This window comes from Oncorhynchus mykiss, chromosome 7 (genome assembly GCF_057628025.1).
Source record: "Oncorhynchus mykiss isolate SJ-2025 chromosome 7, ASM5762802v1, whole genome shotgun sequence".
NCBI classification, from domain to species: Eukaryota; Metazoa; Chordata; class Actinopteri; order Salmoniformes; family Salmonidae; genus Oncorhynchus; species Oncorhynchus mykiss.
In genome coordinates, this window is record NC_143028.1 from 55,456,808 (window position 1) to 55,564,027 (window position 107,220).

At 42.5% G+C, this 107,220-nt stretch overlaps 1 protein-coding gene and 2 long non-coding RNA genes across 4 annotated transcripts; all 3 read right to left on the bottom strand.

Annotated features, from left to right (window-relative positions):
* Positions 1–588: 588 nt before the first annotated feature.
* LOC110528155 (sodium-coupled neutral amino acid transporter 3) lies at positions 589–68,417 on the bottom strand. Of its 2 annotated transcripts, XM_036983702.2 has the most exons (17): positions 68,098–68,417; positions 39,152–39,489; positions 38,445–38,477; positions 38,133–38,217; positions 37,865–37,980; positions 30,200–30,273; positions 27,926–28,018; positions 26,899–26,980; positions 18,626–18,708; positions 17,524–17,582; positions 15,004–15,141; positions 11,922–12,001; positions 11,355–11,455; positions 9,644–9,768; positions 7,861–8,005; positions 6,709–6,812; positions 589–3,576 (listed from the first exon to the last, which is right to left on the bottom strand). In XM_036983702.2, the coding sequence occupies exons 2-17, from the start codon at positions 39,427–39,429 to the stop codon at positions 3,472–3,474; spliced, it is 1,701 nt and encodes a 566-aa protein (XP_036839597.2). In that variant the 5' UTR covers positions 39,430–39,489; positions 68,098–68,417; the 3' UTR covers positions 589–3,471. The 2 variants fall into 2 exon arrangements, with proteins under 2 accessions (XP_036839597.2, XP_036839598.2); XM_036983703.2 differs by lacking the exon at positions 38,445–38,477 and having other exon boundaries at positions 68,098–68,360.
* A 27,067-nt stretch (positions 68,418–95,484) lies between these two features.
* Positions 95,485–98,396, bottom strand: LOC118965385 (uncharacterized). Its single transcript, XR_005052712.2, has 3 exons — positions 97,445–98,396; positions 96,989–97,315; positions 95,485–96,745 (listed from the first exon to the last, which is right to left on the bottom strand). It is a non-coding gene; the product is annotated as an uncharacterized LOC118965385 (long non-coding RNA).
* A 605-nt stretch (positions 98,397–99,001) lies between these two features.
* LOC110528156 (uncharacterized) lies at positions 99,002–104,102 on the bottom strand. The gene is made up of 3 exons (XR_002474204.3): positions 104,032–104,102; positions 103,662–103,858; positions 99,002–99,189 (listed from the first exon to the last, which is right to left on the bottom strand). It is a non-coding gene; the product is annotated as an uncharacterized LOC110528156 (long non-coding RNA).
* Positions 104,103–107,220: the final 3,118 nt, after the last annotated feature.

The window sequence follows — 107,220 nt, forward strand, 5'->3', positions numbered from 1 at the left end:
AGGTAGTTATATTGGTGCTGTCACATGCAGGAGACCTGGTTCGAACCCAGTCAGTCACAAGAGCAAGATTAAAAGGAGTGATGACAGGGCTATTCAACTATTTTCTTATGGGGGCCAAATTGCCCTTTTTGTGACACTCCCTTTTAACATGTCCTGCGCAGCCTTTGAGGGTTCCAGAGAGTCTATACGTTCAGGAATAGCTTATATCCAAAACGGTTCAAATGCTATGTAGCAGTCAACATGCTACATTGGCTTCAGAAACCACCGGAAGCTTATTTGTATGACAGATACCCTTTCATTCTATCTGATCTTCTCTACCTTTCCTGGCTGGCAAAGTACCAGAGAACTGAATTTGAAAATGTAATCTGGATGGGGCTCCCGAGTGACACAGCGGTCAAGGCACTGCATCTCAGTGCTAGAGGCGTCACTACAGACCCTGGCTCGATTCCAGGCTGTATCACAACCGGCCGTGATTGGCATGCACAGTATGAAGCAATATGTGTATTATACCTTTTATTGTACATAGCGTCATAGTGAGGGACAGATTTAGAAGTTCCAAAATCATCATGATGAAAAATAAAAATATTAATGTTATTTTATTGTTTTTATTGCAACATTGTTTACAGTACAATAAATGCCAGCAATGTATTCAAATATATTGACATACAATAAAATAAAGACATAAAATGAAGGGCAAAATAGTTTAAAAGCACTTTAAAAATGATTACATTTCTCTTTTTAATTATCTGACTAAAACTACAGTTCTGGCTTTTTACATTATACAAACTAGATATGCATATTGAATATAAAGGGTTTACATTTATATACATTATTTAGAAATGCTGGTTGAAGTCGATATTTCATGAACTATACCAATTTCATTAAATCACACAAGGAAATGAGAGAACTGTATAAGGAGCGTTACCAGACAGTCAGATATCATCTCAGCCACTTTCTGAATGTCTCCCCCTGGTGTTACACATGGTATGTGTAAGGGCTGATCTGTCAGAGAATAACATACCAGTTGTATATGAAATCAGAATAACACAAACATGTTAAAATATGACTTTAAACATGGATCTTTATTTAAATAGAAACAAATTCATCCATTAAGCTATTAAATAAATGAGTAATAGATAGAGAGAGCAGAGCTGGCTGATCCTGATGTACTGTATACCGGCTCATGCAGACTGGTTATTCTTTAAGGAAACATGTATTAATGATTGATTGAGAGAAGAGTTTGTTGCGCTTTACAACCAAGTTTGACAGCACAATGATACAATACTCATATACAAAATTACAGCACTCACTGTAGTGTGGAATCTGTAACTTCATCACAAGGAAAACAACAGAGAGAGACAGGGGACATTCCATCTGACTACTGTATCAAACCTGCTCAACACCTGCAAGAGTTGGCAGACAGTCCCCAAAAGCAGCTACAGGGATGCTTAGAAACTGACCAGAAATACTATTCCACTCATACCTGACAACAGAGCAGTCTGAGATTATCAAAGGTTCATAGTCAGGCTTTGAATCTTATTTGACTAATTTGGTAAGAGTCAATGGGATTCATAAGCCTAGGATTTACACATTACACTTATGGTTCATGTATCCATTGATCGTTTCACAATACAATAGTGTATAAGTAAGTACCACAATTAAAAGACAGTAGAGCCATGTTTCATTTCAACAACACAGACACACTCACAATCCTTACAGTACATCCACTGTACATAATTGGGTTTGCTCCATACTGGAGCAGACAAACAGACACACAGCATGATCACACACCATGTACACACCATGTTCACACACCATGTACACACCATGATCACACACCATGTTCACACTTAAATCACTGCAGGGCTGCTGAACACTATGCAGACAGAACAGGAGAGAAAGAGCTTCAAGTAGTTGGAGGAAACGTCTTTGTACCATGTTAGACCTTAAATACATGTTGTTTTGTAATGTAACATACATAGGATTATACAATTTACTTAGGCTTTAGACGTTTAGATTTTTCAGAGATTGACATTTGTATTATAAAGGGTTGTCCCTTAAAATCATATCTATAAAACGTATGAGTATCTTACAAATAAATTGTTTGCATTTCAATTGATTAATGGCTATAGGAAGAAGTTGTACATATCAGCTGACAGTGCTATAACTAACCACCTACTTCGCAGTGATGTTAGAGAGGCGTTGATACAACATTGTGTGCTTATCATGGCACCATGTCACTAGTCTGAACTTTAGTTAGGGAAAAAAACATTCTTGTCCTGGAAATAACCATATTTACACACGTCATCCTTGATTCTCCACATAATGAATTGACACCGTGAATTTTCTTCATATTTTTGGGTTCGTCTCTGATCACGTTCAGTAAATGTTCAGAAACAACACAACAACAGACCCAGGTAGAGAGCCTCCTCCGCCACTAAGGACACTGGTCCTAGTGAGTGCTCAAATTATCTAAACATGACAATGCAGAGATATACAACCCCCACTGATCCAGGATCAAGTTAACGATAACCTCCACCTCTAAAATAGACCCTCATACTGAGATTATAGCCAGGCATTCCTTCAATTTTAGACATCAGAGCTGCTCCTTGAACCATGAAAAAGCTATTCTGATATGGTTCAGTGCAAGTAACAAAGAGACACACCAATGTGATATGATAGCCTTGATACTGTTGCTGAGGATAGACTCAAAAGGTCCATATTATACCCTTTATCAAATAAAAATTATACAAAAATAAATCTCTGTATACATATCATACTCTACTGTAATGGTAGAGTCAACCTACTCTATACACACTGTATACACTGTACAGTCGCATATCAGTTGTATGGTTCCATCCTCTGATATCTGTGAGGACTGAAGCCGAGCGTCTAGTAGGACGACACCTGGCCACCAGGGTGACAGCAGCACGAGTCACTGGATGATGCCATTGTCCAATAGCTTTTAATGCCACATTTCCTCAGCTATTTCACAGAATCTTGCCATGACCTAATTTCATGAATAAATTAATACAGTAGACTTTGGCTACAAATATAAAATAACTGTCCAGCCCCCAACGATCTGTTGTGCCTTCTTCTCCCCTACTGTTGAAGAAAGCTACGTGGTTGTTTAGACTAAAGTGTGGCAGTTAGATTCTTGCTGTGATTCACAGAGTACAAGTTTATAGGGTAATGGGTTATGGGTCTGGTCTGGGGGCAGGGCTGGAATGGGAGGTGGTGGCAGATTCAGCGAGCCAGCTTGACTTTACATTTGTTTCGAATGCACTATATTCTTCCAGCGGGCAGCAGAAACCTCCAGAAGACTGAACTCCCCATTTCTAGACACTCTGGCCCACTCTTTCTGGAGGAAGAGATAGTACATCCTCTACAAAATATGATCCATGAAAACACAGAGAAAATACCATACAGGTCTAGATTTACAACATAAAAACTGAAGACGGTAGAAGCCGTCTAGTGACCGCTGCTGGCTTTGCTACTCCCCGACGTCCAATCAATGAGGATAAAGCTCAGGCTCATTATCATAAACAGGAAGCCTATTCCAGCGAAGCAGGCAGCCTGCGAGAGAGAGGTAGATGAGAGGGAGAGAGAGAGAGTGAGAAAGAGGGAGGGAGAGAGAGTGAGGAAGGATGTGAGAGGGGTAATGCACATAGTTGATGACTCTGTCACTGAGTTTCAGCCTTAATGCACTCAAAGCTATTGAATCATTATTATTGTAGTCTAGGGCTTGTGTATACATTTCTGAATTGTAATTATGATATTAGAGTGGCATGACATTAAAACTGCCTTACTCACTCAGCAAATATATCGAAAGGATTCTGAATGGATGAGTGAATAAAATGGATCTGCATCGTCTATATTTAGCAATTCAAACATTGTTTCAGCAGATAATCTCCAGGCACACTCTCTGTAGTTATTCTAATCTAATTGAAAGCTCACAGTCAAATTCCTATTATGTTATATTCTATTATGTTATATTCTATTATGTTATATTATGTTATATTCTATTATGTTATATTATGTTATATTCTATTATGTTATATTCTATTATGTTATATTCTATTATGTTATATTATGTTATATTCTATTATGTTATATTATGTTATATTCTATTATGTTATATTCTATTATGTTATATTATGTTATATTCTATTATGTTATATTATGTTATATTCTATTATGTTTTATTCTATTATGTTATATTCTATTATGTTCTATTATGTTATGTTATATTCTATTATGTTCTATTCTATTGTTATATTCTATTATGTTATATTATGTTATATTATGTTATATTCTATTATGTTATATTCTATTATGTTATATTCTATTATGTTATATTCTATTATGTTATATTCTATTATGTTATATTCTATTATGTTATATTATGTTATATTCTATTATGTTATATTATGTTATATTCTATTATGTTATATTCTATTATGTTATATTATGTTATATTCTATTATGTTATATTCTATTATGTTATATTCTATTATGTTCTATTCTATTATGTTCTATTATGTTATATTCTATTATGTTATATTATGTTATATTCTATTATGTTATATTATGTTATATTCTATTATGTTATATTCTATTATGTTATATTATGTTATATTCTATTATGTTATCATCTATTATGTTATCATCTATTGTGTTATATTCTATTATATTCTATTATGTTATATTCTATTATGTTATATTCTATTATGTTATCATCTATTGTGTTATATTCTATTATATTCTATTATGTTATATTTTATTATGTTATATTATATTTTGTTATATTCTATTATGTTATATTTTATTATGTTATCATCTATTGTGTTATATTCTATTATATTCTATTATGTTATATTTTATTATGTTATATTATATTTTGTTATATTCTATTATGTTATATTTTATTATGTATTATTTTATTATGTTATATTCTATTATGTTATATTCTATTATGTTATCATCTATTGTGTTATATTCTATTATATTCTATTATGTTATATTTTATTATGTTATATTATATTTTGTTATATTCTATTATGTTATATTTTATTATGTATTATTATATTATGTTATATTCTATTGTTATATTCTATTATGTTATATTATGTTATATTCTATTATGTTTTATTCTATTATGTTTTATTCTATTATGTTCTATTATGTTATGTTATATTCTATTATGTTCTATTCTATTGTTATATTCTATTATGTTATATTATGTTATATTCTATTATGTTATATTATGTTATATTCTATTATGTTATATTATGTTATATTCTATTATGTTATATTCTATTATGTTATATTCTATTATGTTATATTCTATTATGTTCTATTATGTTATATTCTATTATGTTATATTATGTTATATTCTATTATGTTATATTATGTTATATTCTATTATGTTATATTCTATTATGTTCTATTATGTTATATTCTATTATGTTATATTATGTTATATTCTATTATGTTATATTCTATTATGTTATCATCTATTGTGTTATATTCTATTATATTCTATTATGTTATATTCTATTATGTTATATTCTATTATGTTATCATCTATTGTGTTATATTCTATTATATTCTATTATGTTATATTCTATTGTTATATTATATTCTATTATGTTATATTCTATTGTTATATTCTATTATTATATTCTATTATGTTATATTCTATTATGTTATATTCTATTATGTTATATTCTATTATATTATGTTATATTCTATTATGTTATATTATGTTATATTCTATTATGTTATATTCTATTATGTTATCATCTATTGTGTTATATTCTATTATATTCTATTATTATATTCTATTATGTTATATTCTATTATGTTATCATCTATTGTGTTATATTCTATTATATTCTATTATGTTATATTTTATTATGTTATATTATATTTTGTTATATTCTATTATGTTATATTTTATTATGTATTATTATATTATGTTATATTCTATTGTTATATTCTATTATGTTATATTCTATTGTTATATTATATTCTATTATGTTATATTCTATTGTTATATTCTATTATTATATTCTATTATGTTATATTCTATTATGTTATATTCTATTATGTTATATTCTTTTGTTATATTCAATTCTATTATGTTCAATTCTATTATGTTCAATTCTATTATGTTATATTCTATTGTTATATTCTATTGTTATATTCTATTGTTATATTCTATTGTTATATTCTATTATGTTATATTATATTGTTATATTCTATTGTTATATTCTATTATGTTATATTCTATTATGTTATATTCTATTATGTTATATTCTATTATGTGCACTTATGCTTAATTGTTTACATGCCCATAATAAACAAACCGGAAAGATATTTGTCACGTGGGCTCCCAAGTGACACAGCAGTCTGAGGCACTGCATCTCAGTGCTAAAGGCGTCACTACAGACCATGGTTCGATTCCAGGCTGTATCACAACCGGCCGTGATTGGGAGTCCCATTGGGCGGCGCACAATTGACCCAGCATCGTTAGGGTTTGGCCAGGGTAGAACGTCATTGTAAATAAGAATTTGTTCTTAACTGACTTGCCTAGTTAAATAAAATATGTGTAAAAAATACATAATCTTTAAAAACCAATATTTAACTGTAATGAGTTCCAGTAAGACATGACAGTAGTCTTTGGCGCTAGGGGACATCGCTCACCAGGATTTTGGGGGTGGAGCGCATGGGCTCCTCCTCTTCGGGTACGATGCGGATGTAGAAAACAGCAGGGAAGATGAAGATGAGGCAGGGGGCAGATGTGGCACCTGAGCGAGGAGAGGACAAAGACACTCTTTAGCCATTATGTCAAACAATGAGCTTCACAGAACTGTAGAATAACAAGAGCGCAATTTAACAGTGAGGAGGTAGCCTTGCGATGTCACGACTGTCAGAATGACACCAGCAGAAACTAAATAAATACAATACAAAAGGCTTTATTGGCATGGAAAGTCTTAAACTTAGTGTTAAACACAACAGATTACTGTTCACTCAAAAATACGAATGAAACTACTCAGAGTAGGGGACAATAAAATGCTAAAACTAAGGCATTATAATCCTTGAGGAAATGATTGAACCTTTCAGTTGCATAACGATCACAAGACTTTGATTAAGGTTTATAGTATGCATTCCTGAGGTGATTTAAGAGCTTTCCCCTAAAATGTCTCCAAATCCATCATTGAGGATTTCATGCATAAGGTCTAGGGCGAAATGAAAGATGCTATGATCATTAAACTGTGGGGTGGCAGGTAGCCTAGAGGTTAGAGTGTTGGACTAGTAACCGAAAGGTTGCAAGATCAAATCCCCAAGCTGACGAGGTAAAGATCTGTTGTTCTGCCCCTGAACATGTTCCTAGCACATCATTGAAAATAAGAATTTGTTCTTAAAGGGCTTACCTAGTTAAATTAAAGGTAAATAAACTTGGTTTACTGTAGAGTATGTGAGGGCAAATAGATCTCCGTCTGTCTGTACAATTACATTTCCTCTTAGTAAAGTCATGATGCAGAAGATTAGACTGCTTCATTCCAAAAGGGTCTGAATTAAAAATTGTTTTACATTTTGGCACAAATTTGAATTATGCATTCTACTGTATATTATACACAACTGCCTATGATCGAAAGCTTAGGAATGAAGATGATTTGTAAAAAAATTCAAACGTAATCAAGTACCAAACGTTTGAATTTTTTTACAAATCATCTTCATTCCTAAGCTTTCGTTCATTGTGCCCTTTTCTATCCAATGAAGTCCAATTTCAGGTAGCCTTGCCTTGCGTCATAAGGAATAGTTTCTAGAGATGTGCATTTTAAAAATTCCTACCAATGATGCCGAAGATGCCCAGGATGTTAGGCGCGAAGATGACCAGCATGTTGATGAGAGTGAGCAGGGTGACAGCGATGGCAATGTGACGGGGCCAGTAGAATGTCTTGTTGGGGAAAAACAACTGCTGGATGGCTCTCCTTACCTGATGAGAACATGAGGAGAAAAGCACAGTCGCAACACTATTCTTATTCACAGACACACCCTTTCATCAAAGAGGAGCAGAAAGCCACTGCTTTAATATAATAATATGCCCTTTTTACAGATGCGTTTATCAAAAATGACAGCCAGTTTACATTTTAAGTAAACATAATATAGTGCATTCGGAAGGTATCCAGACCCCTTCCCTTTTTCCACATTTTGTTAAGTTACAACCTTATTCTAAAATGGATTACATGTATTTGTTTCCTCATCAAAGTACACACAGTGTCCCATAATGACAAAGTGAAAACAGGTTTTTAGACATTTTATCAAATTTGTTACAAATAAAAACAGAAATACCTTATTTACATAAGTATTCAGACCTACGAGACTCGAAATTGAGCTCAGTTGCATCCTGTTTCCAATGATCATCCTTGAGATGTTTCTACAACTTGATTGGCTTTCACCTGTATTCAATTAAATTGGTTGGACATGACTAGGAAAGGCACACACCTGTCTGACAGTTGATAGTGCATTTCAGAGCAAAAACCAAGCCTTGAGGTCGAAGGAATTATCTGTAGAGCTCCGAGAAAGGATTGTGTCGAGGCACAGATCTGGGGAAGGGTACCAAAACATTTCTTCAGAATTGAAAGTTCCCAAGAACACAGTGGCCTCCATCATTCTTAAATTTAAGAAGTTTGGAACCACCAAGACTCTTCCTAGAGCTGGCCGCCCGGCCAAACGGAGCTATCGGGGAGAAGGCCCTTGGTCAGGGAGGCGACCAAGAACCCGATGGTCACTCTGACAGAGCTCCAGATTTCCTCTGTAGAGATGGGAGAACCTTCCAGAAGGACAACCATGTCTGCAGCACTCCACCAATCAGGCCTTTATTGTAGAGTGACCAGACAGAAGATACTCCTCAGTAAAAGGCACATTATTTTTTTTCAGCGGCAGGGACTAGGAGACAAGTCATGATCAAGAGAAAGATGAATGGAGCAAAGTACAAAGCGATCCTTGATGAAAACCTGCTCCAGAGTGCTCAGGACCTCAGATTGGACCGAAGTTTAACCTTCCAACAGGACAACGACCCTAAGCACACAGCCAAGACAATGCAGGAGTGGCTTTGGGACAAGACTCTGAATGTCCTTGAGTGGGCCAGCCAGAGCCCGGACTTGAACCCAATCGAACATCTCTGGAGAGATCTTAGAATAGCTGTGCAGCGACGCTCCCCATCCAACCTGACAGAGCTTGAGAGGATCTGCAGACAAGAATGGGAAAATTCCCAAAATACAGGTGTGCCAAGCCTGTAGCATCTTACCCAAGAAGACTCAAGGCTGTAATCGCTGCCAAAGATGCTTCAACTAAGTAATGAGTAAAGGGTCTGAATATTATGTAAATGTGATATTTACGTTTGTTTTTGTATAAATTTGCAACAATTTCTAAAAAACAGTTTTTGCTTTGTCATTATATGGTATTGTGTGTAGATTAATGAGGAAATACATGTTTTTTCAATCCATTTTAGAATAAGGCTGTTACGTAAAAAATTTGGAAAATGGATACTTTCTGAATACACTGTACATCTTTACTTACACAGTTTCATTGAGCCAGACACCATTTGTGCTGAGGTAACTAGGCTACTCACAGGGAAGAGCACTATGGGGACGGTGAGTGTGACAGCAGTGAGCACGGCCAGACGGACACACAGGATCAGGGTGTCGTACGGGTCCAGACGGCTGTAGGTGTGCAGCAGCTCTGACTCCACCTCACCTATAGGGGGCAGACACACAGGAGGAGGGCTTAGAGAAGCATCAATAACCACCAACTCCAGTAAGAGCAGAAAATGTAGTACAAATTATATGCAACATATCATTCACAACCATGTTTTTTCCATCAGAAGGCATACAAAATCTGTCTTACACGTTAGATGCTGCTCATCATTTTTCTCAGAGCCTTATACTGAGATATAGGTAACTGCCAAAATAAAGGAAATACCAACATCAAGTGTTTTAATAGGGCGCTGGACCACCACGAGCCAGAACGGCTTCAGTGCACCGTGGCATAGATTCTACAAGTGTCTGGAAATCTATTGGAGGGATGCGACACCATTCTTCCACCAGAAATTCCAGAACTTGGTGTTTTGTTGATGGTGATGGAAAACATTGAGATCTGGAGATAATTTTCATGCTCATCAAACCATTCAGTGACCACTCGTGCCCTTTGGATGGGGGCATTGTCATACTATCGCAGCATAGCCATGGTAGCCAAAATAACGGCCTGCCCAGAATTATACCCTAAGCATGAAAGGATGTTAATTGTTTAATTAACTCAGGAACCACACCTGTGTGGAAGCACCTGCTGTCAATATACTTTGTATCCCTCATTTACTCAAGTGTTTCCATTATTTTGGCTACCATGGCTATGCTGCCATAGTATGACAATGCCCCCATCCAAAGGGCATGCATGGTCACTGAATGGTTTGATGAGCATAACGGTGTTTTCGTTATCTGTATATACTACAGTAATATACTGCTCTGACTGTGCTTATAACAATGTCATAGAATAGAATCACTGGGATATTACAAACCGGTCTGACATGAACAATGGCCACTAGGAGGAGTAGTTACTTCATTATGTTTCTCTACCACTATCTACATGACCCATCGTCCCATCTGAGACTAACTAACTGATTTTATAACAGCCTCTCAAGCCTAAAAGAGCTGTGTCCATGCAAATGGATTGCAAACGTGAGAAGTGGCTTTGCTGTTAGTGAAATGAACTAGCCTGAAACTCATGTAAAATGGGCCTGAGAAAAAGCATGAGATTCAGCAGCAGGATGAGCAGCAGTGAAAAGAGAGAGAGAGAGACGGAGAGAAAACGGGAGAGGGAGACAAAGAGAGATAAAAGGAAGGGGGGAGAGAGAGAACATGGGAGAGAGACAGAGAGAGAGACAGAGAGAGAGATAGAGAGAGAGGGAGAGAGAGAACAGGGGAGAGGGAGAGAGAGAGAACAGGGGAGAGGGAGCGAGAGAGAGAACAGGGGAGAGGGAGCGAGAGAGAGAGAGAACATGAGAGAGAGAGAGAGAGAGAGAGAGAACAGGGGAGAGGGAGCGAGAGAGAGAGAGAGAGAGAGAACAGGGGAGAGGGAGAGAGAGAGAGAGCATGAGAGAGAGAGAACATGAGAGAGAGAGAGAGAGAGAACATGAGAGAGAGAGAGAGAGAACAGGGGAGAGCGAGAGAGAGAGAGAGAGACAGAACAGGGGAGAGAGAAAGAACAGGGGAGAGGGAGCGAGAGAGAGATAGGGAACAGGGGAGTGGGAGAGAAAGAGGTAATGACATGGAGGTGAGGTGCCTCACCATAAAAGGTCAGGTATCCAAACAGAGCAGCCAGGAAGTACATGGTGTACATGACTACAATGGAGATGTTGGACACATGCTGCATCCTTTGCTTGGTGGGGCTGAAATCAGAGAATATTGCATGATGTGATGTCACACACACTTACACACAGCATACACACAGACACACCAACATACCCACAAAGACACAAACAAAAAAGGCCAGTTTTATCTTTTGTCATCATACTGTACTTTGACTGAGATTGTTTCAGAAGTTACATAAGATCCAAGACTCAAAGGAATGTAATATTGTGGCTGAACACGTCAGATGAATCTAAAGAGACAGATGTTATAGTGGGTTCAACAAGGCAGCAGGATGATTATCCAGATTATGATCAGGCTAGCCATGTGTATTTACACATGGCATTACTGAGAATGCAAGGCAGTGTGCTATATGACACAGGCATATGAGTAGCCAAGCACATAGCTGACATAATGATTTTCCTATCTGCAGTGTGACTGAACTGAATTCAGGGTCCAATAGTAAACAGCTACAGCGCTGCATCCTGTTGCAAGTGGAGCACCTACTTTTTGAGCTCGGTGTAGATGGGCAGGACCTCAGGGTGGCACACAAAGGCAAATGCCAGGATTGGGATGGTGTAGGCCGTCTGGAAAAAATAGAACACTATGAAGTATGTTTGGACATTTTATTAGGATCCCCAATAGCTGTTGCAAAAGCAGCAGCTACTCTTCCTGGGGTCCACACAAAATATGAATCATAATACAGAATGACATAATACAGAACATCACTAGACAAGAACAGCTCAAGGACAGAACTACATACATTTTAAAAAGGCACACGTAGCCTACATATCAATGCATACATACAAACTATCTAGGTCAACTAAGGGAGAGACGTTGTGCCACGGGGTGTGGCTTTATCTGTTTTTTGAAACCAGGTTTGCTGTTTATTTGAGCAATATGAGATGGAAGTTCCATGCAATAAGGGCTCTGTATAATACTGTACGCTTTCTTGAATTTGTTCTGGATTTGGGGACTGTGAAAAGACCCCTGGTGGAATGTATGGTGGGATAAGTGTGTGTGTCAGAGCTGTGTGTAAGTTGACTATGTAAACAATTTTGGGATTTTCACACATTAACACATTAATGTTTCTTACAAAAAGAAGAAGTGATGCAGTCAGTCTCTCCTCAACTTTTAGCCAAGAGAGACTGGCATGCATAGTATTTATATTAGCCCTCTGATTACAATGAAGATCAAAATGTGCCGCTCTATTCTGGGCCAGCTGCAGCTTAACTAGGTCTTTCCTTGCAGCACTCAACCATAATCAAGATAAGATAAAACTAGAGCCTGCAGGACTTGCTTTGTGGAGTGTGGTGTCAGAAAATCAGAGCATCTCTTTATTACAGACAGGCCTCTCCCCAACTTTACAACCATTGAATCTATATGTTTTGACCGTGACAGTTTACAATCTAAGGTAACACCAAGTCATTTTGTCTTAACATTTTGTTCAACAGCCATACCATTCATTACCAGATACAGCTGAGGTCTAGAACTTAGGGAATGATTTGTACCAAATACAATGCTCTTAGTTTTAGATGTTCAGGACCAGTTTATTACTGGCCACCCACACAGTCACCATGGATAAGGCTGCACCAGCCCCAGCCGTCTTACCCCCAACCCATCGTTTTACTAGCCATTACAGCCTTGACGCACACATCACACAGAGCTAATTGTTTCCCTGTGATTAACTTGGAACTACTGACCAGCTTTATCCGGCTAACCGATGCCTGGGCTGTAAGCTGATCAGCAGGAGGGATTGGCCTAACTAGCCTGGGTGACTAAGGAAATCTCACACATCTTTAAGGGATGCTAATAACAGGATTATATATGTATAACAATAGGATTATATATACATACTAGTCAATACTCTACCGCTAATTCTTCAGTGTATGACTGACTACAAAAGACCACAACTATACTGTTACTATTAGTACGGCATAATATGTATATCATACATAATGGCAATTGATGTATTTAACCACTTCAATAGCCCTAGAGTAGAATAGGCGTAGACATTGCCATAGTCAGACATCATGAGTCACAGAAATGCCAGGCCTTTCCATCAGGGTCATTTTCATAGAATTAACCCACAGAGAGAGGACTGTTATGAGTCTGATAACCCTAACCCAGAGTTGGCTCACAGAGAGAGAACTGTTACTGTGTCTGATAACCCTAACCCAGAGTTGGCTCACAGAGAGAGAACTGTTACTGTGTCTGATAACCCTAACCCAGAGAGAGAGGACTGTTACTGTGTCTGATAACCCTAACCCAGAGTTGGCCTACAGAGAGAGGACTGTTACTGTGTCTGATTACCCTAACCCAGAGAGAGAGGACTGTTACTGTGTCTGATAACCCTAACCCAGAGTTGGCCCACAGAGAGAGAACTGTGTCTACCAGAGAGAGAGGACTGTTACTGTGTCTGATAACCCTAACCCAGAGTTGGCCCACAGAGAGTGGACTGTTACTGTGTCTGATAACCCTAACCCAGAGTTGGCCCACAGAGAGAGGACTGTTACTGTGTCTGATAACCCTAACCCAGAGAGAGAGGACTGTTACTGTGTCTGATAACCCTAACCCAGAGAGAGAGGACTGTTACTGTGTCTGATAACTCTAACCCAGAGAGAGAGAGAACTGTTACTGTGTCTGATAACCCTAACCCAGAGAGAGAGAGAGAACTGTTACTGGGTCTGATAACCCTAACCCAGAGAGAGATAGGACTGTTACTGTGTCTGATAACCCTAACCCAAGGAGAGAGAGGACTGTTACTGTGTCTGATAACCCTAACCCAGAGTTGGGCCAAAGAGAGAGAGAACTGTTACTGGGTCTGATACAGCCCCAAAGACTGACGTGAGTCCCTGAGTGGTTCTACTCTCTAGTCAGACGGGAGCTGGCATTTCAGTCTGGTAACACAGACAATAAATCAATCAAATGCATTTATAAATCAATTTTTACATCAGTAGATGTCACAAAGTGCTGATACAGAAAACCAGAAGCATGGTGGCCAAGAAAAACTCCCTAGAAAGGCAGGAATCTAGGAAGAAGCCTAGAGAGGAACCAGGCTCTGAGGGGTGGCCAGTCCTCTTCTGGCTGTGCCCAGTGGAGATTATAAGAGTACATGGCCATTAAGGCCAGATCGTTCTTCAAGATGTTCAAACTTTCATAGATGACCAGCAGGGTCAAATAATAATCAGAGTGGTTATTGGGAGTGCAACACGTCAGCACCATAGCCGAGCATTCAGAGGTCGAGACAGCAGGTGCGAGAGAGCGAGAGAGCGAGAGAGCGAGAGAGCGAGAGAGAGAGAGAGAGAGAGCTAGAGAGAGAGCTAGAGCGAGAGCACTGAGAGGCTGAACCCTAACCTTCACATGATGGATAATCCTATTGCATCCTATTCAGACGTGCATTACTCTTTCTGGAGCACAAGGGTCTGATGAATGCAGTGTGACTCAACACAGTGGGATTGTTCATAGCACAAACAGGTTAGTGTAAATTATAGATTCTTCCCATTGTCATTAGCAACATGCTACATTTTTACTTGAATAACAGGGCTGGAATGGATGGACTGATGGAGCTGACTATACAGGAACCCACCTGTGAGTTGAGGTTGACCATTTTCGGAATGCAGGCTGGGTTGTAACCAGTGTCATTGGTAACAGAAGTCACACTGGCTGTGCTGTTAAAGGTAAAGTCCGAAAAGGGACAGTGGGTGTGGAACTTCTTATAAATGACCTGTGGAGAGGAAAGAGGAGTTGGGTGGATGAGAGGAGGAGCCTGGAGGAAACTGGGCCTGCATACATAATACTAGTCTACACAGAAAGGCTGGAAATATGTTAGGGCCCAGCCAGGGACAGAGAGCAGTGGGAATGTATTAGAGCACAGCACTAAAACTAGGTCAGAGAAACACACACATATGGACACACACACACAAATGCCGTTTGAAACTGCTGGTTACACAACTTGTCCACAAAAATCTGAGAGGAGAGTGGAATATTAAAGAGGTTGAACCGCTGATCAAATCAAATCAAATGTTATTTGTCACATACACGCGTTTAGCAGATGTTATTGCCGGGGGTAGCGAAATGCTTGTGTTTCTAGCTCAAACAGTGATGTAATATCATTCATCAATGTTTATGATGAGTATTTCTGTAATTTGATGTGGCTCTCTGCACTTTCACCGGATGTTTGTTTGAGACAATGTATTTCTGAACATAACGCACCAATTTCAAATGAGGTTTTTGGACATAGAAATGAACTTTATCGAACAAAACACACATTTATTGTCTAACATGGAGTCCTGGGAGTGCCATCCGGTGAAGATCAAAGGTTAGGGATTCATTTTAACGCTATTTCTGTATTTTGTGACTCCTCTCCTTCTTTGGAATATGGCTGTATGTTTTTCTGTGGCTAGGCGCTGACCTAACATAATCGAAAGGTGTGCTTTCGCCGTAAAGCCTTTTTGAAATCAGACACTGTGGCTAGATTAACAAGACGTTTATCTTTAAAATGGTGTATAATACTTGTGTGTTTGAGGAATTTTAATTATGAGATTTCTATTGTTTTGAATTTGGCGCCCTGCAATTTCACTGGCTGTTGGCGAAGTGGGACGCTACCGTCCCACATATCCCAGAGAAGATAAATGCGGTGGTATGCACTTTCAGCTTTGTGCGAATGCTGCCATCAATCCATGGTTTCCAGTTTTCATAAAGTCCAGTGAAGTTCCTTGATGGCCGTCTTGGTATCCGCTTGGATGTACACGGCTGTGACGATAACCGAGGAGAGTTCACTTGGGAGATAATATGTTCGGCATTCGATTGTGAGGAATTCTAGATCAGGTGAACAAAAGGACTTGAGTTCCTGTATGTTGTTACAATTACACCATGAGAGTCGATAATCATGAAACATACAGCCCCGCCCTTCTTCTTACCGGAGAGATATTTATTCCTGTCGCCGCGATGCACTGAAAATCTTGTTGGCTGTATGGACTCCAACAGCATGTCCTCAGCTAGCCATGTTTCCGTGAAACTGAGTATGTTACAATCCCAGATATCTCTTTGGAAAGCAACTCTTGCCCAGATTTCGTCAACTTTGTTAACTAGGGACTGGACATTAGCGAGCAATATACTCGGGAGCGGTGGGTGGTGTGCGCGCATCCGAAGCCTCACTAGAAGACCGCTCCGGCACCCTCTCCTCTGGTGGTGTCGTTTTGGGTCGGCCTCTGGAATCACTTTGTCTGCCCTGGGAGATGCAGACAAAGGATCCACTTTGGGAAAGTCGTATTCCTGGTCGTAGTGCTGGTTGTGCTGGTAAGTTGACGTCTCTCTGATATTCAATAGTTCTTCCCGGGTTGTATGTAATAACACTTAAGGTTTTCTGGGCTAACAATGTAACAAATAATACATAAAAAAACAAAATACTGCACAGTTCCCTAAGGACTAGAAGCGAAGCTGACATCTCTATCGGCACAGCACAACAAGATGTGTCCAAGCATGTCTTGTATGCTGCTGCATAAATTATGTAACATGCCAGGGAGATATGTATACTGTAGCTAAGAAAGTAATACTACGTGTATGTTGTGTAGTAAGCTGTTAGTAGCCCATGTGCCTCACCCTAATAATTTGGTCTATTTTCCCCTCATCATTTGTCTACTGCTCTGACTTCGTGTTGCACAAATAGCCTAGAACCTGTTTTTGAGAAATGTAACCACTTTTGTTTAAGCAAGTCAGCCGTATCAGCTAAGTTTTAAAAAAAAGCTGAATTAACCGTTTCGCTGCCAGACAAGGCCCCGCTGATAGCCAGGTGTAGATGTGGTATATTGCAATTAATGTGTTGTTTAGTGTTTTATTGTGTAGTGGCTTTGCTGGCATGCATCCCCCCCCCCCCCCTCCCCCCACTAAGATTTGTAAAAAACATGCTAAAATTGCCACTGGTTGACACACATGCATATTGAGATCCGTGCACGTAACTCGGACTGGTGTGTAACTCATGCATTGATGTCACTGGGAGATTTGCATACAAATGATGTTACACACAGTGTTCCAGATAGGGTTGGGTCCATTACAAGAACACTGCAACAGGTGCAGGTCTACAGCTGTATAATATGACAGTACATACCGAGATGAGGAAGAAGACCATGCAGGTGAGAGAGAAGCCACTGGTGTAGCCCAGGTACCCTGAAACAACACAGTGACAACATCAGAACTACTCACTCTCAATATTTCCTCAATCCCAATGCTAATTATAGGGAATATATACAAACATTCCCAGTTTCATGACAATGTGTTTGGGTGTGAGATCATAAGCGTGTATGTTCTTAGAGGGCCCAGTGGACTAAACTAAACAGGACTACATCTCATTACTTTGCCCTGGCAGCATGGACTCTCTTTCTACTCTCTGCTCTCTCTCTATCTTTCTCTCCTCTCTCGGCTCAATTCTCTGAAGGAGAGAACCGCTTAACAAGAGGTCAGTACTTCTCTCCCAGCCTCCCACCCCTATCTCTGCATCTCTCACCTTTCTCTACTCTGTCTTCCTCTCCATCTCTCTCAGTCTCGCTCTGCTCTCTCTCTCTTGTGTAATTGTATAATGAGCAGTTTTTGCCACTGCTATCCCAGTGACATGGGCATACATAAACAGACAGAGCAACACGTACGGGAGAAAAACACAGAGACTCTTACTCTGTCACTTGATGAAAGCTTTGTAGACATTTCACTTTATTAAAAAAGAGAGAGCTCATTAAATGGACATGAAGCTAAGGAATTCTGAGCTGGGTAGTTTTACATTTTCATAAGACTGCTGAGAGTAACATTATCTGAAATGACACAGTTTAGCACAGATATCTACTTTAAATCCATCCTAAAACAGTGGGGGAGTGTTTGCCATGTAACACAAGAATAAAGAGAAAAATGAGAGGGGGCAAGAGAGGGGGATTGGGAAAGAGACGGAGGAAGAGAAGGAGGGGGAGGAGAAATGAGACAGAAGAGAGGACGGTCACTGGTTTTAATCCTTTCTATCCCTGGAAGGGTTATGGGAATCACAACAAAGAAATTAAATGACTGTTCAATATGAATTAAAAAATATAAATATATATTTCAAAATATTGAGTCATTTTTCACATGTAAGCCAAAAAATAAATGTGGAGAACCTTCATTTACAACATAACAAGAAATGTAACTTATGATTATAAAATTGTTAATTAAACAATTATTAAGGTTCTCACCTAGCTGCTTCATCAAAGCCAGAGGCAGGATGACACTGATTGACACCATGATGACCAGGTAGTTCCCATTCAAGTACCACTCACTGGAGGGAGAAATGGGGAAGAGAGAGAAAAAGGGGGAGGAGAGGGGGTGAAGAGAGAGAGAGAGAGACATGTTATATACATAACTCTGTTAAAATAATTTATTACATCTTTAGTCCTTATTTGTAAGGGAAATGTTCAATGTCTCTGCGATGTTAAATGAAAGGAGGAAAACTCCTTGCCAGTTAAGCCATCAGGGATAAGGATAATATTCCCAATGGACTCACCCCCTGAGGAACTCACTAACTGTTCCCTTCAATTCCCACGACCACCTATATGTAAAATGTATGTACGCATGCCTGTAAGTCGCTTTGGATAAACCATCTGCTAAATGGCATACAGTATATTATAGGGATGTGACAATTCACGATATGCACCGGACCCTGATTTAAATGTTTAAAATATGACAGCATTGGTCTGCTGACCCCAATCCAAATATAGCATCATAAAATTGATTCAAACGTTACGAATGGCTGATTCCATAACATTTTGTTTCTCATATTACTTTCTACTTTCTGAAAATACCTGATATTTTGTGACAATTGGTGCGGCCTCTCCAATAGTGTCGAACTAAAGGCATGTAACTGTTGACAGTCATTGATCTACAAGTAATTTTGCATTCCGTAATTTGCTTGGTTATTGTTATCAATACGCTGTTGAAAACGATGTTACATGACCTAGTGGTTATATCCTTCCTGTTTGGCCCTGTCCGGGGGTGTCATCGGATGGGGCCACAGTGTCTCCTGACCCCTCCTGTCTCAGCCTCCAGTATTTATGCTGCAGTAGTTTATGTATCAGGGGGCTAGGGTCAGTTTGTTATATCTGGAGTACTTCTCCTGTCCTATCCGGTGTCTTGTGTGAATTTAAGTATGCTCTCTCTAATTCTCTCTTTCTCTCTTTCTTTCTCTCTCTCGGAGGACCTGAGCCCTAGGACCATGCCTCAGGACTACCGGGCATGATGACTCCTTGCTGTCCCCATTTATGAACATTTGAACATCTTGGCCATGTTCTGTTATAATCTCCACCCGGCACAGCCAGAAGAGGACTGGCCACCCCTCAGAGCCTGGTTCCTCTCTAGGTTTCTTCCTAGGTTTTGGCCTTTCTAGGGAGTTTTACCTAGCCACCGTGCTTCTACACCTGCATTGCTTGCTGTTTGGGGTTTTAGGCTGGGTTTCTGTACAGCACTTTGAGATATCAGCTGATGTACGAAGGGCTATATAAATAAATTTGATTTGATTTGGTCAAGCACGTTAATGTTTCGGACATTTTCGGACTGCTAAACAACTATTGATTTAGAACACTGGAGAGTTATCGCAAGTCACAAAGAAAACAGGAGCTGCCTCCACTATTCCAGCACCATTTCAACATCATCAAATCACCTCTGCTTAGTCTAATACATTGACAACTTAAAGATACCAAAAACAATTTAGTCCAATCAACGTAAGTTAAATACGATGTGGCTGTCCATGGTTCTGATTTCTGCGTGCGTGTGCGTGAGCGTTTGTGCTTGTAGAGTAAAGCCTATGCCATCCTCCTCTATTTCATGTTGACTGTCAAACCCTGATCTGTTTCACTTGTCTTGTGCTTGTCTCCACCCCCCTCCAGGAGTCGCCAATTTTCCCCATTATCCCCTGTGCATTTATACTCTGGACTCTGCCCTGGATTACCAACCTCTGCCTGCCCTTGACCTGACGTTTGCCTGCCCCCTGTTTTGTAAATAAACATTTGTTATTTCGAACTATCAGATCCCAGGATAAGACCCAGATGCAGACAGTTCAAAATAACAAATGTTTATTTACAAAACAGGGGGCAGGCAAACGACAGGTCAAGGGCAGGCAGAGGTTGGTAATCTAGAGCAGAGTCCGTAAGGTACAGAACGGCAGGCAGACTCAGGGTCAGGGCAGGCAGAACGGTCAAAAACCGTGAGAACTAGAAAACAGGAACTAACGAGAAACAGGATTACCGGAAAGAACGCTGGTAGGCGTGACAAGACAAGACGAACTGGCAACAGACAAACAGAAAACACAGGAATAAATGCACAGGGGATAATGGGGGAAATGGGCGACTCCTGGAGGGGGGTGGAGACAAGCACAAGACATGTGAAACAGATCAGAGTGGGACATTGATGAAACAGTCTGTCATACAGTACACACGTTTTTTGTTGTCCTAGGCTACCTGGCTAAAATGCTTGCTCGCTAGCCTAACTTTAATTCATGGGCAACATTAGCTAGTTAACATTAGCCTTCTACGTACATCTAGCTACATATTGAACTTCCATCCTCTCAGCCCACAGGTACAACAATGTATGAATTAACAGTTGGATTGTAACCACAGAATTGTGGTTATAATCATTGGCCACTACAGAGTATTAACAACAAAAAACAAGTCCAAATCCCTATCTCTATCCATGGCTAATTTAGGAAAGGGCCAAGTTTAGTAAGCTGGCTAGCTAGCCACCGGAGAGGACAACAACACAACAAGATAAAACAAAGTTTCTGTCAATTTAATATCTTGGGATTTGATAGGAGTGATGCCAAATCCATTACACTCTTTTTTTGGTGCGCCAGGATCATTCACAGTTGAGCTCGCTCGGTTTAGCTCAACATTAATTGACACATTTTTAATACTTTTTTTCCATGGAAGGCCAGATGTCCGCTGACTTCGCTTGCCTTTAATGCTATGGGCGGCAACAATGTCATACTCATTTGGACCAGACAACATCAGATAGATGGCCTACAGGCATAGAGACAGAGGGACATTGTTTCGCTCGCTCTGTTGCTTTCTCCTCTGAAATATATTCAGCCTCTTGTGAATTGAAGGAAAATGATGAAACAGAGAGATGAAATCTAAATGATTTAATGTTTATTTATTTTTTCTTGGTCAATTTTTTGAGGAAGCCTGGCTTCCCTTGGCATCCATGAATACATAAAGAGAAATCACTTTTGCGAGGCACACCTCATGACTAAAGCGTGAGGAGAAACGCCTGGAAAAGAAAGTCATTACATTTGCAAACGGTCAAAAAAAAATTTCGAGATGGGGGTGAAATGGAAAGTTGTGCTATTCATTGGCTATGTCATAGCTAATTTGTAAGCAATAAATATTGATACACAAACATCCAGCTCAGAGAGGCCCAGCTCTTGAGCTCTATCAGCAGAATGGACAATGAATGGACAATGAATGTATTTATGCAACAAATGTTTGTTCATCGAATCGTATCGCATCAATCCGAATTGCATCAATTCAATTTGTTCTCTAATCAAACCGAATGGCACCGAATTGTTTCAAACTAAAACGTATAGCTCTGTATCGTATCGGAGCCCATGTATGTAGATACGTATTGATTCGTCTTGAAAGGGAATGATGCACATCCCCAATACATTATATATATATATATATATATTAAGTCTTCCCAGAACCATTAGACCAGGGATCATCAACTAGATTCAGCTGCGGGATGATTTTTTCTTGAGTGCATGGTCCGGGGGCCGGAGCACAATTACAAATAATTTGTAGACTGCAAATTGATCGCAAGAAGCCTAAACAGATATAATATTTGACTGAAACGTAATAATTTCAAACCTTGCTTACATTTGCCATCTTATCGGCTCTTAACCAACCATGCCATTTGGTTCGCTTTTTTGCGTTGTTTGTAACATGTTTGGTACATAATATTGCTGCTAACATCTCTTATTGCCGAAAAGAGCTTCCGGACATCAGAACAGCGATTGCTCACCTGAAACTGGACAAATCGTTTTTCTTCAATGAGCTAGATGGGAGGGATATAAACTCAGCAAAAAAAGAAATGTCCCTTTTCAGGACCCTGTCTTTCAAAGATGATTTGTAAAAATACAAATAACTTCACAGATCTTTATTGTAAAGGGTTTATACACTGTTTCCCATGGCTGTTCAATGACCCATGAACAATTAATGAACATGCACCTGTGGAAAGGTAGCTAAGACACTAACAGCTTACAGACGGTAGGCAATTAAGGTCAAAGTTCTGAAAACTTAGGATACTAAAGAGGCCGTTCTACTGACTCTGAAAAACACCAAAAGAAAGATGCCCAGGGTCCCTGATCATCTGCGTGAACGTGCCTTAGGCATGCTGCAAGGAGGTATGAGGACTGCAGATGTGGCCAGGGCAATAAATTGCAATGTCCGTACTAAGACATCGCTACAGGGAGACGGGACGGACAGCTGACCGTCCTCACAGTGGCAGACCACGTGTAACAACACCTGCACAGGATCGGTACATCCGAACATCACACCTGCGGGACAGGTACAGGATGGCAACAACAACTGCCTGAGTTACACCAGGAACGCACAAACCCTCCAGTGCTCAGACTGTCTGCAATATGCTGAGAGAGGCTGGACTGAGGGCTGTGCGTTACAGGGAAGACATCCTCCTCCCTCATGTGGTACCCTTCCTTGCAGGCTCATCCTGACATGACAATCCAGCATGACAATGCCAACAGACATACTGCTTGTTCTGTGGGTGATTTCCTGCAAGACAGCAATGTCAGTGTTCTGCCATGGCCAGAGAAGTGCCCGGATCTCAATCCAATTGAGCACGTCTGTGACCTGTTGGATCGGAGGGTGAGGGCTGGGGCCATTCCCCCCAGAAATGTCCAGGAACTTGCAGGTGCCTTGGCGGAAGTGTGGGGTAACATCTCACAGAACTGGCAAATCTGGTGCAGTCCATGAGGAGGAGATGCACTGCAGTACTTAATGCAGCTGGTGGCCACACCAGATACTGACTGTTACTTTTGATTTTGACCCTCCCTTTGTTCAGGGACACATTATTAAATGTATGTTAGTCACGTCTGTGGAACATGTTCAATTTATGTCTCAATTGTTGAATCCTGTGATGTTCATACAAATATACACATGTTAAATTTGCTGAAAATAAACGCAGTTGACAGTGAGAGGACGTTTCTTTTTGTGCTGAGTTTACTACTACAGACACCTGACCAGGCCCAAATCCATGTGATTCGCTGGAGAAGGAAACTGAAATTTTGTGGGAAAAGATCCGGGTGCCTTGTGAGGATCAGGCATTTTGCTCCATTCATCTACACACACTACTCCATAATGACAAAGCAAAAACATGTTTTCCAGAGACTTGTCCCGAAGCCACTCTTGCGTTGTCTTGGCTGTGTGCTCAGGGTCGCTGTGAAGGTGAACCTTCACCCCAGTCTGAGGTCCTGGGGACTCTGGGGCAGGTTTTCATCAAGGATCTCTCTGTACTTTTCTCTGTTAATCTTTCCCTCAATTCTGACTAGTCTCCCTGTCCCTGCTGCTGAAAACAAATCCCCACAGCATGATGCTGCCACCACCATGCTTCACCGTAGGGATGGTGCTAGGTTTCCTACAGACATGATGCTTGGCATTCAGGCCAAAGAGTTCAATCTTAGTTTCATCAGACCAGAGAATCTTGTTTCTCATGGTCTGAGAGTCCTTTAGGTGCCTTTTGGCAACCTCCAAGGAGGATGTCATGTGCCTTTTTACTGAGGAGTGGCTTCCGTCTGGCCACTCTACTATAAAGCCCTGATTGGTGGAGTGCTGCAGAAATGGTTGTCCTTCTGGAAGGTTCTCCCATCTCCACAGAGGAACTCTGGAGCTCTGTCAGAGTGACCATTGGGTTCATGGTCACCTCCCTGACCAAGGCCCTTCTACCCCGATTCTTCAGTTTGGCCGGGCGGCCTTCCCCATATCTGTGCCTCGACACAATCCTGTCTCAGAGCTCTACGGACAATTCCTTCGACCTCATGGCTTGGTTTTTGCTCTGAAACGCACTGTCAACTGTGGGACCTTATATAGACAGGTGTGTGCCTTTCCAAATCATGTCCTATCACTTGAATTTACCACAGGTGGACTTCAATCAAGTTCAATGGAAACAGGATACACCTGAGCTCAATTTCGAGTATCATAGCAAGGGTTGTTTTTTTATTAATTATACATTTGCAAAAAAAAATATATATAACTGTTTTTGTTTTATCATTATGTAGATTGATGAGTAAACATTTTTATTTACTACATTTTAGAATAACAGAAATGTGGAAAAAGTCAAGGGGTCGGAATACTTTCTGAATGCACTGTATATCTAATAACCTGAAAATTATCCATATCATATGGGTAGACAAATAATGTCTAATCAGCTATCATTTTTTTTAGGATGCAAACCAGCAATAGCTGTTAATTGATCCTGTTTTGATCTAATGAAATGGATGTGGGATTTTCTACAGCCTACAATCAAGGCCTTTGCCAGTCATGAAGGATGAAGGGAAAGGGGGATACCTAGTAAGTTGTCCAACTGAATGTTTTCAACTGAAATGTGTTTTCTGCATTTAACCCAACCCCTCTGAATCAGAAAGGTGCAAGGGCTGCCTTAATCAAAATCCACAGCACCTGGGAAACAGTGGGTTAACTGCCTTGTTCAGGGACAGAACGACAGATTTTTACCTTGTCTGCTCAGGGATTTGATCCAGCAACCTTTCGGTTACTGGCCCAATGCTGTAACCACTAGACTACCTGCCGCCCCAGAAGCTAGGCCCCTCTTGATTCTCACTGGCGAAGACTCAACTCAAGTTAGGGGTTATATTTCAGACTCTCCTATACCACTTTTCCCAACATGTTATACCCCAGAGGTTGTAAATAAACCCTTTCTAAGCTGATATAACTCGTATCATTACTATAGGGCTAATACCTTCATCGATATTAATATTTTCCTTGGTGCCCCGACTTCCTAGTTAATTACAGTTACATGATTAATCCGTTTAATCGCGTAATAATAATTACAGAGAGTTATTTGATAAATCGTCTTCAGTTTTAATGACGTCAAAGACACGACAACACATAGAATCCACTGGATTACTAATACTAACCAAATCCACCACATCTGAGACAGTGGAGGAGGTTCATCTCATATTTTCTCTATGACAGAATCTGTATTCTAGAGTTGTAACCTGTGAGAGTGGTCCATTTGTTGTGCTGTCAGTGTCAAGCTGCCCCACCCCAGCCAACCATCTTGCCATGTGACACAGTCACACATCATCACAGAGACGGGCAGAAGGGACTGACCTTCTGAACCACACAGAACACACAAACACACACTCACGCATGCATACACACACCACAGCAATTCCAGACACAAACATCAACCACAAAATACTCACACAAACAAACTCTCAATCCACATACAGTATTAACACTTCAGGAAAAGAGCAGATATCTGACAGCCTGGTTGGTAAAACACACACACAGCCTTGGGCGCTGATTGATCTATGGCTCGTTCTGTGGAAAGCTCACACACACACACACAATGTCATTCAGACTGAGAATATGAGGCGTTCTGTGTAGCTATAAAACATTTCCTGGACATTTTATTTTTTACCTTTATTTAACTAGGCAAGTCAGTTAAGAACAAATTCTTATTTTCAATGACGGCCTAGGAACAGTGGGTTAACTGCCTGTTCAGGGGCAGAACGACAGATTTGTACCTTGTCAGCTCAGGGGTTTGAACTTGCAACCTTCTGGTTACTAGTCCAACGCTCTAACCACTAGGCTACCCTGCCGACATCATTCAGTTCAGTTAGCATCATAAACACACTGACAGCTGGCCATAACACAAGCCAGGTAGGCACCATATACCAGAGTATAGACAGTGCATAGAGGCTGCTACAGTGAGGCTGCTACATGATGTTTCAGGGTAAAGGCCATTGTCTTTGTGCTATCAGGCAACCTGCTCTAGTCTACATAGTGTTATCCTCTGGTTTACGTTTCAGCCGTGGAGCCTGGCTGTGTAATGACGTGTGTCTGTATCAGTGTGGCCAGGCTGCCCTCTTCTCCCAGGGTTGTTCTCACACACAGCTGTTCTCAGGCCAGCTGCTTGGCATGGGTCATGGTGACAAAAAGGGCTGCAGACCTGTCAGTGCCAGTAACACCTTAAAATTAGATTGGCTCAACCTGAGAGGAGGTTTCCCCTGTGGTGGTTTAACACTGGCTCAGGATCACTGGAGGAATTCACATGCCGTTGGATCATATCTCCTTCTGCTGAACTTTAATGCCCATCCATCCAACTGGATGAAAACACAGGCAGCCACCTTCCCCTCCCTGCCTGATACATTAAGAACTGTTTCAGAACAGTGGCGCTCTATGTTACGGTTGTAATATGTAAAGAATAATATGTTACTCACCCTGATGGCTTGTCGACCCCCAGGAAGGCCTGGATGACCAGAGGGAACTCATACTTCACGATGTACAGGTAACTGGACATGGCTGTGGGAGGGACACACAGAGAGACACAGCTATTAGTAATAGTATCACACACATGTATACTGTATACAGACATACACACACATGCACACACTCACACGTATACACATGCAGTATACACACGCAGTACACACACACAGTATATACACATACACACTTAATCCTTGTGCAGGCTGTGCATATTATCCTGGACAATAAATATTACAAAATACAAGAGAGACAATCATATTCCAGCAAATCTAAATATATCTTAAAACACACACTGACACACACGCTAATCCCTTTTCTCCCATTCGTATTGAATACTTTGATGTTGTGCTGATATATCCCCTTGAGAAAACAATAGATAACATAACTAAAACAGTGAATTCAGTATCTCTGGTAATCTCTGTGTAGCACAGGTTAACATGGTGACAAGAATGCAAAATGAAGTTCTTGCTATGAGATATCACAGGCATAGAAAGTAGATTTTTCCTCAATGAAGTAGAGAGAGCTAGAAAGTTGAGTATCTGCCAGGCATGCAGAGATGCGTGTCACCACCTGGGTGTCAGAAGGGAGGGAAGGAGAAAAGTAGTTGACTGTCATCCGCATAGCAATGATGGAAGAGACCATGTGAGGATATGACGGAGCCGAGTGACTTGGTGTATAAGAGGAGAGGGCCTAGATTACTGGCCGGTCTTTCCTCCATCCCCTCACACAGACTCAGAATCTCCTCACCTTCCCTATACACACATCAGGGAGAGAGAACAGAAGAACAGCAGGAATGGAGAGATGCAGAAATAGAAAGGGGCATTACTAATAGAGCCAGGCTGCTCTCAGGGGTACCCACTGACAAGGTCATATGACGATGATTATGATGACACATCCCCAGAGAGACACTGTGTGTGTGTGTGTGTGTGTGTGTGTGTGTGTGTGTGTGTGTGTGTGTGTGTGTGACAGAGCCGTCACCTCCGATGTTCTGCAGTGTGATGGCGATGCCGGCAGCCATCTTGCCTGGCGTTCCAAATGCCCTTTGGCCCAGCTGCTCATACGCCCGGATACCTGAGGCACAGTCATAAAACACATTCACATACAGAACTGTACTGTGGCGTAGAGCATGTTGGGCACTGGGGAGGGGGATGTGAATTCCTAGTGATCAGTCTAACTAAGCATATGTTGAATTTTTTGCAAAAATGCCTTCTTGAACATGTACACTTTCACGTGTATTAGTAACGAACTTGTATGTCATCTGTAAATGCAAATACAATTGTTAAATTACGAGCCTAGTTGGTTTAACCATGGAAAAAAACAGGAACCTTCCTGATAGCCATGATTGGCTGAGATAATGCATGGGCTGGACATGCTGAGAGATGAGTTCTGATTGGTCTGCCATGTCGCAGGCTGCTCAATATGTGTAGATAATCTTTGCTACCGTTTTTATTATTTTATTATTATAGCCATAGAGAATTGCAAAAGTATTGCTATTGCTCTCAACAACATTTCCGCCCTGAATTTAGCAGGTGCAAGATATGTGGGAAAAAGTTGTAATGGATTACTTTCTGGAGGACGATTTTGCCATGCTGACCCTCTCTGACCCTGAAACTGATTCCGACGCTGAGGAAATCCCTGACTTAGGTAAAAACATTTTCATTGAACCAGACATTGTAGAGTCTTCTGATGACAATGATTGGGAAGAAACTGAGATCAACAGTGTTGTTGTCATGGAAGAAGTTGACTGAGTTTGGAAATCAGTGGAACGCCTGGTGGAAGCAGAGCATGAGAACAAGGTGAAGAAAACTCTGACGTTTGATTACGGAGGGAGTTGAAAAGAGAACACAGAAGGCTGTTGTATAAAACACCTGTCTTCCAGATTACATCTTTAAACTAAGGGCAACCATGGCATCCATGACAGAGAGAGATCTAAAGATCTGATGATTCTTATGGCATTGCACACAGTCAGTGTGAACTGGAGTGACTTGAATCAATGGCCCAAGCAAGCTGTACAAACAAAACGTAAATGACAGAGAACTTCTTACTTAGTGAAAGGGGTTCCAGTCTACCGTGAAGCATTCCATGTATATGGGTCTAGCTACATCTTCACATATGATACAATTCAAATGTTGTCAAAGTTGTTTTCATTGCAAGTTAAAGCATAATGTTAGCTAACTAGATAACGTTAGGTGGCTGGCTAGCTAGCAAGCTACGTGTATGACCTACGTAGTAATATTATTCATATCTCAGAAATCTGTTTGCATTGCTAGTTATAGCCTACTATTAGCTAGCTAGCTGACATTGAACCTACAGATGTTGGTTAGCTTTTGCAACCTGCAGATTCATACTACATCCTTTCATGCATGGTAGCTAGTTATGACAATATATTTGTATTGTTATACTGTATGGGTTGGGATTATGGTTTATTGTTTAGCTAGCTTGCTAGCTACATGTCTAAACAAAAGACTCCACTTTGCCAAATGATTGCATGACCCATCAATGTAGCCAGATGTGTCTCGGGGTGATATGGCCTATTGTATTTCTTGAACATGTGAACAGGTCTAGCAATAGAGACCCATCGACTTAGCTACAGTAGATGTGGCTGGGGGTGGTTATAGCCTCTCGTTTACCATAAACAGTAATGTGAAGAGCAACATCACCTGCACCAAAGTCAGATTAGAATATAGGCCAAGGACTAGATAAAGTATATTTCTACCTGGCGTTTTTCCTAATTGTGGACTAGTACTTTCACCACTTTTAGTCTTGAAATCTTTGGTTGTTTACTACATTACCTTACTCACTCTGTTTAGCACATGGCCTCACATGTGAATCCTTAAAAAGATGGGTGGGCCTAAGGCTTAAGAGGGCGTGAACAATGCTAAACAGGTGTAAACAAAGAAGAGTTCTCTAGTAGGTGTACCAAAACATTTAAGGACCATTTTCTCAAAAGTGGGGTTACAGGTTTATCAACTTTCAAATCAGCATTAATTTCCCATTCTTCCTTAACTACAATGTATGATATAACATTTTGAAGCTCTGAGTCTGTACTTTTATCCAATGTAAAAAACCACAATTTAAAACTTGGGAAATAAGACCAAAAAGAGATGGTGGGTCACATATGCTATAGAGAAGAGGCAGGCTGTGAGGCTATGGGATGTTAACATGACATTAGTCTTCCTGACAGGGGCTGTAGGGGTTGACTGGTGTATGGTCTCCAACAAAAGTCCTGCTCATGGTCTGAAGACTACATACCCACAATGCCAGATGACTTGAGTAGCAAATGGATGGAGTAAGATGAGAGGACAGCCACTACTGTCAGGAGCACCCTGCAGAGTAGAGAGGAGAGAGCTTCATCATCATCATCCTCCTCATCATCATCAACACCATCATTGTCATAATCACAGGGACTTTTCCGTCATTGAAATCCTTGGGCCGCCTAAGCAATTTTTCAGGTCGCCTAAATACATTTTCGGGATGGAAAAACACTTTTAGTGTTAACTTAAATGACTAAAACAAGATATATATATATATATATATATATATATGTAGAAAAGATAATGGACCTATATTTTTTTTTAAATAATATAATCTTTGAGAACTAACAATCTGCAAAATGAAAGCTAGACAGTCAGAGAGAATTTGAAATTCCAAAAACAATTAATTTAGCAGTATATATTTAACACAGTATTAGCCATGGCAAAATGCATAGAATTGCAGGAAATTTGCTTTAAAACTGCCAAATGTTCTCTTACTGCGGCAGAATATGTAAAATTGCATGAAAATTAAAACTGCAACAACAAAAAAATCAGCTGCATAGCAAAATGTGTAGAATTGCAGGAAATTCGCTATAAACTTCACTAATTTCTCACAGCTCCATGGAGAACATTTTCTCTAAAATTCAGCTACGCTGACGGGGAGAATACCATGCCCCACTGCCACGCCCCACTGCCACGCCACCCACCTAAGCTCCTTTATTATCCAGAAAAAAACCCTGTTATCATATTCACCATCATCCTCATTAACACCATTATTGTCATAATGATCATCATCATCAAAATCATCATTATTATTAATGATCATCATCATCATTATTATCATCATCATCATCATCAACCTCATCCTCAACACCATCATTGTCATAATGATCATTTTCACCATCTTCCTCATCCTTATTGAACTTGATATCCCAGCACATTCTGGTGCAGTATGACTGTAACAGCTGTCCTAATCCATGGCTCTCAGATAACATTCATCCATGTAAACCATTGATTCAGCTGGATGTACAGCTGGGTGTTGGGTTATAGGGTCTTGAGTCTTGGGTTATGGGGTGCATTCATAAACAGCAACCCACTGACACTGACCCTGGTTCACCCAGGGTTGGCCTCATACAGAGCCTCAGCCTTACAGAGCATCAGTCTCACTGGCTGCATTAACTACAAATATCTCCCCTATTCCCACACCACGAGAAACAACCACAAGGACATTAGGGGCGTTATTTAGAGGTGGAAATATTTACAAAGCAAAGCTGACATTGACATTAAGCTGAGGAAAAACCTCAGAGTTAACGAAGAGGAAAAGTAAAACTGGTCCAAGTGGTCTCTGGTCCACTGGTCTCTGGTCCAAGATCTCCCAAAATACTGCTGCATGCCCCAGCGGCCAACATCTGGCCGAACAGACCAATCTGATCTCCTACTCCTCCTCTCTCCAACTTTAACTTTTTTTTTCTTTCACATTTCTTTCAAATTGTTACTCTTGGCAACTGGAACTGGGCTTGTGTCGGAGAGGCAAAGCACGTCTTTCACCTCAAATTCAACTATGTTCCGTTTCACATTGTTCTGTGTCTCGGGCAGCGTAGTGGAAGAATGCCGCAGGGCTGATTTGTGGTGGAGGAGAAGTTATCCGGGAACAGTGTGGGAGAACTGTGGGACAGTTAGACAGACTGGCAAATGGAGACAGATAGACAGACAAACTGCATTCCCGCCAGGGCCAGTGCCAGGGCCCGGCTGAGACCTCTGTGTGTGCCAACTTAAGTCTCCACTATAATCTGAAATGTTAGACCACTACAACGGGGCAAAAAAGCTACATGGGTTTAATGGGTTGCTGATAAGGGCCAGTGCACAGCTACCTCCCCAATACAGCCTCTGAAAACCCTCTTTGTTCAGCTAAAGCCCACATGACACAACAGTCAGGCCCAGAGCCCTCTGCCGGCCTCAGCTCCGGCCCCTTTCCTTCCAGGAAACACAGAAATCTCCTTATAGCAATCCCACTGCTGGGCCCCAGCAGCGGCTATAGGCTACTGGTCCCATGAACCCCCTGGCCCTACACTCATACATAGGCATGAATGGTGTCAGATGTGAGTCTGCCTTGGAGCAGACTATTTTATTTATTTATTTTACCTTTATTTAACTAGGCAAGTCAGTTAAGAACAAATTCTTATTTTCAATGACGGCCTAGGAACAGTGGGTTAACAGTGGGTTAACCTTCCGGTTACTAGTCCAATGCCCGAACCACTAGGCTACCCTGCCGCCCCAGGGCCATACCAATAGTGGGTGATTGGAATGCTTGTCAGTGCTGTAATGCTCCATTGGACAGAGTAGGTGTTACAGTAGGTGAGGTCAAAGGAAAGGGTAGGATAGGATAAAGTACTGGAGGGATTGGATGCTAGTCTGGGTACCAGTCTGTTTAGCTCATTCCACTCCTTGCCACTCCTGTCATGATAAGCTGATCTTTGGCATATGACATGGAATACAAGGAGTGGGATGTTAGCTAAACCAACTGGTAGCCGGGCTAATGGGATGCCACAGTGTTAATGTGATGTTAGTTTGGTGTGTTGTTGAGTTTCTCTTTGTTTTTCTGTGTTCAGAGAAGCGTGTGCTGCTGCAATGTAGGTCTGTTGTCCCCCTTGGGAATGAGCAGCTAAGATTCAGACTGACAACGTACGCTGGCAGAAAGAATTGAGAGGAGAGGGAGGTGCACCCTGGAGGCTGGAGCACAGCACACAGTGGTCCACTGAAAAGTTGCTTGACTGGCTGTCCCCCTCCCGAGTCCCTCTACATCAGGATTGGGAAACATTAATGAGGGTGGAGGCCACAAAAAATATGAAGTCATCATGAGGGGCAGCAGTTGCTCGCAGGTCTGCGACCATGATTACAAATGTAGATAGCTGGCTGCTAGATTAACTTTCGAAAAGGAAAAAAAATGCTGACAAGGGCTAATTGAGTGATTATCAGTGACTGATATAACAAGAGAAAAACTGCTGATGCAAAACCATATTTAGAAATTGCACCTTGTGTATTCTACTACTCTAGCTTGCAACAGTAAGTTAAGACCCTAACTGAGTTTCCTGTGCAACATAAAACTAAACACGCTTCACACACTGTTTATGTGAAATGTACAGATGTAGGATGTTAAAATTGATCCGAGGGCCTTTAAAAGAAGGGCCGCCGGCCTCCCATCCCTGCTCTACAGTACATGTTTCTCTCCCTCTCTTTCTCTATCCTTCTCGCTACATCTGTGATACCAGTCAATATGGCTACACTGTGTACACTGTGTGTCACTGTGGTTCTATTACAGGTGTAGGATCGACATTTGATCACTCTTTTGTTTCAAACTTGTAGTGTATTTGAGTTTTAAAAAGGTTCTAAAGTTTGTAATTTCCACTTTGACATGTCAGACTTGATTTTCCCTAACAAAACAATGTATCAACCCTAAAGAAAACTCCATGAATTATATTCCATGTAATAATTCAGATTTCCTGTTGCAGCAAGACTGTTTTCCCGCTGTAGCAAACTGGCTCAAATTAAGATCCTACATCTGTACATTTCACATGAACAGTGAAGCATGTTTAATTTTAGGTTGCACAGGAGCAGTTAAGGTTGTATATACTGTAAGTCAGGTGACACAGACAGACAAACAGACAGTGTAGTAACCCAGGGTTCAGCTGGTCCAAATCAGTCCAGACCAGACAGAAGACAGGTTGAGAAACCACAGTTACACCAACCAGCTCAAAATAAATAGCTGTTTTCAGTGTGGAAAAAACTACTCTAGACATGTCTCTAGCCAGAAAGCTTGGATACAGTCTTTTGGATAATATTTATGTCGGTCATGGTTGTCTTAAATAGTATCAACGCTTCATTTTAGTCACAGTTGGTAAGAAATGTGGGCATGCTGCCAATAAGACAAACACATACTACCTTTAGTTAGGAAATAAAAGATTGTGTGTCACCCTACCTACAATTCCACTGACTCTAAAACCTGTGCTACTGCTAGTATACCGTCAATGGATTTGGCATTACTACACACATCCAAAACATTACTTTACCTCTAGCAGTGGTGGAAAAAGAACCCAATTGTCATACTTGAGTAAAAGTAAAGATCCACCACATCTTTGTAATTTAGCAGACAGTCTTCTCCAGAGCAACTTAAAGTAGGGAGTGCATACATTTTCACACTGGTCCCCCATGGGAATCAAACCCACAACCCTGGCATTGCAAGTGCTATGCTCTACCAACTGAGCCACATAGTATTCTACATGACCAAAGGTATGTGGACACCTGCTCGTCGAACATCTAATTCCAAAATCATGGGCATTAATATGGAGTTGGTTTCCGCTTTTGCTGCTATAAGGTTTCTCCTTTTGCTGCTATAACAGCCTCCACTCTTAAGGGAAGGATTTCCACTAGATGTTGGAACATTGCTGAGGAGACTTGCTTCCATTCAGCCACTAGAGCTTTAGTGAGGTCATGCACTGATGTTGGGTGATTAGGCCTGGCTCGCAGTCGGCGTTCCAATTCAACCCAAAGGTGTTCGATAGGGTTGAGGTCAGGGCTCTGTGCAGGGAAAGTTCTTCCACACCGATCTCAGCAAACCATTTCTGTATGGACCTTGCTTTGTGCACGGGGGCATTGTCATGCTGAAACAAGAAAGGGCCTTCCCCAAACTATTGCCCCAAAGTTGGAAGCATCTATAATGTCATTGTATGCTGTAGTGTTAAACATTTCCCTCACTGGAACGAAGGGTCCTAGAACAAAACATGAAAAACAGCTCCAGACCATTATTCCTCCTACGCCAAACTTTAGAGTTGGCACTATGCAGGTAGGGTTCTCCTGGTTAGTCTGTCGGACTGCCAGAGGGTGAAGCGTGATTCATCAATCCAGAGAACGTGTTTCCACCACTCCAGCTGATGCTTGGCATTACGCATGGTGATCTTAGGCTTGTGTGCAGCTGCTCGGCCATGGAAACCCATTTCATGAAGCGCCCGATAAACAGTTCCTGTGATGACGTTGCTTCCAGAGGCAGTTTGGAACTCGGTAGTGAGTGTTGCAACCAAGGCCAGATTATTTTTACGGGCTACATGCTTCAGCACTCTGCGGTCCCGATCAGTGAGCTTGTGTGGCCTATCACTTCACGGCTGAGCCATTGCTGCCCCTAGATATATCCATTTCACAATAACAGCACTTACAGTTGACTGAGGCAGCTCTAGCAGGGCAGAAATTTGATGAACTGACTTGTTGGAAAGGTGGCATCCTATGACTGTGCCATGTTGAACGTCACTGAGTTCTTCAGTAAGGCCATTCAACTGCCAATGTTTGTCTATGGATATTGCATGGTGGTGTGCTCAATTTTATATACCTGTCAGCAACGGGTGTGGCTGAAATAGCCAAATCCACTAATTTGAAGGGCTGTCCACATACTTTGTATATTTAATGTACCTTCATAGAAAATGACTCAAGTACCGGTATGTGAATACTGAATGTGCATGAGTGAAAGTCACCCAGTACAATACTTGATATACTTAGATATCAAAAGTAAATGTAATGCAAAAATATAGAATACTTAAGGTTTAAAAGTAAAAGTATAAATCATTTCAAATTGCTTATATTAAGCCAACCAGATGGCACAATTTGTATTTTATTTTCTATTAATGGATAGCCAGGGGGACACAAAGCTTTTGTGTTTAGTGAGTCCGCCATATCAAAGGCAATAAAGATGACCAGGGATGTTCTCTTGATAAGTGTGTTAAGTGGACCATTTTCCTGTCCTGCTAAGCATTTAAAGATGACCAGGGATGTTCTCTTGATAAGTGTGTTAAGTGGACCATTTTCCTGTCCTGCTAAGCATTTAAAGATGACCAGGGATGTTCTCTTGATATGTGTGTTAAGTGGACCATTTTCCTGTCCTGCTAAGCATTTAAGGATGACCAGGGATGTTCTCTTGATATCTGTGTTAAGTGGACCATGTTCCTGTCCTGCTAAGCATTTAAAGATGACCAGGGATGTTCTCTTGATATGTGTGTTAAGTGGACCATGTTCCTGTTCTGCTAAGCATTTAAAGATGACCAGGGATGTTCTCTTGATATGTGTGTTAAGTGGACCATTTTCCTGTCCTGCTAAGCATTTAAAGATGACCAGGGATGTTCTCTTGATATGTGTGTTAAGTGGACCATTTTTCTGTCCTGCTAAGCATTTAAAGATGACCAGGGATATTCTCTTGATATGTGTGTTAAGTGGACCATTTTCCTGTCCTGCTAAGCATTTAAAGATGACCAGGGATGTTCTCTTGATATGTGTGTTAAGTGGACCATTTTTCTGTCCTGCTAAGCATTTAAAGATGACCAGGGATGTTCTCTATATGTGTGTTAAGTGGACCATTTTTCTGTCCTGCTAAGCATTTAAAGATGACCAGGGATGTTCTCTATATGTGTGTTAAGTGGACCATTTTTCTGTCCTGCTAAGCATTTAAAGCGTAACGAGTACTTTTGGATGTCAGGTAAAATGTATGGAGTAAAAAGTACATTATTTTCTTTAAGAATGTAGTGAACGAAAAGTAAAGTACAGATACCCCAAAAAACAACTTAAGTATTTTTACTTAGGTACTTTACACCATTGACCTCTAGGTAGAAAGCTATTGTATTGTAATCCTATCTAAGGTCACTTGGTAAACAAATCCCTGGGGCTAGGAGAGTTTTCTAATAAATGCAGCATGATAAAGTCTTACAGCACAGAGCACACACAGTGTTTCATGGAACAAGACTTAACAATCCAGATCCCATGGCCTCTGCCAGCTTGTAACCTAGCTGCTGGGGTTAGGAGGTGTGATGGTAATAGGAGGATGACAAGAGTGGGTGCTAAACCCACAAACACATTACATAACCCCTTCATGACTAATCTGACAGCTGTTAAACTAAGCTCTCTGTGACTCGTCCTGACAGCAGATACCACCACAGCCCAGATTATTCTCCCTAGCTGGCATGGCAGACCCCTGAGAACACACTCATGCACATTCAGTATTCACACATTCAATCACAGCACAAGATAGGACATGCAGATGCAAGCACATTGAGGTTATTTCCAGCATCCATCATTGTAATTGCATTGGTTTAACACAGCAGCACAACGCTGCTATTAGCATATTAATGAGACTTCTCCACGCGGCCCCATTACATTTCATTATTCCACACAACGCTCGAAATCCCTATTAATCTCAATGCAGATGTGTATCATGTAACACAAGGTTTTACGCACCACCAGCGTGTCACTGCTGTAGTTAAGATAGCTATCACAGTAATGATTAATGATGCCGTATTTGCCTTTTATCTAGTGACTAGTTACATACCGAGTTTACCACCTGGTTAATTGCCTTTAAATAATTACAGGGCTATTTCTGTCCAGGGAGGAGCTCCATTCAGAGGGACTAAATGGAATGCAATTAAATCAGAGGAACATTTGTGGCTAATGTGCACATGTCTGACTGGGTTTAAATCCATGTACATACATTTACATTACCAATTGATCTTATCATTCATCATATAGAACTGTTGGTCATCTATGTTCATCGCAATCATGAATTCCTTCATACATCCATTCATTAATCCATCCATTAATTCATTAATTAATTCATCCATCCATGTTGACTCACAGGAATAGAACGACCCCTGTGTTGGCCATGGCATACGACAATCCCAGAATTCCACTTCCCATGATGGCGTTGCCCAAGTTGAACACTGACATTCCAAAAGAGGTTTTCCCCTCAAACTGTTTCCATGGAGAAACACATAGAGGTGAACACGGTTGTTAGCACAATGCTTACAACAATCAAAGTTGCTTTACAGAAGAAGAGAATGAACACGTTACAGATTCATCTGAACCATCCACTGGGCTGAAAGCAGCCTATAGGTTCCACTTACATCTGTGAAGCGTGTGGTCTTTTTGTCCTCCATGTTAGACAGGAACTCCTGACTCTCTGCGAGGTTGGCCTCTGGATCCTCACTTCTGTGGGGATTCATGGGAATAAAGCACAGTCATAAGAACATGAAGCAAGAACAATGTTATAAAACCTCAACTCAAGGACGCTCTCTCTGAGAGAATATTGGAATCACATGGGATAACATTCAACTACTATAGGAGTCTGGGGCTGGTCTGTCCTTATCACAACTCATGATTGTAATGGTGAGAAACAGTACACTGAAACATATCCCTTCCTTGTCAATGTCACATACCTGACATTTTGGGCACTATTGGGAACAATTTCCCTACAAAGTACCGTAGAGAAAGACGTTCCATCATCCAATGAAAGCACAAAGAGGAAAAACAACAAACACACCCTCAGAAAATGACACAGTCTGGGTAAACGTATGTATTCAACTACTTAAGGGCGCATGGGGAGACACTGTACATGTTAAACAGTTGACGTAATTTCCTGTGACTAAGGGCCAGGTCTGTTCTGTGCTGATAGAGGTGACCTCATGATTAGTAGGGCAAAGGAACGCAGGCTCTGACGCTAGGTAGTACTAGGTACGCATGACCCACATTTTCACACACATATCCACAGTAGTTAACAAAGAGTAGTGTTGTTGTGGGGTGTGTGAAGGGAGACATGTGACATGATAAGGCTCAGTGAGGGAATACATCACATTCAACACTAATAGTTTCATTCTTGACCAACGTAATATATTGCCTAATACCTAGTACCTGAGTGTATACTTTTTTTTTAGCTGAAAAGGTTCCTCTTGTCTGCTATTGTGTATCTAATCTTGTCCACCAGCCGTCTCTCTCTCTGTCAAACATGAAATGCGAAAGCAATTGAGCCTGGGGATGAGGTTATCTTCTATCTGAAAGAGTGTTTACTGTACTTTTAGAGATGAAAAGCCTGTGTATTCTTTAGTATGTTTGCAGTCTGCTGTCTTGAACCTGAGTGTATACTTACTGCTCTGTGGTGTCTCCTGGTGGTGTTTTGGCTGCTTCTGTGGTTTCCTCCCCAGTCTCATGGCCTTTCCCATTGGGAATAGAGTTCATCTCTGCTGGTGCTGGAGCTGATACTGGCACTGCAGGAGCAGGTTCCACGCTTTCAGCTGCTTTATCTTCACTCATCTTTGCTCCAATGTATGTGTGTATGTGTGTGTGTATGTGTGTGTGTGTGTGTGTGTGTAAGTGTTTGTGTGTAAATGTGTTTGTGTGTCTGTGTAAGTGTGTGTGCTGGTGCATGTGTGTGTAAAGGTTTGTGTGTGCTGTGGCTGACGTCCTCTTTTCTTTTCCTTCAGGAATCTGTGACAGAATAGACACATGGCAGTTAGACTACAACTGATGAGTAAATCATGTTCATAATCACTGGAATATTACAAACAGTTCATTAAATGCAGATAAGCTTGCTTATCTTGCACATCTTGCACAGCCATCTATCTGGGGATACAAATTGTACAACATGAGTACAAATCTATTACAATAATACATTCAGCGATGCTTAAAGACTAATACTGCATACAATCAGGCAGGTGGACGTTTATTGGGATGAGTCTTGTCCTAGAGGCAGAACTGAGAGATTTCCGATAGGTATGCCAGAAGCAAAGTCAATATTGGCTACATTGTAAAAATTCATGAAAACTAAAATGTGCTTTTTGGTCTTAATTTAAGGTTTGGGTTAGGCATTTGGGTTAGCAGTGTGGTTCGGGTTAAGGTTTAGAGCTATGTTTAAAATCTGATTTTATGACTGCGGTTGTGCCTGCTAGTGACCACTCTGCAGAGCTCCCTCCAGAACAAGATTCATGACAAAAACACTAACCTGCTACAATCAAGGTGCCAATGCAGTAGTGTTAACAATGACTTGGCCTAAAAGGCATGTTGAAAGATTAATGAGGCCTGTTCTTGGCAGATATAATGAGACTCTCTGTGTCTTCCTGGTAGGCCCCAGGTGAACGTGCAGACCAGCTGGCTGGATGCTTTACGGACATATTCAATCTCTCCATATCCCAGTCTGTTGTCCCCACTTGCTTCAAGATGTCCATCATTGTTCCTGTACCTAAGAAAGCGAAGTTAACTGAACTAAATGACTATCGCCCCGTAGAACTCACTTCTGTCATCATGAAGTGCTTTGAGAGGCTAGTTAAGAACCATATCACCTCCACCCTAGACCAGGGATGGGCGACTGGCGATCCGGCCTGTGTCCCTTATGTAGGCTTGCGGATACATTTCCAAAGACAGAACAAAACTCAATATGGGTCTCTAGAATAGTAGAATACACAAGGTGCAACTTCGACATCTGGTTGTGCATCAGCAGTTTTTCTCTTGTTATGTCAGTCACTGTTATGTCAGTCACTGAACATGTCAGCAAACATTTTTTAGATTGGTATGTTAGATTGGTATGTTAGTTGGTATTTTAGACTAGCAACCAGCTATCTAATAATATCGTAATCATGGTTGAATTACTGACCATGGGTCCCCCAGTGATTTTGTCCGTCAGTTTCACTCAGATATCACGTTAAAAACGGCAAACATTTCTCTCCATCCTATGGCAAAATGTGTAGAATTGCAGGACATTTGCTGTAAAACTGCAACATTTTCTCTACAGCCCATGGCAAAATGTGTAAAATTGCAGGAAATTAATTCTAAAGCATAACATGTTTTGCTCACAGATGGGGGAAACAACATTTAACTTAGGGCTCCCAAAAGGCTCTGACTACATGTTTGGGTGTGGATGTGGGTATGCCCCCCATGATGAGTTCCGATTTTTTGGTGTTTCCCACCCCCATCAAAGTTGCCCATCCCTGCCCTAGACCAACTACAATTCGTGTACCGCCCCAAAAGATCCACGGATGATGCAATCACCATGGCACTGAACACTGTTTTGTATTGCTAGGTATTACTGCACTGTAGGAGCTAGAAACACAAGCATTTAGCTGCACGTGCAATAACAGCTGTAAATGTGTCTAAACGGACAATATAATTGTATTTTATTTAGTTATAAAGCACTTTCTAAGAACTGGAGGAGTTGACAACACAAACACTTTCTATTGTCAGCTTGTCAAGCGTAAGATAAAAGCACCAGCCGTCATCATTGAAGTCAGAAAACTAAGTTGATAAACAACCTTTGTTTCTGGGGAGAATCTCCGGCATTATTTAGTTGTCAGCTGACAGGTATTTCCCTCTATACTGCTTATGAGAGGAAAGGCCCCAGTTAGCTGTGACACTCCAGGCTTTGTGAGGGATGGTTCGGGCCCCTTTGTGAGGGGCCCCTGTATCCTAGGTCCCCTACTGTGGTGTATAAGAAGAGCTGCTGGTGTACAGGCCCTGAAAGGCCCCTGAAAGGCTCCTGTGACATGTCTCCCTGTTCCTGTCAACCTCGGCTCCCTGGCTGTCCCTGAAAGCCCCCACAACTAATTTCCCCATTAGCTATGCAGCGTAAACAGGGGTAAAGGGCAGATGGAGTAGGGGGACAAGGTGGCACACACACAGTGCAAATCACAGAAGGAGGAGATGAAAGGCAGGAGAACCAGTTACGACCAGCTTAGAACCAGTTCCAGACCTAATTTCTTTTGTTATAGCTTGCCATTTCTTTCTTTAATCAGGAAGGTCTTAGCATAGCGGCAGTGCTCTCACTCTCTCAGTGCTCCAGTGCGCCCTCTTCACTGACCCTGGTCCCCTCAGATGACCCTTGCTCCCGCCACCCCCACTTCCCTTCCCCTGCCCGCTTTTCAAAAGTACCTTTTTGTAAAATTATTTTAGCACATCAAACACAGAAGGAGATGTATAAACCCAGGGTCTCCATCGAGCAGCAGCCCCTCATGGCCTGTGTTACTGTGTCACCGGCCTCCACCAACCACATTGTGCTTCTCTGTCTCTCTGGCTAATGCGGGGCAACGTGGTCAGCTAGCAAAACATGGCACACAATGGCGCATGTTGTGTGGTTTCCTGGGAATGGGCTGGAGAACAGTGGCGCTATTGTGCCAGGCATCATTATACCACCGGCGCCCCCTTGGCTGCAGCTCCCTGGGCCACTCGATGGGCTGAAAAGGTAATTCATTACGCCCTAATTGAAAAGACGGCACCTTGAATTCGACAGCTGCCAGGGTCCCATGCTCACGCACATGTGTGGCAGGGGTCGGGCAGGGGGTGGTGCCACACACACTAGGACCCCATCACCAGTGAGGAGTCTCTCTGTCACTCAAACAGCCCTCCATTCATAGACAGACTGGGCACTCAGAGGAGGACCTGCAGCTAAACTGACGTGTGATTGGCTGGCTGGAACACAGTGGGATCTCTGGGATGACGTCACAGGGTGGAGCTTCTCCACGACTTAGCTGATTGGGCAGAATCAGAGAAACATTGTATGAATGAATGAACTTCCTTCAGCTAACTGGTGTGAATACACAAACACAGTGTGTTTTCATTCAGCAACAATGCCTGGAAGATAGCTACCCACAGACACAGGGAATATGGCATGAATACAGTTTGTTTGAAGACTTAGTTGATTGTTCCTCTAAGTCCCTGAGAGAGTGAACCACTGAAGATGAAAGAGAATGGCAATGAAGAAGAGGATGCTTACAATGGGGAATGTAGGACAGTCATCATGTTATGTAAGCAGCAAGGATACACACAGATCTCCATGTGAAGGACTAGGAGACTTCCCACCAGCGTGTTACATATACACAGATACACTATTAAATATAGTATGAAACATGAGAGAAAAGGTTGTGTATTGATGAGAAGAGGTCTATCCAGGTCCAGTCAAGTAGCGATGAGATCATTCACATCCTGAATAGCATATGGTATGATGCCATCCTCACATCCCCTCCATGCACAATTAAAAAAGCCTGCCTGCCCAGCCATTATCACTTCAATCTCAACACCTCACTTTCCCAGATTAGCCTCCTAAAAGTGTGTGTGAGCAGTTTGACAGGAATTGGATTGTTGGGAGAACGTCATGCAGGCTTACTCACCACCTTTAGGGAGGTGTACATGTGGCGTCAGGTAATTACACCGAGAGCGTTTCATTAAATTCTGCATGCTGTTATTTTAAAGGTCTTTCCATCTATAAATAACTATTAATAGATAGGTTTATTTGCTCTGGCTCTGCATGCAGCATTATTATACACATGGAAAGGCTGACAGAGAGAGAGAAGCAGCCATTTGGCAATCATCCCTATATTACTCCCTAAGCCAGTGGATGTTGTGGATGCAGTGGTTTTATAATCCGCCACCGTGTTCTCTCAGGGTTTTATGTGTGTATTTGTTGGGTTGGGTCTCTCTTTTGTGTAGACGGAAGGCAGTGTCCCCAGGGGAAAGGAGCTTGTTCGGTAAGGGTGAGGGTTAGGGGTGGAGGAATGGCACTAGGGGCAGAATTATGCAAGAGCACATGTCACATTGTTACGCTTCAGTTTGGGAGAAAATCAATGTCCTCATTCCCTGTCTGATCTGTCAGACTTGCTGTTTATCCACGCCCTGCAGAGCCCCAATCCCCAAAAACCTCCTCAATTTGTCACCCTCCGACCAGCGTCTGTGCTGCTGGGCTTATGCTGCTCTGACGTAGGATGCACGGCTAAGAGACGTCATCCCAGGAGGGGGGTGTATGAGGGAAAGACATGTTTACAGCTGGCCCTGATCCACATAGCATATTTACCAACACTGATTACTTTTAGTGCCATGTGTGTGTGTGTGTGTGTGGATGTGGAGGTGTCATGACCATATTGTTTCTCTCTAACACTACTATACACCTACTAATTGTATGAAGTTGGCTTTAGCTAGCCCAGATAGGTTCCCAATCTCCCAACCTTGTAACTAGCTACCAAGAAGCCATTTCAGGCTATCAATGAAGTTACAGTAGCTAGCTGCAGGCAGGGAGAAAATAAAAGTGCCACTGCCACACTTTTTCTAACCCATGTGGCTACACACACTTAAATGTATTTTTTCCTTACAACCCATCAATTATAGCACTGTATTGTATTTGTGTGTGCGCGTATTTTGATTAACTGCTTAACCTTTTCACTCGTGAGTTCCAAATATCTCTAATGGTCGCACCAGTGTGAGTTTTTTTACGTGCGTGATGTCACTGTTCCAAAATGTGATTGTTACACAACAGGACAGTGCCTCAAATCAAGACACGCTGCCTGCTAATTATCTATAAGCTATCTTTCAACTTGTAAATTTCGAATTATTTTCTAACAAGTTTAATTTTTGGACAACATTTTGAATTGAGGTGTGTTCTGCCACCCCATTACTTCACAAGAAGTGTGAGGACAATTGTTGCGGACAATTTATGTTTGACGCTTAACTGAGCCAGACAAACTTCTCTCTTCAATGAGAGCCCAAGCACATCCCCAGTGTTTCCCTAGATCTCTGAGAGAGATGTAAGGACATCTCTCTCAGCAGACAAAACATTGCAAACAGCTAGCAGCAAAGTAGATTGGTCATGAAAGTCAGAAAAGCAATAAAATGAATCGCTTACATTTGATGATCTTCGGATGTTTGCACTCACGAGACTCCCAGTTACACAATAAATGTTCCTTTTGTTCCATAAAGATTTTTTTATATCCAAAATACCTAACAAATGTTTATGTCATCTGTAAATATGAACACAGTTGTTAAATTACGAGCCTAGTTGGTTTAGCCATGGAAAAAGAAGGGAAACTTCCGCTAGCCATGATTGGTTGAGATAATGGTTGGCCTGGACATGCTGAGAGATGAGTTCTGATTGGTCTGCCATGCCTATAACATGAGCTGCTCAGATAATCCTTGCTGCTGTGGATTTTTCGAAAGATATAGCCTTGGAGAACTGCAAAAGTGTTGCTACTGCTCTCAACAACATTGCTGCGATCATGCCATGCTGACTCTCTCTGACTCTGAAAATTAATCAGATGATGAGGAAATCCCTGACTTAGGTAAAAACATTTTAATTAGCCTCCCGGGTGGCGCAGTGGTTAAGGGCCGTACTTCAGCGCCAGCTGTTCCACCAGAGACTCTGGGTTCGCGCCCAGGCTCTGTCGCAATCTGGCGCACAATTGGACCAGCATCGTCCAGGTTAGGGAGGGCTTGGCCGGTAAGGTTATCCTTGTCTCATCGCGCACCAGCGACTCCTGTGCCGGGCGCAGTGCACGCTAACCAAGGTTGCCAGGTGCACAGTGTTTCCTCCGACACATTGGTGCGGCTGGCTTCCGGGTTGGATGTGCGCTGTGTTAAGAAGCAGTGCGGCTTGGTTGGGTTGTGTATCGGAGGATGCATGACTTTCAACCTTCGTCTCTCCCGAGTCCGTACGGGAGTTGTAGTGATGAGACAAGATAGTAGCTTCTAAAACAATTGGATACCACGGAATTGGGGAGAAAAAGGGGTAAAACAAACAAAAAAACATTTTAATTGAACCAGACATTCTTCTGATGGTTAAGAAACGGAGATCAACATCACGGAAGAAGTTGACAGAGTTTTGAAATCAGTGGAATGCCCAGTGGAAGCGGAGTCTGAGAAGTAGACGGAGAAAATTCTGACGTTTGATTGCAAATGCAGAGGGAGTAGAAAAGAGAACACAGAATGATGTTGCATAAAACACCTGTCTCTGGATTACATCGTCAAACTAAGGGCAACTATGGCCGTGAAGCATTCATCCATGTATACAGGTAAGTGCCTAGCTACATTTTCAGATATTATACGTTTCTAATTTTGTCAGAAAGTTGTTTTCATTGCAAGTTAAAGCATACAGTTAGCTAGCTAGCTAGCTACCGTTATCTGGCAAGCTACGTGTATGATTTGTGTAGTAATATTATTCACATCTCAGGAAACTGTTTGCATTGATATTTATAGTGTACTGTTAGCTAGCTGGCTAACATTAAACCTAGTTGGTTAGCTTAAGCTACCTGCAGATTCATACATCATTTCATACATGGTGGCTAGCTATGACAATCAGTTGTATTGGTACTGTTTGGGATTGTGGTTAATTGTTTAGCTAGCTAGCTAGCTAGCTAGCTACATGTCTAAACAAAGACTTCACTTTACCAGATGATTACATGGCCCATCAACTTAGCCAGGTGCCTCTGGGGCTGATTACGGCCATTTATTGTATTTCATGAACATCTGAAGAGGTCTAGACAATATAGACACATCAACTTAGCTAGATGTAGCTGAGGAGGGGGGTATTTTAGGCCTCTATTTCACATGACCCACCAAGTGTCTCTGGGTAAGCCTCATCTAATAATAATAAAATATTTGTATCTGAAATGTTTCTTTCAGCATTAGCAGACGCCTGACTCTCCTCCACCAGTCATACAGGGAGAAAAAGACCCTGCCCAAACAAGCATAGGTTACACCTCAAGCATGAGAACTTTCAGCAAGTTGTGAACGTCATCAACAACTATGCAGAGGATAATGCAATAGTATTACCAGGAAGCCACACAGGACACAAACATTTTGGTGGGAAGCTACTGCCATCTCATGTGGCAAAAGCAGCGATGTGGAGTCTACAAGGAATCGATGAGAACACTTGGTGTGTAAAGCAATAACAACACATATTTTGATTATTTAACATGATTGGCACTACTCTTATTGATCTTACATTCTTTATAAATTATATTTTTACCTCGAGTTTTTACTACTCATAATTTTAGTCTTGAAATAAAAACGGTTTTACTACGGTGCCTGTCTAGCACATGGAGATGGGTGGGGCTAAGGCTTAAGAGGGTGTGATGCTGAATGGGTTTGAACAAAGAAGTGTAAAAACTGAACCAAACCACTTTTCAAGGCCCGGAGCTTCCAGTGATGATCCATGGCCCGGAGCTTCCAGTGATGATCCATGGCACGAAGCCTCCAGCAATGATCCATGGCACGAAGCCTCCAGCGATGATCCATGGCACGGAGCCTGCAGCGACGGTCCCCAGTCCGGAGCCTGCAGTGACGGTCCCCAGTCCGGAGCCTGCAGCGACGGTCCCCAGTCCGGAGCCTCCAGCGACGGTCCCCAGTCCGGAGCCTGCAGCGACGGTCCCCAGTCCGGAGCCTCCAGTGATGGTCCCCAGTCCAGGGCATCCAGCGACGGTCCCTAGTCCGGAGCCTCCATCGACTGTCCCCAGTCCGGAGCCTCCAGCGACAGTCCCCAGTCAAGAGCTTGCAGCGACGATCTACGGAGGTCCCAGTGTGACCTAATAGAAAATCTGTGTTTTCTATTTCTTTGTTGTTTTTTTCGAGTGTGGTTCCCAATCAGAGGCAGCTGTCTATCGTTGTCTCTGATTGGGGATCATATATAAGTTGTGATTTTCTGTTTGGGTTTTGTGGGGTGTTATTTTCTGTTTAGTGTCTGTGCCTGACGGAACTGTTCGCTTTCGTTTTTGGATTTGTTATTTTTGTTTGAGTGTTTCTTGAAAATAAATATCATGAACACTTTCCACGCTGCGCTTTGGTCCACTCTTCCTTCCACCGACGACGAGAGCTGTTACACAATTATTTGAAACTGCAGCTGGAAAGACTGCAAACTAGCTGCACTTCGTTTCTGTCACGGTTTTCTAGGTGTGAAAGAGAGTCGTACCAAAATGCGGCGTGGCTATTGAGATTCATGTTTAATAAAACAACGTAAACACGAATCAATACAAAAACAATAAACGTAACTTGAACGCAGCCTAAACTGGTGCAAACTAACACAAGACAGTTACAAGGACAATCACCCACAAAACCCAACACCAAACAGGCTACCTAAATATGGTTCCCAATCAGAGACAATGACGAACACCTGCCTCTGATTGAGAACCATATCAGGTCAAACATAGAACTAGACAAACTAGACATGTAACATAGAATGCCCACCCAGCTCACACCCTGACCAACCAAAACATAGAAACATACAAAGCAAACTATGGTCAGGGTGTGACAGTTTCATTTGAATTTTTTTCAATTTACCTTTCTTTGTATATATCCATAAAAATGATGGCAGCTGATTCATGATTTCGACTGGCTGAAAAACGCTGCCTGCCTGTCTGTCTCGTCCCGACACGTTCATTACCATGCCACAACTAATTTGAATGTTGAAACAATGTTGCAAATGTCGGCGAGACAGACAGCAAGGTTGATATACATTTCTGCTGTTGAAAACTAAATGTTAGTCTTAAAGAAATGTGATATGATTTCTAGATGATTTTATAGTGGATATCAAGTTTATAAAGTGCCTGGCTGGGCTGATGAGACAACGTATAGCACAGTCAGGTGGAACAGAGTAAATAGGCTTTTAACGTCACAGATTTAGCCAGTGGTAACTTGTGGAAAAGACACCGGATGGAATGCGGTTTTAACCAATCAGCATTCAGGATTAGATCCACCCGATGTATAATGTATAGCATTTTGAATATCTGTGTCTGTACATTTATCCAATATACAGTTGAAGTTGGAAGTTTACATAGACTTAGGTTGGAGTCATTAAAACTCGTTTTTCAACCACTCCACAAATTTCTTGTTAACAAACTATAGTTTTGGCAAGCTTCTGTTAGGCTAATTGACATCATTTGAGTCAATCGGAGGTGTACCTGTGGATGTTTTTCAAGGCCTACCTCAGTGCCTCTTTGCTTGACATCATGTGAAAATCAAAATAAATCAGCCAATACCTTAGAAAAATAATTGTAGACTTCCAAGTCTAGTTCATCCTTGGGAGCAATTTCCAAATGCCTGAAGGTATCACATTCATCTGTACAAACAATAGTACGCAAGTATAAACACCATGGGACCACGCAGCCGTCACACCGCTCAGGAAGGAGACGCATTCTTTCTCCTAGAGATGAACGTACTTTGGTGCAAAAAGTGCAAATCAATCCCAGAACAATCCCAGAACAACAGCAAAGGACCTTGTGAAGATGCTGGAGGAAACAGGTACAAAAGTATCTATATCCACAGTAAAACAAGTCCTATATCGACATAACCTGAAAGGCCGCTCAGTAAGGAAGAAGCCACTGCTCCAAAACTGCCATAAAAAAGCCAGAATACGGTTTGCAACTGCACATGGGGACAAAGATTGTACTTTTTGGAGAAATGTTGTCTGGTCTGATGAAACTGTTTGGCCATAATGACCATCGTTATGTTTGGAGGAAAAAAGGGGAGGCTTGCAAGCCGAAGAACACCATCCCAACTGTGAAGCACAGGGGTGGCAGCATCATGTTGTGGGGGTGCTTTGCTTCCAGAGGGACTGGTGCTCTTCACAAAATATATGGCATCATGAGGAAGGACAATTATGTGGATATATTGAAGCAACATCTCAAGACATTAAAGGTTGGTCGTAAATGGGTCTTCCAAATGGACAATGACCCCAAGCATACTTCCAAAGTTGTGGCAAAATGGCTTAAGGACAACAAAGTCAAGGTATTGGAAAGTCCTGAACTCAATCCTAAAGGAAATTTGTGGGCTAAACTGAAAAAGTGTGTGCGAGCAAGGAGGCCTACAAACCTGACTCAGTTACACTAGCTCTGCCAGGAGGAATCGGACAAAATTAATCCAACTTATTTTGGAAAGCTTGTGGAAGGCTACCCAAAACATTTGACCAAAGTTAACCTCTCTAGGGTATGCTAACGTCCCACCTCGTCAACAGCCAAATTCAACGGGGAATTTTTACTAGGATTAAATGTCAGGGATTATGAAAAACTGAGTTTAAATGTATTCGGCTAAACTGTATGTAAACCTCCGACTTCAACTTTATTTATATATATATATTTTTTTTTTAAATATATATATATTTGAACATAAGACCAAAAACAGGTGGGGGTCACATATACCCATTGATTCTTGAAGAGTATACCTTGTAAATGCCTCATGAGTTTAGTTCAACTGTCTAACCCCATCAGAACCCAAAATAGGATCTTGTTTTACTTAATTGTTTGTAAACAATGTAATTGCAAGAAAACACTGTATGGCTTCAAAGCATGGTTAAAAAAGTATTATTTTGATCTCATGGATGGTCCTTGCATCCATAGCCCTGTCTATGAATTTGAAAGTAGTTATTTTCTCCAGCCACATCCCTAAACTGTTTGCCCAAAAATAAAATCTCATATTGTGCCACTGACTTATTTCATTTTTTCCGCCTAGCTACCTGTCAAACTGAAATCCCCTGGGCCCTGAGTGACAACGTGTCCGACTAGAAAACATCTTATCTCTCTCTAGCGGGCTGAATGTTCAGTGTGGAGAGATTTACAACAGATTAAGAGATTACACTTTTCCACAAAATGTCTCTTATGAGCTGCTAATAGACGTCTCTCCCTGTGTGGCCGGCCATGTTTAAGAGGAAACCGTGGAGAGGAGAGTCTAGGGGCTTCTGACAGCCTGTCTATGTCTGTCCATAGGATGACTAGATTAGACCAGAGCCACTCTCACTCAGACGGGAAATCAGGATTTAACTTCCCATGCTTGTCACACACACACACTATGCTGCTAAAAATAGAATAGCCCCTCCATGTCACACACAGAGGCCTTTTGAGCAGCAGCAAAAGCAAGTGTGAATGGATGGATGGATGGATGGGGATGGATGGATGTAGAGGACTCCTGGAATAACCCTGCTTGGTAAACAGTTAGTTATGAAACGTGCTGGTAGACATTGTGGATGGGCTGAACAGCCATCTGTTTATTCTCGTTCTACACACACAGCAATCAGAAGGGTGTGCTTCACACTCATCCACATTGCTATATTCATTTAATTCCACAAATACTTATGTGCGAGGGGGATACGCTGGCACCAGCTGTAATCATCAGCTTTCCTTTCAGCCTACTACTTGGCCTTATTTCAGCAGTATAACCATGCTCTTGTGACTGGACTGCTAAATTAAGTACTTAACCAACTGAAACAATCTACAGTACACATGGGACCCTTCAGCTCCACTCTATGTGCCTTGAATATTTTGTTTCAAAGTGTAGTCCCAGTCACTCACAGACCAATACATGGAATGACAGGTGAGGTTGCTGAGACACTAACAGAACACAGAGCCTCAGAGTAAGACACGTCTGATGCTGTAACAGACATCCTCTCACCCTTTCACATCACAGACTTGTGCCCCATGGCTACTGCTCTTGCTATTACATGCCTCTGACTCCCAGTGTGATCCGCCATCTGTGTGAATTGGAGATTAACTGGGAACTCAATTTGTCAGTCTGAGATGCTCCTCAACGCTCTCTCTCTCTCTCACTCGAATACTCCCTCCTTTTTCTGTTAATCTGATACATCACACATTACTCATAGAAATGAAGGCTGGAATATAAACATTGTGATGAAGAGATTGGGAAATACACAGTATTGCAACCACAGCAATAGCTTGGAATCAGGCCCTTATCTGGAAAACAGGCTTCTAACAGGCACACAGAAAATCTGCAGCTGCTTGGCCATGGAAACCCATTTCACGAGCTCCTGACGAACAGTTCCTGTGATGAAGTTGCTTCCAGAGGCAGTTTGGAACTCGGTAATGAGTGTTGCAACCGAAGACAGGCGTTTTTTATACGCTACGCACTTCAGCAATCAGCTGTCCCGTTCTTTGAGCTTGTGTGGCATACCACTTTGCGGCTGAGCCGTTGTTGCTCCCATACGTTCCCACTTCAAAATAGCAGCACTTACAGTTGACCAATTTGATGAACTGACTTGTTGGAAAAGTGGCATCCTATGATGCTGCCACATTGAAATTCACTGAGCTCTTAAGTAAGGCAATTCTACTGCCAAAGTTAATCTATAAATATTGCATGGCTGTATTTCCAATTGTACACACCTGTCAGCAATGGGTGTGGCTGAAATAGCCATGTATTGCATCTTAGCTGACATACCTGCTTGCAAGGTCGGTAGACTTTAGAAAACCAAGCAATTACTAAATGTACTGAATAAGACTCAAATTCCTTTCAATCTTTTACCCAGATTTTATCAGAGATTCAGGCAGCTCAATAGGTATGCTTAGATATGCAGAAAAATATACATATTTTTGACATAGCATTAAACATAATTATTATGGCTCTAGATTACAGGAAATAGCTGTTTCAGGTGTTTGAAAAATGCAAAATTGTCCATCTTCTAGGCCTAGCCCCCATCCAGACCATCTGCCGGCCATCCTCACATACTTTGTGCTCCCTCAGATTTTTTGGATGCATGACGCCCCTGTATATGTGCGTGTGTGTATGCGGCCTGTGGGCTCAGGGTGTCGGCAGTGTGTGTTTGTGTGTGTTTGAATAGGTGTGTATCTGTGGATTAACTCTAATGCAGCGTGGAGGTGTTTGGAAGGGAGTAGAGCTGAGCTGTGTGGTTCCAGTGTCCTACGGCTGGCTGGCTGGGCTGCGTGAAGAAGGAGCTGCAGCTGGGTGACTGGAAATGTGATTTATTTATAGAGCAACCCGCATCACATCCTCACGCACACAGGTATGAGGTTCAGCATGTAGAACACAGGTAGAGAACACTGGTAAGAAACATAGGGGGAAATCCTAACGTCCACTTTTAAGTCAAAATGCTCACTTAGTCTCCCATTGACACCAACACTCAGTGAAAATTAAGTGGAAGATAGGATTCGCCCTATTGAGTACAGGTACGAGACTAATGATACATGTAGAAGGATAGAGACCCAGTGGTACAGTATATCAGAGCGAAACTAAGTTGGTCGACAGTGTAAACACAGACCAAAGGACAACAGTTGAGAGGTCAGGTAATATTGGCAGATGGCAGTGTAGGTCACTAGTAGCAGACCAGAAGAAGAGGGCTTAACATATGAGCAGTGTTTCCACAATACAGTGGAATGGCAGACCGAACAGATTATGTAAAACAGGTGAGAGGGACCTGGCTCAGGTGTATTGGTCAGATATAGGTGTTTGTAAATACTGATACCAGGATCAACATTGTCAGAATGAGAACAAGAATTGTGGCTTCATAAGGTAGACGACTGCATTCTTTCCTTCACTTCTTTGTAAAGGAACAAAGACAAATTGTATGGCTGAAAAGGTTTCCACCAGAAAAGGTTTCCATGGATATGTTTCCACTGGAAATGTCATGACACCTGGAGTCTAAAATCATTTCCCAATAGATTGTATGACTGCTGAACAGATAAGAGGCTAGCTATAACGTGGAACAATGATATGATTGATCAAATATCCCACTGGTTCATGAGTGTGCACTAAGTTCGAGATCACTCTGACAATTATGTGGAAGGACAGACTAAAGATGCTGAGCCTTATTAGCTGCTATACGTCATTCTGTCAGATGTTTAGTAAAAAAAAACTATGCTGTGTCAAGCTGTCACAATCCTCACATGGAACATTTAAGGAAAGAACTTGCCTGAAGTACATGAACAGTGTTCTAACTCAAGTTCTAACGGTTTAGTGGAATGTCTGTTCATTCATACAGTACAACAGCTCAATTTCTCTTGTATATTATGTTAGAGTAGGAAGGAAGGATTCAGGTTAAGTGTAAAAAAACACGCAAAAAACACCACTTTAAAACAAACACAAGTACATAAGTACATTTAATCGTTTTCGACACAGAAAATGTACCATAACTCAAATTTCCTCAAGAAATTGATCAGTCTTCGCCAAACAGGTAAGACTGTACCAACGTCAGAAGTACTTTCCTATAAGTTCACAGGGCTAGCCGGCTGTATAGTTTACACTGTGGCTCCAAACATCCATAGCACAAGTCAGCTTGTTTGTGGCACTGGGCAGGATGCTCGGCAAAAATGAGAGCATTGGCAAAGCAGTATCAGGCATGGACCCATGAGGAAACCTCCATATGGCTAGATGGTATGCTTGTGTCAGCTGTGAAAATGGCAGAGGATAGTCAGCACATGGGCTTGTAGCCTGTATGTATGGCTGAGGCTCCTCCTGCACCACTCAGTGCCAGCTCATCCAGTCATGTGGCCCCAAACAAAGGAGCAAATTCTGCTGGTTCCTCCACATCCTCTCTATTTATTTATTTTTAACCTTTATTTAACTGGGCAAGTCAGTTATCTGCCTTGTTCAGGGACAGAATCATTTTTACTTTGTCAGTTTAGGGATTAGAACTAGCAACCTTTCAGTTACTGCCCCAATGCCTAGGCTACCTGCCACCCCTACTCTAGCACATGGATGAGGAGAGAGATTATCTCAGGGGCAACCATCCAGCTGGAAATTCAGCGAGTGGCCTCCACCATGGTTCAGCAGCGTGGACCCAGCTACATCACATGCCATGGTACCAGGTGGGTCTAGGGCTAGGCTAACTCCACTGTCATGGGACTTGTGAGCACAAGGGCTTTATGTTCAATTCTTTCAAAAGCATTTATAGTTCACAAAACAGCTGAGATAAGTACTAGGCCTCCATTCTAAGAACTGTGAGATGTGTGCCATAGCCTAAATTAGAACCCCAAACAAAGCTCTGGCTCGGCTCAGACCATTCTATTTAAGCCCTGTTTCCACTGGCACTTAAAATTAGGGCCAAATTAAGACCAAATTCGAGCTGGCTTCGAATGGAATTTTCAAATTTGAGCTGGGTCGAGGGAAACCTGGGCCAGCGCAGCCCAGTTTCACAACTGGTGCCAGCTCGATTAGAATTTGGGTTGGTGATGCCTTTACTATGAAACCACCAGCTGATCACTGCTGGATGATGACACATTTAGCTAGCTCGTCTGGGTTTGTTGCTGTTAGCACACTGACAAGCAGTACTGCAGTAGTCAGTCATGACAGAAATTACACCATAGCTGGATCCTTCATACATTTTGCACTTCTCAAAAAACGTTTATGAGAACAGTCAGTCCTCGAATGCTAGCTACCTAACATTAGCTAGCAAATTAGTTGAAACAAGCAAGCTAGCTAACATGAGCTAGCAGGAATTTTAGCTGCCAGGTCGTATTGAGCTAGCTATCTACATCATATCAAACCTGTTGGTTTTCTTGATTAGCTAGCTAGCCAATAGCCAATGCTATGGCAAGCAAGGTAGGAATTAAACTAGCTATTCTGTTATGGTAGCTACCGATGACACTAACCATTTAGCTAGCTAGCTAACGTTAGCAAGCTAAATATATGGCTCTAAATACATGGGGTAACGTTAGTTACAGCATAGTGAGGGGGAATTAAAATATTCAAGATCTTGCTAGCTAGCTAGCAACATTAGCATAGTCAGCTGCACAGTCACATATTGGCTCTCTAGCAACATTAAATACATTTTCATTTCTGGAGGCAGTGGAAATGCGATTCGAGCTAGCCCACCAAGGACAGTCCTAACCAGGTTGACTTCAAAGTGCCAATGGAAACGAGGATTTAGAAACAGAAATGTAGGGCTCTGCTGAGTGAGGACAGAGTGATCCATTCAGAATGGAAAACGTCACTACTATGTGCAGTTCGTGAACGTTTCGTTCTTTTTTAATGACTGTTTTTACTGACTTGAGAGCAATGCGAAATTTGAGTGGCACCTCTCAGATTTTACTTAGTTTGTTCCGGCACCTATTTGCCCGGATCCGGTATGACTTATTTATTGTTTCACTGTTTGCACTGTAGACATTATAATAAAAGCGATCAACTTTAAATCAAGTTGCCTCCTCGTTATTTCTTCTGCCCCCCAGAAAGATCATCATGTAAAAACGCAGTGATCCTTCTGCAAAATCATCCTATCATGCCACACTGATTTCAGACCTGCTTTCTTATTTGTACATAGAGGTTATGGGGAGGGCTGGTGTTGTAAGTAACTGATCTTGACACAGGTCTTGGTAATGGTGGTCAGCTCGTGAAGAGGTCCCTACGTAAAATTACGTCAAGTATCGTCTTCCTACTGAATTTGAATAGAGGGAAAGCCACATAAAAAAATGGATAAGAAAAACGTATAACCCCTTGTCATGCAGAAATCAAAATTGGAAGAAGGTGGTGCACTAGAAACGACTGGAGGTATTATTCTAGAAAAACAGTGGGTGGAATGAATGTACAGTAAATTAACATCCTATGCCAAACACATAATATATATATATATATATATATATATATATATATATATATATATATATATATATATATATATATATTATATATATATATATATATTTAATTAAAAAACCAAACAAAGAGCCCCCAGAAATAAGGTTTTGAAATGTGCCTGAACCAAGGCGCATTTGGTGGCAGCAAGCCTTATAGACAAGGCTAGAGGGGACACCCAGGTTATAGTTAACACTAAAAATGAGTCTTCAGAACAGCTTTAGGAGGCTAAACGTCACAACCACAGGCCTGCTCGTGGCTTTAATTAAGCAAGAACTCTCAGGAGTTAAATGGATTTGACATGGGGAGAGTCATTGTGGAAGGTTTTGAAAACTAAGGTAGAACTTTACCTTCATAGTACAGAACAAGTTTGTAATCTGAATATGTGCTTCATATTATCACATAGGCACGAGGCCTATATATTCTCATATGTGTGTTCTGGTGTAGCCTACATTTGAAGTTATATTCCGATATTGTGATATTTGTTCTACTGCCACATGTCTTGTAAGCCCCACAGCTGAGTATGTACGTATGCATATGGCGTGTGTTCTGCAGTATCGTCTAAGAATTTTGCTCTACATTTGATGTCTAGATTAAGCTAGAAGAAATTCTGACTTGCCCCTTAACTATACTAAAGTATGTGGGCATACTGAAGTCACGTCTAAAATGCTTTGAATTAATCAGCACCTTGGAGGGTGCTGTCCATTTCATCACCATAGATGGTAGGCTACTTCCCTGTTTACTCTGTCTGCTGCGCTGTTGTGTTTGACACTTTTTTCTCAATGTGTTCCGGTACCTCAGAGCCCCCCCAAATAATCCTCCTTCTCACGTTCACTATGTGTTCCTGGACCTTCCAATTTACAAATGAAGCACTGCTTGAGAGTCATGATTTGTTTTTCTTATTGACTTGTTCATTTTGTCTTTTGTTTGACCTTCGGGACGGCTTTCATTAGTTACCACAGCCACAAAGTCAGAATTGGCTATTATGGTAAAAATGTATGAAAAAATCTGATTTTTATAAGATAAATTGTAGAAATAGGCAGGGCTTATGACTTTGTGGCTGTGGTAACCAGTGACGACCCTGCCGGCCGCAATTACTACATCAGGATTAATACGCACTCCTCCGGCTCAGCGCCCCTAGAGACATGGTCCGACCAAATGTAAAATAGATCATGCTGCAGTCAGCAACAACAGCATAGAGAAGAAAAATACCTATTTAGAACTGGTCATTTATCACATGGTGCAAGACTGAATGCAATGAATTCATTACTATTTTGTAGAACCAAAACATATTGTGCTTATCTACCTCACGTCAGTCAAGCAATGCATTCCGTCAAGAGTTGTTCACAATCTAGTCCGGTTGCGGCCACAACTAGACCTTGTTTCAAATGTGTCAAGAAATAATATTGTTTGTATGCCTAGCAATCAACACATTTACATTGTTTAAAGCACACAAGTCACAAATTACCAGGGCCGGCCCACCCTTTAGGCAAGATTAGGCAGCCACTATGGCAACAGATTGATGAGTGCGGCATTTTCCTTGCTAAACTGACAAAGACGCACCTCCAACAACACATAAAACCAAATGTTGTTTGTCACATGCGCCGAATACACTGGTATAGACTTTACCACGAAATGCTTGCTTACGAGCCCCCCAACGATGCACAGTTTACCCCTTCAATGCATACGATCACATATTTGTGATCATAGTTGACTGGTCCCTGCTACGTACCATCACAAATATGTGACTGGAACAGCAGCAACAGAATATATGATGCAACAAACCTGTCTAAACAGCATTGTTATCTGAAAAGCATCTAAACAATGTTTTGTACTGCTGGGAAATAAAGCTATTCACAACTTTATTCTTAAATTTCACCTTTTACTGTAAAAGACAAATGCGAACTACATCATCCAAGCATCACATGGAACACATCCACAGCCAAACTCATCCCATAAACCAGTCTCAATAAGGTTGCGCTGACAAAAAACAAATCATAAGTTAGCGACCTAACAGCTAGACTTGTTAAGAATGTACCACAACTCTGGTGAGCACACCAGAGAAATGTAATATTGTTTAGAGAAGAGATGCATGTCAGCTAAGCTAACAGCAGCTACATTTTTGTTTATGTTTGAAAAGAGAAAACTCCCTAATCCCAGAATGCCATTCACTACAAGACGCTAATAAATAAAGTCAAAGTCAAAGCCCATTGCCTGAAAAATATGAATTTAGTTTGGCCACTTTTCAGCATTTTACAAATCTTCGATGTACTTGTACACAGTGCATACAAGAACTAGAGCACATGACTTGACAAGTCATTTACCATTTTTGACAAATCACAAAGCAAATAAAATGTTATCACCTCACAGATCCTCACCCCAAATACAAGCCTACTACCTAGCCTAACCATAGCGTGAAAGCTAAACAGGGATGAAACCATTTTGGGGGGTTTCATTTCATTTGTGTTGGGTGTTTTTGTAACGTTCTGGGTGTAGTGGGTGCGAAGTCAGGCGCAGGAAGCAGAGAGTACAGGGTAGTGCTTTTTATTGCACACACAGCGAACATAAGCCACCCCACGAAACACAGAGCACACACAAAACAAATGCCCCAAACACAGGGACTCAAACAGTCCGGAGAAAAGCCCACGAACGAAACACGTCAACATCAAACGTGCACAGTAGGAACACAAAACAATCCCGCACAAAGAGCAGGCGGGCCTACTGGCTAACATAGCCCGACTAATCAGCCTACACACAAAACAATCCTGTACAAAGAGCAGGAGGGCCTACTGGCTAACATAGCCCGACTAATCAGCCTACACACAAAACAATCCTGTACAAAGAGCAGGAGGGCCTACTGGCTAACATAGCCCGACTAATCAGCCTACACACAAAACAGGTGAAACCAATAAACAGAAAGGGGAAAATGGTTCAATGGCAGCTAGTAGGCCGGTGACGACGACCGCCGAGCGCCACCCGAACAGGAAGGGGAGCCACCTTCGGTAGGAGTTGTGACAGTTTTTTGTCCATGGGTGATAGAAATCGGTGGAAGATAGCTTGGGGGGATATAATGCAGGAAATATCACTATGATGGGGGAATTATCAATAAATGGGGGGCAAACACAGGGCAAGTTTATACACTGAATAAAAATAAACCCTGGAAAGGGGGGTGTGAGCTGGCAACCCTGAGGTACCATAGTTACAATCTGATACCTCGTTCAAAACAACTGTGAATTTGGAAATCTACAACTTCCACTTCAATGCGTTCAAGACAACTGGGAACTGTGAAAAAACAAGCTCTAACTGGAGAAAATCTTTTCAACGGTCATCAATCTCGGAATTCCAACTCGGGAACTTAGGCCTCTTTCTAGGGCTCTGACCTTCTGACCTGAAGATCACTGACGTCATGATTTGACCTCGTATTCAAGTTCCCAGCTGTCTTGAAAGTACCATAAGTTAGTCGAGTGAACTATCCCTTGTTATAACATCTTTGGTCTGAGAGACGCTTACGTGACAACCATAATGCATTGTATGATGTCAACAAACATGGCGCCACACATAGCTGGAAAATAGCTTAGCATTAGCTCATCATAATCAGTACAATCTTCAAAAAATTATTTTACACAAATCATATGTGTCCATTACAATTCGTGCAGGAATCGGAACGCATGACCTGTCACCAGTACTTGAAAACGTGAATAAAACATACATACATACGTTATGCTACAGTAGAAACAAGAACACTATATACAGAAAATAAGGTCCTTACTTTGATAGGAATGCACACATGTCCAAAGTTATTATTTGTAAGGAAAACAACAATGAAGGCAATACGGCCACCAGCCAGAAAATGTGCCAGGGCGCAAAGGTTTGTGCAAACAAAGTCTGTTCTGACTGGAGATGCGCAATGTCTTCATACTTGATGTGGGGAAACATTGGGGAAGTGCTTGGGCTCTCGATGAAGAGAGAAGTTTGCCCAGCTCAGTAAAGATCTCAAACATAAATTGTCCGCAATAGTGAAATGAGCTACTTCTTATGTGAATTAATGAGGAGGCGCAACACTCCTCAATTCAAACTGTTGTCAGAAAATAAAACCTGTTTGAAAATCATTTGAAATGTAGAAGTTGAAACATAGCCTATAGATAATTAGCGGGCAGCGCGGGTTAACTGTCCTGTTGCGTAACATGCATAAAATAAACTCACATTGGGGCAACCGTTAGAGATATTTGGAACTCACATGTGAAAAGCTTTTAAAAATACAATACAAATAAAATAGTAACACAAGAGAAATAAAATAAAATACACAAGAATGGAGCTAAACTCAGCAAAAAAAAGAAATGGCCCTTTTTCAGGACCCTGTCTTTCAAAGATAATTCGTAAAACCCAAATAACTTCACAGATCTTCATTGTAAAGGGTTTAAACACTGTTTCCCATGCTTCTTCAATGAACAATAAACAATTAATGAACTTGCACCTGTGGAACGGTCGTTAAGACACTAACAGCTTACAGAAGGTAGGCAATTAAGGTCACAGTAATGAAATCTTAGGACACTAAAGAGGCCTTTCTACTGACTCAAGGTCCCTGCTCATCTCCGTGAATGTGCCTTTGGCATGCTGCAAGGAGGCATGAGGACTGCAGATGTGGCCAGGGCAATAAATTGCAATGTCCGTACTGTAAGACGCCTAAAACAGAGCTACGGGGAGACAGGACGGACAGCTGATCATCCTCGCAGTGGCAGACCAAGTGTAACAACACCTACACAGGATACGTACATCCGAACATCACACCTGCGGGACAGGTACAGGATGGCAACAACAACTGCCCGAGTTACACCAGGAACACACAATCCCTTCATCAGTGCTCAGACTGTCCGCAATAGGCTGAGAGAGGCTGGACTGAGGGCTTGTAGGCCTGTGGTAATGCAGGTCCTCACCAGACATCACCGGCAACAACGTTGCCTATGGGCAAAAACCCACCGACGCAGGACCAGACAGGACTGGCAAAAAGTGGTCTTCTTCACTGATGAGTCACGGTTTTGTCTCACCAGGGGTGATGGTCGGATTCGCGTTTATCGTCGAAGGAATGAGCGTTACACCGAGGCCTGTACTCTGGAGTGGGATCGATTTGGAGGTGGAGGGTCCGTCATGGTCTGGGGCGGTGTGTCACAACATCATCGGACTGAGCTTGTTGTCATTGCAGGCAATCTCAACGCTGTGCGTTACAGGGAAGACATCCTCCTCCCTCATGTGGTACCCTTCCTGCAGGCTCATCCTGACATGACCCTCCAGCATGAACATGCCACCAACCATACTGCTCGTTCTGTGTGTGATTTCCTGCAAGACAGGAATGTCAGTGTTCTGCCAAGGCCAGGGAAGAGCCTGGATCCCAATCCCATTGAGCACGTCTGGGACCTGTTGGATCGGAGGGGGATGGCTATGGCCATTCCCCCCAGAAATGTCCGGGAACTTGCAGGTGCCTTAGTGGAAGAGTGGGGAAACATCTCACAGCAAGGACTGGCAAATCTGGTGCAGTCCATGAGGAGGAGATGCACTGCAGTACTTAATGCAGCTGGTGGCCACACCAGATACTGACAGTTGTTTTTAATTTTGACCCCCCCTTTATTCAATTTCTGTTAGTCACATGTCTGTGGAATTTGTTCAGTTTATGTCTCAGTTGCTGAATCTTGTAATGTTCATACAAATACTTACACATGTTAAGTTTGCTGAAAGTAAACGCAGTTGACAGTGAGAAGACGTTTCTTTTTTTGCTGAGTATAGTACCAGATCAATGTGCAGAGGTACAAGGTATTTGAGGTAGATACAGTATGAACCTGAAAGCAGGGTAAAGTGACTAGGCATCAAGATAGATAGTACTAAGAGTAAAATGATGAGTATATGCATGTGTGTGTGTGTAATGTGTGTGTATGTGTGTTTGTGTTGTGTCAGTATGCATGTGTGTGTTGTGTGCGTATGTAGTGTATGTGAATGTGTGTGGGTTTTGTGTAGGAGTGCCAATGTAGTGTGTGTGAGTGAATGTGTATATGGTGTGTATATACAGTGTATAAACCTCACGTAATTCTGCCTAAAAACAATTACTATTTATCTCTATGAGTGGCATATGGGCTTTTTCGGTGAGAGTTGATGTCGCCCTGTGATAAGAAGTGGCCACTTTGTCAAAGGCAGGGGAGCAAAATATTTTGATTGTCCATTCCCAGCACGCCTCTCCGGGGTGCTGTTGGAGAGACGCATCGCTGTGGTGCTCCACCAACTTTCCGTCACAAAATCATGTAACAGAAATTTACATTTTAGTCATTTAGCAGACACTCTTAACCAGAGTGACTTACAGGAGCAATTAGGGTTAAGTGCCTTGTTCAAGGGAACATCAACAGATTTTTCACATAGTCAGCTCAGTGATTCAAACCAGCAATCTTTCAGTTACTGGCCCCGTGCTTTTAATCTCTAGGCTATATAGCAGATATAGCCTATGGTAGAAAGAGTATGTGGTTTTTCCTGGAGATAATAAGTCAGACACTTTTTACATGTAATGAGACAGACGCTACAGACACTTTTTTACATATAATGAGACAGACACTACAGACACTTTACATGTAATGAGACAGACACTTTTTACATGTAATGAGACAGACACTTTTTACAACAAGCACATTTCTCAGATCAAATAGCCTAACCTAAATGGCGCCCAATCATATAAAACTGACGTTGTGTGCTGACGTTAACAAACACCATATCCTAAAAGCAGGACTGGTCAAAGTAAAATAGACAGTATGGAATGGACAATCAGGCTACTCACAACTGTTGTCCAGGAGTTTCACCCCATGGGCTAAATTGTCATGATCAGTGGTTTCAAGTTTCTATCAGTCATTTTTTGTTGAGCTGGTCATAGCAGGGAAACAAATAATACTTCTGCATTTCCCGCTGTTCTCATTGCAAATAGGCTCAGGATAACTCCTGATAAACAGGTAGCTGAGATTTAGAGCTTAAATAGCCACATTGATTTGTCACAGGAATCAGGATTAAAAAAGCCATTGCAACTGCCTGTTTGCAAATGGTAGGACATTCATAAAATTCCAATGCAAGTGACACTGTAGGTTACACCCAAGTAAGCACGGACTAACGCCAACTATTTGTTAGCTTAGCTGAAACAAATAGATTAGTACCTCTCCTCACTGATGTCACAATGAGGCCATTGACATAGCAGTGGGGTAAGAGCATGTCTCTGAGTCTGGCCTACTTCTAATTCTAGCCCTGCATCCTGTGCCTAATAGACACCCTGATCACTGCCGAGTGAAAGAGCGTAACTCTGGATGTCCTCCATCAATGCACTCTTACGCACTTCCTCAGATGTTAAATTGAACAGATGAGTGACATAACTTGATACAAACACATGAGCTTTCCTGATGCAGTGGCCTCAATTTCCAAAACTCAGACAAGATTTAGCCTGGTCTATTAGACTGTGGTTATGAAACAGCTTTATGAAATATAAGTTGTGGAATTGTGTGGTGGACCCGGAGGCATTCCCACAACCAAATTAGACATATTTAATTTGAGGTTTTCATCATTTTATCTTTAGCAAATCTAAAAGTGTGTGTTCTGGGTATTCTAAGACTCTGTGAAAGTAAGAGTCTCAAACACTCTTTTAAAACTGCTCAAATAAGGCCAAAGATCTTTGAGTGGATGCTCTTACAAACCCGGACTGATGCCATGCACATTTCCAAAGAAAAGCTAACCACCTGTTCAATATTTTATTTTACTACCTCCCTAATCTTGGTAGCTCAGACAATCAAAAAGATTACAGGTAGTTTTCCCTCTCAGACTAGGGATTTACAAAGTACTTCAATGTACAAACAGAACTTATAAAAGAGTTTGGTTTTCATAGCTGAGGATTTCTCTAATGCGCCTTGACTATATCTGATCAGACATACTTGTAGGTTTAATAGGTTAGAATCCTGAGATGTTCCTTATCAGTTATCATGAAGTGCTTTGAGAGACTAGTCAAGGACCATATCACCTCCACCCTACCTGACACCCTAGACCCACTCCAATTTGCTTACCGCCCAAATAGGTCCACAGACGATGCAATCTCAACCACACTGCACACCGCCCTAACCCATCTGGACAAGAGGAATACCTATGTGAGAATGCTGTTCATTGACTACAGCTCGGCATTCAACACCATAGTACCCTCCAAGCTCGTCATCAAGCTCGAGACCCTGGGTCTCGACCCCGCCCTGTGCAACTGGGTACTGGACTTCCTGACGGGCCGCCCCCAGGTGGTGAGGGTAGGCAACAACATCTCCTCCCCGCTGATCCTCAACACTGGGGCCCCACAAGGGTGCGTTCTGAGCCCTCTCCTGTACTCCCTGTTCACCCACGACTGCGTGGCCACGCACGCCTCCAACTCAATCATCAAGTTTGCGGACGACACGACAGTGGTAGGCTTGATTACCAACAACGACGAGACGGCCTACAGGGAGGAGGTGAGGGCCCTCGGAGTGTGGTGTCAGGAAAATAACCTCACACTCAACGTCAACAAAACTAAGGAGATGATTGTGGACTTCAGGAAACAGCAGAGGGAACACCCCCCTATCCACATCGATGGAATAGTAGTGGAGAGGGTAGCAAGTTTTAAGTTCCTCGGCATACACATCACAGACAAACTGAATTGGTCCACACACACAGACAGCATTGTGAAGAAGGCGCAGCAGCGCCTCTTCAACCTCAGGAGGCTGAAGAAATTCGGCTTGTCACCAAAAGCACTCACAAACTTCTACAGATGCACAATCGAGAGCATCCTGGCGGGCTGTATCACCGCCTGGTACGGCAACTGCTCCGCCCTCAACCGTAAGGCTCTCCAGAGGGTGGTGAGGTCTGCACAACGCATCACCGGGGGCAAACTACCTGCCCTCCAGGACACCTACACCACCCGATGTCACAGGAAGGCCATAAAGATCATCAAGGACATCAACCACCCAAGCCACTGCCTGTTCACCCCGCTATCATCCAGAAGGCGAGGTCAGTACAGGTGCATCAAAGCTGGGACCGAGAGACTGAAAAACAGCTTCTATCTCAAGGCCATCAGACTGTTAAACAGCCACCACTAACATTGAGTGGCTGCTGCCAACACACTGACACTGACTGAACTCCAGCCACTTTAATAATGGGAATTGATGGGAAATGATGTAAATATATCACTAGCCACTTTAAACAATGCTACCTTATATAATGTTACTTACCCTACATTATTCATCTCATATGCATACGTATATACTGTACTCTATATCATCGACTGTATCCTTATGTAATACATGTATCACTAGCCACTTTAACTATGCCACTTTGTTTACATACTCATCTCATATGTATATACTGTACTCGATACCATCTACTGTATCTTGCCTATGCTGCTCTGTACCATCACTCATTCATATATCCTTATGTACATATTCTTTATCCCCTTACACTGTGTACAAGACAGTAGTTTTGGAATTGTTAGTTAGATTACTTGTTGGTTATTACTGCATTGTCGGAACTAGAAGCACAAGCATTTCGCTACACTCGCATTAACATCTGCTAACCATGTGTATGTGACAAATAAAATTTGATTTGATTTTATTTGATTTGATTTCATTCTGGTACACTTTGAAAGCCCCTGAGTTGAATTGAACAGGAGCCCACAGTAAGCCGTTGCTGGATTTAACTATGTGGGGAAACAAAAGTTATTAACATGTTATAACATATGTAATAACCACACCAATCGTAAAGCTCTCCAATGTAGTTTCTACCACACATTTCTGACCTGGCTGCAGGTAACCATCATATTACGGTGAGGGGGGTTGAGAGTATAAAATTAATTTGTTGTTGAAGTTGATGTTCCCATCATTTCATTAATTCAGCGAGACAAAGCAAATCACAGCATCAAAACACTTGACAAGACAGTGGCTTATGTCTTCCCACAGTCTACATCTCTGGGCCTCAAGTCTCTGTAGGGGAGTTCAGTCTTCCTGCATTGCATGAGTTCAAAAATGTCAAATGTAATTCCTTTCATGTTGACTTGTTATTCCTGCAGAGGTAGAGCAATACATGCAGGCAAGAGGGAGATACATTACAAAGGTAGAAAATACTTTGATACAATAAGATAGGGATAGAGTGAACCCCTCTACCTACTTAGCAGGCCATTAACTCTCACGCCACCATAGTGAAGATGATACAAGGAGCTATAATGTGGGATTCCATTACATGAACAGCACAAACCAAATGCACTTAAGTTTGAGATTCAGAGAGAGCATGGAAAACCATCTGTGAGACAATTATCCTACTAAGGCACTCACTACTAGGTAATTATTACAATACTTGAACTGTGATTCAAGTCATAACGCAAATGTGTATCACATTTGTGCAAATTAGGGTTTTGTAGGGGGGGCCTTGAGTGCCTTGCTCAAGGGCACTGACAGATTTTTCAAATTGTAAGCTCAGGTATTCGAACCAGCTACCTTTCGGTTACTGGCCCAAAGCTCTAACCACTAGGCTACCTGCCACCCAGTCAGTTACAAAATTACAAAAAGTAATGTTCACAGTCAAACATGTCACTCTCAAAGGATGAAAATCAAACCACTGATCCAATAAGCCTACACACCAAATAAATTAATATTATATGCTACTAAGTTGAGCTCAATCAAAAACGACGCTACATAAACACACGCACGCACGCACGCACGCACACACACACACACACACACACACACACACACACACACACACACACACACACACACACACACACACACACACTTGTGTGAATCTGTAGTTCAAAGCACACAGCTCTGGCTGGAGCATTCAGTCCGCTCGGCAGTAAGCCAGTGCTCTGGAGTGGGGGTGGGGGCTGGAGGGGGAGAAGGTGAAGGTGGAGAGAGTGAGACAGAGCATGACTCACTGACGAGCCATCTTTTTCAAATATAAAAACAGTAGTCTTGACAAGCCGACAGAACAGTAACTCACGCCTGCTCCCTCCTGTCAGCTCCAGCAAACACAGTAGTCTCACCTGCTGCCCTACCTACAAATAGCCCTCAGAAGGGGCTCCACCCTCTGGGGCTTCTCAGAAACCCAGGTGTATCTAGAAATGCTTGTTATCTGTCTAATGCATAGTGACCCAGAGTTACAGGGTGGGGGGTGTACAATGGATAATACAACTCAACACACCATATAAAAACGTGTTCCTAAATGCACTATAGGCTTCTGTTGTAGGCTATGTCAATTACAGGGGCCTGATTTGCAAAGGGCAAATTATAACTTTATTGGACTGGCCTATATGATAATAGCGGAATATCTGCCAACAATATGCTATAGTATATGCTAGGTTTAAGTAGTAAACGGAGATGGGGGATACGGATAGCCTATTAAAAATGCCACAGCATCTATTGAAGTGTCGAAGAAATGTGGCAAATATGCCACATGCTGAATACAGACATTTGTATAACATAAACTAATGGCGAATAAAGTATGAACGATCACTAGCTGTCTTTTTCTGACCTAGAATTTGAAATTGTAGATGACGAAGGCATTATCACCCAGCGTGGCTGCGCAAGTTACAGTATCACCTGGCGAAAGAGCAAGATCCACGAGCACTGTCTGAGAACTGTTACTTCAGTAATATAACGCCACAATAATGTAACAATGTAACAAGAATGTAACAGCACTCTTTAGGTAAAAGTAATTCGAGAAGATATGTCTTACATTTCAAAACATGTTTCACAGAATTATTTTTCATTGGAGCGACCATTTGGCTCTAGGTGGCAATCCTATTCGATAACAGGTTCATAATATGAATAGTTGTGACAGTTTGATAGCTATATTTAATCTATATTCAGTAGACCACAAAGGGAATGACGAGGGTGACGAATAGCCGACTGTGAATATGAAAATACATTCATTCCACTGAAAATTGACGGTGAATAATAATCTTACCAGAGAGAACTAGAGTGCCACTGTGCCAACTCCGGATATCTCCACACGGATCTTGCCTCCGCTGCTTTACTGTTTTTCCTTCATCTAGTGGCTTCTCTTCTTTCTGTTACCTGTTAAATGGCAAAAAAAAGTATATATATATATATATATATATGTGATCCCTGTTCGCTCCTTCTCAAATGCTATGTAAATGTCATGTGTTCAAGAGTAAAATTCTCCTGATCTCTTAAAAGTGGGATGTCGAGTGGGTCCAGGGTCCGCCTACTGCATGCAACCTCCAATCAATTGGTTCTCTCAAGTGCGGTTCCCAGAGCACAACAAAATTACATGCATGCACTGTGCTTGCTACATACAGTAGCAGCCTACATTTCTTTCTTTGTTCTGCACTTTAATTGGACGTTGAATAAACTATACAGAAATAATGATATCCATATGCATGGTTGGTTTTTGATACATTTTTCTATTTTCTCACCAATGTAGGCTAAATCAAGATGTAGTTGCATGATTACTAAACTGCATCGTAGATCATAGAGAATTTACCCAATAATATGGAAGAGAGCATATCACACACAATAGACTGTGTTTTATTTGATGTATTCTCATTCCTTTAGTGATTTAGTTATATTCTTATGCAAATCTACATACAGTGGGGAAAAAAAGTATTTAGTCAGCCACCAATTGTGCAAGTTCTCCCACTTAAAAAGATGAGAGAGGCCTGTAATTTTCATCATAGGTACACTTCAACTATGACAGACAAAATGAGAAAAGAAAATCCAGAAAATGTAGGATTTTTTATGAATTTATTTGCAAATTATGGTGGAAAATAAGTATTTGGTCACAAACAAGCAAGATTTCTGGCTCTCACAGACCTGTAACTTCTTCTTTAAGAGGTTCCTCTGTCCTCCACTCGTTACCTGTATTAATGGCACCTGTTTGAACTAGTTATCAGTATAAAAGACACCTGTCCACAACCTCAAACAGTCACACTCCAAACTCCACTATGGCCAAGACCAAAGAGCTGTCAAAGGACACCAGAAACAAAATTGTAGAGCTGCACCAGGCTGGGAAGACTGAATCTGAAATAGGTAAGCAGCTTGGTTTGAAGAAATCAATTGTGGGAGCAATTATTAGGAAATGGAAGACATACAAGACCACTGATAATCTCCCTCGATCTGGGGCTCCACGCAAGATCTCACCCCGTGGGGTTAAAATGATCACAAGAACGGTGAGCAAAAATCCCAGAACCACACGGGGGGACCTAGTGAATGACCTGCAGAGAGCTGGGACCAAAGTAACAAAGCCTACCATCAGTAACACACTACGCCGCCAGGGACCCACATCCTGCAGTGCCAGACGTGTCCCCCTGCTTAAGCCAGTACATGTCCAGGCCCGTCTGAAGTTTGCTAGAGAGCATTTGGATGATCCAGAAGAAGATTGGGAGAATGTCATATGGTCAGATGAAACCAAAATATAACTTTTTGGTAAAAACTCAACTCTGAGTTTGGAGACAAAGAATGCTGAGTTGCATCCAAAGAACACCATACCTACTGTGAATCATGTTGGTGGAAACATCATGCTTTGGGGCTGTTTTTCTGCAAAGGCACCAGGACGACTGATCCGTGTAAAGGAAATAATGAATGGGGCCATGTATCGTGAGATTTTGAGTGAAAACCTCCATCTATAAGCAAGGGCATTGAAGATGAAACGTGGCTGGGTCTTCCAGCATGACAATGATCCCAAACAAACCGTCCGGGCAACGAAGGAGTGGCTTCGTAAGAAGCATTTCAAGGTCCTGGAGTGGCCTAGCCAGTCTCCAGATCTCAAGCCCATAGACAATCGTTGGAGGGTGTTGAAAGTCCGTGTTGCCCAGCAACAGCCCCAAAACATCACTGCTCTAGAGGAGATCTGCATGGAGGAATGGGCCAAAATACCAGCAACAGTGTGTGAAAACCTTGTGAAGACTTAAAGAAAACGTTTGACGACTGTCATTGCCAACAAAGGGTATATAACAAAGTATTGAGATAAACTTTTGTTATTGACCAAATACTTATTTTCCACCATAATTTGCAAATAAATTCATTAAAAATCCTACAGTGTGATTTTCTGGATTTTTTTTCTCATTTTGTCTGTCATAGTGTACCTATGTGTACCTATGATGGAAATTACAGGCCTCTCTCATCTTTTTAAGTGGGAGAACTTGCACAATTGGTGGCTGACTAAATACTTTTTTGCCCCACTGTACTTGGCTATTCCATTCCTGTTCAAGGCATGATGAGCCACCACTTGCAGTGACCTGCTTTGAAGCAGGTGCCACAGAGATGCCATGCAGAAGCATGTCTCAAGACTCTCTTTTGTTTACACACACACACACACACACACACACACACACACACACACACACACACACACACACACACACACAATTTCTGGGTCATTGACTGTCTGCTATTCATGAGAGTGCAAAGTGATGCCATAGGGCTTGAAGTATCCTATTTCTCATGTTCACATTGAGAAGCTCCCTACCTGCATAGGCCTACTGGAGGCTATGTCTAAATTCTTCTTAGATTCAGTGTTTCTCTCCAAACAGCACTTTGGGCCCCAATGCCTTATGAATAGGATGATGATAGTGACACGCTGAAAGTGTTCTACAGAGGCTCAAATAGATGCATAATCACAGGGAGGATATACATTCATTATATATCTGAATTACATCTGAATTACAGCTGGGATATTTTTCTCCCTCATGTGGTGTCTTATATATGGATGAGCCACTCCATTTCCTTTGAAGTTGTCAGAGCACTGCAGGCCTAGTGAGTAGTGCAGGGGACATTTCCCCTCTGGAATCTAGAAGCCCAGCAGCTGTTCTTAGGGGGCCCAGTGGGGATTTGTTACCTATTGGGCCATGGAGGCGCAGGCAGCACCATGTGCAGTTCAAAGGTCACTGGAGAACCAGAGCAGATGTACACTATGACACAGTTCTGTCTCTTATTACAGAGCAGTCTATTTACAGTATACATTTGGACACTTGAAATACACTCAGCGGCCAGTTTATTAGGTACACCATCCTGTTTACAAAAATTGTTAACACCTACAGACAGTAAGTCAAGTGGCTTGCTATACTTAGCAGGTAGACAGGCATCGAGGCATTCAGTTACTGTTCGATTGAATGTTTGACTGGGCAAAATGAGTGACCTAAGTGACTTGGAGCATGATATGATCGTTGGTGCCAGGCACGCCGGTTCCAGTATCTCAGAAATGGCCGGCCTCCTGGGCTTTTCATGCCTGACAGTGTCTAGGGTTTACCGAGAATGGTGCGACAAACAAAAAACCTCCAGTCAGCGGCAGTCCTGTGGGTGAAAACCCGTGGTGGAAAAAGTGACCTTGACTTTGTTGTCCATAAGCCATTTTGCCACAACTTTTGATGTATGCTTGGGGTCATTGTCCATTTGGAAGACCCATTTGAGACCAAACTTTAACTTCCTGACTCATGTCTTGAGATGTTGCTTCAATATATCCACATAATTGTCCTTCCCCATGACGCCATCTATTTTGTGAAGTGCCCCTAGTCCCTTCTGCAGCAAAGCACCCCCACAAAATGATGCTGCCCCCCCCTCCCCCCCCGTGCTTCACGGTTGTGATAGTGTTCTTCGGCTTGCAAGCCTACCCCTTTTTCCTCCAATCATAACGATGGTCATTATGGCCAAACAGTTATATTTTTGTTTCATCAGACCAGAGGACATTTCTCCAAAAAGTACAATCTTTGTCCCCATGTGCAGTTGCAAACTATAGTCTGGCTTTTTTATGGCGGTTTTGGAGCAGTGGCTTCTTCCTTGCTAAGCGGCCTTTCAGGTTATGTCGATATAGGACTCGTTTTACTGTGGATATAGATACTTTTGTACCTGTTTCCTCCAGCATCTTCACAAGGTCCTTTGCTGTTGTTCTGAGATTGATTTGCACTTTTCGCACCAAAGTACGTTCATCTCTAGGAGAAAGAACACGTCTCCTTCCTGAGCGGTATGGTGGCTGAGTGGTCCCATGTTGTTTATACTTGCATTCTATTGTTTGTACAAATTAATGTGGTACCTTCAAGCATTTTGAAATTGCTCCCAAGGATGAACCAGACTTGTGGAAGTCTACATTTTTTTCTGAGGTCTTGGCTGATTAATTTAGATTTTCCCATGATGTCAAGCAAAGAGGCACTGAGCTTGAAGGTAGGCCTTGAAATACATCCACAGGTACACCTCCAATTGACTCAAATTATGTCAATTAGCCTATCAGAAGCTTCTAAAGCCATGACATAATTTTCTGGAATTTTCCAAGTTGTTTAAAGGCACAGTCAACTTAGTGTATGTAAACATCTGACCCACTGGAATTGTGATGCAGTGAATTGTCAGTGAAATAATCTGTCTGTGAACAATTGTTGGAAAAATTACTTGTGTTATGCACAAAGTAGATGTCCTAACCGACTTGCCAAAACTGTAGTTACTTAACAAGAAATTTGTGGAGTGGTTGAAAAAAAGTTTATTGACTCCAACCTAAGTGTATGTAAACTTCCGACTTCAACTGAAAGTACTTTACCACACTGGTGAAAACAGCTTGTTGATGGATAATTATAATTTAACGAGGCAAGTCAGTTAAGAACAAATTATTATTTACAATGACAGCCTACCCCTGCTGGGCGCCGCCCTTTGGGACTCCCAATCACAGCCAGATGTGATACAGCCTGGATTTGAACCAGTGACTGTAGTGACACCTCTAACACTGAGATGCAGTGCCTTAGACCGCTGCGCCACTCAGGACAAGAGCAAGAATCATGGAAGCTAACAGTCGGGCCACAGACAGGCAAATAACGGTGCAGTACAACAATGATGTGCAGAACAGCATCTCGGAACACAAAACTCATGGGTCCTTGTCATGGATGGGTGATTGCAGCAGATGACCACACCAGGTTCTGCTCAAATCAGCTATAAACAAGAAGAAGTGGCTCCAGTGGGCACAGGATCACCAAAACTGGACAATTAAGTGGTGGAAAAACATTGCCTGATCCTACGAATCCCAGTTCCTGTTGCGTCATGCTGATGGCAGACAGGATTTGGCTTGAGCAGCATGAGTCCATGGCCCCATCCTGCTTGGTGTAAACGGTACAGACTGGTGGCAGCGGTGTAATGGTGTAGGGAATGTTTTCATGGCACACGTTAGGTCCCTTGATACCACTTGAGCAACGTTTCCATGCCCCAAAGAATTCAGGCTGTTCTGGGGCAAAGGGGGTTCGACCCAGTACTAGATGGGTGTACCTAATAAACTGTTTAAGTCATAATGCCTTCGAAGCCGGTGTTTGGAGGATATATTGGTCCGGATGTTGTTAGGCCCGAGACGAAGTCGCAGGCAAACCTTTTATGAATTTATTCATACTATTTTATCCTTCCACAAGATATAGTCCCGACACAAATCTAGGGTTGCTACCCAAGCTGGCCGGTGGTTCGTTCTATCGGTTCGGTTGCTAGAGATGCGATCCAGTCGTTCAGTCTTTTTGTTCTGTATCTATGGACACGACCCAGTCGTTTCTTCTAAATGTTCCATTGCCATACTGGCTGGCAATGTACTTATTCCTTATTTGCTAGCTAGCCAACTACAACTAATTTACAGTCACTTCAAAAAGTGCAGCCAGAATAACATCAAAGTAGCTGCATTTGCATTTGTTTAAGCTGTTTTCAAGTGACATTCATTTGGATACATCCATAATAATGAGCAAATGAGGTGTTTGATTTCGACTGGCATAGAAAATGTGCTCACTCGTCAGGACTTCGTTGTTCAGGGGATCTAGCCAACAACACAGCTAACACAATCACTTCAAACTGAAGCTGGAAAGACTGCAAACTAGCTGCACTTCGTTTCATTTGACCTTTTTTAAATGTACATTTCTTTGTATATATCCATAAAAATGATGCCAGCTGATTCATGACTTCGACTGGCTGAGAAACGCTGCCTGCCTGTCTATCTTGTCCCGACACGTTCATTACTATAGGCAGCTGGAGATATACAAATCTCTGCTGTTGATAACCAAATATTAGTCTAAAAGAAATGTGAGGTAACATTGCTTGGCATGGCGGATGAGACAGTGGATCGCACAGTCAAATAAAACAGAGTAAATAGGCATTTTAGCGTCATAGATTTAGACAGTGGTAACTGTGGAATAGACACCGGATGGAATGCAGTTTTAACCAATCAGCATTCAGGATTAGACCCACCCGTTGTATAATCGCACACAATACACACATTATGCCTTTCACTTTCAGACAAGAACAATGAATGGGACACCTGGTTCTTGAAGATGCTGATATTTCCTTCCAGCAGAATCATCCAACTGTGTGTGTGTGTGTGTGTGTGTCTGTTGGTGTTTGTGTTCACTCCTGGTTTCTGCTGCTATGCTGAGCCAGTTGTGTGTGACTTCACAGCTGTATCCTGTACAAGTTGATTCTACTACAGAGGGACTCTCAACATTAAATAAAGTGAAGCCAGTTCAGAAAAGGAACCCAAGTGCCTGCCACAGCTGACACATCATCTGAGATTGCAGCAATTAGATGCTAGTAACAATCTTATTTTGCGGTCTATTTAGCTGACCGGTTCTGCTCACACATCCTGCTGCAGCTTGCTGCTACTGCTACCATGCGTTTTCTTCTCGCGAAACTACGCCACCACCCAAGCCTTCTGACCTTTTACCACGCTCACTGCTTGTAGGTAATTGTATATATTGAAGCTTTGCTTGGACAGTAAGCTATCCTGAAGGGGCAGAGACTATATCGCCAAGACTTGCATTATTCCATTTTCAGTAAATGTTTAAACATATTTCATTGTGTTTCATTTCTGAATTTGGGCGACAAGTACAACATTTAGGATATTTGATGTATACAGTGCCTTGCGAAAGTATTCGGCCCCCTTGAACTTTGCGACCTTTTGCCACATTTCAGGCTTCAAACATAAAGATAGAAAACTGTATTTTTTTGTGAAGAATCAACAACAAGTGGGACACAATCATGAAGTGGAACGACAATTATTGGATATTTCAAACTTTTTTAACAAATCAAAAGCTGAAAAATTGGACGTGCAAAATTATTCAGCCCCTTTACTTTCAGTGCAGCAAACTCTCTCCAGAAGTTCAGTGAGGATCTCTGAATGATCCAATGTTGACCTAAATGACTAATGATGATAAATACAATCCACCTGTGTGTAATCAAGTCTCCGTATAAATGCACCTGCACTGTGATAGTCTCAGAGGTCCGTTAAAAGCGCAGAGATTATCATTAAGAACAAGGAACACACCAGGCAGGTCCGAGATACTGTTGTGAAGAAGTTTAAAGCCGGATTTGGATACAAAAAGATTTCCCAAGCTTTTAACATCCCAAGGAGCACTGTGCAAGCGATAATATTGAAATGGAAGGAGTATCAGACCACTGCAAATCTACCAAGACCTGGCCGTCCCTCTAAACTTTCAGCTCATACAAGGAGAAGACTGATCAGAGATGCAGCCAAGAGGCCCATGATCACTCTGGATGAACTGCAGAGATCTACAGCTGAGGTGGGAGACTCTGTCCATAGGACAACAATCAGTTGTATATTGCACAAATCTGGCCTTTATGGAAGAGTGGCAAGAAGAAAGCCATTTCTTAAAGATATCCATAAAAAGTGTCGGTTAAAGTTTGCCACAAGCCACCTGGGAGACACACCAAACATGTGGAAGAAGGTGCTCTGGTCAGATGAAACCAAAATTGAACTTTTTGGCAACAATGCAAAACGTTATGTTTGGCGTAAAAGCAACACAGCTGAACACACCATCCCCACTGTCAAACATGGTGGTGGCAGCATCATGGTTTGGGCCTGCTTTTCTTCAGCAGGGACAGGGAAGATGGTTAAAATTGATGGGAAGATGGATGGAGCCAAATACAGGACCATTCTGGAAGAAAACCTGATGGAGTCTGCAAAAGACCTGAGACTGGGGCGGAGATTTGTCTTCCAACAAGACAATGATCCAAAACATAAAGCAAAATCTACAATGGAATGGTTAAAAAATAAACATATCCAGGTGTTAGAATGGCCAAGTCAAAGAATCCAATCGAGAATCTGTGGAAAGAACTGAAAACTGCTGTTCACAAATGCTCTCCATCCAACCTCACTGAGCTCGAGCTGTTTTGCAAGGAGGAATGGGAAAAAAATTCAGTCTCTCGATGTGCAAAACTGATAGAGACATACCCCAAGCGACTTACAGCTGTAATCGCAGCAAAAGGTGGCGCTACAAAGTATTAACTTAAGGGGGCTGAATAATTTTGCACGCCCAATTTTTCAGTTTTTGATTTGTTAAAAAAGTTTGAAATATCCAATAAATGTCGTTCCACTTCATGATTGTGTCCCACTTGTTGTTGATTCTTCACAAAAAAATACAGTTTTATATCTTTATGTTTGAAGCCTGAAATGTGGCATAAGGTCGCAAAGTTCAAGGGGGCCGAATACTTTCGCAAGGCACTGTATAGGCCAGTGGCGGTCAGTGCCGTTTAAGATGAGGAAGGATGATTATTATTTTCATGAGCATGGTCTTATTTCTATTATAGCATACTGGATGACTGTCATTCATATTCCATTCACCCAGTTCAATGTAACATAGATATGTCCCCCAGTTCAATGTAACATCGATAGGTTTAGGCTACTACATGATACTCAAATTTTCCCAATACCCATCATGAGGTTGCTACAACCTAGCCTATGATTGAAAGTTTACAACGTACACTACTGGTCCAAAGTTTTAGAACACCTGCTATTTAAAGTTTTTATTTTTTACTATTTTCTACATTGTACAGTCGTGGCCAAAAGTTTTTAGAAGTCTGCAGCCTCAGTTTGTATGCTGGCAATTTGCATATACTCCAGAATGTTATGAAGAGTGATCAGATGAATTGCAATTAATTGCAAAGTCCCTCTTTGCCTTGCAAATGAACTGAATCCCCCAAAAACATTTCCATTGCATTTCAGCCCTGCCACAAAAGGACCAGCTGACATCATGTCAGTGATTCTCTCGTTAACACAGGTGTGAGTGTTGACGAGGACAAGGCTGGAGATCACTCTGTCATGCTGATTGAGTTCGAATAACAGACTGGAATCTTCAATAGGAGGGTGGTGCTTGGAATCACTGTTCTTCCTCTGTCAAACATGATTACCTGCAAGGAAACACGTGCCGTCATCATTGCTTTGCACAAAAGGGGCTTCACAGGCAAGGATATTGCTGCCAGTAAGATTGCACCTAAATCAACCATTTATCAGATCATCAAGAACTTCAAGAAGAGCGGTTCAAGTGTAGTGAAGAAAGCTTCAGGGTGCCCAAGAAAGTCCAGCAAGCGCCTGGACCGTCTCCTAAAGTTGATTCAGCTTGCGGATCGGGGCACCACCAGTACAGAGCTTGCTCAGGAATGCCAGCAGGCAGGTGTGAGTGCATCTGCACGCACAGTGAGGCGAAGACTTTTGGAGGATGGCCTGGTGTTAAGAAGGGCAGCAAAGAAGCCACTTCTCTCCAGGAAAAACATCAGGGACAGACTGATATTCTGCAAAAGGTACAGGGATTGGACTGCTGAGGACTGGGGTAAAGTCATTTTCTCTGATGAATCCCCTTTCCGATTGTTTGGGGCATCCGGAAAAAAGCTTGTCCGGAGAAGACAAGGTGAGCGCTACCATCAGTCCTGTGTCATGCCAACAATAAAGCATCCTGAGACCATTCATGTGTGGGGTAGCTTCTCAGCCAAGGGAATGGGCTCACTCACAATTTTGCCTAAGAACACAGCCATGAATAAAGAATGGTACCAACACATCCTCCAAGAGCAACTTCTCCCAACCATCCAGGAACAATTTGGTGACGAACAATGCCTTTTCCAGCATGATGGAGCACCTTGCCATAAGGCAAAAGTGATAACTAAGTGGCCCGGGGAACAAAACATTGATATTTGTAAGGGGTGCGTAACTGGTGGCAGGGAAGTCAGATGCAGGAGAGCAGAACTGTGTAATAACCGGAGCAGTTTAATTATCAAAACCAACGGCATCCAGAAATAACAAAACATGGGTACAAAACCCATCGCACACCAGTCAAAATGTGCACAAGCACTTACAACAAACAATTTCACACAGAGACATGGGGGGGAACAGAGGGTTAAATACATGACAAGTAATGAGGGAAATGTAAACCAGGTGTGAGGGAAAACAAGACAAAACAAATGGAAAATGAAAGGTGGATCAGCGATGGCTAGAAGACCAGTGACGTCGACCTCCAAACGCCGCCCGAACAAGGAGAGGCACCGACTTCGGTAGAAGTCGTGACAATATTTTGGGTCCATGGTCAGGAAACTCCCCAAACCTTAATCCCATTGAGAACTTGTGGTCAATTCTCAAGAGGCGGGTGGACAAACAAAACCCCACAAATTCTGACTCCAAGCATTGATTATGCAAGAATGGGCTGCCATCAGTCAAGATGTGGCCCAGAAGTTAATTGACAGCATGCCAGGGCGGATTGCAGAGGTCTTGAAAAAGAAGGATCAACACTGTAAATATTGACTCTTTGCATCAACTTCATGTAATTATCAATAAAAGCCTTTGACACTTATGAAATGCTTGTAATTATACTTCAGTATTCCATAGTAACATCTGACAAAAATATCAAAAACTTTGTGAAGATTTATATTTGTGTCATTCTCAAAACTTTTGGCCACGACTGTTAAATAATAGTGAAGACAAATAGCACATATGGAATCATGTCGTAACCAAAAAAGTGTTAAACAAGTTCTTCAAATAGCCACCTTTCGCCTTGATAACAGCTTTGCACATGCTTGTCATTCTCTCAACCAGCTTCACCTGGAATGCTTTTCCAACCTTCTTGAAGAAGTTCCCACATATGCTGGGCACTTGTTGGCTGCTTTTCCTTCCCTCTGCGGTCCAACTCATCCCAAACCATCTCAATTGGATTGAGGTCGGGGGATTGTGGAGGTCAGATCATCTGATGCAGAACTCCATCACTCTCCAGCCTGGTGGTATGTTGGGTAATTTTCCTGTTGAAAAACAAATGATTTCCCCACTAAGCCCAAACCTGATGTGATTGCGTATCGCTGTGCCACCAGCAAAGCACCTCCACACCATCACACCTCCTCCTCCATGCTTTACGGTGGGAAATACACATGCGAAGATCATCCGTTCACCCACAGCGTGTCTCACAAAGACCAACTGACAAAGTTCCACCGGTCTAATGTCCATTGCTCGTGTTTCTTGGCTCAAGAAAGTCTCTTTTTCTTATTGGTGTCCTTTAGTAGTGGTTTCTTTGCAGCAATTCGACCATTCACACAGTCTCCTTTGAACAGTTGATGTTGAGATGTGTCTGTTACTTGAACTCTGTGAAGCATTTATTTGGGCTGCAATTTCTGAGACTGGTAACTCAAATTAATTTATCCTCTGCAGCAGAGGTAACTCTGCGTCTTCCATTCCTGTGGTTTTCCTCATGAGAGCCAGTTTCATCATAGCGCTTGATGGTTTTTGCGACTGCACTTGATGAAACATTGACTGACCTTCATGTCTTAATGTAATGATGGACTGTCATTTCTCTTTGCTTATTTGAGCTGTTCTTGCCATAATATGGACTTGGTCTTTTACCAAATAGGGCTATCTTCTGTATACCCCCCTACTGATTGGCTCAAAAGCATTAAGAAGGAAAGAAAATCCACAAATGAACTTTTAATTGAAATGCATTCCAGGTGACTACCTCATGAAGTTGGTTGAGAGAATGCCAAGAGTGTGAAAAGCTGTCATCAAGGCAAAGGGTGTCTATTTGAAGGAACACTTTTTTGGTTACTACATGATTCCATATGTGTTATCTCATAGTTTTGATGTCTTCACTATTATTCTTCAATATAGAAAATAGTAAAAGTAAAGGAAAACCATTGAATGAGTAGGTGTTCTAAAACATTTAGTGTAGTGTAGATGCACAGGTGACAGACAGTTACACAATCCATACCTGCATCTAGCTGATATATGGTGTAATCATTAGTCCAACATTTGCAAACAAGAGTTTCTATTGGACAAATTCAGGTATGTTTATTTTCAATGATACTCTTAGTCATGGTAACAGCAGTAGGTTACGCTGTTACTCCTCGCTGTTCCAGACAGGGTAGGTCGCAGGAAAGAAAACAACAACAACAACAACAAAAAGCAGGGTCTAGACAGCCACAAACCCGGGACAATCCGCGGTTCAAGCCCTCAAGAAAACCCTGCTAGCTTAATAGACAGCTAGCTAGCAGCTAGACTAGCTCCTATGCCAAACAGCTCCTCAGACCCGGCCTTGGTCAGCAGGATCACTGAATAGATAGTAGCGGTCCCAGCAACTGATGCCAACCGAGTCGCAGGATCCAAAACCAAAAGTTAGCTAGCTTTGAACCAAACTTTTTCAAAAGAGTTTCAAAACTTTCCAAAACAACAAACCGAGCTCTCCCTCATTCCGCGTTCAACAGGAAGTGGTGAAGTGTGTCACGTTCTGACCTTTACTTCCTTTGTTTTGTATTTATTTAGTATGGTCAGGGCGTGAGTTGGGTGGGCAGTCTATGTTTGTTTTTCTAGGTTTTGGGTATTTCTATGTTTCGGCCTAGTATGGCTCTCAATCAGAGGCAGGTGTCAGTAGTTGTCTCTGATTGAGAATCATACTTAGGTAACCTGGGTTTCACTGTGTGTTTGTGGGTTATTATTCCTGTCTTTGTGTTTGCACCAGATAGGACTGTTTTAGGACTGCCCCTCTGCCCAGAGGCACCAGAGCCCTTCTGCCCCGAGCAGCCGCCCCTCTGTCCCGAGCAGCTGCACCTCTGTCCCGAGCTGCCCCTCTGTCCCGAGCAGCTGCCCTTCTGTCCAGTGGGGTCATTGAGAGGGGTTGCCATGGTCGGAGAGCCACGGAGGCGGACAATGAGGCGGACTAAGACAATAGTGAAGTGGGGTCCGCGTCCCGCGCCAGAGCCGCCACCGCGGACAGACGCCCACCCAGACCCTCCCCTATAGGTCAAGGTTTTGCGGCCGGAGTCCGCACCTTTGGGGGGGGGGGGGTACTGTCACGTTCTGACCTTTATTTCCTTTGTTTTGTATTTATTTAGTATGGTCAGGGTGTGAGTTGGGTGGGCAGTCTGTTTGTTTTTCTAGGTTTTGGGTATTTCTATGTTTCAGCCTAGTATGGTTCTCAATCAGAGGCAGGTGTCAGTAGTTGTCTCTGATTGAGAATCATACTTAGGTAGCCTGGGTTTCACTGTGTGTTTGTGGGTAATTATTCCTGTCTTTGTGTTTGCACCAGATAGGACTGTTTTAGGTTTTCTCACGTTTGTTGTTAGTTATTTCATGTGTAGTGTCTTTATAAATTAAAGAACATGAATAACCACCACGCTGCATTTTGGTCCGCCTCTACTTCACCACAGGAAAACCCTTACAAAGTGAATATTCTTAAAGTGTTTAAATGTTTAACAATTTACATTTTTATGAAATAGTCCACCCTTTCCTCCTCTGATGAGCCTCCACTGATATAGGCTAAACATAATTTTGAAAACTCCCTGAAGTAAAACATTTTGTGGGGCTACAATTTTCATGTCCAATTTATTAATCTCCTTTCAAGCCATAACCTCTTCCCCAGGCTCAATTGCTACTGCATATAGACAGAGAGAGAGCGGAGAGAGAGAGCTGGTGGATGAGATTATTCAAAACATAGTCTAACGTCCTAAACTGGCACAGTTAGTAGATTGGCCCACGCCTAAAGTTTACAAAACAAATAACCCAGATAGAATGTATTTTTTTTTAAACCAATCAGGCAAATGAAGGTATTATATACCTGTCTACCTAATTGGAGTAGCTCAATTGCACATTCATTTGCACTTTACTGAAGAGTTCATAATTATGACAGTGTGGGTTAATTGTTTAGGATTTTTGAATGGACAAATACCTCAAGAGGAGACTTTCAGAGGAGACAGGCTGTATTGCGCAACGGCAACGTCAAAACTGCCCTCAGCCTGTTAGGGCTGCGTCTGCATGTCCAGCCTGTGGCCTGTGGAGGTGGACATGAACATGGGGTCTAGCAATCCTCTACCTTCAGTTCCCCTCCCCATGGCCATCCCTGCAGTCCTATCCATGCACATAATGAGAGGCAAGAGAAAGAAAAGGATCCCTTCACAGATCACTACACGCAATCAATTGGCTGAGTTCTGGGAGATGTTACGATAAAACCCAATTAAGGTCAATGTTTTGGACCCCCCTGGTTTTGTCCATCAGGGGAGGGTTGCCATATGAATGAGAGAGACTCACACTTTTGTGAGGAATGTTGGCTAAAGAGTGACACATCAGCACCTCTTCCTGTTAAGTTGGCGCCTTATAATTAAGAGAGGAACTTTTTAAGAAATAAGAGTCTGCAAACACCCTAATTCTTTATTGAGTTTATGGAGTATATTATAATAATATATATAAGAAGAATGTGTAATGCTTCGGAAAGTCAGCAGTCCTTAACCTGCCTCCTCCCCTTAATCTACAGTGATTGAAGTGGATTTAACAAGTGACATCAATAAGGGATAATAGCTTTCACCCAGATTTACCTGGTCAGTCTATGTCATGGAGAGAGCAGGTGTACACTCAGGGTATATGACTTCTGTCAATTATACATTTTGGGGAAAATAACTATCTAACATGGGCAACTGAATCATCCAGCAGATCTATTGGAGTGGCACCAATAGAAAGCATGAAGAATTTGTATCTGTTACATAATGCTGCTGTACCAGCCAGCCAGACGGTGTAATCAGCCAGTCTCTGAAGCGTTCATCAACAGGAGACATCTGTCATTCCACTGAAATGTTGTTTGTTATTTCCTCAAGACTTCAAGGGACAGAGAAGGTTTTTACAAGACAAGTTCACAGAACACCCCCTCTCATACACACATAAACACACACAGGGACCACCTGCCACCCCTCACTCAGGCCATCAGAGAACCTGTGCTGTGGTTCACAGACACTCTGCTGGAAACAAATAACCCCTGAGCATTGTTCCTGCTGCAAGAAGAATTCCAGGAAGTGAGACGTTGTGTGCCTCTTATCGTGTCTTTGGCTATGCCGGATTAATTGCTATGACATGCTATTCTATAAAATAATTTCTCCGTAATTAATATCACCTGATTGAGCTAATCATGTAAATGTAATTAACTAGAGAGTCGGTCATCACTAAATAATATTTATAGAGCTGTTATCTTCCGAATAAGCTCTTAAAGATGAGTAATTATTTTACATCCATAGCAGTCAACATTAATCGTCATTTTACTTCAGTCTCAATATCTGTAAATTGTAAATTCTTGGTTATCTGCAAGAATCCTGGCTAACAAGTTGAATCAGCAATACAAAATTGGGTTTAATGATTTATTTACTAAATACCTAACTAATCACACAGAATAACATATACAAAGAATGAATTATACCTGGATAATTATTTACGTCATAGGAAACGTCCCTAGCGGGAGGAACAGATATGACAGCTTGTTACACAAAGAAAAGGGGCTGGGTTTGAGTGAAAGAGCGGGAGACTGAGGAACAAAGGGAAGAAGCTGTGCTATCGTAAATACAGTATCTTATGCATTTTAAATTACCGCTCATTTGGAAAATGAAAATGCAATAAATATTTACTCTGAGCTGCGCTTCAGTAGGTTGGTGGTAGATGGAAGGCCATGTTGCCAAACCGAGTCCTCTGTCCTTTGAAGAATGTCTTTGGTGGTCACTTGAATAAGTTGTAGTAACCTCGTTGTGTGGTAGATGGGATACTCTGTCTGTTCCTTCCTAACCTGCGTTTGCAGCTGATGTCGCTAACTCAACGGCTAGGAGGTATCACTTCTGTCGTGAATAAGAGTTCAAGGTTCATACCATTCGCAACCAAAGCTCATGCTGATGTTGGCTTCGTTCTGTAGTTTTTGTCTGAACCATTCTGACATAGGATCGTCATCCTACCTCATGGGAACAGAAAGTTATGTTGTAGTCAAGAGCTTATACAGGAAGGAAGAGGAGGGTGTGTTTGAAAAGTTTTATAGCCTTTGTCCCTTCACAGGGGAGGGCCACTGATTGAGCAGCCCTATCTTATGAAAATCTAAATCTCACATTTTAGAAGCTAAAATCACATTTCATCCCATCGCAAGTAATTTCATATTCAAACATTTAAATTGAACAACAATTCCATGTGAAGTTTATGTCATCTTATCATTGATGAGAATGTCTCAGATGACAACCGAACTGACATCATATTCATTAAGTACCACTGCATATGTTCAATTGTTCGGATTACCAGAATATAGTTCATTTCCCTCCACATACTGATATTCCCAGAATCTCTATGTTAACCAAGGGTTTTTTAAATGTAAACTCAGTAGGTTAGAGAAGAGAAAAGGTTGATGCAGTAGAAGTCTTCTGAAGTATATTGTACTAGTACATGCAGGGATCTGTCCCTAGACAAAGGGACCGCAGCACTCACTGACCTCCCTATGGTATGGCTTATTGACCCCACTATGCTGGAGCTTCTCTTGATGAGTTCCTCACATTCTCCTTATGAAGGGGTTGGAGCACAGTGGGCTGTACAAGTGTAATTTTTGCAGACTGCATGCTTGTCTCATCCCTGCCAACAACATCAGACGGGGGCAGGAGCAGGACTGCTGGGAAACTACGGGTCACAATACAGTCCTGGGGTCGGCCGTAGATGATAGACACACAAGCTGAAGTCTCCAACTACGCCAAACTGCTGGTTTACAGTAAACCTGGTCATTCAGTCCACATACTGTAACAGCTAGGAAATGGATCTGGCACTGTACAAAGAGAGTCTTTGATTTAGTTGGGTGTGGACATCCACAGTTAATGGGGTTGTTGTTTGCAAACAGAGACAATAGTGGAAATGGTGCTCTGATGTTAAAAGGAACTGTGGGAAGCAGTAATCTACTATCATGTCAATTGTTTTTTTCTAATGTTCTTTGCACTTATCCAATAAGCACCTCACAGGAGTCAACTGTAAATCTAAATGAAATGTGGTCTTAGTTGTCTTAGAGATCATCAAAGTAATCTCTCAGATATGATGGTGAAAAAATATGTCATGGCTTTTTGTTGGGAGGAATAAGAAGAATGAAAAGCATTCCTCTGCCTAATATGAATGCTGAAATTCAGAAAATATCTAATCCCTATATACATTCATGTGGCCATCATATGTTCAATACTCTCCAGTTATTGCCTTCATATGTCTTGTGTTTGTACAGATGGCCAGACTATTTAAAAGGTGCTTGCCTGGCTGCAAGAAGCACTTGTATTACCAGTGTGTGTTTTTTCTACTGAGAATTGCCTTGGTTGTATTTACCTCTAGGTCACTGAGGAAAATATGTTTCAAAATGTCTCCAGTAAAATGAGGACAAGAACTAAAGAACTCTTCACACACTGAAGAGTGAACTTTACCACAATCGGAGAATGGCCATACTGTTCATGCTGTTATTTTACTTACTATCCTTACATCAAAACTATTGAAATGGTAAAGCGTTCACAGAAGACCAGCCTTCCCAGAAGAGTGGAGGCTGTTATAGCAGCAAACTCCATATTAATGCCCATGATTTTGGAATGAGATGTTCGAATAGCAGGTGTCCACATACTTTTGGTTAAGTAGTGGATAGGAAGGTTCAGCTGACCAGCAGTGGCTCCCTGTCTGTACCACAAAGCCCAGAGCCTCTCCATAGCTGGGCCTCATGTTGTCCCAGTGGAACCAGGGAGGGATAACCCAGAGCCTCTCCATAGCTGGGCCTCATGTTGTCCCAGTGGAACCAGGGCCAGATGACCCAGAGCCTCTCCATAGCTGGGCCTCATGTTGTCCCAGTGGAAACAGGGCCAGATAACCCAGAGCCTCTCCATAGCTGGGCCTCATGTTGTCCCAGTGGAACCAGGGCCAGATAACCCAGAACCTCTCAATAGCTGGGCCTCATATTGTCCCAGTGGAACCAGGGCCAGATAACCCAGAGCCTCTCCATAGCTGGGCCTCATGTTGTCCCAGTGGAACCAGGGCCAGATAACCCAGAGCCTCTCCATAGCTGGGCCTCATGTTGTCCCAGTGGAACCAGGGCCAGATAACCCAGAGCCTTTCCATAGCTGGGCCTCATGTTGTCCCAGTGAAACCAGGGCCAGATAACCCAGAGCCTCTCCATTGCTGGGCCTCATGTTGTCCCAGTGGAACCAGGGCCAGATAACCCAGAGCCTTTCCATTGCTGGGCCACAGGGGGTTGTTGGCACCTTAATTCGTGAGTACTGGCTCGTGGTAATGGCTGGAGCGGAACCTGGTGGAATGGTATCAAATACATCAAACACATGGTTTCCATGTGTTTGATGCCATTCCATTTGCTCCGTTCCAGACATTATTATCAGTCGTCCTCCCCTCAAAAGCCTCCACTGAGCTGGGTCTCATGTTGTCCCTGTGGAACAAGGGCCATTGAACCTAGAGGAGTCACACCAGGACACTCAGGGGTCACAGCAGGGTCGCCAGAGGACACAGGGGATAACTCCTGTCTGGTTTGTCAAGATTCTCATCATCACAACAAATCAACTAAAGTCCCTGCAATTAGTAAGGGTTATTTAGGTGATAGGACAGGACAGTCTATTACGGGTGAACTGTGTCAAATATGCTTTCTTACATGCTCATGTTGTAGGAATGGAGTTGTGGGTAGTCTGGATGGTTGATTTAGTGTCACAAGGTTACATTCTTTGTTCAAACCTTAATTTTAACCACACCACTGGTGTGATTTTCATGCAGACTCTCATGCCCCAAAACAAATTCAAGCTTTCACTCTTCTAGTTCACATCCCCACATTACCATTACAGATCTAAGAATAGCCTACTGATAAATATACATATTTTTATGCAGAACTTTGACTGTACATTTTTACGAAAGAAAATGAGTTGTGTAGTGTCTTAGCTCTTATTACTTATTTATATAATAAGAAAGACTCAATACAAGAAATTGAACTGGAGCTTCACATTTACTGAAACGAGTTAGTACCAGAATAACATAGAACAACCTGCGCATGACCAAGGGTGCTCCATTCTTAAAGGGGACATCAGTAATTAACAGAACATAACAAGTTGTATTCAAGCGAATTGGTTCATGTTTGGGAACTAAACTGTATAACTACATACTGTATCTTAGTCAAGGAGTGCTTTGCTGAGAGACATAGTGCCAGTGCTTTCTATCTGCCTTCACTTATCCTCCACTGCTGTACAAATCTGCTACACAATCAGTCATTTGGTATTAGAAAAATGGAAATAGGACATTTGTATCAATAACCCTCTGCCTTCTTGCAGTGGTTGTTATGGAAATACAACCGTGTGACTGAGATATATCCATTCATAATCATAGCCTGGCCCACTACCAGATGCAAGTCACGACTCACCTGGTACACAGCATGGGATTCAGTAAGACAGCTGGGATGACGGGCGCTTGAGCTTCTGGAGTGTGACTGGACCGTGACAGGAGGTGACAGTTGTGTGGATGCTGCTGATTCTCCAGTCTGGCGGCATAACCATATAGACTTCAATGTGTATAATCAAAATCCTTTAATGTCTGGAGAGATCACAGATCATGCTCTGGAGATCTGAGAAAATATACCAAGGCAAAATGTCACTAAAGAGAGCACCACACCCTTTCTCCAGACTTCAAATCTACAGCCATGACTGCATCAATGGCTATTGTGTTATATAAAACGCCTTGTAAACTGACATGATGAATTCCAGTAAGTCCCTACTCAGTTGTACTAAGATGACACAACTGTCAAAGTGTTCCATCTACAGAAGAAATAGACACATATAATTTTGTAGCTGTGGCATTAATCAACAAGGAGATTTTCATTTTATTTAATTTTATTTCACCTTTATTTAACCAGGTAGGGTAGTTGAGAACAAGTTCTCATTTGCAACTGCGACCTGGCCAAGATAAAGCAAAGCAGTTCGACACAACACAGAGTTACACATGGAGATAAAAGCTGGCGGTCAATGTAGTGCCTTAATGTCAGTTAATCTGCCGAGGCCTGGCTGTCACTCGGTCACTTAGGCCAATCAGGTCACACTCCACCTGATGTGATTCAATGAAAACGCAGGGATTTGCCTGAGCTTTTTCCTCTTCTTCAACAAATAAATGAAACAGACTCAAATGAACCACTATTTGTGCTGCCCCTGAAAAGCAGAGTTACAGTAAAGAACCTGTGATGTCACGACCTGCCACCGATTTACACTAATCCACTCAATCCAGGAGGGAGACTGACTGGGCTACAACCAGGTCACAGGTGAGTTGCTGTTGGGGGACAGAAGGAGACTGACTGGGCTACAACCAGGTCACAGGTGAGTAGGTGTTGGGGGACAGAGGGAGACTGGGCTACAACCAGGTCACAGGTGAGTAGGTGTTGGGGGCCAGAGGGAGACTGGGCTACAACCAGGTCACCAGTGAGTTGGTGTTGGGGGACAGAGGGAGACTGGGCTACAACCAGGTCACCAGTGAGTTGGTGTTGGGGGACAGAGGGAGACTGACTGGGCTACAACCAGGTCACAGGTGAGTAGGTGTTGGGGGACAGAGGGAGACTGGGCTACAACCAGGTCACCAGTGAGTTGGTGTTGGGGGACAGAGGGAGACTGGGCTACAACCAGGTCACAGGTGAGTAGGTGTTGGGGGACAGAGGGAGACTGGGCTACAACCAGGTCACCAGTGAGTTGGTGTTGGGGGACAGAGGGAGACTGGGCTACAACCAGGTCACCAGTGAGTTGGTGTTGGGGGACAGAGGGAGACTGGGCTACAACCAGGTCACAGGTGAGTAGGTGTTGGGGGACAGAGGGAGACTGACTGGGCTACAAACAGGTCACCAGTGAGTAGGTGTTGGGGGACAGAGGGAGACTGACTGGGCTACAACCAGGTCACCAGTGAGTTGGTGTTGGGGGACAGAGGGAGACTGACTGGGCTACAACCAGGTCACCATTGAGTTGCTGTTGGGGGACAGAGGGAGACTGACTGGGCTACAACCAGGTCACCAGTGAGTTGGTGTTGGGGGACAGAGGGAGACTGACTGGGCTACAACCAGGTCACCAGTGAGTTGGTGTTGGGGGACAGAGGGAGACTGACTGGGCTACAACCAGGTCACCAGTGAGTTGGTGTTGGAGGACAGAGGGAGACTGGGCTACAACCAGGTCACCAGTGAGTAGGTTCTGGGGACAGAGGATGTAGTGCTCTTTCCTCCAACTGACAGTAGACTAATATGAGAATGGTACAGTTGGGCTATAATGTAATGTGTCAGCACTTTGTGTGACAAAGGGAGAAGGAATGGAGGGAGCTTGTCATTTCATCATTGCTGTCATTGGAGCACCAGTCTGCTCACATCAGCCTCATCAGTATTTTAGACCTCATAATATGCGGATGTGTTATTTGCATTGTGTAAGGATGTCTAGGACAACAGTGGTCTGTGTATTCTGCAAGTAGGGTCCATCCATAGTTTTAAACTTGAATAAAATATACAATTGAACAAACTTGACCAATATTCAGAAAAACAACCCCAAAACAGCCATGTTATTACTGCCATGCCTAACTTTAGCGTACCCTAAAATCTCAATGTTAATCATGTAAGCTGGCTAATGAATTGATCCTACTATGTGAAATGACCATACTGACCACTGACTAAGGCTGAACACAGTGATGAAAGCAACTAATACTGTTACTGCCCCCTGCTGATACGAAGATGAACATTTGGCAAGTGTGATGTTTGTTACCTCTTGGATCAGGCAACTATAACACCACACACTACAAAGTGAAGATAATATCAATTAAGCATTGTATTATTTGGTCTGACAGGGACACATATGGATGACATTATAAAGAACATGTAAAACAACATGGCATCAAGCTCTATGTAAGTTCAGACTATGAGTACTGGTGGTGGATGAGAGCAGGGACTGAGTGGCCTCATCGCCCAGGACCTCTCCCCTCCTCCTGGGACTGAACACTGAGGAGGATGGGTCCATGAGGGAGACCGCCACCTGCCCACACCCTCCCCCCACCGTCCATCACCAGGCCTCCCTGCACAGACCCAGCCTACCTCCCCTCACCCTGCCTGCCAGCTGCACATTACACACTAGGAAGTGACAGAGAGGCAGGCAAACCAGTGCAAAGCCCAGCACACACAGAGAGGCCACTATGGGATACCCTCCAAAGTCCAGAACCTTGTATATAGATGTAAGGCTTCCCAATGAGGTTGGTGTAGCCAGCCAGCAGGCCACAGCAAACAGGATGTAGAGGCAGCTAATGAAGAGCTGGTTGAGATAGTGGGCCAAGTGGACGGGCGCAGCTGATAAGAGGTCCAGAAGGGCCTGGGCAGAGTTGCCGATGTGCATGTTGAGGTTGAAGGGGGACAGAGGGTGGTGCTCCATGGGGGAGTCGAGACTCCATTAGAGGAAGGACACAGTGAGGCAGAAGGCACACATCAGGCTGTGGAAGAACCACTGCAGTCTCAGGGAGATGGAGAGGAGAACAGGGAGGGGGAAAGGACCCAAGGGCTCTGCTCCATTTCCACACTCTCTAGTTTGGTCCCCTAAGAATGAAGAGCAAACATCAGTCAGTTCATTGTTTCGACCAGTAAATTCAAATGCAGCGTTGGCAGCCATATTACCTACAGGACAGGTCTTTCTATGGTACCTGAAGTGGCACCTGACCAGGAGCGTGGCACAGGACAGGTTACAGGAAACCACCAGGTGGTAGACCACCATCAGGCAGTAGGTTAGGTGGCTGAAGAAGATGAGCCACTTGGGATTGGAAAACGGCAGGCCAGAGTACATACACCAAATCAGGGTGTAAAGCAACACCCTATACACGAGCCAGACCCAAGGGGCTAGAGAGTAAGTAGTCTAATTTGAAACACAAAGACTACACCTGTTGCCCTTGGACAAGCTCGAAGACCCTAAGCCTACTCACAGAGGAGCATTATGTGGTGGTGCTGTGTCAGTGAAAATTAGACTGAGTAGATCAGTATGACTGACATCTGTCTGTCTGTCCATAGAAACCTGTGGCTGCAGCAGGAGCTCAGGTGTTACGTTCACTGTCTTCAAACTCCCTGTCATAGATGAGCCAAGGCGCAGCGTGCATGTAATTCCACATCTTTTAATAAAGTGAAACTTTCACCAAAAAAAAACAGGTAAACAGAAACCGAACGTGACGCAACCGTGGCGCACACAAACACACACAGAAAATAAATAATTACCCACAGCATAGGTGGGAAAAAGGCTGCCTAAGTATGATTCCCAATCAGAGACAACGATAGACAGCTGCCTCTGATTGGGAACCACACGCGGCCAAAAACAAAGAAATAAAAAACATAGAATGCCCAGCCAAACCACACCCTGACCTAACCAAATAGAGAAATAAAACATCTCTCTAAGGTCAGGGCGTGACATCAGGTCTAGAGAGCGAAAGGCTGAGTATGGTCAGGTAAGCTCCTCCTTGATCTCCTCCTTCCAGCATCGTGTCCAGCTCAAAACCATATGGATCAAAGTCATAACAGGACTACCTATGCAGAAAGAGAATCAAAGGTCCCTTAAATCAATAACTCAAACAAGCCAAGGAGTGGTTTGATGCAAAACAGATACGAATCAAATCTAATCTAAATTTATTAGTCACATGCGCTGAATACAACAGGTATAGACAGTACAGTGAAATGCTTACTTACTAGCCCCTAACCAACAATGCAGTTTAAAAAAGTACGGATAAGAATAACAAAGTAACAAGAAATTAAAAAGCAGCAGTAAAATAACAATAGTGAGACTATATACAGGGGGGTACGGCACCGGCCAGTTGAAGTAATATGTACATGTAGGTAGAGTTATTAAAATGACTATGCGTAGATGATAACAACAGAAGGTAGCAGCTGTGTAAAGGGGGGGGGGGGGGGGGTAATGCAAAGAGTTTGGGTAGCCATTTGATCAGGTGTTCAGGAGTCTTACGGCTTGGGGGTAGAAGCTGTTTAGAAGCCTCTTGGACCTAGACTTGGCGCTCCGGTATGACTTGCCGTGCGGTAGCAGAGGGAACAGTCTATGACTAGGGTGGCTGGAGTCTTTGACAATTTTTAGGGCCTTCTCTGACACCGCCAGGTATGGAGGTTCTGGATGGCAAGAAGCTTGGCCCCAGTGATGTACTGGGCCGTTCGCATTACCCTCTGTAGTGCCTTGCGGTTGGAGGCCGAGCAGTTACCATACCAGGCAGTGTTGCAACCAGTCAGGATGCTCTGGTGCAGCTCTAGAACCTTTTGACGATCTGAGGACCCATGCCAAATCTTTTCAGTCTCCTGAGGAGGAATATGTTTTGTCGTGCCCTCTTCACGACTGTCTTTGTGTACTTGGACCATGTTAGTTTGTTAATGATCTGCTCCACTGCAGCCCCATTATTGAGAATGGGGTCGTGCTCGGTACTCTTTATCCTGCAGTTCGCAATTATCTCCGTTGTCTTGATCACGTTGAGGGAGAGGTTGTTGTCCTGGCACCACACGGCCAGGTCTCTGACCTCCTCCCTATAGGCTGTCTCCTCGTTGTCGGTGATCAGGTCTACCACTGTTGTGTCATCTGCAAACTTAATGATGTGCTGGAGTCATGATGCATGCATGGCCGTGCAGTCATGAGCGAACAGGGAGTACAAGAGGGGACTTAGCACGCACCCCTGAGGGGCCCCCGTGTTGAGGATCAGCGTGGCGGATGTGTTGTTACCTACCCTTACCATCTAGGGGCGGCCCGTCAGAAAGTCCAGGATCCAGCTGCAGTGGGAGGTGTTTAGTCCAAGGGTCCTTAGCTTATTGATGAGCTTTGAGGGCATTATGGTGTTGAACGCTGAGCTGTACTCAATGAATAGCATTCTCACATAGGTGTTACATAGGTGTGGAGTGCAATAGAGATTGCATCATCTAGGGATCTGTTGGGGTGGTATGCAAATTGGAGTGGGTCTAGGGTTTCTGGGATAATGGTGTTGATGTGAGCCATGACCAGCCTTTCAAAGCACTTCAATGCTACAGACGTGAGTGCTACGGATCGGTAGTCATTTAGGCAGGTTACCTTCGCTTCTTTGTGCACAGGCACTATGGTGGTCTGCTTGAAACATGTTAGTATTACAGACTCAGGCAGGGAGAGGTTGAAAATGTTAGTGAATACACTTGCCAGTTAGTCAGCGCATGCTCACAGTACACGTCCTAGTAATCTGTCTGTGAATGTTGACCTGTTTAAGGGTCTTACTCACATCGGCTGTGGAGAGCATGATCACACAGTCTTCCAGAACAGCTGGTGCTCTCATGCATGGGCAGCTCTCGACTATGCTTCCTTTTGTAGTCTGTAATGATTTGCAAGCCCTGCCACATCCGACAAGCATCAGAGCCGGTGTAGTATGATTCGATCTTAGTCCTGTATTGATGCTTTGCCTGTTTGATGGTTCGTCAGAGGGCATAGCGGGATTTCTTATAAGCTTCTGGGTTAGAGTCCCGCTCCTTGAAAGCGGAAGCTCTAGCTTTTAGCTCAGTGCGGATGTTGCCTGTAATCCATGGCTTCTGGTTGGGGTATGTACGTACGGTCACTGTGGGGACGACGTCATCGATGGACTTATTGATGAAGCCAATGACTGATGTAGTGTACTCCTCAATGCGATCAGAGGAGTCCCGGAACATATTCCAGTCTATGCTAGCAAAACAGTCCTGTAGCTTAGCATCTGCTTCATCTGACCACTTTTTTTATTGATCTAGTCACTGGTGCTTCCTGCTTTAATTTTTGCTTGTAAGCAGGAATCAGGAGGATTAAATTATGGTCAGATTTGCCAAATGGAGGGCGAGGGATATCTTTGTGTGCATCTCTGTGTGTGGAGTGAAGGTGGTCTCTGGTTGCACATTTAGCATGCTGATAGAAATTTGGTCAAATTAATTTAAGTTTTCCTGCATTAAAGTCCCCGGCTACTAGGAGCGCCGCCTCTGGGTGAGTGTTTTCTTGTTTGCTTATGGCGGAATATATCTCATTCAATGCTATCATAGTGCCAACCTCTGACTGTGGTGGTATGTAAACACCTACAAAGAATACAGATTAAAACTCTCTAGGTAGATAGTGTGGTCTACAGCTTATCATGAGATACTCTATCTCAGGCGAGTAATAGATTGAGACTTCCTTGGATATCGTGCACCAGCTGTTATTTACAAAAATACATAGCCCGCTGCCCCTTGTCTTACCAAACGCTGCTGTTCTATGCTGCCGGTACAGCGTATAACCAGCCAGCTGTGTGTTGATAGTGTCATCGTTCAGCCATGACTCTGTGAAGCATAAAATATTACAGTTTTGAATGTCCCATTGGTAGTTTAATCTTCCGCATAGGTCATCAATTTTATTCTCCAAAGATTTTACGTTTGCTAGCAGAATGGAAGGAATTGGGAGTTTATTCGATCGCCTACGAATTCTCAGAAGGCAGCCCGCCCTCTGTCCCCTTTTTCTCCATCTCCCTGTCACGCAAATCATGGGGATCTGGACCTGTTCCAGAGAACGCAGTATATCGTTCGTGTCGGCTCGTCAGAGTTGTGAAAGGAAAAAAATCTCAATCCTGATGTCCAGAAGTTTTTTTCAGTCAAAAGAGACGGTAGCGGCAATATTATGTGCAAAATAAGTAACAAAATAAGTATCAAAATAAGTTACAAACGATGCAAATAAACAAACAAAAAAACACAATCGGTTGGGGACACGTAAAACGTCTGCCTTCTTCTCCGGCGCCAATCACACACCAGGTCTAGTCTTAACTATGTTAGCTGTCAGTATTCAGTGCTCATGACTTGGCCCAAGTTGAGACATTCCTGCCACCTTGGCTATTCCTGCATCATCTAATGAGTTATTACACTGATCTGTGTTACACTGTGACTGTTAAATCCAATATTAACCTGGTGGAAAACACAGCCACACACATGCTTTTGACTTTGATTAATTGATTTTGGATATAATACTCCTAGTCCAACAAGAGGAAGCCAGGTGATATCACATATATGTATAAAACATCATTGTCTCCGGCATCAGGAGCCTGCTGGAAATAGGGTTTGATTGTATGCTTAAGCAGCAATGTTGCTGTTCCGTTGCGCTCCATAGACTTAATCATGTGCATTCCACACCTGTATACATTCAAGGGAACCTCTATGTCTAGTAGTCCAACGCCACAAACAACAGGTTACAGTAATATCAACCACTAATAGAGAACAAGAGTTTTCAATTAGTCAAAACATTTCCATTAAGCACAATTTGTCAAACCCCAATGGAGGAATCACATCTGTTCTGGTGGGTACACTCAAAAGCCAGGTGAGGTGAGAGATCAGCAATAGTGAGAAGTAACATTGTGGTCAGGGATCCAGCACACTGTCCCAGGAGGAACAGCTCAGTAATATCCAGTGAGTCAGACAGGCTCTGTGGAGGGGCAGCTCACATCACAGTACTCCTCCTAAGAACTCAAACCGCCTTATTAAATCATAGTGCCTATTTAGTCGCTACACTGAAGGAACAATTTAAAGCTCTCGGGACATAATGCAAAGGATTGACTATAGTGCTCATCGGCATACTGCAACTTGCAGCATCTCTTCATGCGTCTGATTTGATTCTGTGAAAGGCATTGATCCCTATCCTTGTAATGAAAAACGTGCTCTAACATTTAAAGACCAGAAAACAAAAAGTGCAGTTCTAGCACGCGAGTACACGTCAGGTTTAATTCTGATCTGTTTCAGATAAACAACTAGAGAGAAGCTCAGAACAGCCACATCTGGATTCTGTACAAATGTATTAACTATACAAACTGTACAGAATGCTAATGACAGCATTTTATACTGAACAAAAATATAAGCACAGTATGCAACAATTCCAAAGATATCCCTAATCTATGGATTTCACATGACTGGAAATACAGATATGCATCTGTTGGTTACAGAAACCTTTAAAAAATGGGCCTCACAATGGTGCACCTGTGTAATGATCATGCTGTTTAATCAGCTTCCTGATATGCCACACTTGTCAGGTGGATGGGTTATCTTGGCAAAAGAGAAATGCTCACTAACAGGGATGTAAACAAATTTGTGCACCACATTTTAGAGAAATGCATGTGAAAAATTTCTGGGATCATTTATTTCAGCTCATGAAATATGGGACCAACAATACGTGTTGCATTTATATTTTTGTTCAGTATATATGGAAGGAAAAAAAATACACGAAATGGACAAGAACTAGCTTGGCCTGTGGTTAATAGAATTCCTGATATCTTAATTATTTGTAGCTGTTGTACATGGTCACAGAAAGGAATAACAAATAAAGTAAACCAAACAAAACACTTAAATAACAAATGTACATGCTCCTCTTGTTCTTCTAATTTTCACAGTGGTGTGGATAATGGGGTAACAAGGGTGTAGGGGTGAGGAAGGAGTCCCTGTTCACGCAAGCTCTATGAAGCGTGCAAAGATGGCCTTGAGCACGGTGTCCTTGTAGGTGTCCGATGCGTAGAGTTCGTAGTTGCTTCCCTTGATGCCCAGGCGTGTGCCCTTGGTCCGTAATGATGCCTGTGGGGGGAGGGCAAGAAGATGCCTATTAAAATAGACAGATTGGGATCAGGCACCCCTCAGGTACACCTGCTAATTGGCCACACATATACAAACTCAACACACCTTCACACACCAACCCCGTCTGCCAGGAAACAGCCCAGGGGCATGAAACTTCAAGCCATCTTTGCAGGTGAAAAGGCCTCTATAGTTTCTAGTTTTGTCTGACAGTGATGCACGGTTGGTTGCGGCCCTGGCCCTTACCTTCTTGCCAGCTCATTGCCTGCAGCATCTTGTTCCCAATGTTGTCATTAGTCAGACCGTCTTTGGTGGGCTGCTCATAGTTCCTATGTGTCAGGTGGTTGAGAGAGATGGGAATTAATCAAATTATATTAATCAAATGTAATTCATTTGTTAGTTCTGTTAACTTGAATTGATCAAGGCTATAGTTGGACAATAACATATGTTAGGGGAATATGAGACCCCCTGCTTTTGAGATAGGGGGGAACAGGAGGCTGATAGAATTTCTTCTTCTTGGGCGCTGGTGGTTCAGGAACACCATTCTTATCACTTCTTTCAGCTGCTCTGTCTCTGTATTTCAGCAACACAGAGAATCACAGAATAATATCAACATGATACAACTCAGAGGTCTCATTGAATATCTCAACTTTCTAAAAGTCTCCCTGTGAATGGTAGAAATCTTCAAAGAGTAGAGCCTACCTCTATATATTTTCTCTCCAACTCCTCCAGCTTGGCTTCCAATAGTTTGGATCGTCTGTGAATGTCCAAGTTTTGCTAAAACGATTAACAGAATAAAAAGGTTAATTCCCCCCGGGAACTATGCAATTCACACATTTAAAAGGCACGACTAGTCTTGGCATGAAAGTGCAACAGAATGTATGTTCTCACCTTGTTTATGCTAAAGGACAATTGCACACCCTGAGCAGATGGCAGCGCTAAAAATAACCCAAAATATTTCCACCCAGACTCATAGAGATTAAAGTGTCATCCTGCTGCTTGCCATCCTGCAGGTCTGAAGCTGTTGGTGCCGCAGCAGGGCGTCTTCGCTAGGGAACTGCCTGAGACAGAGCAGATAGGCTGACAGACTGGAGGAAGTTGGCCTGTCTGACCGCTCATCACCTCCAACCACCTGATCTGGGTCTGCTGCCTCCTCTGGGTCACTGTCCCCACTGTAAAATGCCACCAGGCTACTCTGCAATACACACACAAACATGTTACTACTAAGTGAGAACCATGCTACAGTACACAAGCCACTGGAGAATCGAGGGCCGGGCATTACAATAGGGCTAGATACAGTGACAAGAAATCTCAAAACAAGATGGCCTCCAAGGAGCTAAAAACGCTCCTAATCCAAACTGCAAATATATTTGTTTGCATCCTAAAACGCTTCATTGTCATCTAAAGGTGTCCGCATGCTTCCCAGCCGAAACAGCTCAGAAGAGTTTGTAAATATATTATGATGACATTTTGTGACGTTTTTGGACTTCGGTTAGGAATTTTTTGGCTGTTCGGGCACTGTTTTCATGCACATTTTGTAATTGAGAAATACTGCACAAAACATCTTAGTTAGATGTAAGATTGCGTGACTAAGATCTCTGCAAAAACGTAAAAAATTATGAAAATTTTTGAAATATCTTAAATTAATTAGATCTATTTTAAGGAAGTGTATACTGGTTACGGTGTTTCAAAACAGATGAACAGTACTATTGCAACTTTTTTCTCATTTTTCAAGTGAAGGTCTTTTAAGGGAGTCATGCTGACACCTTAAGCCTCATCCTTACCTTGGCTGGGGTCTCAAACCCTCCACCATGGGTTTGAGACCGCAAGGTGGGTCTCAAACCCTCAACCAGGCTTGAGGAGCAAAACACACAACAGCTAATTGACATCACTGACACACTCATCATCGTATCAAACAGGTCATCATCCTTCACTGATCCAGGAACTGCTGCACTTTGACATAAGGGTTATAATCAATCATAAGTCACTTTTTCTCAAAGAAAGTGGAGAAGCCTGTATTGGCAGCTGCAGCCTCTCTCCTGTCCTCATCCCTGTCCTGCCCCAGGCCCTGGAAGCTGCTCTTGAAGCTCTCCTCCTGCTTGTTCAGTCTATTGGCCCAGCGCTCAATGTCTTTAGCTATCTGAGATGGTAGAGAACACTTATTATTACTGTAGCTCACTATAGGCACTAGTGCTTCAGTATGGGACTTCCCTCTGTCTGTAGGGGGTGTCGCTGTCTTTCTGTCTGTCTGTCTGTTACCTGCTGGGCAGACTTGCTCTTGGGCTTGTCCTTTTTCTCCTGTGATTATTTGCTTGATGAGGCTTCTGAAGAGGCCTGTTCTCAAATGGAATCTGCAGCTGTTGTGTGGTTTCTGCTGCTGCAGGGATGTAGGTCTGTGTCTCACTGTTCCAGAATAGGTACTGTTGGGTCTGGGAGTTGTAGTAGTACTACAGGGAGAAATATATACATAATATCTGATATATTATTCATTATCCATTTTCTGATAAAGCAGAAGTGTGTTAGGGTCATAGTACAGAGCTGTCTGTGGATTGAAGTAGTACCCAGATGACTCATTGTATTGGTAAGCGGAGGTGTTAGGAACAACTAGTTTAAAACAACAACAAAAAATGTGTATTGAATCTCTGGGTATTCAATGTATTGTAAATGACGTTCAAACATAATAGGGAATTCCAATATATAATCTTACCAGATGAGCTATCAGTGAAGTGAAAGAGGCAACTCCAGTGAGGGTTGCCAAGGTGGCTGCTGTTTTAAGTGAAGAGGTATCAACACTGGAACTGGCAGCCTGTGCTGCTGTGTCAATCTGCCTAACTATTTGGTGCATTTGTTGGTGGGAAAACACCACCACCAAATGTTCAACTTGCTGCACTCATAATTATTGTGACAACACACAGTATTTCATGTACATCATATAGACTGAGCAGCATGTTCATAACAAGCAGCATGAATATTGTGAGCCATTAAGCCCTATTTGTATGGCAGGCTGGCTGAGGTGGTGCTTTTAGACCTGTGCGGTCTGGGACACCTGCTTCAGGGCCTTTACTCTTGGTGTAGCTGCCATTAATAAGATACACACACCATGTTGAGTCCACCATATCGATCAGACAGTCTGAGTCACTAGTTGTAGTGTTAAGATGGACTGTGTAGTAGACATGGCTCTAAATGGATTCTTACCTCCTAATATTCAGTCTCCAGGAGCAAGAACAAAGACTGGACTCAATAACTAGACGTAACATAGTCAATGTAAATCCGGGACACTCGAATCAGCTATCACGTGCTATCATTCTTACATATATATATATCCATATACATACATACATATACAGACACATTCTTACATACAGTGGGGCAAAAAAGTATTTAGTCAGCCACCAATGTGCAAGTGCAAGTTCTCCCACTTAAAAAGATGAGAGAGGCCTGTAATTTTCATCATAGGTGCAAATTATGGTGGAAAATAAGTATTTGGTCTCCTACAAACAAGCAAGATTTCTGGCTCTCACAGACCTGTAACTTCTTCTTTAAGAGGCTCCTCTGTCCTCCACTCGTTACCTGTATTAATGGCACCTGTTTGAAGTTGTTATCAGTATAAAAGACACCTGTCCACAACCTCAAACAGTCACACTCCAAACTCCACTATGTCCAAGACCAAAGAGCTGACAAAGGACACCAGAAACAAAATTGTAGACCTGCACCAGGCTGGGAAGACTGAATCTGCAATAGGTAAGCAGCTTGGTTTGAAGAAATCAACTGTGGGAGCAATTATTAGGAAATGGAAGACATACAAGACCATTGATAATCTCCCTCGATCTGGGGCTCCACGCAAGATCTCACCCCGTGGGGTCAAAATGATCACAAGAACGGTGAGCAAAAATCCCAGAACCACACGGGGGGACCTAGTGAATGACCTGCAGAGAGCTGGGACCAAAGTAACAAAGCCTACCATCAGCAAGGGCATTGAAGATGAAACGTGGCTGGGTCTTTCAGCATGACAATGATCCCAGACACACCGCCCGGGCAACGAAGGAGTGGCTTCTTAAGAAGCATTTCAAGGTCCTGGAGTGGCCTAGCCAGTCTCCAGATCTCAACCCCATAGAAAATCTTTGGAGGGAGTTGAAAGTCCGTTTTGCCCAGCAACAGCCCCAAAACATCACTGCTCTAGAGGAGATCTACATGGAGGAATGGGCCAAAATACCAGCAACAGTGTGTGAAAACCTTTTGAAGACTTACAGAAAACTTTGACCTCTGTCATTGCCAACAAAGGGTATATAACAAAGTATTGAGATAAACTTTTGTTATTGACCAAATACTTATTTTCCACCATAATTTGCAAATAAATTCATAAAAAAATCCTACAATGTGATTTTCTGGATTTTTTTTTCTAATTTTGTCTGTCATAGTTGAAGTGTACCTATGATGAAAATTACAGGCCTCTCATCTTTTTAAGTGGGAGAACTTGCACAATTGATGGCTGACTAAATACTTTTTTGCCCCACTGTATACACATACATAGATACATATCCATACTTCTTTTTAGAATATACCTTTATTATTCCCCGCAAACCTACCACCCCTCCCCCAATTGGAGTAAACTAATAAACAATAACACTTACACTTCTACCTTCAGTTTATACATATTAAACACATTTTACAGACACAATCTATTTTTATAATAGTTATATTTGGTTTGTTTTTAGTCCTTCCTCTACTTCGGATGTCCATCCAGTTTGATTTCTATTTGTAACTGTGCTATTTCACAAAATCTCTGAATCTATATACCTTTTTACAGACACCTTATGTTTTACATTGGTTATCTTGTTATTAGTCCCACCCTTCAGCTCCATTCAACCCCTCCCATCTATATCTTAACACCATCCATTTTGCATTTCAATTTGCCATATATTTTTCAAACGTGCTGTGATGCTTCACAAAAGTACTGAACCTTTCTATTCTCATAGCATCTACAGATTGTAAATTAAAGAAACGTTTTTGCGAAAATAATTATTATATTATTGATTGATTGGCTATGACTTTTCAAATCACCCAGTATTGCTATCTGCAGCGTTAGTTACTCAGTACTTTGTTGAAGCACCTTGGGCAGTGATTACAGCCTCGAGTCTTCTTGAGTATAGTGTTACCAGCTTGGCACACCTGTATTAGGAGAGTTTCTCCAATTTTTCTCTGCAGATCCTCTCAAGCTCTGTCAGGTTGGATGGGGAGAGTCACTGCACAGCTATTTTCAGGTCTCTCCAGGGGTCGGGTTCAAGTCCGGGCTCTGGCTGAGCCACTCGAGGACATTCCGAGACTTGTCCCAAAGCCACTCCTGCGTTGTCTTGGCTGTGGGCTTTGTGTCATTATCCTGTTGGAAGGTGAACCTTTGCTCCAGTCTGAAGTCCTGAGCGCTCTGGGGCAGGTTTTCATCAAGGATCTCTGTACTTTGCTCCGTTCATCTTTCCCTCGATCCTGACTAGTCTCTCAGTCCCTGCCGCTGAAAAACATGCCCACAGCATGATGCTGCCACAACCATGCTTCACAGTAGGGATGGTGCCAGGTTTCCTCTAGACGTGACGCTTGGCATTCAGGCCAAAGAGTTCAATCTTGGTTTCATCAGACCAGAGAATCTTGTTTCTCATGGTCTGAGTCCTTTAGGTGCCTTTTAGCAAACTCCAAGTGGGCTGTCATGTGCCTTTTACTGAGGAGTGGCTTCCGTCTGGCCACTACCATAAAGGTCTGATTGGTGTAGTGCTGCAGAGATAGTTGTCCTTCTGGAGGGATCTCCCATCTCCACAGAGAAACTCTGGAGCTCTGTCAGAGTGACCATTCGGGTCTTGGTCACCTCCTTGACCAAGGCCCTTCTCCCCCGATTGCTCAGTTTGTCCGGGCGGCCAGCTTTAGGAAGAATCTTGGTGGTTACAAACTTCTTCCATTTAAGAATGATTGAGGCCACTGTGTTCTTGGAGACCTTCAATGCTGCAGGAATGTTTTGGTAACCTTCCCCAGAGCTCTACTGACAATTCCTTCGACATCATGGCTTGTTTTTTGTTCTGACATGCACTGTCAACTGTGGCATCTTATATAGACAGGTGTGTGCCTTTCCAAATCATGTCCAATCAATTTAATTTACCACAGGTGGACTCCAGTCAAGTTGTAGAAACATCTCAAGGATGATCAGTGGAAACAGGATACACCTGAGCTCAATTTCAAGTCCCATAGCAAAGGGTTTGAATAATAATTATTTTTAATATATTTCTAAAAACCTGTTTTCGTTTTGTCATCATGGGGTATGTGTGTGTAGATTGATGAGGGGTGAAAAAAACGATTTAACCAATTTTAGAATAAGGCTGTAACGTAACAGAATCTGGAAGAAGGAAGCGGTCTGAATACTTTCCGAATGCACTGTATATAGGACCCTCAGCTCTCAGCAAATGGTCACTTATACAGCAAATATATCAAAGGTCAGTCTCTGAAGTCATTTCTTTGTTATTTTGGGCTCTGATCTCCAAGACAAAATCTAGACTTGACGATTGTTAAAGCAACCTGATTGGTCTCTATCCATCAGGTAGCATCTTGCAAGTGAATAAACTCCATGAAGGCGAAACCTCTGCTTATACCTAGAGACAGCATTCAAATATAGATGGGAGTTGTGTTAGTCAGAGTGCTTTGGCATAACATTCAAACTCTGTCACAGTCTGCTTCACAACTCATTACAAGTGAAACAGTGGGATATTTATTTTGAAGAGGGTAGATGACAGTGCTTGGACCACACTTGAATTATTGCCACTCAAGATAAAATGTGATGTAAAATGTTTTAACAAACAGGGACAAGTTCACACCATCACCTGGTCTTACAATCTCATCTAACATCCATAAATAAAAACAATCCACAAAACAAAAGACCCACTAGTTTAGGTGTGATGAAGATTCCTTTGATATGGCAAATATGATTGATATCGTAGACATGGTGGCGTGTGTAGGGTGGTGGTGCGTTTGGAGCTGAATGAATCGGAGACTCCAGACAACAACTCCACATGTCCTCTTCTTCATCAGCCGGATATCCACAGGCTGGGATCCCTGCAGCTGCTCAAGAGCAGCTCAGATCTGAAACACAGGAGAGGGACTTTCAGTGGGCCATAGTTCACCATATTCAAGAGAGGTCACAGTCCACAATGTATGTTTCTTATTTTACACATCAATACAGCATACGGCAGCTCTTTGAAGCATGTATTATGAGTAGTTAAATCAACGTGTGGTTAGGAATATAGATGACCTACATCTTCCTCTTTGATCTGGAGGGACAGGCCTCTGAGCATAATGGCCTTGCTTTCCTCCTCCCCTGCTCCATCTTGTTATCAAATCAAAATCAAATCAAATTTATTTGTCACATACACATGGTTAGCAGATGTTAATGCGAGTGTAGCGAAATGCTTGTGCTTCTAGTTCCGACAATGCAGTAATAACCAACGGGTAATCTATCTAACCTAACAATTCCACAACTACTACCATATACACAAGTGTAAAGGGATAAAGAATATGCACATAAAGATATATGAATGAGTGATGGTACAGAACGGCATAGACAAGATGCAGTAGATGGTATAAAGTACAGTATATACATATGAGATGAGTATTGTGGGGTATGTAAACATTATATTAAGTGGCATTGTATAAAGTGGCTAGTGATACATTTTTTACACCAATTTCCATTATTAAAGTGGCTGGAGTTGAGTCAGTATGTTAGCAGCAGCCACTCAATGTTAGTGGTGGCTGTTTAACAGTCTGATGGCCTTGAGATAGAAGCTGTTTTTCAGTCTCTCGGTCCCAGCTTTGATGCACCTGTACTGACCTCGCCTTCTGGATGATAGCAGGGGGAACAGGCAGTGGCTCGGGTGGTTGTTGTCCTTGATGATCTTTATGGCCTTCCTGTAACATCGGGTGGTGTAGGTATCCTGGAGGGCAGGTAGTTTGCCCCCGGTGATGCGTTGTGCAGACCTCACTACCCTCTGGAGAGCCTTACGGTTGTTGGCGGAGCAGTTGCCGTACCAGGCGGTGATATAGCCAAACAGGATGCTCTCGATTGTGCATCTGTAGAAGTTTGTGAGTGCTTTTGGAGACAAGTCGAATTTCTTAAGCCTCCTGAGGTTGAAGAGGCACTGCTGCGCATTCTTCACAACGCTGTCTGTGTGTGTGGACCAATTCAGTTTGTCTGTGATGTGTATGCCGAGGAACTTAAAACTTGCTACCCTCTCCACTACTGTTCCATCGATGTGGATAGGGGGGTGTTCCCTCTGCTGTTTCCTGAAGTCCACAATCATCTCCTTAGTTTTGTTGACGTTGAGTGTGAGGTTATTTTCCTGACACCACACTCCGAGGGCCCTCACCTCCTCCATGTAGGCCGTCTCGTTGTTGTTGGTAATCAACCCTACCACTGTAGTGTCGTCTGTAAACTTGATGATTGAGTTGGAGGCGTGAATGGCCACGCAGTCGTGGGTGAACAGGGAGTACAGGAGAGGGCTCAGAACGTATCCTTGTGGGGCCCCAGTGTTGAGGATCAGCGTGGTGGAGATGTTGTTACCTACCCTCACCACCTGGAGGTGGCCCGTCAGGAAGTCCAGCACCCAGTTGCACAGGGCGGGGTCGAGACCCAGGGACCCGAGTTTGGAGGGTACTATGGTGTTAAAATGCTGAGCTGTAGTCGATGAACAGCATTCTCACATACTGTAGGTATTCCTCTTGTCCACATGGGTTAGGGCAGTGTGCAGTGTGGTTGCGTCGTCTGTGGACCTATTGGGGCGGTAAGCAAATGGGAGTGGGTCTAGGGTGGAGGTGATATGGTCCTTGACTAGTCTCTCAAAGCACTTCATGATGACGGAAGAGAGTGCTACGGGGCGGTAGTCGTTTAGCTCAGTTACCTTAGCTTTCTTGGGAACAGGAACAATGTTGGCCCTCTTGAAGCATGTGGGAACAGCAAACTGGGATAAGGATTGATTGAATATGTCCGTAAACACACCAGCCAGCTGGTCTGCGCATGCTCTGAGGACACGGCTGGGGATGCCGTCTGGGCCTGCAGCCTTGCGAGGGTTAACACGTTTAAATGTTTTACTCACGTCGGCTGCAGTGAAGGAGAGCCCGCAGGTTTTGGTAGCGGGCCGTGTCAGTGGCACTGTATTGTCCTCAAAGCGAGCAAAAAAGTGATTTAGTCTGTCTGGGGGCAAGACATCCTGGTCCGCGACGGGGCTGGTTTTCTTTTTGTAATCCGAGATTGACTGTAGACCCTGCCACATACCTCTTGTGTCTGAGCCGTTGAATTGCGACTCTACTTTGTCTCTATACTGACACTTAGCTTGTTTGATCTTGCCGTTTGATCTTGCTGTTGATAATCGTCATCAGACAGATGGCCATCTTCAGACCTGTCACTGTTGTGCCGCGTTTGCCCTCTCTGCAAGAAGAACAGTTGTCAACTGAAAAGGGCATGCAAGACTACATAGGGGAACAACAACAACTCTTCATGGAAAACAGCCCACTGCAGTGGAGATGTTTTTTTTTTTATGAATGCATGCCCAAGTCAATAAAATCTCCATGAATGGAACTAGATGATTCCTCAACTTAGGATTGTCTCTATCTCTGCACTCATCATATCGGTCAGTGTCTCTCATCACTCCAGCTATGGTCATAATCTCACTCTGGGTCTCTGTCCAGTCTTTCATTCCACTCAGGGTCATCTCGCCACCGGTCTGACTCTGACCTCCCACTACGCTCACTGCGGCCAGGCCTTAGAACATAAACACACTGGGTAACATTATTCACATTACATATTCAGGTAATACATTCCTAGAAAATCACATGTCCGAAGAAGGGTGCATTGCATCTAGACATTCAGGGGGTAGCTACCACACACATAGCTTTCCTACACATTTAGCTCCAGAGTAAGGTATAAAGGTCAGCTTCCATGTTTCACTGCTGAACAGCTACAGCCAGACTTACAAATAAACTGCAGAGGCAACATTTTTTTTAAACATGTATTGTTGAAAGGCCTACAAATAGTTCAAAACACAACTAGCTACTACTAGGGTGTTAGGTGATGTGACAAATAACGGAAGCTATGCGAGAATCCCCCCATAAATGCAGTAAACAAATCCGTTTTCACTAATTGTCAATAATGTTTTTGTCAAAATACCTAATAAATCATTTGAAAATATTAATGTGGCAATTGTTACCCATTGTTATCCCAAATACTGTACATTATGATATTTTCGCAATATGAGCCCAAATGTAAAGCAAGTGCCCTGCTAAGAAAGTTCCAATCTGTGGGAAATGGCTTTTTGTGAAACCCCCGAAATCGATGTGTTCATATATACTCTTTGTGATGGGTATTCCTAAACCTATCAGAGTAAGATCAATGTGAGATTGTATTGCCAAGAAGTACGTAATCAGATGACTTTTGACAGGCAAATAAAAAATGT

Excerpts from the sequence above, each read along its gene's own strand:
- LOC110528155 (XM_036983702.2), bottom strand. The coding sequence starts at position 39,429 with ATGCACCAGCACACACACTTACACAGACACACAAACACATTTACACAC. Across the intron at positions 17,583-18,625 it reads GGCTTTGATGAAGCAGCTAG|GGTACCTGGGCTACACCAGT; the intron begins GTGAGAACCTTA and ends GTGTTGTTTCAG. Across the intron at positions 8,006-9,643 it reads TCCCCATAGTGCTCTTCCCT|GTAAGGAGAGCCATCCAGCA; the intron begins GTGAGTAGCCTA and ends TGTTCTCATCAG.